At 37.8% G+C, this 121,896-nt stretch overlaps 3 protein-coding genes and 1 long non-coding RNA gene across 9 annotated transcripts in view; 3 read left to right on the top strand and 1 right to left on the bottom strand.

Annotated features, from left to right (window-relative positions):
• The first annotated feature begins 3,256 nt into the window (after positions 1 to 3,256).
• Positions 3,257 to 66,287, top strand: dhrs11a (dehydrogenase/reductase 11a). 4 transcript variants are annotated; one of them, XR_007425111.1, is made up of 8 exons: positions 3,257 to 3,483; positions 52,843 to 53,052; positions 57,374 to 57,468; positions 58,439 to 58,568; positions 59,810 to 59,902; positions 60,582 to 60,647; positions 61,913 to 62,821; positions 63,396 to 66,287. XR_007425111.1 is itself a non-coding variant. In XM_022665732.2 (7 exons), the coding sequence occupies exons 1-7, from the start codon at positions 3,352 to 3,354 to the stop codon at positions 61,952 to 61,954; spliced, it is 768 nt and encodes a 255-aa protein (XP_022521453.1). In that variant the 5' UTR covers positions 3,257 to 3,351; the 3' UTR covers positions 61,955 to 66,287. The 4 variants fall into 4 exon arrangements, 1 of the variants encoding a protein (XP_022521453.1); XR_007425107.1 differs by having other exon boundaries at positions 61,913 to 63,059; positions 63,234 to 66,287; XR_007425106.1 differs by having other exon boundaries at positions 61,913 to 63,116.
• A 2,043-nt stretch (positions 66,288 to 68,330) lies between these two features.
• si:ch211-283g2.1 (sodium- and chloride-dependent GABA transporter ine) lies at positions 68,331 to 97,839 on the bottom strand. Its single transcript, XM_022665831.2, has 13 exons — positions 97,663 to 97,839; positions 93,960 to 94,094; positions 93,441 to 93,645; positions 82,192 to 82,324; positions 80,844 to 80,978; positions 79,987 to 80,090; positions 78,622 to 78,746; positions 77,869 to 77,981; positions 77,313 to 77,453; positions 76,314 to 76,413; positions 74,902 to 75,002; positions 72,296 to 72,463; positions 68,331 to 69,726 (listed from the first exon to the last, which is right to left on the bottom strand). The coding sequence occupies exons 1-13, from the start codon at positions 97,793 to 97,795 to the stop codon at positions 69,565 to 69,567; spliced, it is 1,755 nt and encodes a 584-aa protein (XP_022521552.2). The 5' UTR covers positions 97,796 to 97,839; the 3' UTR covers positions 68,331 to 69,564.
• LOC125782438 (uncharacterized) lies at positions 83,623 to 92,941 on the top strand. The gene is made up of 2 exons (XR_007425118.1): positions 83,623 to 83,805; positions 92,330 to 92,941. It is a non-coding gene; the product is annotated as an uncharacterized LOC125782438 (long non-coding RNA).
• A 4,596-nt stretch (positions 97,840 to 102,435) lies between the features above and the next one.
• Positions 102,436 to 121,896, top strand: part of flot2a (flotillin 2a) — a 46,195-nt gene continuing 26,734 nt past the window's right edge. For all 3 annotated transcript variants that reach the window (XM_049466401.1, XM_007255837.4, XM_007255838.4), the window contains exons 1-2: positions 102,436 to 102,656; positions 116,501 to 116,582. In XM_049466401.1, coding sequence (XP_049322358.1) covers positions 116,544 to 116,582 — 39 coding nt within the window. In that variant the 5' untranslated portion in view covers positions 102,436 to 102,656; positions 116,501 to 116,543. The remainder of the gene's footprint in view (positions 102,657 to 116,500; positions 116,583 to 121,896) is intronic.

Below are 121,896 nucleotides of genomic sequence, written 5' to 3'. Positions count from 1 at the left end.
CCTTTTCTCCTCCTCCTCTTCTGCTCTCTTTTTCATACGTATAGCCAGTTCTTTTTCTCTCTCCTCCTTTTCTTTCCTTTCCTTCTCTCTCTGTTCTTCCTCCTTCCTTTTCTGCTCCTCCAGCCTTTCTTTCCTTATTCTCTGTTCTTCAGCCTCCTTCCTTCTTTTCATTTCCTCTTTCTTTGCTCTTTCCTGTTCCATCCTCACTCTCTCCTCCTCCTCTTCCGCTCTCTTTTTCATTTGGATGGCCAGTTCTTTTTCTCTCTCCTCCTTTTCTTTCCTTTCCTTCTCTCTCTGTTCTTCCTCCTTCCTTTTCTGCTCCTCCAGCCTTTCTTTCCTTGTTCTCCGTTCTTCAGCCTCCTTCCTTCTTTTCTTTTTCTCTTTCTTTGCTCTTTCCTGTTCCATCCTCACTCTCTCCTCCTCCTCCTCCTCTTCTGCTCTCTTTTTCATTCGGATGGCCAGCTCTGTTTCTCTCTCCTCCTTTTCTTTCCTTTCCTTCTCTCTCTGTTCCTTCTTCCTTCTTTTCTGCTCCTCCACCCTTTCTTTCCTTATTCTCCGTTCTTCAGCCTCCTTCCATCTTTTCATTTCCTCTTTCTTTGTTCTTTCCTGGTCCATCCTTACTCCTTCCATCATCCTCTGCCCCTTTACTTTCTCCTCCTTCAAGCGCTCCTCTGCTCTCATCCTTCGCTCTCTCTCTTTTCTGAGAGCATCCTTCAGATGGTCGTTCTCCACCCTCAATCTCTCAAGCTCCTTCAGGATGTCCTCCTCCTCCACCTTCTTTCTCTGCAGCGGATCTTTCAGTCGTTTTCCACTGAAGATCCCTTCACCTGCCATTTGGTCTTCATCTGCAAGCTTCATTTGCTGGAGGATCTTGAGGGTCCTCTGCCTGATCTCAGGCTCCATCATAAGGAGGGTGTAGAGGATCTCCTTCTGGAGGCTCATCTCCTTGCGGAGGGAGGAGGTCTCCTTCTCCAGACTCTTCAGCAGATCAATGCTGTCCTGTCCTGTTTCTGAGCTTCTCAGCTTCCTCAGCTTCTCCTGAACTGTGAAAAAACAGTTTTCCGACTCTTTCATCAGCAGGGAGCTGGAGGTCCGCTTCTGGAGCCCAAACTCCAGGCGAATGGCGGTGACCTCCTCCTTCAGTCGTCTCAGGAACTCCTCCGGCTCCAGGTACCAGACACTCTCTCCGAGGTTTGCCATAGTGCGTATACTCTTCCGTATAGAAGCGATACTCTGAAATGGGTCCTCTACCTTCTGACTCTCGCGCACGAGTAAAGAGCGCGAACAGCGGCGGCCTTTTGTACTCCGCTGGAACGCCTGTGAAGTTACCGCCGTACATGCCATAGGACGTCATCGCGATCGCTCCGCTGTGACGTCATCGCGCGCTCCTTATCAAGCGCTCCTGTACACACCGCGGTTCAGGAACAGAGGTGTACACAATCACAGATAGATAGATAGATAGATAGATAGATAGATAGATAGATAGATAGATAGATAGATAGATAGATAGATAGATAGATAGATAGATAGATAGATAGATAGATAGATAGATAGATAGATAGATAGATAGATAGATAGATAGATAGATAGATAGATAGATAGATAGATAGATAGATAGATAGATAGATAGATTTTATATTATATGTTGTAATATATGTTTATATATATATCTGTATGTATATATGTATGTCTTACACACTGCTTTTGGATATATATATATATATATATATATATATATATATATATATATATATATATATATATATATATATATTATAATTTTAGAATATTATCTTATTAAAAATATCTATCTATGAACATATATATATATTTTTATCATATTTATAGTATTTTAACAGAGAGAGAGAATATCATATAGATAGATATAGATAGATAGATAGATAGATAGATAGATAGATTGATAGATAGATCTTATGTTATATGCTTTAATATATGTTTATATATATCTGTATGTATATATATATACATATTTACAAATATGTAGATTAATCTTTAATATGTACATATATATATATATATATATATATATATATATATATATATATATATATATATATATATATATAAATGTATATAGATTTATAGATATATACACATTTAATAAAATATATATTTTTTATTTAATGTGTTTAGTTTGTTTCGCAATTGTTGATGATATTCTCTCTCTATATATTTATTTTTTTCAATATTCAAAATCAATATTTGGTGCAATAACCCTGTTTTTTAATCACAGTTTTTATCCATCTAGGCGTGTTCTTCTCATCAAGTCTTACACACTGCTTTTGGATATATATATATATATATATATATATATATATATATATATATATATATATATATATATATATATATATATATATATATATATATATATATAAAATAATGTTGGAATATTATATTATTAAAAAGATCTATCTATGAACATATACATATATTTTTTATCATATTTATAGTATTTTAACAGAGAGAGAATATCATCAACAATTGCGAAACAAACTAAACACATTCAATAAAAAAATAAGGTTGTATTTAAAGGCTGTATTTGATATAATGTATTATGCAAAAAATGTGTGTTTTCTGGACTGAGGACAAGATTGTCCTATATTATACATACTTTACTGGTTTAGTAGTGGTAGTTTAGTTTGTAGCTTTTATCATCCTGTAGATGGCGCACTGCGCCACCATAAATACCAAACACCAAAATTCCCTTTAAAATATGAAAACACTGTTATTATTCCTTCATATTGTTATGTATTGGGTAATTGTAGGGGTTGTGTGGTATGTGGATGTTTGAATATATATAGAAAAAATCGTTTTATAACTTTTTACAATTTTATTATTCAAATGCAAATTATTTGTAAAAAAAAAAAAAAAAAAAAAAAGTGCGAGCGGCAACGAGAACCCAAGGCTTGTTTTTTTCTGCCTGCCATCTAATATTTAATCCTGAGCGCAGGGATTGGGCTTCCTTATCACTGCCTTTTCCTGCTGCTCCGCCGCCGACAGGATCAGCGGGGGCAGTGCGGTACAGCTGCCCGCCCTGCGCCGCCTCTCAGCCGGCCACGCTCACTGACAGCGCTCGGTCCTCCGGGACGGAGCTGGGCTTACATAGGGCAGGGTTCTCCAATCAGCGCACCTGGGGGTGTAGGACAGAGACGGGCAGGCTACACACACACACACTTAAACACACTCCTCCTATACACACACACACACACATTTACACACACACACATTTACACACACACTCCTCCTATACACACACACACACACACACACACACACACACTCAGTGAACCGGGATCTGAGAGACCCAGCAGCAGCAGCGGCTCTCCGATGGAGCGGTGGAAGGGCAGAGTGGCGCTGGTGACCGGAGCCTCGGTGGGGATTGGAGCGGCTGTAGCCCGGGCTCTGGTCCAGCAGGGCATGAAGGTGGTGGGCTGCGCCCGGAACGTGGATAAAATAGAGGTAGGTGTGAGATTTCAGACACACAGGCCTGAACTGGCTGGACTAGCTGGAGAACTGGTTTAAACTGGTGATAATAGAGAACTGATCATCTGAAAGATACAGGAGGCAGAAGATTAATGAAGCATCTGCTTTAGAACTGCTTCAGAACTGCCTTGCTAGCAGAGTGTGCTCTTACAGCATCTTATCCCTCCCCTCAGTCTGTGCTGGACTAAGGTAGAGGTGGGCGATATGGCAGAAGTACAGTAAATCACGATACCTAAATATGAGATACATATCTCACGATATTTAGTGTTTTTTTCTCCTAAAGTTAGATAAAAAAGACTATAGAATAAAGGTCTACTTTATTTAGAGATTGAGATTCATTCTGCCTCTTCACATTAGATGACAAATATGTTAGATGTAAAATATGAAATATCAATCTGATTGGTGCTTTTTCTAAGTATTTAAGTCTGTTGTCTCACCCATAAATTGAGATTCTAAATGATTCAACCTCAAAATTTTATAATAAAAAAAGGTTCTGATTGCCCCCATCAAAAATAGAGATTCTGATAGGGTTTACTTAAGTTTGTCACTTTCTTGTCCCAGAAATAGAGACTCTGATTGGCTCTGCCTCTGAATTTGACTCTTTGTTGTCTCTTTTCCACTGGGATAGAGATTCTGATTCTCTTCCTCTGAGTTTGAGACTCTGTGGTACTCAAGATATACTTCATTTTTCACAAGAGGAAATGTTTCTTGGACTTCACATTAGATGGCAAATATATTAGACGTTAGGTGCTTAATCTAAGAGTTTGACTCTGTTGTCTCACCGCAAACTGAAGTAAATATTCTGTTTGCTTCTGCCTTTAAATTTAGCTCCTTGTTATCCCATCAGAAGTAGAGATTTTCATTGGAACTTTCTCTAAGAGTTTGACTCCCAACTGAAGTAGAGATTGTAAAGTTTTTTTTTCTTTTGTTGTTCTGCCCCACACTGAAGATTCTGATTGGTATTGTCTGATATTGCCTCTTTGTTATCCCATGAAAAGAGATTCTTATTTGGTTCAGCTTCTAATTTTTTGACTATGTTGTCCCGCCCCATCAGAAACAGACTTTTGGATTGGTTTCGCCCAAGTTTGTCAACTTTTTTGTCCTAGAATTAGAGGCTCTGATTGGTTATGTTTGTGAATTTGACTCTCCGCTGTCCAATAAAGAGAGGTTTTGATTGGTTCTGCCTCTAAATTTTTTACACTTTGTTGTCTCTCTCCTACTGAAATAGAGATTCTGATTGGTTCTGCCTCTGAGTTTTGACTCTGTTGTACCACAAATAAGATATGATACAGTAAGTTATCTAAAGTCATCAACAATTCTTGTGGATTCACTTTAGATGACAAATATGTTAGACCTTAGGTGCTTTCTCCAAGAGTTTGACTCTCTGTTGTCTCACTCCCAACTAAGGTAGAGATTCTAAATTGTTCAACCTCAAAATTTTATTTTCATTTGTCCTGCCTCCAACTGAAGCTTTTGATTGGTATTGTCTGAGTTTGTCTCTTTGTTATTCCACATTTCTCTGAATTTGACTCTTAGTTGTCTCTCTCCCACTGAAATAGAGATTCTGATTGGTTCTGCCTTTGTCTGACTCTCTGTTGTCCCGCTCCCAACTGATATCGAGATTCTTTTTGATGCTTTCTCTGAGTTTGTCTCTCTTTTGCCCCAAAAGTAAATGTTCTGAATGGTTCTTCCTCTAAATTGTCCCACAGAGGTTCTTGAGAGATTGGGTCACCCTTTGAGCTTTACACACACACATTTCTGGACAAGCTGAAAGATATAGAAACTTCACTGCAAGTGAAAGAGAAAAAGATTTTACAATAATATTAACTTCTGGTTATGCATCATTCATGAGTTATATAGTGCAGTTATCCATATGTAAATGGGCTCCATTCTAATTGGCTGCCCTCGTTGTGCTTTGTTGTAAACACAGTCCAGGGTGAAACCCTTTTGTAAGTAGTATCATAGTATCAGAATGAATGTGTGGAGCTAATATGGTGTAAGCTAAAAAAGGCAGATGTAGGTTGTTTTTTGTCACATCACAACATTATTTGTTATGGGCCCATTGAGAGTCACTTTCGTCATAGGACTTGATGACTAGATGTAACATTAGTTGGTCACCTAATAGTAGCCATAAAGTAATGACTTTATTAGACACACCCACTGTTATTATCTTATCGGATGGGCTGTAGTCTCTTCCTGTGAAATTACGCCTTCAAACTCCTCACGCCTTAAAGGAGGGATTCCCCTGGTTATCAGACTGGAATGTGTTTGGTTCTCTTCTTTAGTTTTTCTTCTTCTGAAGCCTAGAGGCTAACGTAGGCTCTAATAATGGCAGTCTGTCATTCAAGATCCTTTTCAGTGACATAGATTCTTATTATATTAGCCTTATTGCTTCAGTGCCAAAGTAAGTAAGCAGACTTCGGGCACCAAACATGTCTCGGCCAATCAGCTCTGCTTTGGAGAAGGAGAACATTTGTATAAATTTAGTTTTTTTTTTTTTTTCAATAAACTCTTCCTCAAAAGCCCAGCAGGGTCTTGCTGAGTGTAGCCAAAACCCCATAGCGCCATAACAAACCCTCAGTCTGAATGAGTTTGTAGGCTAATCTCACATGGGCTCTCATTATTCTCATTATTCTCTTTTCAAATCCACTTTATGTGGTTATGCAACCCGCATGCTTGTTGCCGTGGTGTGCCTAATCTGACTTTATCAATAGTCAGTGAACTATAAGCACAAAGACTTTACTCATGCCCACCCACCCTATTTCTTAGGCCTGGCTAATCTTAGGCCCTTGTCAATCATTGACTGTGTTGTGCTTGGGCCTCTGTCCTTCACCTCTCACAAGTCTCCGCTAAGCCCTTTGGAAATCGTTTAGACATCTCAGAAAAGAGGGAGCGCTGCTGGGAAGACCACCAAACACTATTCAGCCTGCAGAGAGGGGTGTACAGTCATCCAAATGTGGCGCCAGTGCGTAGTTCTGCCGCTTTCCTGAATGTGGGCCTATTGTTCACCTTAATAGTTGATTAGCCAAGTTAAGTGTGTAGTACTGCACTCTTAAGAATACAAAAAAAAAGAGTTGCTTCAAAGGGTTCAAATTGGTCAGACTGGACATGATCCATAGAGCTGATAATAAATAACTATGTGAAAATAGTCAGAAAACATACTGTTACATAATGGTAGGAATGCACTGATACAAGAGTTCTGCCCCAATGCTGATATCCAAAATTTTTATGTATGTTTTTAGTAATTGGCACTACTTTTATATGGTGGCTGAAAAGTGCAAAACTTAAAAAAAAAAAAATACATGTTAGAAAACTAAATTATAAAAATAAAAACAAATGTACACTTTGGAAAACGCCTGTTAGACATTGCCTGTTTGTCTCTTCCTTCCTACATAACCTGCTGTAGTTTCGCACCATCCCAAACTCCACCAAAGTCTTTATTTGCAACATGTCCTGGCAGTTACATCCCCTTATGCAACCGACCCTCGACCCCCTCTCTGTTGCAATGAAAAGGGGCCAAGATACGCATTCAGCAACAAATTTAACATTACTGATAAAATTGGACAAAAAAAATTGTGAACAGTTTGTATTATCTGGCACAGAAGTGCATGAAAACATTATTTTTTGGCTTGTTCTGGCTGCTGAACCTGCGCAGATCTCCAGCGCTTGTTTTCAGTTTTGTATTTTTATTTTTAAAGAACATTTAAATCTTGAAAGAAATCCAAAGGATACCTTAAAGAAGCCCCTTTATTGGCTCTATAGTGAGAGTTTAGTCGCTCGCACTCTAAAAAATGAAGGTACTAAACTGTCTAATGGACTAGGACAGTGCATTATGGTGAGAAAGTAAAACCTAAATGGAGTAGCCACTCCCATTTCTCTCATTTACTCCAATATTTCTTATCTCGTACAATCCGTCGTGTGAGAAAATGACATTACCACACCTTCCCCGTGTAAAGCTAATCCTGTTGGAGTAAGGCTTTACTGTGTACGCAGTGTGAACGGAGAGGACAATGACAGCATTGTAACTCTACCCAGCTGTAACTGTGTCAGAAGTCTCCACGTGAGCACGTGCACTCTGCAAGTGTGACATTTCAACCTTTCACTGTTCGGTTTCATCAGCTCTTCCCTGGTTTTGGATGCTAAGAATGTAAACACGCTCTTCCACTCCAGCCAGATGGTGTGAGTCCACTGTCCACCGTGACTGAAGCTCAGTGGACTGTGCACTCTGACTTCCGAGTCCCTGGTGATGCAGCCGTGCATGACCGGAGGAATGTAGGGGAATCTGGCAGCAGCTACAGGCTGGTGAGTGTAGAAGCCTGGCAGAAGATAACAGGAGAGAAACAGAAAGAAGTGAATGAATGGATGATTCTCATTCAAAGCAGTATGAGTGGCAAAAGTCATGGGATAGTAGTTTGAGAATTGGTCATTAAATGTTACGACAGTAGACGACTTGGGATCACCCACATCTGTATAAGTTATGAGGTGCTATCTTGTGAGCGATTTGAATTATGGGAGTTGGAGCGAGGCCTGATTTGAGTGGGTGCCAGATTGATGGGACGTTCCATTTAATGTTTTTTGATCCACAGTGTCACATGTGAACTCGGAATATATTAAAGATACAGGACTATTCAGCAACCAAGATTATTCACTTATTAAAGACTAGGAATGTCCTGATAAGATTTTTTTTTGCCCCCAAAACCAAGTGCGAGTCCTTTGATTTTGAGTATCTGCAGATACAGAGTCCCTATCTGAAACTTTGACAATGCAATAAAAGGAATAGAAATTTAAAGTATTTAAATTTATTTAAAAATAATAATTTAAAAAAAATGTATCAAAAATGACAATTTTTAGCGCACAATAAACAAGAAATAAATAGCCATATAAATTATTTCCATTTAAATTTGTGTATTTTTTTTTTTTAATATAAATTTCTATTTTTTTTTTGATGTCCCAACACACCAGGAGGGTGAAGACTAACACATGCCTCCTCTGATACATGTGAATTAAACAACCACTGCCTCTTTTTGAACTAGTATCACAGTGGAAAAGCGCAGTGACTCGGTTCTGATACATCAGCTCACAGACAGAAGTCTTGTGCTGATCGACATCACCCTAGAAGTGATGAGGGGAAAGAGCGCCATCTACCCACCCAGAGAGAGCAAGACCAATTAAACTCCCTTAGGGTTTCGGAAGCCGATGGCAAGCTGCATGAACAGGATTCGTACCGGCCATCACCTGATCATGGTGGCAGCACCTTAGTTTGCTGGACCACACAGAGCCCCCTAAATACGTAGATTCTCTTAATTAAACAAACAAAATATGTCACACAGCAACAATTCTGTGGTAAATTATAAGTAAAACGATGATTCATTTTGTGTAGAGGCTGGTAGTTCTAGTTCTTTTTTGAGAGGGAGTGTGTAATAACAGAATATTTTGTATATTCTAACTTGGAAAGAGTGTGTGAGACAGAATGAGTGTAAAAGAGAGAGAAAGAAAGAGTCTTCAGCACAGTGACAGTGTGTCGAGAATTTGGAGAATGAAGCTTGGAGGAAAGTAGTGGATGGTGCAGTAGGTAGGTTGCTCGACTAGCGTCTATGCTAATCGGACATAAATAAAAGCATTAATTAATCAGACTCACTAATTTCTCAGTGTGCATGTTTGGCAGAGTGTATAGTGAACAGGTGGAGTAACAACATAATGTTACATTTTTGATAAACCAGTAATCCAGATCTTTTACACCCGATTCCGATGCTTTGAAAATTATGTGATTGGCCCCAGTTTCTGATCACATGATCGGATGGGGGACATGCCTATTAAAGACTTTAAAGTTAATACTGAACAATGAAGTTTTTTGACTTAATCAAATCTGAACCAGCATAGAGTGAGGGGCTCTTTAAAAACGCAGAAATGGTGAAAAAATTATTTATTACCACCTACAGTGGACAGAGCAGTGGGAGATAATGATTGTGACTGGCTGTGTCTGGCTAGAATTGTCCATGTAAACAGACAACAAAGACTCTGGAAGAAATCACTACATCCAAATCCAAGGAACATGACAAAAGTCATGGGACACATTACTAGTTACTGTCCCTTTACTTTTAGCATGTATATACTTTTAGTATATAAGAAGTTGCTCAGGTTACAGGGGTACAAAAGGTAAAACTAAGGCTATACTTCATGATGAATGGTTGGCATATTGCCATAGATGTTACGAGGAACCACATCTTTAAACTTTGTATTGCAGTTAAAAGGCAAGATAACACAAAGGCTAATTACCTCTTTGAATAGAAATGCCTCAGACCTTTCAAACGCACACTTCACTTATTGCTGAGCAACCGTCAAAGAAAACGCTTTACCAAACCAAATCCAAACAAGCCAGAAGTAAGCAGCAGGAAGCTGTGCTTGTGTCTGGTTGAGACCGGTAATCTGTGTGTGCATTTGTCCTACAGAGCGAATGACACAACCTAAAATGAATACAAAACAAGACAAAAAGCCCCAAAGGGATGACTTTATTAATAAACATCAACATTAAGTGGAACTGACTCTCTAGATCCTGAGCTTGGCTCCATCAGGGCTCAGGGCTATGAAGAGGTGTTGACATCTGTCTTGCTGTCTGTAACAGAAAGAGTGATGGGAATAGACCACTGTGTGTGTGGTGTAGGGGGGGGGGGGTGATCTGTGGGATTCTTGGCAACCCTGACTAAAACACAAGGCCACAAAATGCTCCTTCTTGAGTTAGGCATTTTGCATGTACTCCACACCTGCAGGTGGCGCTGTGACATTTTACTAAGTGAAACCTGCCATTGTATCAAATTTGTTGTTGGATGAAAACAGTTAGGTCTTCTGCTTGTCTTCTGCTTGTCTGGTAAATTCCTGTGTCCATAGTCGCCTTCTCATTTGTAATTGGTGGATATGTGCGTCCATGTTTTTTGTGAAACTGACCAATCAACACTCAGAAAATCACAAAACAATTTCAAAAGTCTGCATTTAAAGTTATTCCACAGTTATACAATGAAGTCAGTCTTGTTGCTGTTAGTCTGCCTTCTAATAGACTTCACTTCCCAGCATGCACTCACACCGGACTTCCCTAAATAATCACATTACGGTATGGCGTTCCAGCTCCCCAGTTATTAATAGGTTCCACCTGTCCCTTCTAGTATAAATACTCCTCAGTTTTCTCTGTTTTAACCTAGCTATTCTACACTGCATTTACTTTTTGTTTAATGCCGTTTGTTACCAACTTTTTTTTGTTTTTAAACTCTCGATTTTTGCCTTGCCCACTCTATAGTTTTTCCATTGACGATTTTTGTGTTTTTGAGCACTCTTTTTCCTTTGCCCTCTTGTTGCTGGATTTACTGTGCATGGCCCTATTTTTGCCGGACTACGCTCTGATATAATGTTTATATATTTGCTGCTATTTTGTAACTGACCTTGCCTGCCCCTAACTAAACTTGTACGCCTAACCCCTTTGTTAATAAACTATGTGATTTGTATCTGTAATAAAGTAATGAAGAAAGACTGAGAGATGTTCTAAATGTCTGTTGATCAGTTTCACACAAACACAGGCGGATGCATGAATATAGTGGTTGCAAATAAAAGGCAGAGGGTGGATACGAGAGTTCAACTATTTTGACAAAGCAAGAGGAAGTTTCCGAACTGCAATGTTTTCTAGAAACATTAAAAGAAACATCAAATATGACGTGAGGGTGTGCTCGTTGACCCTAAAGTCTTAAGAACATGTTGTGAAGCCAGACAGTCAGGTCTAACCACGAACACACTTATTTGTCGCAGAAATATTTACATTTTTTGCTGCAAAAATTCGACTTTCTACCAATTGTTTTTTTTTATTATTTCCATGAGTGTGTTTGTATTCTCTCAGCAACAAACCAGACAGGTCACAATACCTCAATACCTTTTGTTTACTAACCAATCACAGGCTTTTTCTATCGTAACTTTGCCTTTCCCAAGCTCCTATAGGCACAGAACACTAACCAGATACTCTTTCTAAAGTACATCAGTTTCCCCAGTACAGTTAGTATCAGAACACTAACTGGATAACCCTCTCTAGAGTTATCTAGAGTTGTCTAGAGTCATCAGTTCTTTGGCTCTGTGACTTCATACCTTCAGCTAAGATCAATAGGCGAATGGATGGCTGTTAAGCCACTTTAATCAGATGCTAAAATGCATGTTTCCTGCTCGTGGGCATGGCTGAGTCGTCCTCCTGCTGTGTGTCCAGCATGATAAAGAGGTGAGTGGCTGCAGCTTGGCAGGCAGATGAGGAGTCAGCTGGGCTTGGGTCCAGCTTCACCTGCATGACTCCCGCATTCAAGATGATGGTACACAGCAGGGGTGCTGAATTTAGCCCAAGGGTGCGGTTTCAGCACCTTGGAGAGTGGCCGGCTGTCCTGGAGAATTAAGATCTTGTTGATCTATGTGGAGCAGGATGACTGGCCATCCTGCTGGTGTGGCTCAGAGTTACAGCAGGTCATTTAGTGGCTGCTGGTAGTAGTGATAATGTTCTTACTACAAATAAACCACTACAAAATCCATTTGGCGCCACTTTTCTCTAGAGTCTCGATGTGGTAGTTTTAGTCTGCAATTGAGTGCAATTCACACCAGCCTAAGTGAATAGCACCAAAAGTAAAAACAATCCAGTTTAGTTCAATTTAACTGGACTACAAAGTCTTAAAAGCACACCTCTAAAAAGTGATTTTGTGTTTTAGTCAAGATAACAAATATTATCAAGCTGAGTGAACTTACCGGCCAGTACAGCTCAATAAAATGAGTTCAAAGAACTTGAAAACTCATAAAATGCTTGTTGAGCCAATGAAAATTAATTATTTTAACCAACTTTTAGTACTGTATACTACACGTGTCAATGCATTTTCCACAGTGTTGGTTCAGACAGCTTTCCTATACAGATAACACACTGATGGAAGGTGAGGACACTCACGGCAAATATCAGCAAATATATACCAAGGGCCAGTAGGAAATATGTAGTGTAAGTTTTATAAATCAACATTGATAAGCAAAGAGCCTTGATGCCCGTGTAATAACCTAAAAGTGGGTAAAACCCCTTTTTTATTGTAACTCATTTTATAGATTTTTTCTGGCCAGTAAGCTCACTTCACATGATAATTCTAGTTAATCAGACCAATATACGTCAACCAATTCACTTCTTAGCGTGCATTTGCTTTATTAACATTATTAAATATATTTTACAGCTCTTGAAAAAAAGAGAACACTTAAAAATGATGAGTTTCTTTTGATTTTGTGAAACTGAAAACCTCTGGAATATAATCAAGAGGAAGATGGATGATAACAAGCCATCAAATCAAACTGAACTGCTTGAATTTTTTGCACCAGGAGTAAAGGCATAAAGTTATCCAAAAGCAGTGTGTAAAACTGGTGGAGGACAACATGCCAAGATGCATGAAAACTGTGATTAAAAACCACCAGGGTTATTCCACCAAATATTGATTTCTGAACTATTAAAACTTTGTGAATATGAACTTGTTTTATTTACATTATTTGAGGTCTGAAAGCTCTGCATCTTTTTAATTATTTCAGCCATTTCTTAGTTTCAGCAAATAAATGCTCTAAATGACGATATTTTTATTTGGAATTTGGGAGAAGTGTTGTCTGTAGTTTATAGAATAAAACAACAATGTTCATTTTACTTAAACATAAACATATAAATAGCAAAATCAGAGAAACTGGACTGTATTTTGATATTTTGTTGATTGTAGAAAACCGTAGGAAATAAAATATTATTATTAGATGTAGATTCCTTTTAAAATCCTACTTTTATTCACTGATATCAATGTGCTCTCACTTGTCCTCTCTGACCCTAAGCAGGCCTCTCAGAAAGGCAAACTAGCAATTGCCTTAATGTGATCAGCTTTAATGAAATGAAAGCATAAGCAGATTTGTAGCGTATTGTGCAGCTGATGGATTTGATTGGTAAACCAGTCTGCTCTGAATCCTTATTCAATTCAGATTCTTCTCACATTTCAGCACGAGACAATACAGGCTTCTGGAATCAAATTATGTCGCTGTAGACCCGCGGCCAGGGTTTAATGCTCCAGATCTTTTTTCTGCTTCTCTACTCGCTGAGTTCTAACCTTCACTCTAAAGCAAAGCACAGAGCTGATCCTGGAACAGCTGCAACAGGACATCAGCAGTAATCTGCACTAGGGATGCCATGATGCCAAAAATGAGTTAGTCTGTACCAGTACCAATAAAGTGCTTATCAAATACCAAATTTAACCAAGCTGAGAGATAAAAATGCCTTATCTTCTCTTCAAGTAAAAAAAAAGACTGATATTTGTCTCTTTAGGCCAATTTTGCGCTATTTTGATAGTCCGCAATATCTTTGTTCACCTAAAAATGTACAACAACCTTTAAAAATATTAATAAAATATAGTCCCATCCTAATTGACTTAAATATACCTTAATTTAAGATGTGAGTATTAATAGAAATTAGATTTGCTATAATTTGACCACGTTCTGATTAAAATGTTACTTAATATTAATGCAATTTATTTTAGTTGTTTGCTTTTAAAGACTCTAAAAACTGTGTTTTTTAACTGAAATGTAATTTTATGTAAAGTTATTTATAATAAGATTTCACTGACAGGGATATTTAGAATGCTTGACTGTAGTCCAAATAACCATGAATGCTGTTATTTCTGTATTTGTTAGTATGTATGAGGGGTCTCCAATTAAGTTTGGTCGCAAGCCAGATATTTTCCAAGCTATTACATACCGGGCCACAAAAAAAAAATCTGTTTTGTAAAATTAAGTGTAATTGGATGTAGTGCTACAGACTAGTAGCTCTCCAGCCCAGAGGGTTGTTGAACCCAATTGCAGAACAGTTGATCTGAAAGCAGATAAACTCAAGAAGGAAAAAAATAATAAATAAACACACCGCTTCTCATGCAGGATTGAACTTGTGTCGTCAGGGTCGCGGTCCAATACACTACCGCTGCCCCGGCTAGTGAATTGGGACACGGGCAGGAAAAAACGCACTTAGAAGGAGATAGGGAGCCCAAGATCAGTGAAAAAATGAAAACTAAAGTCATGCCGGGCGTGACAGAGAGACAGGGAAGGGGTGTAAACAAAAGCTGGCCAGAGAAGCATTTTATTGTATTTTTTTTTTTCATTATCGTTCATTATAGTTCATATAGTTCACTATTGCCGACCCCTGGTATATGTAATATCTGGTCTCAGGACTTTTATTCTGAAATTTTATTCTTAAAAGCTTTGTAAGAAGCTTTTAAGAATACATCACTCCTAGGGTGAAGTCCGCAGGACAGGGCGTCTGTGAGCTGATGTACCGGAACCGAGCCGCTGTGCTTTCCTCCAAGCGCGCTGTGATGCTGCTCAGCAATGCTGCATCAGCAGCAGCTCAAACAAAAAAGAAGCGGTGGCTGACTTCACATGTATCGGAGTAAGCATGTGTTAGTCTTCACCCTCCTGGTGTGTTGGGGCATTACTAGTGATAGGGGGAGCCTAATAAGTGGGTTGGGTAATTGGCCATGTAAATTGAGGAGAAAATAGGAAAAATTAGAAATAAAATGATAAAAAAAAAACAACCATAGTTCTTTTGGTGGAAAAGTGCTATCAGACACCCCTCCTCCTCCTCCTCACTTTGTTTGATCCAACATGTTTCAGTAGTCTTTCAGTACCACAGAAAACCAGTACCGTCACATTTTTAGAATATTGTGTTCTTCTCCACATGAAGGATCAAGGCCTTTCTCAGAGTGGAGGGGAACCCTGGAACACCTCTGAGCAGACTTCATCACTCTGATAAGAGTCTGATCTCGCTGTGTCCAGCTGTGGCCCTTGGCTGTGTATTCTTATCCCACTGGTGGAAACTTTGTCCTGGGCTGTTACGAATTTGCTTTAAGCCGACAAGGGTGGCATAGCTCAGGCCCTGATCAAACAAGTGATGAGTGTTGGGGATAGAGAGAGAGATAGAGCGAGAGAGAAGGCTGGAAGAGGGGGGGTTGAGTAGAATGACGATGGAAAGAATGGAAGCGAGAGGGATGGTGACTGTTGCTTAATCTTCAAGTGCTTGTCCTTCAAGCCTAAGCGGTTCCTAGAAATTGTAGTCATGGTTGTTGCTGTAGGCCTTGGGGGTGGGTGCAGTGCTGGACAATGATTTTATATATATACACAGCTCTGGAAAAAAATAAGAGACCACTTAAAAATGATGAGTTTCTTTAATTTTACCAAATTTTAAACCTTCAGAATAAAATCAAGAGGAAGCTGGATGATCGCAAGCCATCAAACCAAGCTGAACTGCTTAATTTTTGCACCAGGAGTGAAATAAAGTTTTCCAAAAGCAGTGTGTAAGACTGGTGGATGAGAACATGCCAAGATGTGAAATCTGTAACAGGAATTATTATTAATCTGAAAACAGGATTATTCCTCCAAATATTGATTTCTGAACTCGTAAAATTTCACTCTTAAAAAATCAGTGTCTCAGAAAATTAGAATATTATATAAGATCAATTACTACTTTTGTCAATGTGGGCAGTGTGCCAAGTCCTGCTGGAAAATGAAATCCGCATCTCCATAAAAGTTGTCAGCAGAGGGAAGCATGAAGTGCTGTAAGATTTTGTGGGAAAACAAAACTGCACTGACTTTAGGCTTGATAATAAAACACAGTGGATCAACACCAGCAGATGACATGTCTCTCCAAACCATCACTGATCATCAGTAAATTTTACATTTCATTTGTAAATCAAGGGAGCAGAGTCTGGAGGAAGAGTGGAGAGACACAGTCTAAGCTTCCTGGAAAATCTTACAGCACTTCATGCTTCCCTCTGCTGACAACTTTTATGGAGATGCTATGGGATTTCATTTTCCAGCAGGACTTGCCACACTGCCCACACTGCAGAAAGTACCAATTGGTCTTATATAATATTATAATATAATATTATAATCATAATCATCATAATCATCAACAATAAAAGAAATAAACACTTAAAATAGATCACTCTGTGTGTAATACAGCTATATAATATATGAGTTTCACATTTTGAGTCACTGAATTACTGAAATAAAGAAACTTTTTAATGCTATTCTAATTTTTTAAGATGCGCTAGTAGGTGGTGGCGTTTATACCGTTCTAATCGATATCAACCGAATTGATTAAATAAATTGTTATATACTCTATATTTTGGTCATTTCCTCTTACTCTAGGTGAAAATATGTATGTGTTTGTGTGTTTGTGTGTTTGTGTAAGTGTTCAGACCCCATGGAACAGGGCATGCAGTCAGCACACGGCTCGCTCAGATCATCTGTACATCCTGCATGCAGTCCTCACGCCGGAACTTTCCGCTGACCTTGGCAACATATAGACCTTAGGGCAGCACTTGCATACAAATACATAGTCACCCATTAGAGCGAGTGTGTGTGTGAGTTTGTGTGAGTGGGTGTGTGAGTGTGTGGCTGCCCTGCGGGACAGGAAATTGCACGTAGGACCTTGGGATCCTGTGTGTTAATTGCCTCCTCATTGCTGGCAGGGTTAAGCACTAACCAGAGCACATCGTAAAGGAGGTTTCCTCTCATAGATTATTCTGCTTGAACAGAAAGCCTCTGAGGCTCGCTTGAGTTAATATGCAGGTGTAAATTGGAGCTTAGGAGGAATATGTGTTAGAACAGGTTAATGTGTGTTCAGATCTGCTGCCTGGCAACAGCTACAAGAAATAGCCTTGTTCGTTTCATTAAGGGAAAGTGAAACTTAATAGTGGGTTATAAAATAGTGGGTTATTAATTAATCAAGAGAAACTTGTCCACATTCACAGTACCAGAAAAACATTATTAGGACTGACCTTCTCATTCAGTGTTTCCTTTTTTCTCTTTTCCTACATTGTGAATGAATACTGAAGTGATTCAGACTATGAAGGAACACATAAGGAATCATGTATCATGTATTCATGCTCGCATCAAATTCAAGGCTCTTACAATCGCCTACAAGGTGATGACAGAACAGCTCCTTACTACCTGCATTCACTTCTGAAGGCTTACGCTACCTCCCGGCCGCTGCGCTCCTCCAATGAACGTCGCCTCGCTTTGCCAAACAAACATTCACACAAAGCAATCCAGACTGTCCTCATACAGAGTTCCCCAATGGTGGAACAAATTACCTTCCACTACCCGATCAGGAGAATCTCTCACTATCTTTAATAAACTCCTGAAGACAGAGCTCTTCAAAGAGCACTTACTCTCCTAACACCTCTAACTAACTACCTTCTACTACCAGATCAGGAGAATCTCTCGCTATCTTTAATAAACTCCTGAAGACAGAACTCTTCAAAGAGCACTTACTCTCCTAACACCTCTAACTAACTACCTTCTACTACCAGATCAGGAGAATCTCTCGCTATCTTTAATAAACTCCTGAAGACTGAGCTCTTCAAAGAGCTCTTACTCTCTTAACACCTCTAACTACTAACCTCATTTCCTTCTTCCCCTCCTTCACTTTTCTCTCCCCTTACTTCCCTTCGACCTCCTTTAAGCCCTATCTAAACAATGTTTTACCTTTAACTTCTATTACTTTTGTACTTGACTATTGTAAGTTGCTAAATGACGATATTTTTATTTGGAATTTGGGAAAAATGGTGTCTGTAGTTTATAGAATAAAACAACAATGTTCATTTTACTTAAACATAAACCTATAAATAGCAAAATCAGAGAAACTGATGATTTTGAAGTGGTCTCTTATTTTTATACAGCTTTAGAAAGCTTTAGCTATCACTATGCCCCACCTTCAGTGACTTTGGCACCCTAGTGCCCTCATGCCCTCCCAGGTGTTTATGGGCAGAGATTTCCCGCTTTTTCTTTTTATAGAATACAAAGCATCCATCAGGGTCTGAGTGGGAACTCTTCAGAATGTTCCTCACCCTTTTCTTAGCTCTTTACAGTGTCATAACAGCTCTGCTCTCTAAAGGCTAATGTGTCACGCTCTCCTTTGAAGTAAGCAGTTGGGTGGCAGGTGTAGCGTTTCATGGCCTTTCACATGGTTCAGTTTTCAGGTGTTTAAAGTTCTCTGTGAGAAGAACAAAACAAGAGTCATGCCCAGAAGAATCAGAACAGCGTCTTTATAGCCAAATGTACACTGTATGGAGAAAAGTATTGGGAGACCGGCTAATATCTTCCAACAGAAGTGTTGCTTTTGTTGGTGGAAGGCTTTCTACTAGATTTTGGAGCATTTCTGTGAGGATTTGATTGTATTCAGCTGCTTTAGGAGATATAAAGGGAGGTAAGGACTTTGGTAACTGAAGTATTGGAGCACCATTGATCACAATCATTCCATAGAACACAGTTCTCTCCACTGCTCTACAGCTTAGTGCTTTGTGGGCTTTACACCTCTGTAGCCCATGCCTAGCATTAGGCATGATACCAGTAGGTCCTTGTTTACCTACTCCAGAGAGTCTTATGTGCCCTCCTCGTATGCAGTGTTTAGTATCTACTGCCTGGTCCACTCTCACAGAAGGTCTACTTTATCACAATCAAAATACTGGTGAACTTAATGGTTTTGTCTTGTGGAGTCCATGCCGTGGCAGATCAGAGCTGTTTTGTTGGCAGAAGGGGAGGGGGATACTTAATATTAAGCAGATTGTGTTAATGTAATGACGAGAACCGAAAACAAGCCTAAAAATGCTAAAATATTAGAGGAAATGCTGCAAAATGACTTTATATATATCAATTATGCCAGGTTCACACTACACAACTTTTTGAGTCGCCAGTCATTGTGCTTATCACACTACACGACTGATTGTGCTGTAATCGTGAGTCCTTAAGTTGTTGAGACTGTCACATTACACGACTGATTGGCAACACATGATTTCTCGTCGTGGGAAATCGGCGACGCACCTTACAGCTCTCCAGAAACACGTTTTGTCACAAGAACACACCTGAACTAAACACATGAGAACTAGCAATGCCATGCCATGAGAATCTCTATAGAGGTGAATACGCACTTGAAGTGAGTCCAAATGAAGTCCATATGAAGCAACTGAGCAAAATCAGAGTTTATAAATGTCTGACCAGTTTTATACTGAAATGTGTACTTGTGTCCTCAACACTAAACTATATCTAATGTTTCAGCACTGAATACATCATTTTTTAGCGTTTTGAACTCCAGTTATAAGCCTTTTTAACAGCCTTTTAGCGATTAGCTCCATTCACCCCATTCATAGAAGACTCACTCACTCGCTGGCTCCCTCTAGAGTTTAACAGTCATGTACTGATATAACAGGGGCACAGACAGTGGTTAGACTCTCCATAAATGAGGAGATGTTTTTTGGACCCGTGGTTCTCTCTTTCTGTTATCCCATTTGCTGTAGGTAGCCGCTGCTCCTGACTCCCAGTCGCAGACTGAGTTAGATATTAAACATGTTGAATATTTGCCGGGTGTCTGCGACTCGTCTGCGATCGGTCGGTGACAGGTCAGCGAACGTCTTTCAGTAGCTCACACTACGTGACTGAGCGAGCACCGAGTGATCCCTGATTTGCCTCCAAGCAGAGTTTTTGTTTTTCGGCGATCATCGAAAAACTGTCTGCGACTGAAAATCTGGCCCAAAATGGTGTAGTGTGAACCAGCATTAGTGATTGTTCAGGATAAATTCTTTGGTCTTTTCACTTGCTGAGCAAAAAACTAAAGTGCTTTTTCAGTTCCTTAATATTCTATAAATATTCTATAAAGAACATCAACATAATGTTCTTGTAAGTCTACATAAAGAACCATTCTACCAGGCAAAGAACCATTTATGCACCCCAATGGATGTCATGATCTTAAATAAAACCGTACCCTCAACTAACGAAGCTTTGTGTAACTGGTTATTTAAGGGTGTGCTGCACTGCAGCACACTGCTGCACTCTTTGAGTCTCTTTGAGTCACCCCTCCATCATTTCTCACTCCATCATCTCCTCAGCAGCTCTTCTGAACCGAGTGGGAAGCTGCTGCAGAAGGGAATTTCCTTTCCATGATGTCATTAGGAGAGACTCCAGGCAACTCCACTGATGCTCAATTTGCAGCCAACTATCTGAGGGCTAGTAAACGGAGCTTAATCATGGCCTGAACTATCCAGTGACACATCACACACACACACACACACACACACACAGGCAGAGCTGTTTCAGGATATGCAGAAATACATACTCTATGTTCTGTATACTCTATGGCCAAACTGTATACAGAATGTATGAATAGAGATCTGGATTTGGATTTGAACTGAGTGTGTGACAACAGTGACAAGTGGCATATATTTTACATTTAATGTGTATGTGTATGTATTTATTGATTTCTGTATTGAAAACCCCAGTCAGAGATCCCATAAGGAGTGGCAGATTTACTAGGAAGTAATGGGGATGTCTTTAAATGAAAATATTAAATCATAATTCTACAGGATAAATGTAAGTAAATGCGTATTTTGATAATGTTCTGTATTCAGCTAAGGTTTGTAGAAATCGGATCAGATTTTGGAGCTGTGTCGATATGGTCCTAAAATAATATCACAATATTTAATGGTAGGTTTTCCATAATGATACTCTTGTCAATATGACAAAATACTGATTAAAAAATAAAATTTCAAATATTCACTACTGCAACAAAATGAAAATTTAATTTAATTACAGCATACAATATGATTTGGCACACCTCTAACTGAGATATTTAAAAAAAATATACAAGTTTCTTTTTTTTTTCTTTTTTTTAATGACCTCCAAATATCTCCATATATCCAGGATTAAAGTAAAATGAATGATACTGGACAGATATAATCTCTAGTCTCTAGTAGAGATATAATGGGAAATGAGAACAGTGTGATTTTTTTTCTTCTAAAAACAGCAAAAAAAAAGTAGTACCCTGATGTGATAATTAGGGGTGGGTGATATAGCACAATATTATAGGGTATAATATCATTCATAACATTAAAAAATGTTGGCGATATTATTGCGTACGATGCGATATAGCACAGCCTAGTCCAAATACTTCATTGAAATCATAATTTCATTCCTTTTTTAAAGATTTTGCCAGATCTAATAGGTACAATGGATCCATAACATGGTCAGGTCTGCAAATATATTTACTGAAGCTGTGCAGGACAAGATCACACCAAATCTAAACTTCCAGTATTTGTTTGTAGCCAGAGTGAAATAAAGTAAAACTAATTAACTGTGAATCATTGTAAGTGTTTGTAAAAATTTAATTAACTTTAAATAATTAGGAGGAAGTTGTGCTCTGAGTCATTGCCCTGCTACATAACCCAACTGTGATTGATTTTTAAATCATGGACTGATGAACAGTCATTTTTCTGAATGCTCGAGGTTCATCAAGGTTGTAAGATGAGACTTTATGTCCCTGTTGGACTGTTGGACTGTATTTTTTCTCAGTCGCTTTTTAAGGGTGGAAACACTGATGTTATCTAATGACCTTATCTGAGGCAACCAGTGTCCTGCTGTTTCTTAGATGTTTGTTTGGCCAATTTTGTGGCTTCTACTTTTGTATCTATGCTCCCGGGGGAATTTGAGTTAATGCTGTTGCAATTTTTTTTCCATGTGGAGATAATGGATCTCACTGTGGTTCAAAGCAGTTTCAGACTAGACTGCTCTTTTGAGCTTTCTCTCATCTCTGACAGAATTTCTTTAGCTCACAGTGTGCTGTGCTGCGCTGCTTATTCATACATTAAGCTGTAATTCTCATTACTGAAAGCTGTATTTAAGGATTTAAATAAGAACTCCGGTGTAAAATGTACTTTTGTTGTAGTAAAACATGATAAAAAAGTTCTTACCTTTGATGAATAGCACCCCTCCGTTCTCCCACAGCGTTCAGAGATCCAGACATTTTAACAGTTTGTCCAAACACCCTTCAGACTGGGCAGAGGTGGAAAGTAACGAATTTCATTTACTCACATTACTGTAATTGAGTAGATTTTATGAGTAATTTGTCATTTTTAAAGTAGTTTTTAAAATAGGTAATTTTACTTTTACTCAAGTACATTTTCACACAAGTAATTTACTTCGCTACATTGAAAAACTCCCCGATACTAAGTAAATAATAAAATGCTGGAAAAACAATTGTCTGAAAAAAAAATGGCTCCGATCAACATTTTTTTGTATAATTTCCTGTTTTTAATGATGATTCCTTTTATTGGGCACATAAAAAAATCTGCTTAAATGTTAAATTTAAAAAAATGTAAATAGCAATTAAAGCTAAGAAAAAGTTAAAAATAATAATGAACTGTAAAACTATAAAAATACAGTTTATAGTCACATATATGACCATATTGTTTTAACCATAAAGAAAAATAAATGGATCATAGAAACCTATACCACTTGTTCTTGAAAATGTTTAATGCGGTGGTCTGAACAAATACTGCCTGAATGGTTCAAATTATTATGTGGAATAATAGTTCATTAAAAAAAAAAAAAAAAATATATATATATATATATATATATATATATATATGATTCGTTTTTACTTTTTTACATCAAATAATTAAAAGTAATGTCAAAGTACATTTCAAATTGAGTACTTATTTACTTTTACTCGAGTAGATTTTTAGATGAGTACTTTCACTTTTACTTAAGTAGAATTTTAGCAAAGTAAAGGTACTTTTACTGAATTAAAATTTTTTTGTACTTTTTCCACCTCTGAGACTGGGTGACACGGGCCATAATTTGCCCTGATAAATAGCTTTTTCTGCATAGCGAAGCAGCCGGCGCCAGGAGGCAGGCTATGCGGAGTCTATGTATATATTTGTCTATGACATTATCAGTACAGTGATGGCGGCGCTCGGAGCTAAAGCTAGCATTATGGGATGTAAACGGAGGTTTTTAATAAGCTTCTTCTGCACTTTTTAAGTTCTTAATGCTTCGTTTTAAATGTCAGGGCTCTCCGGATTCTAGCAAGGAGGTGTGGAGCTACTTTGAGCTGGATAACGGTGGAAAAAGTGATTTATCAGGGCAAATTATGTCCCGTGTCACCCAGTCTGAAGGGTGTTTGGATTAACTGTTCAAATTTCTGGATCTCAGAACGCTGTGGGAGAACGGAGGTGTGCTATTCATCAAAGGTAAGCACTTTTTATGATGTTTTACTACAACAAAAGTACATTTTACACCGGAGTTCTCCTTTAAGGAGTAGTACTCTAAAATAGAAGAAGCGAGAAACCTGCAGTATATAAAGCCAGATTTTTAGCAGCCATACTTTTTTTTTATATATATTTTGTCATGTGCCACTGGACCAAATCAACAATGAAGGATGGATAACTTACTGAGAACACTAAGCCAAATGAACAACATCAATAGCTTGTACTAAAGTTAATAAAATAATAGTTTATTTATTGTTAATAATATAAACTATTTAATTAATCATGTGATACTGATATGAGGTCATACTGTTTCTACCAGGCCTTTTTTTAATGTTATTAAAACATCTGCTTTAAAACCTGACTGTTCACTTGCAGCCTAATCAGTAGATCCCACTTCTTCACAGATACCACTATAGAATAAGATAAATTAACTAAAGATATAATTCAGATTTATAGTTCAATTCACTTTTCAGTGGTACTAATGTTATGGCCGGGTAAACCTGAAAACAGAGATTTTGACCAATGCAGCTAAAAAAAAAAGTAGCGTATGTATTTTGTTAAATGTTATTGATCTTGGTTGCTGAGGTGTTGCTAGGTGGTTGCTAAGGAGTAGCTATGGTATTCAATTCAATTCAATTAAATTCAATTTTATTTATATAGCGCTTTTTACAACAGAGGTTGTCACAAAGCCGCTTTACAGGAAAAACAGGTCCACGCCTCTTATGAGCAGCACCACAGAGATGCCAATTTTATGGTGACACAGTGGCAAGGAAAAACTCCCTTTAAGAGGAAGAAACCTTGGAAGGAACCAAGACTCAGTCCGAGGAACCCATCCTACTCGGGTTGACCCGCTGTGGTATATGGTATAGCTGTTAGCTGTTGTTTGCTCAGGAACTGCAGTGGTATAGATGTGGTGTAGTTTGTTAGCTGTTTTGTTTGTACTTTTTTTGCGATGTAGCTGTGTGGTTGCTAAGGTGTTGCTGTGGCATTAGTCTTGGTTGCTAAGGTGTTACTAGACAGTAACTAAAATAAATGATTTATACAAGGGTTTTGTTAATTGCTCTTCATCTAACAAATGATGTTTTTATATCTCCTTATGCTATAGATAATTTTTCTGTTAAAATTGCAACTTTTTTTTTTTCATCCAGAAAGTAAAAGGCAAACCTGAGGTCTCAGTGCTGTATGAACTGTGCTGTAGCTGTGGGCAGCGTACAGTGTGTGTGTGTGTGTGTGTGTGTGTGTGTGTGTGTGTGTGTGTGTGTGAGCCTGTCAGTCTCCATACACTCCTCTTTTCTTCTTTTTTGTTCATTTCCTTTCTTCTCTGGTTTCTATCCTCTGCTAGACAGACAGCAAGACTCAGTTTCTTTTTTCTTTATGTTTTTTTTTCCCGTTGTTCCGGCTTTGAAGTGGGTCGTACCAAAGGAGCGACACACACACACACACACACACACACACACACACACACACCAAACACTGTACTCTTTTTCTTTGTCTCAATGCATTCTTTCATTCATCACCTCTGTTGAGTCGTTTCTTTGTCTTCTACCATCCATTTTTCTCCCATTGTTCTTTCTTTTGCTTACATAGTGTTAAATTACACGCTAAGCAAAAACAGTTCTACAGACTACTGAAAAAGGATTCTTTTACTCATAACAACAGTGAATATTTTATTTTTAACTATCCTACTGTTCCTTCTAGTTCATACGACTATCCATATTGTTTTCTGACAGTGAAAAAAAAAACACATTTTACCAAGCAAAGATCCAATTAACCAAATTTTATCATCATGGCTCTATAAAGAGCCATTGCTTTTAGTAAAGAAACCCTGTTTAAAAGAGTGTGCTAAGGTTACACTGTATGTCCAAATGTTTGTGGACACTCCTTCTAATGAATTCATTAATCTGCTTTAACCCTTTCAGACCTGATTCATCTCCAGTGATGGAAAAAAAATGTAAGAATGCTGTTTTCTGTCTTTAATGCACAGAAAAGAAGACTCTAAATCCAATTAACTAAAATATTGAATTCCTTATTTTCATTTCCATTGTATTGGAAGCCTGTGTGTAGTATTTTCTATTTCATATTGACATTTTTATTTCAGAATCTATAATCCCATCCCTAAACAGAAGTTGAAACATGATTAAAATGACATGATTTCAAAATTACATTTAATTAGTTAAAATTTGCTGCTACTTTCCTCAATAGCTCTAGTACTACTGTTTTTTCAGTGGTTTTGCAGTGAATGTGACCAAGTTACTGTTTTATTGATTAAGAAACTTGTTTATTGGCTAGTTTATGGTCTATTCTGATGGACAGCAGTCCTCAAAAAACATACATACTGTAAGGTGCACCGGATTATAAGGCGCATTATGCGACACTAGTAAGGAACAGGGGTCACCACTGGGTGGTGGTGTGGGGGGTAAATAAAGTAAAGCTAGGCTAGAGAAACAAAACTTAAAACAAAACAAATTCTTAAAAAAAAGCATTAGCGACTAACCGTTAGGCGCGGTTAGAGCTAGTAAATGCCGCCTGAGAGTGCTACACTGATCACATTAGCTAGCGGTTCGCCACACGTAGCCTGTTTTAAAATGGTAAATGTGCTGTTTGATAATACTCTGCTCCAGCCTTGGTGTTGGAGAAACTTCACTAAAAACTTACCTTTATAACGCTGTATTTCAGCGGAGTGGCTGAAATACACTTTACTTGGATGGTACATTTTATGGCCTTGTTGGTGCTCAACTAACATTCAACTAATACTGAATTGAATGTCCATTAAATTTAACCCTTTGTTGAATGTAAATAACTCAAAATAGAACCTCACCGTACACCTATCCCTAACCTTAACCCTTAATCAACCATAAAATCTAACCCTACACCTAACCCTTACCCTAACCTTAACCTAAGCTTAAAATCTAACCCTAAACCCAATCCTAAAATATTAAGATTAGAGTTTGGGTTAGAGTTGAATGCAGGGTTATATTCAATAGAGAATCATTTACTTTCACCTTTTAGTTCATTTGCATGTAATAGACATGTAGTTAAATGTTAGTTGAATGTCAGTTGAGCATCAAAGAGGCCATCAAATGGACCATCCAAGTAAAGTGTTACCAAATTAAACTATTTTAAGTGTGCCTTATAGTGCGAAAAATACGATACATTGTTTTTTTATTAATTTAATTTAAATGGAATAAAATTAGAGAAAGTCAGTTAAAGTCCTCTTTTAAAACAAAGCCAAAAGAAGGCTATATGTCGAGCTCTAATTGCAAGCGAGCTGTGACAGAGCTTAGGAAAAAAACATGCAAAGTGTTTTGCCTTCATTGATACACTTTTTCTGTCCGCTCTCACTGAAAGTAAATGTGCATTCAATGGCAAAGAAAGCTTGCAAGTGTTCTGAAGTGCTGCCACAATGATTGGGAGATCGCTGGTTCGAATCTCGGTTATGCAGCTTGCCATCGGCTGCTGGAGCCCTGAGAGAGCATAATTGGTCTTGCTCTCTCTGGCTGGGTAGATGGCGCTCTTTCTCCTCATCACTCCAAAGGGTGATGTTGATCAGCACAGGGCGTCTTTGAGCATATGTGTTAGAACTGAGTCGCTGTGCTTTCCTCTGAGTGCTCTGTGATGCTACTCGATAATGCCACATTACCGAGGTGGTGGCTGACTTCACATGTATCGGAGGAGGCATGTGCTAGTCTTTACCCTCCTTGTGATATCCCTCATATACAGTTGAGTAGCAGCTAAAAATGGGAGAAAATGTGGGAAAAATAAAAAGGGAGAAATAAAAAAGAGTGTAGAACCATCAATAAACGGTTTCACTAATTTGAGGGACAAAGAACAATGGCTCCATATAGAACCACTGCCTTTACTAAAGAACCCTTAAAGAAGCTGGAGTGTATCAGGATACACTTCAGTTCATTTCAGCCTCTAAAAACAAGAAAGCCCCTATTTGCTGCTCGTTATGGAGGCTGGTGAACCCACTCGCACTCTGTGACATTTGGCTGACTCAGGGTAAATAAAACTGGCTGTAAGTGACATTACTGTTTCCAGAAGTCACACAAACACAAACACAGGCATAATGCACCTTTACCACAACCCAACCCCTCCAAAACACACACTCTCACACACACACACATGCATCTTAACTCATCAACGCCTGCATGCTTCTGTCAGGGTAATTGGATAGGTGTGAAAGTGCTGAACAGAAGGCTACGTAAGCTTTAACACCAGCAGACCTGTATCACTGCTATCTCTATAGGCTGTCTCTCTCTCTCTCTCTCTCTCTCTCTCTCACACACACACACACACACACACCTAGACACACCTGTTCACACTCAATGCTGCAATCTGTACAAATTTACATCTTAGATATCTCTGGTGTTTAGGCTGATATTAGGTGTTTTAATTGAGTTACAGATAGCAGATCTCTGCAAATGCTTAATGCTAAATAAAATATATAGCCACAAATTGGAGAACATTTTTTCTTTTGAAATCAAGGCAGTGTAAAGTGAATGAAGAAACAGATTATGTCTAGATAATCTGTCAAATCTGACCATAGCAGCCTTACTAAAAGGACAGAGCCAGGAGGTAACATAGACATGAGGCATCTTAAAGTACAGGTTGGAGCTCGAAGTGTTGCTGTGGTAAAAGTTGTTGATAAGATGTTGCTAAAAAAAAAATGGTTGCTAATGGAGATGGGTGATATGGCCCTAAAAAAATAATAACAATATTTAATGGTATTTACATGATAACGAAACTCTCGGTGATATGACAAAACACTGAATTAAAAAAAATATTTCTAGAATACACTACTGCAACAAAATAAAAATTACATTTTATTATTGCGTACGATATGATATGGCACACCCCTAACTGAGATATTAAAAATACAAGAAGTTTTTTTTTAAGATTTAACTTCGCATTTATTTGCAGAAAATGAGAAATGGCTAAAATAACAAAAAAGATGCAGAGCTTTCAGACCTCAAATAATGCAAAGAAAACAAGTTCAGAAATCAATATTTGGTGGTATAATCCTGGTTTTTAATCACAGTTTTCATGCATCTTGGCATCATGTTCTCCTCCACCAGTCTTACACACTGCTTTTGGATAACTTTATGCCTTTACTCCTGGTGCAAAAATTCAAGCAGTTCAGTTTGGTTTGATGGCTTGTAATCATCCATTTTGCTCTTGATTATATTCCAGAGGTTTTTAATTTGGTAAAATCAAAGAAACTCATCATTTTGTTGCCATTACTGAGCATTATTGCACCTTTGAATGAATACCTCCTTCCACACCTACATGCCTCTTCCACCATCCCCCCATCCTCCCTCCTCCCTGTCTATCTGTCTGTCTGTCTCTGTGGAGTGATAGAGCCACGGTGACCTGAGAAAGAACGGAGCGACACAATAGAGAGAGGATGCTCCAGTCAGGATAACGGCATTACATCACGAGCACGGAGACACACACGGCCCAGCAGGTTCACCGAGTTCACTCTGAACCTGAGGGGAGAGGGGCAGTACCACTCCATCCAGCCGGTCTGTGTGAGGGTCCAGACCCTGATACCTCGTTCCTCTGTCTGACCCCAGCAGCGGGGTTCTGTCCTGAGGCGGTCCGTGTTCTGGATCTGGAGGGGAGCAGTAGAGAAGCTGCGTGTATAAAGAGATTATGAGGTATAATCTGTGATAAAGGCTCGGCAGTGCGGTGGAGTGAGGGCTAACCCCCCTGGCCGGGTGCTGTAATGGTATAATCCGGCTGTGTTAAGACGGGATGGGGATGCGCAGCGGGACTCGGCTGTTTGCTCCTTATTATCACAGTTACAGCAGCAGCACTGAGCCAGCTCCCCACACCAGCTCTCTGACTCATTTACACACTCTCTCTATACCTCTATAACTCTCTCTATCTCTCTCTCTCTATCTCTCTCTTTATCTCTCTCTGTGTCTTTATGTACCTTACAGGTTTCTTCCCATCTTTGTGTCTGCCTCTCTCTATCTATCTCTCTCTCTCTCTCTTTCTTTATTATACCTGTTTTTGTACCTCTCTCTTTTTTCCCTCTCTTTAACTGTCCCCTATTTCTCTATCTCTTTCTTTCTCTCACTTTTTCTTTATACATTCACTCTTTCTACCCCCCTTTTTGCTCATGTTTTTGTTATCTGTCTTATATCTCCCATGTATCTTTTTCTTTATCTCTCTATCTCTCTCTTTTTATTTCCATCACTCTTTTTACCCCCTCTTCTTATTTGCACCTCTCTCTGTGTCTTTATGTACCTTACAGGTTTCTTCCCATCTTTGTGTCTGCCTCTCTCTCTATCTCTCTCTCTCTCTCTTTCTTTATTTAATTGTTTTTGTACCTCTCTCTGTACCTCTCTTTATGTCTCTTTCTCTCAATTTTTCCTTAATTTTCCTCTTTTTCTTTCTCTGTCTAATTAGTTATTCATCTTATTTTTCCCTTATTCACTCCTTTACTCATGGTCTCTGTTTTTCCTTTTCTCTTTTTATCTCTTATGATCTGTTTTCCCTCTCTTTTTGCCTTATCTTATTTGTCTTGTTTGCCTTGTATTGTCCTATCCTTCTCTCTCTGACTCTGTCCCCACCACTGTGGTCATTCGTCTTTTTTTTTCTTTGCTCTCTTTGTTTTACTCTCTCTCTCCATCATTCTCTATCTCTCTCTCTCTCTGTTTGTCTCTTTCTCTCTATGTTTCCCTTCTAGCTATCTGCTTCTTTCTCTTTTTGTCTACATTTCTTTCTGCTTTTACCTTTTTTTGTTGTCTCTGACTCCTGATTTCCTTCCATCGCCCCTCTTATTTGTCTTTTGCCTCTTATTGCCATCTTTGTCTACATCTCTTTCTGCTTCTTTCTTTCTTTATGTCTCTTTCTCTCCTAATTTCCTTTATTTGCTCTTTTTATCAAATTTGGTTTCTTCCCCCCCCCTGTTCCCTTCTTTACTTATTGTCTTTTCTCTATATCTCCCTCATTAACTCTTATCCCTTTCTTTTTGCTCTTATTTGTCTTGTTTGCCTTGTTTTGTCTTATCCTTCTCTTTCTGACTCTGTCCCTACCACTGTGGTCATTCGTCTTTTTTTTTCTTTGTTCTCTTTGTTTTACTCTCTCTCTCCATCATTCTCTCTCTCCATCTTTCTCTCTCTCTCTCTCTCTCTCTCTCTCAGTAAGGAGCAGATGTTGCTCTGGAAGCTGAATGTACACCCCGGCCCCCCGCAGCAGTGCAGTGTGTTATAGATAGTACAAGATCACGTTCTTTTGGTCTTCAGCTGGTTATTTTGGAACATATCAAATCCTGCGCCACGGTCCGGCAGCTTCATTAGGAGGATGTCACGAGCTCGGCCTTGTTTGTGGAGGAGAGCAGGCTGGTGTTCAGGGAAATTGCTCTATAACATCTTCTATCACAGACGCAATTAAAGCGAGGAGCTCGGGACAGTGCGGATCCTCGTTACTGGGCTTTGGCTGTGCAGCTCTGGAACTGTCAGAAGAGTCCACATAAAAAATAACCCACTCGCTAATTAGAGGCTGATTTATCTGACCAGGGTTCCTATCAGACTCTGCTAACACCAACCAGAGGCAGAGTAAAGCTGACATGCTGTATTTACCCATTTAATGAAGGTGGAAGACGTTACTGTCCTTCTTCACCAGCTCCAAACAAACCCATTGAACTCCAGCCCAGCAAACAGTTCTAACTGGATGTAGAGCCAAACACTTTCAGTAGCTTTTAGGGTACCACTTTAAAATAAGACTACCTTTATAAAAGGTTTAAAATTGGCTTATAAAGGAGTTTACTAATAGTTCAAACTTAGGTTGCAAATACTTTAAATCCCTCTATTAGGCAGTTAATCATTATATAACAACACATTGATAGAAATGGCAACAGTAAGTTGAAAATGTGCAAAATATTAATTCCACACTCATTTCTACTGTCAAACCTCAGATCTTTCTAGACACTGATCTTTCTTTGTGTTTTCTATCAATCAGCATCAAACATGTCATATTAATTTATGTGTAAGTATGTTTAACTATTAATATAAATGATACGATTACGTTGAATTAAATTACTAAGCAAACAACAGAGCACTGTGGCCTTTTCAATTGATGTGCTGCTCAATGATGTGCTTGTCAATGTTTTTTAAAGCATTTACAACATAATCAATAATAATTAATAATCTGATTTATTAACAATTTATAAACCCTTCATAAGGGTAGTCTTATTTTAAAGTGGTACCAGTTTCAGTTATGCTACATGTATTTCTGTTAGTGCTTTACCCATTTGCACCATTTTGTACACATTTTTACCCTTATTTACCACACTCCTCCTTCTTCTCAGTTTTAATTAGATTTTTTACTGGATTATGCAGCTATATGGATACCGTATCATGTTTCTTCTTCTTCTTTTACATTTTGTTTAAAATGTGGAAATATCAAACCATAAACCCAAGATCATAAATCCAAACAAATCTTTTGCTCACTGTATCGTTATGTGCATTCAATTTGTACCATTTCTTTGGCTACTTAGCAATAAACATGGCACATTTTGTGTACAATGTAGCTAGCAGTTTGTCGACTGTATATTAAAACAAAAAAAGCTGACTTATGACAGTTCTCTTTATATAAATAGAAGTTTTGGCAAATTTTAAAAAAGCTCTCACAAGCCCCTGACAAATCCACTTCAGCTTCAGTTTCATGACTGACGCATTTCTCTGGGTTAGGATCAGATATGAATAAAGCCAAAAAAGTGATTGAGTTGAAGTTGAAGTGTATTTAAAGCTACATACTTAAGTAGAAATACTAAAGTATTAAACATTTTTTGTACTTAAGTATTGCTGAAGTAGTTTATAGTAAAATGTAGTAGTGAAGTACTGAAAGTAGTGTAGTAATTACAATAAGCCATATAAATTAGTGAAGTAAAAATAATACTCCAGAAGATACAGATATAGTATTTTAGTACTTAAGTACAGTAGTGAAGTAAAAATAATACTCCAGAAGATACAGATATAGTATTTTAGTACTTAAGTAAAGTAGTGAAGTAAACTAATACTCCAGTAGATACAGATACAGTATTTTAGTACTTAAGTACAGCAATAAAGTAAAAATAATACTCCAGTAGATACAGATACAGTATTTTAGTACTTAAGTACAGTAGTGAAGTAAAAATAATACTCCAGTAGATACAGTGAAGTATTTTAGTACTTAAGTACAGTAGTGTACTAAAAATAATACTTCAGTAGATACAGACACAGTATTTTAGTACTTAAGTACAGTAGTGAAGTAAAAATAATACTCCAGTAGATACAGATACAGTATTTTAGTACTTAAGTACAGTAGTGAAGTAAAAATAATACTCCAGTAGATACAGATACAGTATTTTAGTACTTAAGTACAGTAGTGAAGTAAAAATAATACTCCAGTAGATACAGATACAGTATTTTAGTACTTAAGTACAGCAATAAAGTAAAAATAATACTCCAGTAGATACAGTGAAGTATTTTAGTACTTAAGTACAATAGTGTACTAAAAATAATACTCCAGTAGATACAGATACAGATAGTGTACTAAAAATAATACTCCAGTAGATACAGATACAGTATTTTATTACTTAAGTACAGTAGTAAAGTAAAAATAATACTCCAGTAGATACAGTGAAGTATTTTAGTACTTAAGTACAGTAGTGTACTAAAAATAATACTCCAGTAGATACAGATACAGATAGTGTACTAAAAATAATACTCCAGTAGATACAGATACAGTATTTTAGTACTTAAGTACAGTAGTGAAGTAAAAATAATACTCCAGTAGATACAGATACAGTATTTTAGTACTTAAGTACAGTAGTGAAGTAAAAATAATACTCCAGTAGATACAGATACAGTCTTTTAGTACTTAAGTACAGTAGTGAAGTACAAAATAATACTCCAGTAGATACAGATACAGTATTTTAGTATTTAAGTACAGTAGTAAAGTAAAAATAATACTCCAGTAGATACAGTGAAGTATTTTAGTACTTAAGTACAGTAGTAAAGTAAAAATAATACTCCAGTAGATACAGATATACTATTTTAGTACTTAAGTACAGTTGCGAAGTATCTGGGTGCTGTTAATTGCAGTTTCCGAGGCTGGTAACTCTGATGAACTTATCCTGTGCAACAGAGGAGACTCCTGGTCTTCCTCACCTGGGGCGGTCCTAATGAGTGCCAGTTTCATCAAAAAGTTTTTGATTGTCTTTGGCAAGTTCTTGAAATTTTCGATCTGACTCATAATCTTAACTCATAATCTGATCTCATAATATGGGTTAGAACATTACTCAAATATTCACTATTCACTGTATACCTGTAGCTCTACATTTACATTTACATTTACATTTATGGTATTTAGCAGACGCCCTTATCCAGAGCGACTTACAACAGTGCTTCAAAGTTACTTAAGATATCCAAAGCTAGTTTGTAGACTAGGATCAAGAGATACATAGAGCTTAATCATGTTAAGAACCCTAGGAACCTTTTTTTTTTTTTTTTAGTTTAGGAACTCTTTGAAAAGATGTGTCTTCAGTCGACGTTTGAAGACCGTGAGTGACTCTGCTGTTCTGACATCCAGTGGAAGTTCATTCCACCACCTTGGTGCAGCACAGAGAAGAGTCTGGATGTCTGTTTTCTGTGTGTTTTGAGTGATGGAGGTTCGAGCCGAGCCGTACTGGAAGCTCTAAGAGCTCTTGGTGCAGATCTGGCTTTGACCATCGCCATCAGGTATGAAGGTGCTGGTCCGTTTTTTGCCTTGTAGGCCAGCGTCAGGGTTTTGAATCGGATGCGGGCGGCAACAGGAAGCCAGTGGAGGGAACGCAGCAAAGGAGTCACATGACTGAACTTTGGAAGATTGAAGACGAGTCGTGCTGCCGCGTTCTGAATTAACTGTAGTGGTTTGGTGGCTCGCAGTGGAAGACCAGCCAGTAGAGAGTTGCAGTAGTCAAGTCTTGAGATGACAAGAGACTGCACAAGCACCTGAGTGGCATCCTGAGACAGAAACGGTCGAATTCTTCGGATATTGTACAGGAGAAATCTGCATGATCTCTACCTCTTCACTACTTTACAACTTTAAAACTGATGCTCTTAAACACTCAATTAAGAGACAAGAAATTCAAGTAATTAACTCTTGACAAGTTCAGCACAGCTGTTAACTGAAAGCCTGAATTCCAGGTTCTGGTTTGTTTAACACTTTTTGTTTACTGAATAATGTTTTTTCTTCGCAGTTTGAAAGAAGTTAGTAATAATCTACAATGCTGAACAATGTAAAATAATGAAACAACACTTAATTTAAAGAGTGTGTCCAATCTTTTGACTGGTACCGTATGTGTGTCTGTGTGTGTGTGTATCTATTTGTGTGTGTTGTGCATCTTAAAGATGAAGTCTTTTAAATGGCTCATTACCCAGTGCAGCTTTACAGCAGGGCGAGGGCAGGAACGATGGGGTGTTTGACTCGTTTTCTAACACGCTGCTGCAGTGCAGGAATCACGCCGAGGCTGAAAATGTGGCTTTTTCATTTCACGCGCTGTTAGTTTTAGCACCCGAAGCTCTTTTCAAACATTTGACAGCGTCCTCTGAGTGTGTTCCCTGTGCCTCTATAGAGACGTCTGGAGAAAGGCTCGCTTTCACGCTGGGCTTTGCCTTTTTCTGTCCGGGTCATTCTGCCCTTTTTTCTCACATCTCAGAGAAAAAGGCTTTAGCTCGGGGGCATTTTGCCTGGACTTTTGTGTGCATTCCTTGGTGGCGGAGTGTGTGTGTGTGTGTGTGTGTGTTGCTTGTGTGGCTGTGTACATTTCTAGGAAACTTTGAGCAGGTACTGCACAGATCACAGTGGTGTGGAGTTGTGGGTTCAATAAGTGAGACTATCCGGTTTGAACCCAGCCAGTGTCATGCATGGGATTGGGTGGTTATTGCATCATTGAGTGCGTAAACAGGACAATATATAGAGCAAAGTGTTCAATTTTTATTAATATACAATATTTATAGCTGAAATTAAAGCAGCATTTTGTGAGAATTGGAATAATTAGTATTTTTGCTCTTGAGCTCCCCCTACACTTTAACTTCACTGCAATAAATACAAATCAGACTTTATGCAGCCCATTATGGACAGCTAGCTAGACACATGCATTTCTGGGCAAGTGGACAAATGCAGAAAGTAGCATCTAAAGTAAAAGAAGTATGTGGACCGATTTGGTAGAGTAATATGACATGATTTTACATTTATTTACAAATTTGTACGACTTGAATATGAAATAGAGTATGAAATAGGGATGCAACTAATGATTCTTTTTAGTAGTCTACGAATCTGACGATTTTTTTTTCGATTAGTTGATAAGTCAACAACTATTTCGGCCATCCCCTCTATAATGGCATTCTTTGAGCATGTCTACTGTTTTATAGTGCTCTTGAGCTCCCCCTACCTTTTGACTCCACTGCAGTAAATACAAGTCACATATTAGACAGCCACTTATGGACAGCTAGCTATACACATGCATTTGTGGAAAAGTGGAGCGCCATTTACGCGCACCAGATTATAAGGCGCATTTTGCAACACTAGTAAGGAACAGTGGTGTCGCCATGTTTTCCTTCTAATTCAGCAGGTCTCAGTAAAGCTGAGTAAAGTAAACAAAATTCTTAAAAAAGTAATTCGAACGAGCACTGGATGTTAATCTACACAGATTTCTCCCCTGAAAACTGTTTAGTTGGAGTTAGTAAAACGCTTCAGTTTATTTACAGTAAGCTTAGATTTACAGATTTCCACTAGGGCTGGGTGCAGCAGCATTAGCATTACCAGCTAACTGCTAGCCATGGTTAGCGCTAGTAAATGCTGCCCGACAGCAGCAACACATTTTTCTAATTGACATTGTTGATTGTATCAACTAATCGTTGCATCCCTTTTATCCAGAATTATGCAATTTTCATAAGTGATCTCCTTCAGCTTCACCAGAGTTACACAGTGCCGTAAAAGCATTCCAGCCTGGAGTGGGAATCACAGAGACACTCTTCTCCCAGTTTCAGTCAGTGGCGCTTCAACATGATTCAAAGTCGATATTTTAAAGGTCACATTGCTACGTACAGTTGCTTTAATTTAAGATGAATGAGTGTAAAATAAATAGTGTGTGTTTGTTTAACTCCTACTTTGGCTTTTATTCTTAAAGAGGTGCTGAAACAGCAAGCCTTTACAACACATATAAAAATACACACACATACACACGTACAGCACAGTCATCACACACTAACTCAGACACTCACAAACCATTTATACACACATTCACACACACACACACACACTGGCTTAAATAGCAACATATCACATGAGGAAGTATTGGCACACCAGGCATACCAGGTCAGAACCACACATTTCATTCTCCCCTCACTACACACGCACTCACACACACACACACACACACACACATCTCTATCTCACACATCATCTTACTCCTACAACAACAGTATAATGTGTCTGCGAGTGCAGCAAATAACGTATAAGTTATATTTGGGTTGTGTTCTCATAAGTGCAATAGTAGTACTACACTACTAGTAAGTGTATCTGCAATGGTTGGAGAGTCTGGGAGGTTAAATCACTGCATAATTTAAATATGCTTAACACCACAGCGCTATGGAGCCAAATAAGGGACAAAAGTGTGTGAAAATGAAAGTTTAAGTATTTAAAAAAAAATTATTATAAAAACTTAAAATCTGCACCTGAAAAATATATGATCTCAAATATCAAAATATACAAGAAAGTGAAAAAAAAAATCAAAATTATATATAAGCTGAAAAAACTTTTGATACATTCATTTTTTTTATATACACAGTATTATATCTGTATATTTTCTAATTATGAGAACATGTGGTCCAATGCAGAAGAAGGGGCAATTGAAGAGCTCTGTTATTATATTTATTCATACCTGTGCATATAGAGGTTGTCGTGTCCTGGTCCTGTCTCTTGTCTGTTCTCATGTCTCTGTGTGTTATCCCCACGTGACCTGTGCTCCTCTGTGTCTCTTGTCAGTAGTTTTCCACCTTGGTGTCTCATTTGAAGCTCCTTCTTCTAGTGTGTTTCCTGTTTGTATAAATAGTTCCCCTGTGCCACCTTGTCTTTGTCGGTCTTTGCACCTTCACCTGTCTCTCTCTCAGCATTTCTTTGTTTCATAGCCTTCGTGTTCCTAGCCTTAGTCCTCTGTTATATATTTATATCTTCTTGTTTATTTCTTGTTTAGTTCTGTCTTGTTTTCTCTAGTTTCAGTTATTAGTTTATTCCCTTGTCTATATTTCCCTGCCCTGTTTAGTTTGTTTATATTATTAGTATCTCTTGTTTGTTTAGGTTTATGTTCTTTTGTTTCACTCGTTGGTTTTTGTTTGTTTGTTTGTTCTTTGTTTACTCGTATTTGTTATTTATTTACTACATTATTATTTACCTGCATTCACGTCCGCCTCCTCATCTTCCTGCCTGGCATTCTTGACAGAGGTGTTGTATTAGTTTCTAAAAGATAAACTAGATTTTAATTTGCTGTCCTTTTTTCTTATTGCAGATTTTATTTATGTGTTCAATAAACTCCTCTTTCCAAACAATCAAGCACCGTGCAAATTAAAATGATACGTTTCTTTTGCTTTTATTGAAATCATGTACAGGAATATAATATCAATTTCATGCTCCAGGCGTCTGTTCTATTGCTCACTTACTGAGGCCATTGGTCAGATTAATATGTTTGTTTTGTTGTATTTTTTTTGCCTGATTTTCTCTGAAGAGGTGCAGCTGTGTTTTGGAGCTGATAGATGTGATGACTGAGTTTATGATGCTGCTGGAAGGAAAATGTTTCCTAGCCTGAGCCAGCTCTGCCCAATCAAAGCCAAATCGGCATATTACTGCCATGTCCAGATTATACGATTAGTCTGGTATTTTCAAACTGATAAAACGCACACATTCATCCACACATATCCAAGCCTCCTGTCTAGCAGTCTGTCAGTCAGCAAATATATGAATAGAGGTGTACTAAAATATCATTAAAAAGTTTATTTACTTAATTTCAGTGATTCAGTTCAAAATGTAAAACTCATATATTTAGGCCTGTCACAATAATTGCAATATCAATTTATCGTACAATAGATGAAATGACCTCAATCAGTCTTATTAATCGTGATATCGTCTACTGTGTTTATTTGTATGTTTGTTCACATATATAACAGTGAACAGTATTTTAGCCAGTCATGCTTCAATAACTGTGACTCCATACACACAGTGTGCACTAAAGTAGGTAAAGACACTAAGGCTGGGTGCAGCAGCATTAGCATTAGCCGCTAACCACAGCGCTAGTTATTATGCCATTCTGAGGTGAGTACAGTGGACTGTAGTCTGCATGTTTGCCACGTTTAAACAAGCTACGTTGGACGAACAGCTAGCTAATATTGCTCTGGGTAACTAGCACACTCTGGCTTTTTTAGTCTAGCGCTATTGAGCGGCTTACGCTAATGCTGCTGCACCCAGCCTTAGTGCTGGAGAAACTTCACTGGAAATTCACCCTTCCCTGATCTAAGCTTACTGTAAAAAAACTGAAGTGCTTTACTCACCTAAATAAACAGGTTTCAAGAGAAAAAATAAGTATATAATTCCCAAACTAATTATAATAAATGATTACTTACATTTTTGATGTCTTTAAAAAGTGTATATTTACTTTTTTATGTTATTCTGTTATCATAATGTCAGTGGCATTTAATAGTTTTAAACTTAGAAAAATATTGTGTATCACAATACTTTCTGGGACAATATATCGTCCCCAAAAAATATTATCGCGACAGGCCTACATATATTATATAGATTTTAAGCTTTTATTATGGGTTACAGCCAATGAGTGCAAAGTCAGTGCACTTTTGTTTTCCCAGAAAATCTTACAGCACTTCATGCTTCCCTCTGTTGACAACTTTCATTTTCCAGCAGGACTTGGTACACTGCCCACACTGTAGCCAAAAAAGTACCAATTGGTCTTATGCACTAGTATAGATGTGTGTGTATTTTGTTGGGTGTATTTTGGTCTGGCTGTATGGAAATATGGTTCCATGTGTTTAAATCTTTAAAAGTCTCATTCCCTCGTTTTTTGTTAATCCATGTGAGCAAGTTTTTATGAAAAAAAGTGCTCCGGTGATCCGGTATAGTGAGACAGACAACAGTTAGAAATGTTCTTAAAAAAATAAATTTTTACACTGCTAAGTGCAGTTTAGCCACTGACCTAGTTTTAGAGTCTCTGTAAAACGCAAAATCCACTGGAGATCCTATTTAAACCTAGTTACTTACACAGAGGTGGGTAGTCCATGTCCAGATAATAAAAATCCACCCTGGGGTTTGGTTGGCTGATTAAAACTGAGAGCATTTTATAGTACTGCTGTATTAGTAAACTATGCAACTGTGAGTACGCAACCCTGTGTGAGGATACTTTCAAAGATTGACTCCTCTTTATTTTTTTACGTTTTTTTTCTTGCCATAATATGGATTATTACTTGATTAATCTTAAACTTTGACCATCTTTATTATATTGTTATATTTATTTCCACTCAGTTTATCTCACTCTGTTTTTGTGTTGCATACACACACACTTTCTATTCTAAACATCCAGCAATTACTGCTTCCTTCTGTAGTATTTATAGTCAACTGTACTGTCCAGAAGACATTTCTGTGTGTGTGTGTATGTGTGTGTGTCTCCCTGTCAGCTCTGTTGAAATGTCCTCCCTCCAGTTCTTCTTCTCCTCCTGTCCTTCATAAATCAGCCTCATATGTGTTTTGACACTCAGGCTGACCCTCAGATGACCTGAGCCTGGGTTTAGTGAAGATGGTTTCAGGAGCTGAAGTGAACAGTTACCGACTCATACACTGATCCTCCGCCTGCGGCGTTTAACCCCTTCAGCTGCACCCTAAACACTGCAGCTTCTACAAACGCAGCTGTACCTTTAGAAGTATCCTAATCCAAACACACGCAAACTCATCTATTTTAAGGTGCCCCCAACTCATGACTCAGCTGAATGCAGAGGTTATATAACCTCAATAGGAAAGGTCACCATACCCAAATACCAGGCATCAACTAGAGGCCTTCTAGCACTGGATGGTGGAACAGTGCAGTGGAACAACACATTTCAAGTTCAATCCAGTACCAGAATTGGTCATCCAACATTAGAACATGATGTCACTGATTGTCTCATGGCTGTATACAGTCAAATCCTTGCAAAAATGTTCCAACTTCCCTGTAAAATCCTTTAATTTTCACAAAAATCCACAGTGTGCCTTATAATCTGGTGCACCTTATGTATGAATTCTACCAGACTCCGCTGAAGTTTCTCAAAGACTAAGGCTGGGTGCAGCAGCATTAGCATTAGCCGCTAACCAGCTAAACAATGCTAGTTCTTTTGCCATTCTGAAGTAAGTATATTGGACTGTAGTCTGCATGTTTGCCGTGTTAAAACAAGCTACGTTGGACGAACAGCTAGCTGATATTGCTAGCTGAACCGCTAGCTGATATTTGTAGACGAACCACTAGCTGAGTTACACGCACACTCTGGCTTTTTCAGTCTAGCGTTATTGAGCGGCTTACGCTAATGCTGCTGCACCCAGCCTTAGTGCTGGAGAAACTTCACTGGAAATTCACCCTTCCCTAATCTAGGCTTACTGTAAAAAAACTGAAGTCCTTTAATCACCCAAATAAACAGGTTTTAGGAGATAAATCTGTGTAGATCATCATCTTTGAAAGAAAATGTTTTTTTTGTTTACTTAGGTGCTTCCCCATTAGAAGGAAAACATGGTGACACCCTTGCTCACTTTGATGTAGGCATCCTTACTTGCATCACTTAATTTGCCTTATGTTTGCAAATAGACCAGAAAGTAGACGTTCATTAATGGTCGCCTTATAATCTGAAAAATATGATAGTCTTTTTAGGAGTAAATGCTTTGAATGTTGTAAATAACATAACACGATCATGCATAACATAGTGACCACATTCTTGTTTTTACACCCGTTAAACATCTTTCAAGCTCCAAAGAGCATATATACAGTAGGTATAGGACTTGTTAAAGGTTCTGACACTTTTATACAAAATGTTATGCAAAAAAGTTAGCGTTAGCTTGTGCTAATTAGCAAAAGAGAAACAAGCTAGTTTATGATTAACTGCAATAGAAGCACAAAACTAATTATTTAAAAGTACTTATATCTATCTCCCTCATCTGCTGACCTGCCATGGACAGCAGGTACAGATCCCTCCCTCAGAAGAAGTCTACTGGCTAATCCTGCTGCTTACAGCAGGTGAGGGGTGGTGCCAAGATGGTTCTATTCAGGATTCCTTATTGTGATGTCACAATAAAGGAGCTATCCAAACAACTTATAGAAGCATTAAATTGCTGTATTTATAGGGGCAGTCGAGACACAAGTTCAGCTTTGTGAATGTGGCCAGTTCTTATAAATGAAAAGTATGAAGTGAAATACTTCGCCTCCCACACTTTTATCTAATCTCTGTGACTAAAGACGTTTGGATGGATTTTACAGAGAGCAGAAATGCTAAGCTAAATGTAGCATCCAGTTCCATCAGGCTGAATCAATGTCTCTTAGCCTAGCTAAATGATTTATTAGACGTTATTCTATAACTGTCACTCAGAATACATAGCACACATACTGGAGCTCACTGATATTTCTGGAGCGACTCCTGGAACAGAGTCGATCAATTAATGAGCCTCATTATCTGCCCCAACCTTTGGACTGAAGCAGCTTGTGTGTGTGTGTGTGCGTGTGTGCGTGTGTGTGTGTGTGCGTGTGTGTTACTGTGTGAGTAGCTGAAATGAGTTTGTGTAGGATTCTAAATTTAGTTATGGCTAACACTGATTTATTACACACTTAATACATGGTTAATAAAATTCAGTGTACTCAGTATGCAGTCAATGTGTCAAAATGTGTGTGTTTGTTTTGCTATCTCTGTGAGGACCCAAAGTCCCCACAATGGCAGGTCCTCATGAACACTTATCCAAGTGAGGACATTTTCATCATACATTTATATGAACAAAGCAAAGCAAAATAATAGGTCCTCAGGTATACAGTAAAACAACTTTTACTTTTACTGTGTGTGTGTGTGTGATGGTGGCACTCCCTCACTCCGTCAGTGTGATATAATTGTTTTACAGTCTTCTTTTCATCTCCTTCTTCTGTAATCTAACAGCTAGGTGTCTTAGACACAAAGGTCGAGGACACACACACCACACACACACACAGTATCACACAAACTTACTTGCTCACATTTCATCACATTAAGGCTTAGTCTTCCAGATTGTGTGCCTGCTGTGTGTATGTGTGTTTCTATTCTGTGGGATTCTGGGAGTCTCTTGTGCTGCTAAATTTCTGATTTTCTGATCAGCTCTCGCTTTTCTTTTGGCTTCTTTTGAAAGATCTCACTTACTCTCTCTCTCTCTCTCTCTGTCTCTCTCTTTCTGTCTTTTCTTTCCTGACTTTCTTTCTCTCTCTCCGTCGCTGTTATGTTAAGGTTTAAAGGCTACATAATGTTATACACTGACATGCCTTTATTATTGGATGTACTGTAAAAGGCCAAAGCCAGTGTACCATGACTTTTGTCACATCCCATGTAAGGATAAAAATGCTGCATTGGTCTGTGGGATATGTGTGTGGGGTCTCCTGCATTGAATGTGGATGTAGTGTCCAAATCAAACCTTAAACTGAGCAACCTGCACAGTTTTCAGCTTCACTTACAAGATAGCACCTCAGAACTTATACAGGTACGGGTGTTCCCAAGCCGTTTCCTGAGGTAACACTTAGGTAACAAAATAAACTAACATACTGCTGTCCCATGACTTTTGGCACACTATTGTACAGTACAATAGACTAAACAACCAATTGGATATGTATTTATTTATACACAGTTAATTACATTTGAATAATATTACCACCAGTCTGCACTTCCAACTGTTTCTGTCTCCTCTAATAATAATCATAGCATCACTCAAAGAATGCTTTTTATAGCACTTTTAATTATTTATTATTTCTCCCTAAATTAGCTAGGACGATTGTTCCATCCATGCCACAACACAAGGAGGATGAAGACTAGCATTGCAGAGTAGCACCGCAATCATAGCGCTCTCGGAGGAAAGTGCAGCGACTCGGTTCTGATACATCAGCTCACAGATGCCTTGTGCTGATCGACATCACCCTTTGGAGTGATGAGGGGAAAGAGCACTATCCACCCACCCAGAGAGAGAGCAAAGCCAATTGTGTTTTTTTTAGGGCTTTGGCAGCTGATGGCAAGCTGCATGACTGGGATTCGAACCAGTGATCTTCCAAACATAGTGGCAGCGCTTTAGACCGCTGGACCAGCACCTTACTGACTTACTTTTTACCATTAGTAACTTTTCTGAGGTAACACTCGCACTCTGTCTGTAAAAGTCTTTAGTACATACATACACACACACACACATACACACACACACACACACACACTGGTCCAGTGATTCAGTGGCATGATGCCTTAGGGAGGAGAGAGAGAGAGAGAGAGAGAGAGACATTCTAAAGAGAAGGAACGTGATCATCAGCTCGTGTTGTGTTAAACTGCTGCCCTCCAGACAAGAGAACCATACACCTAAGTACCTAACTGTGTCTGTGTGTGTGTGTGTGTGTGTGTGTTTAGTAAGTATGCATGCGTGAGGGCGTGGAGGTTGTGCCATTGTGCCCTCTCACACACCCCCAGCAACACTCCAGCCCTGGCTATGTCTGTTCAGCTCTTCCAGTCAGGCCTGTTTAACCACTCTTACCAGCTTCCTTACAGTGTTACTCATAAGGGCACCTCACTCTACACGTCTTCCTGATATTCAGCCATTCAAATTCATTTCTGACAGGAAGCCTCTTTTCTCTTTTCTTTTTTTATAATCACTTTAAAATATATTAAATGCAGAGCTGCTTATACGCACAAAGCGAATTATTTAAAAGTACTTATATCTATCTCCCTCATCTGCTGACCTGCCATGGACAGCAGGTACAGATCCCTCACTCAGAAGAAGTCTACTGGCTAATCCTGCTGTGAACAGCAGACAGAAATGGAGATTCTTCAACTGATCTAGTGGGTGGGGCTCTGGTGGGGCTCGACAGGTGAGGGGTGGTGCCAGGGTGGTTCTATTTGAGATTCCTTATTGTGATGCCACAATAAGGGAGCTATTCAAACAGCTTATGGTATAGGGGCAGTCGAGACCCAAGTGGAAACCACTTTTTCTCCACTCTATTTTGTTCTGATTTTTTTCTTTGCCTCTACAAGTTCAGCTTTATGAATGTGGCCAGTTCTTATAAATGGAGAAACTGCCGAAATAAGAAAAAAGAATAAGGACAGTTAGGACAGTATAGAAAAAGCAGATTTAAAGAAAAAGAAACATTATGAACAGAGCATTAGTAAAAGTACTTAAACTGCTCTATCAAATAAGTGATAAGTGAGTGTAGTCATCTCATTGTTCTCTTTTTTGCTGTTCTAAAAAAATACACACACTACACTCACACATGCTCACACACGCACACACACACACACACACTTGCATGCAAAAATCTGCCCTCTTCTTTTACTCTGGCCTCATCTCCCTCATGTCCCAGCCTGGCCCACATGTCCCGGGGTGCTTGCGACAGCCAATCAGAATCTCTGATGCGTCTCCTCTCCCTTTGGAGAGCCAATCAGCATTAGTGTGCCCAATCCCCTAAACATAGGCCTCCCATTCAGCTCATTCCAACCCCAGCTGACCCAATCTCCTCTCCTCACACTGCCCATCTCTCTTTCTTTATCCCTCTCTCTCACTCTCTCTTCCTCCCTCTCTCTCTTTATCCCTCTCTCTTGCTTTCGCTCTCTCTCTCTCTCTCTCTTTATGCCTCTCTTTATATCTCTATCTCTCTCTTTATCAATTCAATTCAATTCAATTCAATGTAGCTTTATTAGCATGACTGTGAATTACAGTGTTGCCAAAGCCTTATAACAATTAACAACAATGGTATGAACATACATAACAGACATAATAACATTTATAACAGAAAGTAATTATGATTATTATAATAATTATATCATTTATCAATAATTATAATTATATTATAATAATCATTTTCTCTGGGATGGGCTCTCTCTCTCTCTCTCTCTCTCTCTCTCCCTTTCTTTGTTTCTCTTTGATGGAATTTGGATCTGATTAACCCTTTAAATCCCGCCAACACTGATTACTGAATAAGTATCAGAATTAAAGTCTGCAGTTTAACATTTATAATAAGCTGGTATCAGTGGTCATTAATTTAATGTGAATTTAATTTCACTTTGTTTTTTATGTTTTTGATGTTTCTTGATAGAAATTACACACTTGAAAGTGATTACTGGTAGTTATTGACTGTCTAATTAAACATGGAATTAGCTGTGTAATTCACTGTGCAGTCCACAGTAATTGACTGTGTGCTCCAGTGTACACTGATGTGACTAAATTCATGGAACAGTCAAGTGTTACCTTAGGGGACAGCTTGAGAATGCTCATATTTGTATACGTTATGAGGTAGTATCTTTTTTATGAGGTAGTGAGTTGCCTCATGAACATGCTGCATGATGTTCAGCAATTAAAGAGGATGTGTGTGTGTGTGTGTGTGTGTGTGTTGTTCTTCTTGCGGTGTGTGTTGGTATGATTTGAGTGAACAGATGGGCGGTTAGTTTGAGCAACCTGACTGTTAAACTGCAAACGTTTCTGTAGTTTAGCCTGCGTGACACACACACACACACACACGCACACACTCTCTCTCTCTCATTCATAGCATTCTCTCACACACACACATTCTCTCGCACACACACACACACATTGCTGACAGGAAAAAGGCAAAAAAGGGAAAACACTACCTACTGCAGATACAGGGGGTTGGGGAGAGAGGCAGAGCAGAAGAGAGAGAGAGAGAGACTGAGAAAGATAGATGGAGAGGGAGGGAGAGAGAGAGATAGAGATAGAAAAAGGAAAAGACAGACAGGCAGATATATAGGAGGGGAATGGCACACCAGGAGAGAGAAAGACAAGATAGAAGGAGAGAGAGAGGCACAGCAAAAGTGAGAGAGAGAGAGATAGAGAGAGAGAGAAAAGGAGAGCACAACAGGGAAGGAAGAGAGAGAAAGAAAGATGTTCGGAGTGAGAAAGAGGCACAACAAGAGACAAAAAGAGAGAGAGAAAGAGAGATGTTGAGAGAAAGAAAGAGACAGTGAGTGAGAACTAGAGAGAGAGAGAACACACACTATGAGAAAAAACAGTGAAGAAACAGAAAAAAGAGTAAAATAAAAAGGACAGAAAGAGAGAAAGAAAGAAAGAAAGAAAGAAAGAGAAACAAAGGCAGAGAGAGAATAGAGATAGAGGGAGAGAGAGACAGTGAGAGTGGAAGAAATATGGAGAGAGAGAGAGATTGGCACAGCATGAATGTGAAAGAAAAACTAAGGAAAGAAGAATGAGACAGTAAATAGTGAAAAAAGGGGAAGTGATGGTGGAGAAAGAGATGAAGAGACCCTGGGAGAGAGAAAGAGAGAGAGAGAGGGGTCATTCAGCAACATTAGCCCTATAAATGGTCATAGTGTAATGTTATTTACTATAATAAGAGAAACAGAGAGTGAAAGAGAGAGAGAGGGAAAATGAACAAACTACACAGAAAAAGTGACAGACCAAAAGGCCAAAAAGGCCAAAGAGAAACTGAGAGGTAGTTTAGCAACACTATGGGGTAATGATAATTACTAAATTGAGAGAGAGAGATGAATACAGAAACAGAGAGAGAGAGGGATGTAAAACGAGTGAAAGGCTGTTTTTATAGACGAGTCTCTGAAATGGAGCTGGAGTGCTAGCGAGTGTAGGAGAGTGATAACTGAAGGTTATAATTATACTGTCATTGCTTTGGCCGCTTTGTGTGAAGAACAGCCGTTCCAGTGAATCCCGCTGCACTGCGGCCAATCAGAAAAACCCTACAATAACACAAACCACAAAAACAACCTCATTATGCTGCAGGAGTGAGTTTAAAAAGCCCAGCAGCCCCAAAAGTGATTCCTTCTGCCTCTTTATTTAGTATTCTCAGTCAATAATACCATGTATCAGTGCAGTTATCTCACTTGTGGAAATTATACTGTATGAATTAACAAAGCTGAATTTTTATATGTATACAGCTCTGGAAAAAATAAATAAGAGAGCACTTAAAAATGATGAGTTTCTTTGATTTTACCAAATTGAAAAACTCTGGAATATAATCAAGAGGAAGATGGATGATCACAAACCATCAAACCAAACTGAACTGCTTGAATTTTTGCACCAGGAGTAAAGCAGCATAAAGTTACCCAAAAGCAGTGTGTAAGACTGGTGGAGGAGAACATGCCAAGATGCATGAAAACTGTAATTAAAAACCAGGGTTATTCCACCAAATATTGATTTCTGAACTCTTAAACTTTATTTTATTTTATTTTAGAAAAATAATAAGTTATGAGATGTTATCTTATGAACTAGGTTGAAAACTGGCCAGTGTGTTTATTAACACTAAATTGATTTTTTTTATTATTAGTTTAAATGTAAAGATTGGTGTCAGAAGTGGTTAATTTAATGTTGTGCGCCCACTAGAGGGCAGTGCTGTTCAGATCCCACTGTTTTGAATGCATAAAAAACAATTTTATAAATATTTGTTTTTTATAATAATACAGTATATTGCATTTATGTTGTATTTAATCGGAACCCCAGTATCATGTTGCATATTGTATCGCCAGTATGTTCTCGCCAATACACAGCCCTTGTACAGCAACATGTAAGGGTTAAATTGGTGGGCAGATCACTGCCAGAGGAGGTGTTGTGTAATTCTGATGAGAAGGAAGCTTGGAAGCGTGTGTGTGTGTGTGTGTGTGTGTGCACACTTACGGGTGATGTATGTTGACAGAGGAAATGACTCAAGCGAGGCTGGTAGACACTGAAGCGTTTTCCACCAGCAAACACATCAATACACATATTAATCAATGTATTGGAGCAGTATAGCAGAGTGCTTAACTCCTGTATACACACTCTAAAAAACAGAGGTACGATATGAGTACTTTTTTGTACTCGAAGGTACATTCTTTATAATTGTACCCTCAAAGGTACAATATTGTTCTTTACAGGGTCAGATTTGTTCCCTCTGAAGTACAAAGTAATTTCTAACAGCAATAAGTACAAATTTGTACCATTTAACCAGCCAAAAGGTACATTCAGTGTTCTGCATCACTGTACTAATGAACAATATATATTTAAATTGCACATTTTTTATTTGAAAGCCAGACAATTTTGTATCATCAAGTTTTTGAGCCATTTTTAGTTGATGACAATGTTTATAATCTTTATAATCTATACTGGCACAAAAACCATGGGTACAAAAAAGTACTTTCACTGAAAGGTACTTTTTTGAACCTTAATATAAGGTACAGCCCCAGCGACAAGCTTTGTACTCTTTTAAGTACAAATCTGTACTTATATTTCTTAGAGTGCAGTACAGTATGTTACAGTGTGTGATAACGTCTATTGTACACTGTATTAATACTGCATAGGCCTCACTTTCCTCTTTAAACATAGAAAAAAATAAGAGACCATTTAAAAATGATGAGTTTCTTTGATTTTACCAAATGTAAAACCTCTGAAATATAATCAAGAGGAAGATGGATGATCACAAGCTATCAAACCAAACTGAACTGAACTTTTGCACCAGGAGTAAAGGCATAAAGTTCTCCAAAAGCAGTGTGTAAGACTGGTGGAGGAGAACATGCCAAGATACATGAAAACTGTGATTAAAAACCAGGGTTATTCCACCAAATATTGATTTCTGAACTCTTAAAACTTTATGAATATGAACTTGTTTTCTTTGCATTATTTGAGGTCTAAAAGCTCTGCATCTTTTTTGTTATTTCAACCATTTCTCATTTTCTGCCAATTTTCTGACAATATTTTTATTTGGAATTTGGGAGAAATGTTGTCCGTAGTTTATAGAATAAAACAACAATGTTCATTTCACTCAAATATATACCTATAAATAGCAAAATCAGAGAAACCGATTCAAAACTTAGGTGTTCTCTTATTTTTTCCCAGATATATATATCCAAATATATGTCCAAATTATGGACCCCCTTTTTCAAGGAATACGTTTAGCTATAGTACAGTAAACTAAAATTAAAACAGATGTGTTTAAGCACTTCAGCATTGAGACCAGTGCAGTGGAAGAACTGAGTTCTCAGAAATGATGGTTCTCCAACCAATACTTATTAGGGATGAGTTGAGGAATTGGGAGGGTGCTTATTAATGCTTTTGTCGCTGAATGCAATCAAACCCTCACAGAAAGTCTTTCTTGCACAGTATAGACAGTTACTCCAACAAAAGCAGCATAAACTCTCTTTAATTTCGCCTTGATTTCAGAGCAAACAATGAATGAGCCAAAAAAAGGAGCCTGAAGTGAACTCAGTTGAACTGAGAGCGAGAGAGAGAGTGATTAAGCTGGAGAGAGAGAGAGAGAGAGAGTCAGAGAGAAGGGACAAGAGAGAGAGAGAGAGAGAGAGAGAGAGAGAGAGTCAGAGAGAGAGTCAGAGAGAAGGGACAAGAGAGAGAAAGTTAGAGAGAGAGAGAGAGTCAGAGAGAAGGGACAAGAGAGAGAAAGTTAGAGAGAGAGAGAGAGAGAGAGAGAGAGAGAGTCATGCTGAGCCGTTGGCAAGTCTGTCTGTCACCTCACTGTCTGACCTGCACACAGACCCAGACACAAAGTGATACCAGCTGATGCTGTGTGTGTGAGTGTGTGTGTGTGTGTGAGTGTGTGTGTGTGTGTGTGTGTGCGCGTGTGTGTGTGTGCATGTCAGTCCCTCCATCTAGTTCTGCATTTATTATATTTACTTACTATATTTTTAGAACTGAGCACATTTTGTCTTTTTTGCTCTTTGAATGTAACTTGTAACCATTTTTGCCATTTTTTATTATTTAATGTTTTTTTCAATAATGACGTGAACTTTTTTTGGGTACTTGCACACGGGGTGTATATTAGGTCACAGTAATATCGTGGTTTAAAAAAAATCTGTATTGTGATAGTATATATTTTTGTATAATTGTGTGTTTTGCATAATTGTGTTTGTTTGCAGTTTATATTAATGCGCTATATATACAGCACTTCATGATTTTTTTATGTTATAAAAATTCATTTTGTTAAAATATTATTATTATTTTATACCAAATCAGACTTGTTGTAAGTTAAGTGTTTTTTTGAAAAACAAAGACAAAAGATTATTCAATATTCAATTTATGTGAAATAGTAATGATTATAATAATAATAATAATAATAATAATAATAATTTATTATTATTATTATTATTATTATTATTATTATTATTATTATTAATTATCACTATTATCACAATATGGATTTTTTTTTATCATTATTACTGTCACAATATATAAAAATCTGGCTTGTGGTTAATTACTGTTGTTTGGAAAACAAAGACAAAAAATTACACAATAGTCATTTTTTTGAAATAATAATAACATAACAAATAAAAAATACTAAACTGAAGAATATTTAGTGCATGAATATAAACTGCAAATCTACACCGTTATACAAAATACTCTCACCACTATTAACACAATATTGATTTTTTTTTTTTATCACAATATTACTGTGCCACGATTTATTATAATCAGACTTGTGGTAAGTTAATGTTGTTTGAAAAACAAAGACAAAAGGTTAAAAAAAATTTTATTTCTATTAAATAAAATGATATTTTATGGTTTATTTTATTGCATGTGTTTATTGTTGAAATAAATCAAATATTTAAGATTTTTTTATATTCAGTATTTATTGATATCGTCAAGAACGATATCACAAAAGATCCTGAAATTTTTTATTTTAGAGCCTTATTTCTCACCCCTATCTTGCAATTGTTTCCCCTATTTTTTACACTGTAAATCTAATTCATGTCTGGGATCAGCAGCTTAAATGCTAGCAGACAGTGGATGAGAATTGCAGTAAAGGCTGGAGGATCTGACCTCAGATCAGTATAATTACTTTATTTTATCTATCTGTGAGCGTTAAACATTAAAGTGGATGCGGGCGCTGGATAATACAGAGTGAAGTGATAAGATTTGCTCCTACTTTGTTTCAATGGAGTGTTCATCTTATGGTTCTCAGACAAGAGCTGTAGTGAAGTGTGAGGCAGTAAGGCAGATTTTTTTTTATGGTAAAGAGTGACTCACTTCAGTAGCCTTTTCTTTTTAACAATATGCTTGTTACAATATGCTTTCCATTCATAAAATGGGATATTGTATTAGTGGTATCTTTAAGAGAATAAAGGTATTTTTCAGTCCTGCATAGTTTTTAATGGGATATATTAAATACACTTGAGGAATTTCACTGTGTGACGCTTCACAGCAGACACAATGGTAATCAGAGTTTGGCGCAGCTGACGCGCGGGGTCATATAATATAACATTTGAATGGTTTAAGCTTTTTTGCGCTTTTTTGCGCTTTTTTGCACTTTTTTGCGCTTTCTCAAGAGCACTGTCTACTTTAGTGTCTAACCGGCAAGCTCTGCACATACCCAAAAGTGGTCCACTGGTACTGGTCCACTATGGACTTCCTCCCTCTAAAGATGGTCTGCGGACCACTAATCAGTGCTTTCCCATCCCAAGAGTAGTCTATCTCCCATTCTCATTGGTTGAGAATCCCTGATTTAGACCATTCTTATTTATTTTGATTATATGTGTGGGTGGTGTGTAGAGTCTTGAAATCCCTTAACTCAGGAAGAACAAGGTCAGGGGTTGGCAATAGGCGGCCCACAAGCATGAAACATCTGGCCCATGAGGTTGCTTTAACTATAATGAACGATAATGAAAAAAAATTAATTAAATGCTTCTATAGTAAGCTTTTGTTTACATTCCTCCCCATTCTCGTTTTTCCACCCATTGTTGGGCTCCTTATAAGGGTGTTTTTTTTCCTGGCTTTGTCCCAATTCACTAGCCGGGGCAGCGGTAGTGTATTGGGCCGCGACCCTGACAACACAAGCACCCTGTAATGGCTTTGGAAAATAGCTGTCCCACGGCCAAACTTAATTGCCGACCCCTGAACTACAGTAATGTATGACACAATAAAGGGATGGATTGATTTTGGCTTGACTTAAATACATCTGTCTTTCTGTCTCTCTCTCTCTCTCTCTCTCTCTCTCTCTCTCTCTCTGCAGAAGCTAGCAGCAGAGTGTCAGAGTGCGGGGTACACCGGTATCCTGATCCCATATAAGTGTGATCTGTCCAACGAGGAGGAGATCCTCTCCATGTTCTCCGCCATCAAGACCCTTTACCAGGGGGTCGACGTCTGCATCAACAATGCCGGCCTGTCTCATAACGAGCCGCTGCTCAGCGGCCGCACTGACGGCTGGAGGAACATGATCGACGTGAGTCATCTGCGTGAAACTATATCATATATTATACATAATAAATGCTCATCAATGTGCTTTTGCTCACATTCGTGCAAAGTCACATTTATTTATTATTTGTAAATGTATTTAAAAATCAGGGTTTTTGGTAGGTCCCGGAACTTTTTTCCTATTACCTGATTATAACCATCGTGCTTCTAATCCACACAAAAAAATATTTTATTCATATATTTCATGTTTTAAAAGTATGTTTTAGCATGCTCAGTGCACTTACACATTCTCACCACAAATGTACGGACTGTTACATTAATTATTGCACTTTGCAACTATTGTTGACAGTGCCCTCAACAAGTATTAGTGTTAAGAATGAGATCAATGGGCTGTTAAGGGCTTTATTGAATATTATTTGTTTTTTTTTGTTGTTTTTTTAATTTAAATGTATTCCCATTTTCTCCCAATTTAATTAAGCCAATTGTTCCACCAATTCAGCCACTAGTCTCAAGTGGTACCACAACACCAGGAGGGTAAAGTCAGACTCCGCCTCTTTTTGAAGTAGCATCACAGCACACTCGGAGGAAAGTGCAGCGACTCGGTTCTGACACATCAGCTCACAGACGCCTCGTGCTGATCCACATCACCCTAGGAGTGATGTGGGGAAAGAGCGCCATCTACTCACCCAGAGAGAGCAAGGCTAATTGTGCTCTCTCAGGGCTCTGGCAGTTGATGGCAAGCTACATTAACAGGATTCGAACCAGTGATCTCTTGATCTTAGTGGCAGTGCTTTAGACCACTGAACCACTCAGAGCTCCATTATTTGGTCTTTTATGTGATCCTGTAAACGATTCAAAATCATTACATTTGTGAAGACAGGCTATTTAAAGTATTTAACATTTGCTTTTTTCCCACAATATGTCCACATGTTTGTGAAAACACCCCTCCTAAATGCAGTCAGCTACTTTAAGTTGCACCTGTTGCTGACACAGATGTGCCTTAACAAGTATTGCCAATAGAATAGGACTCTCTGTAGGAGTTAAGCATTAATCTATTGTTATCATTCCTAATAATGAAGCCCCCAGAATTGAGCAGTGGTGCAGTTTTAGAACTGTGTTCTCTGGAATGATGGAGCTCCATCTTCACTACCAATAAGTGCATGGTGTAGTGTGTATCATATATCACATATGATACAGTAATAGAACTCCCTCTGTAATGGAGTGGCCGACTGTATATAGAGTGTATACGTTCACAATCAATATGGTCAGATAGAGAACCCAGCATTACTCTCATCACCGATGACTCCTACTTCCCCTCAGCTATAGATCTCTTTCACTGCTGAAGTTAATGGAGTGTGATTAATGGGGTGTGTTGCTACAGGCATGCTAACAGTCTTTTTATCACCTGTGTGCTGTGCTATATGTGGTCGTTCCGGTGGCTTGGCGGCAGCAGAGTGTGAATTGAGTAGCTGCTGTTGTTATATACACTGTTTCTACACCCAAAATCCATTTTTTCCATCTCTATTGATCATACAGTAAAAAGACACGTTGTAGTTCTATTATAATTACAGACTGTAGTCCTGTGTCTGTTTCTCTGTATACTTTAATATTATCCTTATATCATCCTGCTTTTTAGTGCTCAGAACCACACAGAAGTGATGTGTTTGTGTTATGTGCTGTGCAGCAGTGCTGCTGGTGGTTTTAAGCACTGTGTTCTTCACTCACCGTTCTCCACTCTATTGCACACTCCTACCTATAGTAACTGCTGTTTAAGATGCTGTTTAAGAACTCCAGCAGCACTGCTGTATCTGATCTACTTACTGTATCATTAGCTCAACACACACTAACACCTCATACACCATCAGCATGCTAATCAGTGTTAATTACTGCAGTGCTGAGAATAATAATGACCCACCACCCGAATAATAATAATAATAATAATAATAATAATAATAATAATAAAAAGAAGAAGAAGAAGAATAGCTGATCTGTGGTGGTTTTCTCTCCTGTGGGTGTCACGTCTTGGCCCTGTCTCATGTCTCTGTGTGTCTTCCCCACGTGACCTGTGCTCCCCTGTGTCTCCCGTCTCAGTACTTTTCCACCACTTGTCTCATTTGTAGCTCCGCCCCTTCCCCAGGTGTTTCCAATTATAGTGTGTTTCCTGTTTCTTTAAATAGCCCTCCTCTGCCACTTTGTCTCGGTCGGTCTTTGCACTAACCCCTGTTGTTTTGTCTCTCCATGTTTCTCCGTGTCTGATAGCCCTAGTCATTGCTCCGTGTTTACCTCTGTTTATCTCTTGTGTATATTTCTAGCTTTCTGTTTATTTCCATTGTTTTCTCCCTTGCCCTGCTTAGTTTAGTTCTCCTTGTCTAGTTTAGCTTCTTGTTTATTTCCTTGTGTATATATCCCTGCCCAGTTTTGTTTTGTATTTATTCAGTCTCTTGTTTGCTTCTTTGTTTATTTACTCACGGTTTGTTTGTTAGTTATTATTTATCGAGTTTAGTTCCTTGTTATTATTCCCTGTTTGTTTATTATTGTTATCTCTAGTTTTTTTATGTTCTCTAGTCTCCCTCGTTTATTTTGGTTTATTATCTTTGTTACGTGTTTACTTGTTTCTTTGTCTATCTTTGTTATTTATTTAATAAATTATTTATTTATTTCGCCCTTACCTGCACTTGCGTTCGTCTCCTCGTCTCCCTGCCTGGGTCTTCCTGACAGTGGGGTTCTGAGCATTAAAGAACTGAGTGAAAGGAGAATAATAATAAAGTATACAGGGACACAGATACAGAACTACAGTCTGTAACTACAGTATAGAACTACATAGTGCTCCTATATGATTGGTGGTGCTGCTTAAATGGACAAAGATTATTCTGCTATAGGTGACTGTAGTTTTTCTAATGTCTAATGTCTTCTATAGGCAAATACGTTCCTGTAACAGGAAGTTCAAAGGCTAACCATGACCGTTACCTCAGTGACCAAACAGGACTAGTTTTGCACTTTCAGTTATAAGGCGAAACATTTAAACACACTGTACAAAGTCAGAACTGGTTTCTTAGCCTTGCTAATGTTGGAAACCCCTGTTTTTCTGTAGTTCTGCCCTGGAAATGTACATAAACACACACACACACACACACACACCAGCACACACTCTCTTTAAGGATTCAAGGATTCAAGGAGATTTTATTGTCATTCGCATCTTATGTGGTACATGAGGTGGAACGAAATTGTGATCTCACGATCCAGTTTACACCCAAGAGCTGTTATTAATAGATATATAGATAAAAGTACAATAAAGGAATACAATAAAAATAGAATATACAAAATAGTTAAAGATAAATACCCCAAAATGAAATAAATAGAAAGAGTAGACAGGTTGCAGCAACAAGTCCAGAGTGCAAATGTGCTATAGCAGCATGAAATGAATTAGAGCAGTAGAAAATAAAGTGTCTCAGTGCGGGTAAAGTGACCGTGTTTGTACAGTAATTGTCCTTGTGTGTCAGTGCAGTGTGTTGTTAAGTGGAGTTTAAGAGTCTTACAGCTTCCGGAATGAAGCTGTTTCTCAGTCTGGTTGTTTTGCACTTGATGCTCCGCAGCCTCCGTCCTGAGGGAAGCGGGACAAAAAGTGCGTGTGCTGGGTGGGTGGGATCCTTCCTGATGCAGGTGGCCCTCTTCCTGCATCTGGAGGTGTAGATGTCCATGGTGCTGGGGAAGCTGACTCCAACAATCCTCTGTGCAGCCTTCACCACCCTCTGCAGAGCTTTCCTGTCTGCAGCAGAGCAGCTTCCATGCTGCTCTGCTTGCCATGGCAACAAATGCACATGCATGGGGAATGTTTAGCATCTGGGCTGGAGAAGTCCTGAATGGTGATCAGAGCAGGGTTGTGTGAATCAGTGTTGAGGTAAAGACTAACATTCACACAATAAAGAGGAAATGCTGAGGCCTCCAGGCTCGTATGTGAGAGTGATAAAATGTCAGGCTCTTACTTAAAACCTTAGAGAATCTTTAATTCAGTCTTAGAACCTATTTACACTAAACACTAAATCTTATATCTGGCTAATGTCCAAATAGCAATTACCTTATTTCTCAAGAGAATTAGTATACGTTAGTACATCTAGTACATGTTTTGTGCATTTCCAGCTGAACAAGGTGTACTTTTCCTGTCGTTACGATAGCAAAGACACACTGACGTGTGATGATTTACATGTGAGTCGCATTTCTCTGTTAAAAATGAAAATCTGCGATAATAGGTGTGCTTGATCACCGGTTTATATATTGCATTTTGGGTCCTGACACAGTATTTATTAATCAATGTGTTGTGAAATTCTTCTTGTATTCTCACAACTTCTTAGGTGAACGTGCTTGCTTTGGCAATCTGCACGCGTGAGTCCTACCAGTCCATGAAGGAGAGAAACGTGGACGACGGACACATTATCAACATCAACAGGTCACTGTCTGCTTCTCCAGCATGGTGGAATTGTATTTCTTGCTTTTATGATACAGTTACAGGTGTAACTCCTGCTTAAAATCCTCCTCTAAAAAGCTTCCAACAGAGGATGCACCACAGTATCCTACCCTTGAAGACTTTTAGGGATTTTACAGTGACATCACTGTGGACACGCCCACAGAACACACAAGCATACCTTATTTAATGAATGAATGTTTTATTTACTAATATACTGTATATTTTTTATTGTGTATAAAATAGCACAACTTTATAAAAAAACTGGATGCAAGTGCAAGTTGGTTTCATTAGTAGCCATACTGAAATCAAACAAAAAAACAAACAAAAAAAAAAACACAATGACTATGAAACAAACAATAAAGACTGTAAATCAAACAACAAATACTAACATAAACAGAAACAAAACAAACAAACAAACAAATGAAATTAATAAATAACAAATAACAAACAAGAACAAACAAAGCACAACTGTGGGTCAAAAGTCACAACAGAGAACAAAGAAAAAAAGGAACACCTGGGGAAGAAAACAAGGGGGCGGGGTTACAAATCAAATAAGACACAGGTGGGAACACTTATGACAAGGAGGGGCTTGGGTGGAAATCAAAGAGGAATAAAACAGAGCCATGTGCTAAAGAGCACACGATGAGGAAAACAACCAAGAGCACAAGACAGGAACAGAAAGGACCAAGAATTAAGAAACCCGACAAACATGGGCTAAGGTGTTAACATTTTTTAATTTATTAAATTATGCCTAAATATATTTCCTGCTGCTGCTATTTAAAAAACCCTACCACTGTAACACTGTAATCTGACTTCAAATAATAAGAAATCAATTATCTCTATTCATAAGTGCTTTTTTGCCCTTTTTCGGCTTAATTTTAGTTGCCAAGTATTTGTTGTATTGCTTCTTTAGACCACATCACTGAGGTAATTGTAGTGTGTTTGTGTGCAGTATGGCAGGGCACAAGGTGATGGCGAACGCGGACGAGCACTTCTACGGCGCCACCAAATACGCTGTGACGGCCCTCACCGAGGGGCTCCGACAGGAACTGCGGGAGGCTAAAACACACATCCGCGCCACGGTGAGATAAACACACACACACAGATAAACAGCTACACAGATTCAGAGACTGACATAGAGATAACACTCACACACACACACACACACATCTTTTCCGAATACTCTGTCACAGCACTTTAATAATCGTAAACCACAGTTTTTAACACTTTTAAAACTGCAAAACACCTCAGACACTTGCTGAAGTGCTTTCTCACGCAGTTAGCAAAGACAAAACGTCTGCTAGTGCAGATTTCAGCTGCCAAACCTACTTTTACTCACACTTACAATGCCAGGAAGCAAAGAAGCAAGTCTGTTTGATATAAATTAATTTAAGGTATTATATACAATTATGGCCTCAATATATATCAGTGGCATGCAATGTAGTCTTAAATAAGCAATAAAAACATCTATCTATCTATCTATCTATCTGTCTGTCTGTCTGTCTGTCTGTCTTGCTTTACCTCAGTTTCTATCTGTCTGTCTGTATGTCTGTCTCGCTTTACATCAGTCTCTGTCTGTCTGTCTGTCTGTCTCGCTTTACCTCAGTATCTATCTATCTATTTATCTATCTATCTATCTATCTATCTGTCTGTCTGTCTGTCTGTCTGTCTGTCTGTCTGTCTGTCTGTCTTGCTTTACCTCAGTTTCTATCTGTCTGTCTGTCTGTCTGTCTCGCTTTACCTCAGTATCTATCTATCTATCTATCTATCTATCTATCTATCTATCTATCTATCTATCTATCTATCTATCTGTCTGTCTGTCTGTCTGTCTGTCTGTCTGTCTGTCTGTGTCTCTCTGTCTGTCTATCTATCCATTTGTCTGTTTGTGTCTCTCTATCTGTCTGTCTGTCTTGCTTTACCTCAGTCTTTATCTGTCTGTCTGTCTCACTTTACATCAGTCTCTATCTATCTGTCTGTCTGGCTTTACCTCAGTATCTATCTATCTATCTATCTATCTATCTATCTATCTATCTATCTATCTATCTGTCTGTCTGTCTGTCTGTCTGTCTGTCTGTCTGTCTGTCTGTCTGTCTGTCTTTCTCGCTTTATCTTAGTCTCTATCTGTCTATCTGTCTATCTGTCTATCTATCTGTCTATCTGTCTGTCTGTCTGTATCTAACTAAAGCAAACCAGATGCACCAGAGAAATGCCTCGGCAACTCAGCTACATTAAAAAAATGTTTTTTAATTCTTTAGGATTGAAGTAGCTGTCATGCTTATGCTAACTGTGAATGTTAATGCTAATGTTTTGTTTCTCTCTTTAGTGTATATCTCCAGGCATAGTGGAAACCGAGTTCGCCTTTAGGCACCATAATAGTGATCCAGAGAAAGCTGCAGCTGTGTATGAAAGTATAAAGGTGAGCTGTGGAAGTTTTAAGCATTGATGGTTTTATACACAGTAATAAAAGTTAAGTCAAAAGTTTGAACACACCTCTTCTCATACAGTGTGTTTTATTTCTTTTTATGACTTTTTATTGAAAACTATATTAAAGCTATACAGAAACACATGCAGAATTATTCTGTAAACAAGAAGTGTTAAACAAACCAGAATATGTTTTATATTTTAATTCTTCTAAGTATCTCATTTATCTTTGAGGACAGATCTGCACACTCTTGGTATTTTAATCTCAGTTTCTTCATGAGGGAGAGTCACCTGGAATAGTTTTCTCAGCATCTTGAAGGAAGGAGTTCCTGGAGGTGCTGAACAATAGTTGCTGCTTTTTCTTCACACTGTGAAGCTCCAGCTCATCCCAAATCACCTTAAATCACCATCTCAGTTCATCAGGTTTAGATCAGGGGATTGTGTGGGATTGACAAACACTTTATTTAATATTATAAATAAATAATATATTCAATTACTATGTAATTTCATATGTGTCTCTTAATTGTTTTCATGTCTATAATGTAAATCTACAAGGTAGAAAATAAATTAAAGAAAGAAATAAAGAAAAGCATTCACTGAGAAGGTGTGCAAACATTTAATTGGTATATTCTAAAAGCCTGCATTTTTTATTTGTGCTGTTTTCTTCTATGCAGTGTTTGAAAGCTGAAGATATAGCCAGTGCAGTCAGATATGTTCTCAGCGCTCCTCCACATGTTCAGGTGAGTCACAGAGGAAAATCTACATCTGTCATTAGACTGAATTGTGAAACTGTTTGTTCTGCACTTGTAGCCTGTTTTCATTTTGTTATTGTTATTGCAAATCAAATCACCAAATTAGATTTCCAACTGCAGAGACAAATATAATCAAAACCTTACACACCCCATTACCCACCTCTCTCTCTCTCTCTATATCTCTCTCTCCAGCATAATATAAAATCTCTGTAGTGTTCTGAGATCTGCTTGCTTGAATGAGTGCTTTTTGTCATGACTCAGTAATAAAATGGTGGTAATACAGACCATTTATTGTATTTAAAACCTCAGGAATATAATCAAGAGGAAGATAGATGATCACAAGCCATCAAAGCAAACTGAACTGCTTGAATTTTTGCACCAGGAGTAAAGGCATAAAGTTATCCAAAAGCAGTGTGTAAGACTGGTGGAGGACAACATGCATAGATGCATGAAACTGTGATTAAAAACCAGGGTTATTCAACCAAATACTGATTTCTGTACTCTTAATGAAGATGAACTTGTTTGAAAAGCTTTACATCTTTTTTTGTTGTTTCAGACATTTCCCATTTTCTGCAAATAAATGCTCTAAATGACAATATTTTTATTTGAAATTTGGAAAAAAAATGTTGTCTGTAGTTTATAGAATAAAACAACAATGTTCATTTTACTCAAACATAAACCTATAAATAGCAAGATCAGAGAAACTGATTCAGAAACTGAAGTGGTCTCTTATTTTTTCCAGAGCTGTATATTCAAAAATGTTAATTAAATATACTATTTGGCCAAATGTTTTGGACACCCCTTCTAATAAATGTTTGTTTTATATACTTTATTTTGCACATATTGCTGACACACATGTGCAAATGCACATATGCTGACTCTGTGGAGCAGATAAATATAAACACACTATCTCGCTGACTTTACTGTCCCTGAATGCAATTAAATTCTCCAGAATTTAGTAGAAAGGCTTCCCTTGACAGTAGAGACAGTTTCTCCAACAAAATCAATCATCAATTCTTTTTAATGCCCTTTATTTTGAAGAAACAGTGAATGAAAAATGTGTCCCAATACTTTTTCCCCATGTATTGTACATCGTTAAATATTGCTTTTATTTTTTTAAACATGATTCCAGTGTCAATAGTGTGTTTAATCGATCATCAGATTCATTTACTGTAATGTTAGGAATGTGAAGTTATGGAATATTTGATTGTCTATGTTTTCATGTGTTTTCTCTGATCCGTGTTCATCCTCAGATCGGAGATGTGCAGCTGCGGCCGGTGGAACAGGTGTCTTAGCAACAGTGATGATGGGCAGAGCGACGTGTCAGAGGAGAGGACAGAGCCAGCAGCAGCAGCAGCAGCAGCCGTGGCTCTCTGGCAACACCTGCTGGACTAAACATGTACAACACCTAGTTTTAAAACAAACAGTGGATTTTTGAAGGGAATTTGGGTTTGCTTTGTGGAAAACCAGGGTGGAGGAAACAGTAACAGATCACAAAATCCGATGCCGAGCGAGAGTGGTCCGTTTTCTTCCTCCTACATAAAGGAGAGAGAGAGATAGAAGATTGGTTCTGTTCCAATTTACAGATACACTGCTGCCTCAATGTGAACAGAATTCTTTTAGTACGGGGAGTTGTTGTTTTTAACTGGAAACGGAACGGGGGCTAACCAGATCGCGTACGATGATCAGACAGAACCCGTACCGACCACCTTTACAGGAACAAAATGCCGTCAGTTGCACATATGAGTTTCTTTATTTGTTCTTAGGTCATATAACATATCTGTTTTTTAAGAAGTGAAGGACAGGAAAACACCCAATCACGTAACAGTAACAATTATAATTAATTATATATACAGATAACACTTACTGACACAATTATAGCGAATTATACAAGACCCCATTCACACCTCATCACTTCTTGCATCTTGAGTATCAGAATTATATTAGGATAAGGCAAACATAAAATAAACTTAAAAATACAAGTGTAAACACATCCAAAACACACTTAAACAGAGCTGACTACTAAAGAAAAAATGACTTCAGTAGGTAGTCTGAGACATGCTTTAAACAGATACAAATCCAATCACTCAAACAATAAACTTCAGGAGGTGGTCTGAGCCACATTTAAAACAGATACAAATAGGGTGACTCATGTTCAGAAGGTGGTCTGAGATACACTTAAAATGCATACACATCCGATCACTCACACGACTTCAGAAGATGGTCTGAGACACATTTAAAACTGAGGCAAATCTGATTATTGAATCAATTGTAGGGGGATGATCTGAGATGCATTTAAAACAGATACAAATCCAATCAGTCAAACAAAAAACTTCAGGAGGTGGTCTCAGACATGCTTTAAACAGATACAAATCCCATCACGCAAACAAACTGCTTCAGGTGGTGGTCTAAGACACATTTAAAACAGATACAAATAGGATCACTCATGTTCAGAAGGTGGTCTAAGATACACTTAAAATGCATACACATCCGATCACTCACACAACTTCAGAAGATGGTCTGAGACGCATTTAAAACAGAAACAAATCCCATCACTCAATCAAACTGCTTCAGGAGGTGGTCTGAGACACGCTTTAAACAGTTACAAGTCCAATCGCTCAAAAAAAACTTCAGGAGGTGGTCTGAGACACAATCAAAAATAGATACAAATCCCATTACTCAAACAAAGCGCTTTAGGAGGTGGTCTGAGCCACATTTAAAACAGATACAAATAAGGTGGTTTGAGATACACTTAAAATGCATACACATCCGATCACTCACACAAGTTCAAAAGATGGTCTGAGACGCATTTAAAACAAATGCAAAATTCTGATTTCTGAAACTATTGTAGAAGATCATCTGAGATACATTTAAAACAGATACAAATCTGATCATTTAGACTACTTTAGAAGGTGGTCTGAGACGCATTCAAAACAAATGCAAAACTCTGATTTCTGATACTATTGTAGAAGATCATCTGAGATGCATTTAAAATGGATACAAATCTGATCAATCAATCAAACCACTTCAGAAGTGGTCTGAGACACATTTAAAACAGATACAAATCCGATCTCTCAAACCACTTCAGAACGTGATCTAAGACACATTTAAAACAGACACGAATCCGATCACTCAAACACCTTTAGAAGGTGATCTGAGGCGCATTTGAAAACAAATACTCAGATTTTTTAAATAATTGTATTAGATGATCTGAGATGCATTTAAAACAGATACAACTTCAGAAGTTGGTCTCAGACCGACTAGCGATTATAAACCAATCTTTTGTTTTCAGGATAAAACCCAAATACTAGTTCTCTTTGAAGTGACCAGGTGTAAATGGGGTCTAAATGTCTCATAAAGGCTTTTAACACATCTCTAAAGTTTTAAATCAGTTTTATGTAAGTTTTATGTACAGTATGCTGGGGTTTAGGGGTTTCACACCATTATTCGGATATAAGACTGAATTCATATGACTGAATCAAATTCCAATATGGCTGCACAGCAAATATATAGTACAGTTTATCACAACTTTTGTGACTCATTAAATCAGTTGTACACACAGTACTGTCCAATGTCTATCTGTGGACATACTTCATTGTGTTTGAATGTGATAATTACTGTATTGTGCATTGTTATCCCTATTGGTATGCCTAACAATGCTAACTAACACTGACAATCGGGAACATTAGGAGTGGGACATATTTGTTACCATGTTTTTATTTTTATTGTTACCATATTTTCATATGAGGCGCACCAGCTTATAATGCGAACTATCAATAAACGTCTATTTTCTGGTCTATTTTCAAACATAAGGCACACCAGATTATAAGGACACTAGTACTACATTATGTGACACTAGTAAGGAACAAGGGTGTTGCCATGTTGCTGTTCTAATTTAGCAGCTCTTGCCGCTGGGGGGTGGAAGTGGTGGGGTAACTAAAGCAAAGCTAAGCTAAGCTATGTAAACAAAACTGTAATTAAAAAAAAAAAACATTTTCTTTCAAAGTCAAATGAGAGCTGGATGTTAATCTACACACATTTCTCTCCTGAAAACTGTTTATTTTCGTGAGTAAAGCACTTCTGTTTATTTACAGTAAGCTTAGATTTCCAGATTTCCTCTAAGGCTGGCTGCAGCAGCATTAGCATTAGCGGCTAACCATTAGTGCTAATCAATTCCTCATGATAGCACTACGCTATGGAACCCTAAGTGTTCCGATAAGCCTGGGCGATATCAGCTAGCGGTTTGTCCCATGTAGCTTGTTTCAACATGATAAACGGGCAGGCTACTGTCTGATATACTCGCCTCTGAACAGCAAAGGAGCTAGCGCTTACCGCGGTTAGTGGCTAATGCTAATGCTGCTCCAGCAGTGCTAGCCGGGGTTAGCAGCAGGCTACAGTCCGATATACTTACCTTTGGATGGCGAAAGAGCTAGCGCTTAGCGCGGTTAGTGAGTAATGCTAATACTGCTGGAGAATTGAACTGAAACTCCTGTAAAAAAAAGGACCTGACTGTTAAAATTCATACATAAGTGGCACTGACAAGTTTTGGGAAAATTTAAGGATTTTAAGTGAGTTTTATAGTGTGATAAATACGGAAGAATTGCCATAAAACACTGGAAAAATATAGAAAAACAAGTGGTACATACTGTCTGGACAAGAGCGTCAGCTTAACACTATAAATGCAAATATAATATTTTGGCAAAGTCTTTAGCAAACTGTTGTTTGGAAATGTTTTAAAAGAATGTCCCATTTTTCAAATGATTAATTAGCTTCAATGCTGTTAACTTGAGCGCCACCTCAATCCCAGCTTCAGCATGCAACTTCTAAGGAAGGCTACATAAGCCTTCATTAAACCAATATAACTACATATCGAACAAACTCCATATCAAAGACTTGGTTAATTTTTTTAGCATTTGGCTGCTGCTTTTCCACACTAATAGCATGTTGTGGAGTTTGCCCTCAGACCAAAATCTGCTTTAAAAAAACACCTGTCAGTGTAAGAAAAAAATTACAGATGTGTTATAAGACTTTGTAAGGCACCTCGTAATGCATTATAATTGCGTTATGTTAAGTGTTCTACTGTTCAATGATGATTATTGTGTTTTTTTAAGTGTTCTAACCTTTGATTGTAGCTAAGAGTTTCTCATAACTTTCTCATAACCAGAAATGGATCCACCTGTAATTCGATTTCCATATTTTAAACTTTTCAATCCAGTTTGCCGAGTCTAAAGTACCGTAAGCATTAGGCATTAAGCTCAATGCCTGTTGCTTCAAGAGCTTTAAGAGCTTCCTCAACTGCACACCAGCGAAGAGTTAAAGAGTTAAAGAGCTCACGCTCGTTCATTTTCTTTAAAAACCTGCATCATAACGTGCATGATGTCAAACAGGAGAATGAAGTGCGAGTGAAGTACCTCAGTATCATGAAATCACATTATAAATGTAGTAAAATTGGTTTTCACTTCTTGGACTCTCGCTGAAGGATATAGTAAAACACTGACACCATTTCCTAGGATCATGTGACTAACTTTCATGTGTGCACATTTTAAAGGAGTCCTTCTTTTGCCGAGGTGTGTATGAACATGGCTGAAGTTCTCATGAATTAAACTTTAAAAGATCATTAGAACTGAACTGCTTGCGATTTCTTCATTCTGTCTCCCGTGTGCTTCTTTTGTCTGATGGTTATTAAGAGTAAAAAACTTGGAAAAGCAGCTGATGACAAGCTGCATGACCAGGATTCGAACCAGCAATCTCCCGATCATAGTGGCAGCACCTTTAGGATATAACGTTTCTATATAAATCCATCTTATATACTTATAAGAACCCCCATCCTGGCACAATCGACTATATTAGTCATCAAGTAAATTGCACATTTTGTTTTAACATTCAATAGAATAGATTAAAAAAGATTATTAATTAAATACAATTATTTACATTTACATGTATCATATTAATATTATTTACATGTATCATATTAATACATATTAATGCATATTTTATGTTTAGCACAAAAACATCATTTGAAAATGATTACAGATGATTCTTCCAATTAATCAACCAATTAATCACACAAATCATCATATTGCTAATTAATCTACAGATTCTTTTTTAAAAGTAAATTCACACATATATATTGATCAATGGATTAATGTAGTTGATTCATTACATTTTTATCATGCTTTTGTCACAATCCTATTGGTAATTTAGTAATCTGATGATATTTTTTTATTAAATTAAATAATGACTTTCTTAATATATATTTTTATTACATATGTTTATTTTTCATGTATTTTAAGTAGTGAGATGACAGCTGGTCAGTAGTAAGTATACTGTATGTGATGTAACGTAAACTGAATAATTTTAAATATGTATTATTAACATGTATTATTTAACATCATCACCTGTGGGACTCTCCTAATTGCGTAAAGGGCTGCAGTATGCACTGTGATTGGTAGATATCTCATAAGCTCGGATCAATTCTGACCTCTGCAACCCATCTTTAAAACAAGGGATTCTGGGAAATGATCGACTGTGTTACAATCTAAGGGAAATCCATTTCTATTTTCTGACATCCTGCTCACCCTCTGGAGATTAGAGAGATTAGAACTCTAGTCTAAAGGAGGCTGACATACAGGCATTAATCAGTGGGGTGTACATTCTTTAAAATTACATTATTGTTGAGGCTAGATCAACAAAAGTTAACTTTGATTTTGTTCAGAGTTAATATACAACAGAAATCTCAGTTCTGCAGTGTTTTTAACAACCACACAGAGGCGCCAAATACCCTGCTGTTCAAAAATGTTGGAATCATTATTCAAGTGTTGGGAACCAACGTTTAATACACCAATACACCAACAGACCACCTAAAAGTGATGAGTTTCTTTAAATTTTACCAAATTGAAAACCTGGATATAATCAAGAGGAAAATGGATGATCACAAGCCATCAAACCAAACTGCTTGAATTTTTGCACCAGAGGGGCATAAAGTTATCCAAAAGCAGTGTGTAAGACTGGTGGAGGAGAACATGCCAAGATGCTTGAAAACTGTGATTAAAAACCAGGGCTATTCCACCAAATACTGATTTCTGAACTCTTAGAACTTTATGAATATGAACTTGTTTTCTTTGCATTATTTGAGAGTCTGAAAGCTAATTTTTGTTATTTCAGCCATTTCTCATTTTCTGCAAAGAAATGCTCTAAATGACAATATTTTCATTTGGAATTTGGGAGGAGGTCCGTAGTTTATAGAATAAAACAACAATGTTAATTTTATTCAAACATAAACCTATAAATAGCAAACGCAGAGAAACGGATTCAGAAACTGAAGTGGCCTCTTATGTTTTTCCAGAGCTGTATCAGACAACGATAACCTGAATAATATATAAAAAGCACTTTTTAAATTATAATTTTATTTATTAAAGTAAAAAAATGCAATCGAGCGTTTGTGATTACTGGTAGTGTGGTAGTGAGTGTTTCACATCTCTGTGGAATAATTTTGTTTCATTCCTCTTTACAGAATTGTTTTAATTTAGCCACATTGGAGGATTTTCCAGCATAAATGTCCTGTTTAAGATCATCCACAGCATCTCAATCAGACTTTGACTAGGTCACTCCAAAAACTTAATTTAGTTTTTTTTAAGTCATTCAGAGGTGGACTTTGTGTGCTTTGTGTGGGTTTGTGTGCTTCAAATCATTGTCCTGCTTTTTAAAGAAACAATAAATGAGCAGTGTCCCACTACTGTTCTATTATGTACTTTTGTAAATTACTATTGTATTATAAACCTACATTGTATAACATTCTACTGCAAATTAAAAGGAAAGACAATGTTAATAGGAAACACGACTCCAGATCATGTTCTTGCTGTACACTAAAGAACACAAACAACATACAGTCATTTTTAAAGAAAAAGTTGCAAAAAAAAAGACCTAGAAGGAAGTGTTGGATTGTAATGCTTTTCGGATGGAAAGTAAAGGTAATCAGGAACAATAAATGTTTAAAACTATAGACTGATATGGGTAATAATCTTTGATTATACTGTATTTATTGAGCTTCACATACAGAAGTATTGTGTAACTCTGCAACATGCCAGACGTCATTGTGTTGGTAGCGAATTTAGTAGCATCTCAAACATTTTCCATCAGAGATAAGTCTAACGATGCGTCTGGACAAGTAGCATCACAGCGCACTCGGAGGAAAGCGCAGCGACTCGGTTCCGATACATCAGCTCACAGATGCCATGTGCTGATTGACATTTGCCTAAGAGTTATTAGGGGAAGGAGCTCCATCTACCCACCCAGAGAGAGCAAGGCGAATTGTGCTCTCTCAGGGCTCCGGCAGCTGATGGCAAGCTGCATGAACCGGATTCAAACCGGTGATCTCCTAATCATAGCGGCAGCGCTTAGCAGCATCTGTGTCTTAAGGCGACAGCTGTATGTGGACGAGCATTGTTCTGTTGGAATAGCGCACCAGATTGATCACAGTCTGGCATAACTTCCCACCAATTTTCAATTCTTTTGGTTAATTCCTTTCTTCTGGATGCAACAAGTGTTTCATTTTTTAAAAACTGATCAAGATTTACAAAAATCCTAGGCAATTCTCCACTGGTAGAAAGAGTGAAATGAACTCCTCAGCAAAAACATGCTTTCAGTGAAGCTTGAGAATGCCAGCGGTTCCTCCTTGTGGACAATGGGTCAGCCAAGGTCTTCTCAATGTTCTCAAGCCTTTTTTGTACCATGGCAACAGTCAGTGCTTGATCTGAGCAGGATTCAGACAGATGCCACCCCCTCTGGTCAGTCAAGAGAAACTTAAGAAGCAATCCTTTTAAAAATATATACCTCTTTTCTTTCAATTTCCATCTTCTTTGGATTAATGTCTGTATAAATAAGTCTGAGGTTAAAAGTGGAAAGGTCATAAATTGGTCTGAACTGGAGGTTTCTCAGGCAGGGGGATGATGGAGCTGATTACAGCCACGTTAGGTATCACCTCCCCCAGTCCGTCTCTCTTCTGGAGGTAGTACGGGCTCAGAGCAGCTTCGTCCAGAGCGAAGGGTCTGATGGACTTCCGTAGTTTCTGAAAGAAGATTAAAAACAATTTATACATTTTGGTTGAACATCACAGTACATTGTAACAGTAGTTAAAGACAGCCCTGCTGAAAAAACTGCATGGCTAGGTCAAGCTGGTTAACCATTTTAGCCACTGACCAGAATATGCTGTTTTTGTTAGAGTTTGTTGGTTTAGTTGGTCTACAAGCGTCATTAACCAAGCTAGACAATCAGTGTGATCATGCTTGATCTGGACTACTGTGGTCAACCAGCATGACCCTCATGACCAAGCTTGTTGACTAATATCTCCAACTGGTACCACTTTAAAATAAGACTACCTTTATAAAGGGTTTATAAATGGTTTACAATTAGTTTATTAATGGTTACTAATTAGGTTGTAAATGCCTTAAAAATCATTAATAATCAGTTATAACACATACGTAGAAAGGGCAACAATGACCTGTTGTTTGCCAAATTGTGAACCCACAGCCATCTATACTGTTAAACTTCATCTTGTCAGATACTCAACTTACTTTGTCTTCTCCATCTAACTCAACTTGCTTCTCCATCTCCATATTCTCCATCAGTCAACATCAGTTTAACCATTTAACTCCCAAGTTTAATCATTCCACCACTAACTCTTTTAGTCATTTATGAACAACAGGTCATTGTTGCCCTTTCTACATATGTGTTATAACTGATTATTAATGATTTTTTAAGGCATTTACAACCTAAATAGTAACCATTAATAAGCTAATTATAAACCATTTATAAACCCTTTATAAAGGTAGTCTTATTTTAAAGTGGTACCCTACAAGTTGGATTGGCCACCTTCACAGCTAACACTTTTTGGTTAGTAGAACACTTCCTGTCTGTTACAATTAACATTCTTAAAAAAGTTTTTTTGGATGTTCTTAGATTGTTTAAATTTTGTTTTCAAGCATTCTGGTAACATTGATTCAACGTCACTTTTTTAGTAATGTTATTTTAATAGTTTCACAATGTTATGTCAGAAATGTTCCAATAACTTTGTGATGTAAACCATTATTGCCAAACCATCATTTCAGATAATAATGTTTCCTGGAGCATTATTTCTGGAACATTACAGGCTAACCTTCCTGGAACATTTGGAAAATGTTGTTAAACAATTTTATAATGGTCTTGCTGGTCAAGCTGATGGAGAACATTAGTCATGATTGTCAAGATGGTTGAACAGATTGGTTGTGATGTATGTGTTAGTCCACCATCATGGTCATGATGTTCATATTTGTCCACTAGTTGGTGAAGGTGCTCATGTTGGTTAAACAATTTGGTCATGATGGTCTTGATGGTCAATCAGCTTGTAATGATGGTCATGCTGGTCATTTTGGTCAACCAGGTTGGTCATTGTGGACATGTTAGGCCACCAGTATTATCATTAATACCAAACTGGTGGACCAACATACCCATCAATACCAAACTGGCAAACCAACATGACCATCAGGGGCAATCTGGTCAATCAGCTTGACATGACCATCACGGTTTTGCTGGTGGACAAGCATTATCAGCAAGACCATGTTTCTTCCCCAGTATGTTCATGATGCTCATGTTGGTTCAACAGTTTGTTCATGATGGCCATGATGGTTTACCAGTTTGGTCATGATGGTCATGCATTGGACTAGAGTTACCAGCAAGGCCATGTTGGTTGAGCAGCTGGTCGTGATGCTTATGTTGGTCCACCAGTTTGATCATGGTGCTCATTTTGGTTCACCAGTTTGGTCATGATGCTCGTGCTGATGGTTTACCAGTTTGTTCATAATGGTCATGCATTGGACCAGCATTACCAGCAAGGCCATGTTGGTTGACCAGCTGGTCGTGATGCTTATGTTGGTCCACCAGTTTGATCATGATGCTCATTTTGGTTCACCAGTTTGGTCATGATGCTCATGTTGGTTCATCAGTTTGGTCATGATGCTCGTGCTGATGGTTTACCAGTTTGTTCAGAATGGTCATGCATTGGACCAGCATTACCAGCAAGGCCATGTTGGTTGACCAGCTGGTCGTGATGCTTATGTTGGTCCACCAGTTTGATCATGATGCTCATTTTGGTTCACCAGTTTGGTCATGATGCTCATGTTGGTTCATCAGTTTGGTCATGATGCTTGTGCTGTTGGTTGACCAGTTTGTTCATAATGATCATGCATTGCACCAGCATTAACAGCAAGGCCATGTTGGTTGACCAGCGTGATGAACATGACCAGAAGTAAAAATGATATGCACAGGGTATGTTTTTTTGGATATTCAGCTTTTCAACTGCCCTGAGCATCAGTGACCAGTTAGACCATCCAAAACCTGCTATCAGCAGAATCTGGTCATGCTCTGCATTTCTCAGCAGGGAGCTACAGTCAGTATCTATATGACTGGTCTGAGAGCTGAATGATGGATCAGACAGTAGAGAAATTAGATGAGAGAACAGTCATATGGTTGGATGGATGGATCAGAGGATGATTGGATGGATAGTTTGGTGTCTGGGGGATGCAGAAGATGACTAAGAGTAAGAAAGAAGGAAATATGAATGGACTGATAGATGGAGGTAGAGAGAGTAGGTGATTTATTACCTCTGTGAAGGAGCCGGGCAGAACCCACAGTGTGTGCAGCGCTGCCAACGGAATCCAGATAATGGAGGCCATGGCGATGATCCAGCCAATCCCCTGAGCCCAGTCCGGGTACACGTAACTCTCATAGCGTGCTGGTCTGAACTGAATCACTGAGAACACTAGAATTATCTGAGAGAGATACATGATATGAATTATTATCATGTTAATGACCAAAGACATGTTTTTTATTACAGCATTGCATGATTGTGTTCTACATTGCCAGGTTATGAAATCAATTTGTTCTGTGATTTAGTGAATATTAATTTATATTAAAAATGTGCTGCTTAAAACAACAATCAGGCACAAACATTTAATTCACATATTGCTAAAAATCTATTGTCAAAAACTAGACAAAATATATGTAAATTGAGACACGCAAGCTTATATTAGGCAAAAAAAAATCTGCCAATGGGGTTTTCACACCTGGCGCAAAAGGCACTCCCATCTCTTTCATCTCCAGCCTCCAGACTACGATACCCAGAATGCACCACACACTGACAATACTTCCATTTATGATGACATGACACTGCACACTGCACTACCAGGAAGTCCATCACCTGAATATTTATTTCACCTGTTACTGCACTATATATCCCCCCTCACTTTACTTACTCCTCACTAAGTATTGACGGATTTTCCTCGTACAAAGCATTTTTCTTTTGCCATTTTCAACAGGACTTGGCATACTGCCCAATTGGTCGTATATAATTTTCAAATTTTCTAAGATACTGATTTTTGGGTTTTCAATGGCTGTAAGCCATAATCATCAACAATAAAAGAAATAACCCCCTAAAATAGATCACTATGTGTGTAATACATCTACAGTTGTGGTCAAAAGTTTACATACACTTGTAAAAAAACATAATGTTATGGCTGTCTTGAGTTTTCAATAAGTTCTACAACTCTTATTTTTCTGTGATAGAGTGATCGGAACACATACATGTTTGTCACAAAAAACAGTCATAAAATTTGGTTCTTTCATAAATTTATTATGGGTCTGCTGAAAATGTCACCAAATCTGCTGGGTCAAAAATATACATACAGCAACAAAATTTGTCAATTTTGGTGATGTAGCGAGTTGTGTCAATCAAATTAGCTTCATGTCATGGCCTCTTCACTTCTTGTAAGTGATTCTGATTGACTACAGCTGTTGACTTCTCATGAGTCCATTTAAATAGGGCTCATTTGACCCAGTGATTAGACTCAGCTACAAAAGCTACAATGGGAAAGTCAAAGGAACTCAGTGTGGATCTGAAAAAGCGAATTATTGACTTGAACAAGTCAGGGAAGTCACTTGGAGCCATTTCAAAGCAGCTACAGGTCCCAAGAGCAACTGTGCAGACAATTATACGCAAGTATAAAGTGCATGGAACAGTTGTGTCACTGCCACGATCAGGAAGAAAACGCAAGCTATCACATGCTGCCGAGAGGAGATTGGTCAGGATGGTCAAGAGTCAACCAAGAATCACCAAGAAGCAGGTCTGCAAGGATTTGGAAGCTGATGGAACACAGGTGTCAGTCTCCACAGTCAAGCGTGTTTTACATCGCCATGGACTGAGAGGCTGCCGTGCAAGAAAGAAGCCCTTGCTCCAGAAAAGGCACCTTAAGACTCGGCTGAAGTTTGCTGCTGATCACATGGACAAAGATAAAACCTTCTGGAGGAAAGTTCTCTGGTCAGACGAAACAAAAATTGAGCTGTTTGGCCACAACACCCAGCAATATGTTTGGAGGAGAAAAGGTGAGGCCTTTAATCCCAGGAACACCATGCCTACTGTCAAGCATGGTGGTGGTAGTATTATGCTCTGGGGATGTTTTGCTGCCAGTGGAACTGGTTCTTTGCAGAAAGTAAATGGGATAATGAAGAAGGAGGATTACCTCCAAATTCTGCAGGAAAACTTAAAACCATCAGCCCGAAGGTTGGGTCTTGGGCGCAGTTGGGTGTTCCAACAAGACAATGACCCAAAACACACATCAAAAGTGGTAAAGGAATGGCTAAACCAGGCTAGAATTAAGGTTTTAGAATGGCCTTCCCAAAGTCCTGACTTAAACCCCATTGAGAACATGTGGACAGTGCTAAAGAAACAGGTTCATGCAAGAAAACCATCACATTTAGCTGAACTGCACCAATTCTGTCAAGAAGAGTGGTCAAACATTCGACCTGAAGCTTGCCAGGAGCTTGTGGATGGCTACCAAAAGTGCCTAGTTGCCGTGAAAATGGCCAAGGGACATGTAACCAAATACTAATGTTGCTGTATGTATATTTTTGACCCAGCAGATTTGGTGACATTTTCAGCAGACCCATAATAAATTTATGAAAGAACCAAATTTTATGACTGTTTTTTGTGACAAACATGTATGTGTTCCGATCACTCTATCACAGAAAAATAAGAGTTGTAGAACTTATTGAAAACTCAAGACAGCCATAACATTATGTTTTTTTACAAGTGTATGTAAACTTTTGACCACAACTGTATATAATATATGAGTTTCACATTTTGAACTGAATTACTGAAATAAAGTAGCTTTTCAATGACATCGTAATTAACCCATTAACCCATGCTACTCACTGTGATCAGTACAGGGCAGATAACCATCCAGCAGACTCTAAAGAAGATGTTGGGCTTTTTTCCAGTCATCTCCTCTAAATTACTGGACAGACGTTTAACTCCTGAGAACAGAAACACAGAAAAGAGACAGAAAAGCAGGTGAAATACAGACCAAGCACCGGTTTGGTCATGTGGCATCAATATGACCACACAATTTGAATGTGAGAGATCATTTGACTATATTCAAAGAGCTGAGTGTGATTTTTTTTTTGTGAGTTATTGGATTTATCACCCTACAAATACCTTGGACTTGTAGGGTGTGTGTCAGATCTTTGCAACCCTCCACTGCCCCATCTCCTCCTTTTAACTCCTCCTCTTATATCTGTTATTCTTCTTACTTTACTTATAGAAGAGTCGAGAGCGGCTTTTTATGATAAGCAAAAGCTTCCCGAACTCCAGCCCAGAGTTTTCTCCCCCCTGATAATTTTCTTACCTAAACTAACAAATAGCTGATTATCTTTGCCTTTGGGCAGTATGGTGGCTTAATTGTTAGCACGTTTGCCTCCCAGCACTGGAGTCTTGGGTTCAAGTCCCTATCTGGGTGGAGTTTCCATGTTCTTCCTGTATCTGCGTTGGTTTACTCCCATAGCCCAAAAACATCGAGTTCAGATTAAATTGGATTCTCTAAAATTACCTAGAAAAAATGAATACTCTAAATTGATCTGGTGTTAATGTTTGTGGTGTTTATGTAAGTTTTTGCGTGTGTAAAGATATGGATTGGCACTCTGTCCTGGCTAATAGCTGTAGTGCCTGATGCAGTCCTTTAGGTGGACGGTCATTTCCGGTTGAGAGTATGCTGTGCTCTATTGGCTGTCGCATCTCACCAGTGTGTGGATGAGTGCTGAGTATAAATGGTTGTGTGTAAAAAAACTTCATTGTAAAGCATCCTAGGGTTTCTAGAAAGGTGCTATATAAGTGTAACTTTATTTATTTACACACTTTAAGCTGTAAAATGCAGCTCAATAACAGCATTTGTTGGCATAGCTGTTTTTTTTTTTGGATGGCCTAAGATGGAATTTGATGGTCAAGGTGGCTGAAAAGCTGGTCTTACTGCTTAGTTTGATCATGCTGATGGAACAGCTTGTTATTCTGGGTCAGCTTGATCGTTCTTTTAGATCAGCTAAACCATCAAACTCAAAATAGCATATACTATCAACCACCTTGATAAGCTTGAGCTGGTTAGGTTGTGTTTAGAGCTAAAGGGACAGCTAAATGAAAGTGGAAATGCCTGTGATTTCTCCCTTTTTTCAGTTTAGCCTTCAGAAAATTTCAAATATGTATTATATGAAATCAAATGACGCTATCTAAATGTTACCATGAACTAAGATGGTTGCAAACATGTTTTAGAAAATAAGTGTTTTTTGTTCTCATACCATATAACCAGCAAATGGCCACCACCTCAAAAAAGGCCAGGAACATGATGGACACTATGGCAGTGTAGTGGTCCATCAGCTGGAACACATAAATACCAACCTGAGGAGAATCAATAGAGAAGGTTAAACACTGCTCAGTTTCTGATTCAGGGCTTTTTTACAGCTGCACTTTTAAATCGGATTCTATTCAAATTGTTTCTGATTTATTTCTGTATATTTATGTGCTTTTAGTAATTCTTAATAGTTCTTAAAAGTGGACCAAGAACCCATTTGGGTGACATTTTTTTACTTTAACTCCACTACATTTCAAACTCAAATATATCTTTTCACTGCACATTATGCAAAATGAAATGATAACAGAACATAAAAAACATGACAAGTAAAACATGGTATTTTAACTTTCGATCATTGTAATTGGTCATCAGGAAAAAAACTGAAATGGTGTCACGCTTCACAGTTTTTTCAGAGACTCTTCCACTCACAAGATCTTGTGAGATGTTTTAATCATCATCCACCACAGGGACATCGGGTGGGCAATCGGGCACTTTAAATGTTTGTCTTTAAGTTCAAAATGATCGCAAACAGCAGGCCCTGGTCTTTTTTTGAGATCCTTCCATTTCACAAATTATGAGCAACACTTGTAACACTTGTAAACCAATGTAGATTCAAACTGTCTTGACGTAAAGGAACCTGTTTTGGGACAGTGACGTGTCTTTTATAGTTTTGATACAGACTTTGAAGCAATGTATCAAAAAAATGAATTGATTCAATTTGGTTTTCTTCGTTTTTTACCCATTTTTCCTTTTTGCACTGATGACTTTTGTCTTTGCTCTGATGGTTTGGTTTGTTCTAGTTTTGAACCTTGCTTGCACTTTGACCACCATTTTTGGTTAAGCCCTACAAATAAATCAAATCCTATATTTATGGCACGTTAGTACTCTCACAGATTGAATGGAAATGAACAATAGAAAAACCCTCATCATTTTTAGTTCATTTTACCTGCATGACATGCGGGATGCCCAGGAGAAAAGCACCACTGCATACAACCAAAACCAGCAGCTCCTTCTGTCTGAGGAACCTCAGCAAGGGCTTACTGTAGCTGTCCATCAAACTGGTCACCATCACTTCAACCATCGCAAACTACAGCACACACACACACACACACACACATGCACAAATATACAACAGTGTTAGTGAAAATAAATAAAAGATGTGGACACAAAAGTCTTGGAACATCTTCTCATTTACTGGTTCTTCCAAAATCAAGAGTTCATCTGCTCCAGAGAGTCCTATTCCATAGAACAATGTTTTGTGGACCCCCTTTCTAGTGAATGCATTATTGAACAACTCTAAGTTGTACGCATTGACAAAGACGTGCAAATGCACACAAAATAAACTGCTGGTTTTGTTTAGTCCCTTTTTAGAAGTAGTGCCAATAGAATGGGACTCTCTAGAGCAGATAAAACATCTGGTAGAAAACTTTATTTCTGGGACAGTAGAGACAGTTACTCCAATGAAAATGCAGGCGTCCCAACACTTTTGGCCATATTCGTACCTGACTGTCCAGGCCAAGGCAGAGGAGCATGAAGAAGAAGAACACCGCCCACATTGGAGCGACTGGCATCGTCACAAAGGCCTGTGGGTAAACAACGAACACAAGACCAGGACCTGCAGGACATGAATGAGATTAATTGTATTATATTGGTGTTAACTGCTTATTATAAAAATATGTACAGTTACAGCTACAACTCTGAAAAAAATGAAGAGATCACTTCAGTTTCTGAATCAGTTTCTCTGATTTTGCTATTTATAGGTTTATGTTTAAGTAAAATTAACATTGTTGTTTTTTATTCTATAAACTACAGACAACATTTCTCCCCAATTCCAAATTAAAATATTGTCATTTAGAGCATTTATTTGCAAAAAATGAGAAATGGTTGAAATAACAAAAAAGATGCAGAGCTTTCAGACCTCAAATAATGCTCAGATAAAGTTCAGAAATCAATATTTGGTGGAATAACCCTGGTTTTTAATCACAGTTTTCATGCATCTTGGCATCATGTTCTCCTCCACCAGTCTTACACACTGCTTTTGGATAACTTCATGCTTTTACTCCTGGTGCAAAAATCAAGCAGTTCAGCTTGGTTTGATGGTTTGTGATCATCCATCTTCCTCTTGATTAAATTCCAGAGGTTTTCAATTTGGTAAAATCAAAGAAACTCATAATTTTTAAGTGGTCTCTTATTTATTTATTTATTTTTTAAGTAGTAATGCATGTCTAGATATGCCCCAAAAACCTGCAACTTACCATCAACTGCGATGTCACTGACTGGGATATTCTGAAGGTAAGACATGTATCCAAATGCAGAGAAAATCACAAATCCAGCCAGAATGCTGGTCAGTGAGTTGGTGATGGCTATAGCCAGGGTGTCCCTTTAATAAACACAGAAAAGTTTGTCAATAAAGGATTTTAACAAAATTAATCTGAACAAATTAAAGCAAAACACTGTAGAAGCATTAGGTCAGCAGCCAAACCAAATATACACCAATGATCCAAAACATTATAACCACCTGCCTGTTATGCTGTTGCTCTTCTATGTGCCACATTAAAAGCTCAAACCAACCAAGGTATGGTGCCCTATTTTAGTGATCTTTAGTGCACCGGTCAATTGTGCATCATGCAGCTGGATTTAGGGTGTGCCAGTGTCCTTGGTATTGTGAGGGTAAAAAAGCTTTAATGAGTACTTATCTTTTAATTAATAATGGGTGTTTTTTGGACGTAACATCACTTGGCATTATCTTTAAGAACCAGGTGCACTCTGACTTTGGCTTGTTGATATCTTAAATGCACTGCACTTTAGGGAAACAACAATGTTATTTTATTTTTTATTCTGTTAGGAATAGGACTGGGTGGCTGACTGTTGACTGTTGTCAGGGTTTAAAACGGTCAGTGGCACACCTCTACTTCCCACCACCAAGATAGAAACATGCCAGATATAGATATATTTATATATTCAGGTGTAGATATATTCATAAACTCTGATGCTTTTTTAATGGAGCGGACATAAGGCGTGAAAAAATAGACTGATGGGGTGTAAGATACCAATGAGCATGGTGACGCGCTTTATACAGGGTGTATGATAGGGCCCGTAGACCCTAAAGGAGCTCTAAATGTGTCCTGTGTCTTGTAAGTCCAGTAATTTGTGAGGTGGTATTTTTGTGACTGTATGACAACTTTACTCATTTATTTTATTAGCACAAATTGATAATTTTATTTTTTTAAGTTGCCAACTTTTTCCCACAATTCATTTCTTTTACGGAGCCTGGTAATGTTAGTTTTATTTCACAATATAAACAAATTACAAAGGTAGATTTTGTTTTATTTATGATGAAATATAGATTCAATTTCATAACTAACTCTCACTCTCTTGCCCCTCTCCCCCCCCTCTCTCTCTCTTTCCCTCTCTCACTCTTTTTTCTCTCTTACTCAAACACACACAGTTGCAACTCCTGTGATTTTTAATCCATCCTTTTATATGTCAGAAGTTGTGTTTACCAGTAAAAAGTTTACCAGTGTGAGATGCACTGTGGTTTATTTCATTAATTCCCATTTAACCTTCAAAAAAGAGTTTTTACTGCATATTTTAAGCTTAAAAATAAATTGCAGTCTTACTTCAAGACGTTGTTGTTGAAGGAGTTGTAGCTGGCCATAGCCATGAGTGAACCAAAGCCAATCCCGATGGAGTTAAAGATCTGAGCAGCTGCATTTACCCACACCTAAACACAACAAGATAGTACAGTATCTGAAATCAAAATACCGGAGCTACATTATCCCTGGACCTACAGTGGTTGGACAATGAAACTAAAACACCTGTAATTTCAGTGTGGGAGGTTTTATGGCTATATTGGAGCAGCCTGGTGGCCAATCAGTAAGAGCAGAGTGTGAAGGTTCAATTAGCAGAGTAAGTGCACAGTTTTGCTCAAAATATTGCAATGCACACAAAATTATGGGTGACATACCAGAGTTTAAAAGAGGACAAATTGTTGGTGAACGTCTTGCTGGCGCATCTGTGACCAAGACAGCAAGTTTTTGTGATATATCAAGAGCCACGGTATCCAAGGTAATGTCAGCATACCACCAAGAAGGACCAACCACATCCAACAGGATTAACTGTGGACGCTGTAAGAGGAAGCTGTCTGAAATGGATGTTCGGGTGCTAACCCGGATTGTATCTAAAAAACATAAAACCACGGCTGATCAAATCACGGCAGAATTCAATGTGCACCTCAACTCTCCTGTTTCCACCAGAACTGTCCGTCAGAACAGTAAAATATTGTGGTCTAAAACCAGGTGTTTCAGTTTAATTGTCCAACCCCTGTATTTCTTCATATGTCCTGCCACTTCTACAATTAATTTCCTAAAGTATCCGACAAATCTTCTACTGTCCAACCTCAATCAATCAATAGTGTTTTTAGCTTTTAGATCTACAGTAGCTTCTCTGTCTCTTCTACTATTCTCTATTCTCCTACCTCCACAGACAGCAGCTTCTCCCACTCAGGCACGATGAAGAACTCGATACCTTTGATGGCTCCAGGAAGCTGGACATTGTTGATGAGCAGGGCCACCAAGATCACATAGGGGAACAAAGCAGTGAAATACACCACCTAAAAACAAACAGCAACACAAATACGCAATGTTCTTTAAAAAATGTACATGCGTTTCAATTACACAGGCTCTAGGCAAGATCATTCTTTGCAGATTACCTTTGCAACAGGTCCAAGAGTATGGTCAGGAGAGTCAAGGCCAGGTTTAAAAGGTCCAAGAGACCTTTCCAAATTGTTTGGTAGAGTCTACAGCCTTACAGATTAATTTTAACACATTCCTTTCTGCATTTCTGAGTATTGACTAATAAAGAATATAAAAATGTTGATTTAAAATTTCTTCCCAGAAATTGGTTCCAACTGTCTGTATGGTTCTGCTGCAGCTTCGATATTCATTATTAAAAGTGTCAATCCTGATGCTGTCAGTCTGACTTTTGCCCATGGACTTTTTTACCCAGCATCCACCCACACCAGAACTATCTCACACCACCGATCACATGACACTACTGCGTTCCTGCTCACCCTGCTACTGATTGCTCACACCTGTTTTCCTGTGTATTCATATCCCTCACTTCTCTCTCACCCCTGCCGAGTATTGTACCTAGTTCTCTAGCCAAAGGGTAGGAGTGGGTAGGAAGGGGACACATTTGCTAAAATGAATCAAAGCCCGCCCTATAGTGACTTAGAACAACATTTGCAGATCTACAGTTAATCATAAAAAAACAAAAAAAAACTTTATAAAAAAAACCTTTCATCCCTGACCTCCCATGTATAGCCGGTGCAAAATGCAGCACCCCTTGCAGGAAAAGCACCCCCTCTCGGGAGCATGCATGCTTCTTCTTGGCTTTAACTTTACTTAGAAAATGGAAATTCCCAAGATACTAGAGGAGGTTCTTTTCCATTTTGTTTATCAGCTTTACTTTTTGCCTAACCTCAGATATTTAATTTATTGTGTATGACCATGGACTTGCCTGTCCCTCACTACCCCTTTATTATTAGTCCTTTAATATTTTAATATTCAAGTTATTGGCATCTGCAAGTGTCTGTCTTGTGTTTAATCAATGTAACATTAGGAGCTGTAAAGAATAGGCACTGGATTGAGTAACAACTCAAAATATACTGAATCCCCCCAAAAAAGCATTAATCTCCATGTATTAAATAAGTCTTGTTGTCACACTACTACACATTAATGTGTCTTTCCTATTTTAAGTTACAATCTAGTTCAATTTTGATTACGGTATTCTTATTTCTCTGCTTGTCTCATTTTTCATTTTACCTTTCCAGTAGACTTGACCCCTTTAAAGATACACAAGTAGACAAGGATCCACGCCAGCAGCAAGAGGAGAAAGAGTTCCCATCTCAGAGTACCAGTCTCCTCCACGCCAGTAGTTCTCTCCAACACCCTATAACTGAGGTTGAAAAAAACAGGATGGCCAACATGAAAATTAAACAATGGTACATTTCTAGGATTAGGCAAGACAAAACATTATGAGAGAGGCAAGAAAAGAGATGCTGACAGGATGAGGCAAAAGAAGAACAAAAGGAGAGCAAACGAAGATCACAGAAGTGCTTGAAAGATTTTAGGACAAGATACAAAATAGTTCAAGACAAGAGATAATAGAGAATAGAGAGATGACCAGACAAGTCAAGACAAGACAAGATGTGATGTGGATGGTAGAGTGGGTGGAAGCCAGTGGTTTTGGATACCTTCTGGCTCTTTCCTTTCAGTTGCGCTGTTATACTCAGTCATTAGCCACACTTTAATAATGTTTTATATTTTCTGTTCTCCATAAATCCAATCAAAACTACTGAGGAAAGTCAAGAAAAGACAATAAGACAATAGAGGTGCAGACAAGACAACAGTTTTAGGACAAGATTTGAGATGACAGGACAAATCAACAGATTTTAGGAGAAGGCAAGAGATGACAGGACACGACAAGAGTTTTAAGACAAGAGAAGACTAGACAAGACCAGTGATGATAGGACAAGGTAAGCTAATGTAACCCCCATTTCATGAGAGCTACAGACTGCATAGTTTAGAGTCTTTGGGAGTTAAAGGGTTAAGTTAACTGAGTCTGGTGTAATAAACTGCAGCCAATCATATTAGGAAGCTTGGCTTGTCCCGCCTTAGTTGCTTCTGATTGGACAGAACTACTGCAGCTAGAAGTGCGGTTCCCCTCAATCAGTCTCTCTCTCTCTGCGTGCTCTGGAGGAAGAAGCTGTGCCCCAAAGTCAGCTAGAAAGCTGTGTCTCACAGTTAGCTTAGGAAAGTGACCAAAATAAGCCTCTTTTGATAAAAGAGTGAACTATTTAAAGCTAGAAGCATCACCTGTCCATCTAATGGGCTGGAAATTCGTGAATTGTGCAAAAACCTGACCTATGAACACCGACTATCTGGTGAGTTAGACTATGTTTGCTTTAGCTAGCTGCTAACTTTGCTAACAGACCGCATGGTCTGCTGCTGTAGTCTGCTGAGCTCAGAAATGCTGAATTCTCACTCAAATGTCTAGATTATATTACTAAAAACAGATAAAGGAGTAAATAAAGAAAATAGCTGTTGAGTATTGCTTTTAATGAAGATTAATATTTTGAGAATTTAATTATTACACATTAAATAAAACATTTCTTTTACTCATAGCTGAAGCTGGTTCTAGAGCTATTGAGGGTAAAGGACCAAAAAGGATACCCGTTCATCCAAGAGGTATATTTCCAATAAGTTGTGTGTAATGTGTGTAAAGAAAAGAACTGCCCTTGTTGATTTTTTTTGAAAGGTTTATTGAAGTTTATATGTACATTGTAATATGTTGTGTAGCATTAGAACCTGTGAAAAGAGAAAAAAAGTTGTGTAAATACTGTTTAAACATATGCTAGAATACAAGAAAAAAAAAAAGTAAAATACTTACCTGTTACGTTCCTGTAAAATCTGTAAAGGGAAATGTTAATACTGTTAATAAGAGGTTTTATTTTATATTAAGGAAATTATTTGGGGTTATATGTTGAACTGAATGTGACTACAGAGTAATGGTCAGTGATATTTAGAAGTAATAGTTTCTGTACCTGCTTGCTTAAGCAGGTCAGGTTTTTTTTGAGGGCGCTGGAAACCTGGGAGAGAAGATTCCCTCAGCATGACTTCGGACCCTCTTCTGTGAAAGCGATGGCGAGCCACCCAAAGGAGAACTGAGCTAAAAGACTACTCTTGAGTCCATTTCAAATTACCTGGTCACGTGGTAGGACAAAGAAAAGTGATTGAGAGACTGAGCTTATTTTATTTTTATTTTATTTTATTTTATTTATTGTTTCAACACATTTGTATTTATTTATTGTGGGTTTACTGATTTACTGAAGTTGTTGGGTTATTGAAAAAAGTAGAACTAAAGGTGTATATTCTGAACTAAATTTTATTAGTGGATCTAAATAAACAAATTAACTAAACTAGCAACTAATAGTAAATTAAATAATATTGAACTCTGTCAGTGTAAAAGTTTAAAGTATAAATAGCTAAACTACCATTAACTACTCAACTTAAAAGATAAATAGTACATCCTAAAAGTAATAATACAGAAATAAAATCCAAATAAGCTTATATATTCCTAGTTTCCCTATTAATATTCTATTCCTAAACTAAAAAGTGCAAAGTAATAACAGATTTATTTTATAACGGCTAATAATAATAATAATAATATATATATATAAAATTGAACATTTATTGTTTTTGACATTGATTCAATGTACACCTAAAGCTTGTTTTGTTTGTTTTATTTTGTCTTCTAAGTAAAGTAAATCCCTTTACTTTAACACTGTTCTCTGTCTCGTTAATGCTGACACACACCCCCACCTCCTTTACGAACCTAGACATACTGGTCTTGAGTGGCAAATTCCTTTGTTACCTGTATTTACCCAGCTTCAGTGTTGCTGGATAGTAGTCAGTCATCAGCTAGCTGTTAGGAGTGCTACATAAATTGGCGAGCCAGCCAGGAGGTGGCGCTGTTGTCAGCTTAACAGACAATCTTGCACATTTTGAACTTAGAAAAACAAATTAATGACAAAACAAATTCCACAATGGAGATAATACAAAAAGAGAATGTAAATGTTCCAAACTCTCTCATTGTTAGTGGGTTAACTCACACTAAAATAGATGAGGAACTTTTTGACTATCTAAAAGGACATGGTTCAATTGCTAGGCTAATTCACATTGGAAAAACAGAGTCTGAGTACTACCAACAAGTAATTGTAGAGTACAACTTCGATACTGCCATTAAGTCGATAGAGCCTTTACTGCCCCTTGACTATGCAAGTACCTCTGATCCTGAGGTAAATTATCTGGTCAAAGCCCTTTCCAGTGTATATGCAGGCAAAGCAGGGGGCGAAGCAACCAGGTCATATCTTGAGGAACTCCAGAGTGTTGCCACATTAAGTGGCAGGAGTCTTACTGCAGTGCTGAAGGATGAATTAGCAAAAGTCAATGAGTCCATCGTACAAGCAGCTCAGAGCGAAACCATAGAAGGAGTATGGGGCACTAGTAAAGATGAACCCGCCAGTAATGTTGACAGCACTCACCAGTTTACTCCCATCATGTCCCCTCAACCCACTTCATCTGTTAAAAAGAGTCCAGTTACAGCCACATTCACTTCCTTCCCACTGAACAACGCAAGTGAAACTAGTTCAGATCCTACTAATGTGTGCCCACCAGAAGTTCAAAGGGTTATAGTAGAGCACATAGTAAAGACTGGAGAAGTTGCATCACAGTCACATGCTCATAGCAGACTTAAGACATTTTCTGGAAGATTTCCTTGTCCTTCAAACGAAGTTGACTATGACACTTGGAGAACAAACGTTGAATTGTTACTGCAAGATCCCTCCATTTCTGACTTGGACCGCTCCAGGAGGATTATTGACAGCCTTTCTCCACCAGCTGCATCCATGATCAAACCCTTAGGTTCTGCTGATTTACCCAACACTTACCTGGAATTGCTTGATTCAGCATTTGGAACAGTTGAAGATGGTGACGAGCTCTTTGCCAAGTTCTTGAACACATTGCAGAATGCTGGTGAGAAACCTTCATCATATCTTCACAGATTACAAGTTGCATTAATGAAAGCTATGAAAAGAGGAGGAATTACAACCAGTAAGCCTGAAGGTCAGCTCTTAAAGCAATTTTGTCGTGGATGTTGGGATCAGTCGATTCTTACTGAGCTCCAATTAGAGTCGAGACGGGAAGACCCCCCATCTTTTCCCAAGTTACTCCTTATGTTGCGAACCGAGGAAGATAGACAAGCTGCAAAAAACAGACGTATGAAGCAACACCTTGGCATACCCCGACAGAAGGTCGTTACCCATGCACAAGTAACATGCGTCAGCCCACCTGGTGACAGGCAGCTACCCAACCATTCTGAACTTTCAGCAGAGACTCAACAGCTTAAAGCACAAGTTGCCCAGCTACAAGCCCAATTAGCCAAGTTACTTCCAGCCAAGCCCAGCAAAGCTAAAAAAGCACCTAAGCCTAGTGAGTCATCCGGGCCCAATACAAGCCACACCAAAGTGACCTCATCAGCTGTAAATAGTACCAACCTTGCATCCAAGCCAAAGCCATGGTACTGTTTCTCATGTGGAGAAGATGGGCACATTGCTAGGTCCTGTGTGAATGAGCCTAATCCATCCTTGGTCTACACAAAGAGAAAAGAACTTCATGAAAAGCAACAGCAGTGGGAGGAACAGAACAAGCTTCCGTTAAACTTAAGACAGTCCTTGTCGCGGGACTGACAGGGACTAAGAACAACAAATGTCCCACTCGGAAAGAGAAAAATCAACATGCAATCATTCCTGAAAGACTTGTAGGGACCAAGTGTACAGCCAAAGTCACCATAGCTGGCAGAAGTTGTAATTGTCTTTTAGACACAGGCTCACAAGTCACCACGATACCACGGTCCTTTTATGAATCGTATTTATCCGAACAGCCCATTCAACCACTGACTAACTTGCTCGAAGTTGAAGGAGCCAATGGACAGCCCGTCCCATATGAGGGTTTTGTTGAAGTCAGTGTCACATTCCCTAGAGAGCTTTCTGGAGGAGAAATCGAAGTTCCAACCTTAGCACTTGTAGTTCCCGATTTCCGCTTTAATGAGCATTCTCAGGTGCTCATAGGGACAAACACGCTTGATGTTTGGTACAGTCAGTACAATCATCTAAAGCACCCTCAACATTGTCCAAGCCCTTATGGATATAAGGCAGTGTTAAAGGCACTTTCCCTTCGAGAGAAACACGCTGCAAGTGGTCGAATTGGGGTAGTTCTATGGAAGAGCAAAACACCAGAAGTCATACCTGCTGGACAAGTTGTCTGCCTCAAGGGAGTTGTTCGCAGCAGAGTCACTACTGAACCATGGGCATTAGTTGAACCACCATCTACTTCTTCTCTTCCTGGAGGCATCCTTGTGTCCAGCTGCATGTTAAAAAACCCTTTATGTGCTCCACATAAGTTGCCAGTAATGCTGAAAAATGAAACCAGTCATGACATCAAAATTCCAACCAACAGCATAATAGCTGAGCTACACTCCATCACAAGTGTCCTTTCTGAACCTGCATCTTCAAAGGGGTTTCCTGCTAGTGAGATGGAAGGGCAAAGAAGTGAACTCTCTTTTAGTTTTGGCGAGGCCTTACCTGAAGAATGGCGAGAAAGAATCTCCAAGAAATTAGGCAGTATGCCTGAAGTATTTTCATTGCATGACTTGGACTTTGGTCATACACAAGCTGTAAAACACTACATTAAACTCCATGATGAGCGTCCCTTTAAACATCGTGCCAGACCCATCCATCCGCGAGATCTTGAAGCGGTTCGTAAGCATCTTAAAGAGTTATCAGACGCTGGAATCATCCGAGAATCAGAGTCTCCATTCTCATCACCAATTGTAGTCGTACGCAAGAAGAACGGAGACGTAAGATTGTGTGTTGATTACAGAAAACTCAATCTCCAGACCATCAAAGATGCGTATGCACTCCCTAATTTGGAGGAAACTTTTGCTACCCTCACAGGATCAAAATGGTTTTCTGTACTTGACTTAAAGTCAGGCTACTACCAAGTGGAGATGGAAGAAGATGATAAACCCAAGACAGCGTTTGTCTGCCCCCTAGGGTTCTGGGAATGGAATCGCCTGCCACAAGGGATCACGAACGCTCCCAGTACGTTTCAGCGTCTCATGGAGCGATGTGTGGGGGAGATGAACTTGAAGGAAGTACTGGTATTTTTAGATGATCTCATAATCTTTTCCAAATCTCTAGAGGAGCATGAGGAAAGATTACTTAAAGTCTTGAATTGTCTCAAGGAGTATGGGCTAAAGCTATCGCCTGAAAAATGCAAGTTCTTTCAAACTTCCGTGCGTTACCTTGGTCATATAGTTTCTGAAAATGGTGTCAAGACAGATCCTGATAAGATAGCTGCTCTGAAAAATTGGCCAAGCCCTAAAAATCTCAAGGAACTCCGATCATTTCTGGGATTTTCAGGATACTACAGGAGATTTGTTAAAGATTACTCCAAGATTGCAAAGCCTCTAAATGCTCTGACATCTGGGTACCCTCCACAACGAAAAGGAGCCAAGAAGCCAGAGACCAATAAGAACTATCTAAACCCCAAAGAGCCTTTTCAAGGTCGCTGGACAGCAAGTTGTCAACAAGCTTTTGAAACTATTATCGAGAAACTCACCACAGCACCGGTACTTGGCTTTGCAAATCCTAAGCTGCCTTACATCCTCCACACAGATGCAAGTACAACCGGACTAGGTGCAGCCTTGTATCAAGACCAAGGTGGAGAGAAGAGAGTTATTGCTTTTGCGAGCAGAGGTCTCACCTGCAGCGAAGCCAGATATCCTGCACACAAGTTGGAATTTCTTGCATTGAAATGGGCAGTGGTTGATAAGTTCAGTGATTACCTCTATGGGAACACCTTCACAGTCGTGACTGACAGTAATCCACTTACTTACATTCTGACTTCAGCTAAGTTAGATGCCACTAGCTACAGATGGCTTTCAGCACTCTCAACCTTCTCATTTGACCTGCAATACCGAAGAGGCAAGCAAAACCTTGATGCAGATGGCTTGTCGAGAAGACCTCATGGAGAACTGATTAATGATTCCATTTCTCAGAAAGAACACGAGCGTATTAGACAATTCATGCAGTACCATCAAGAAGAGCTTGTCGATCAGAAGTCTGATCATGAGGTAGTGAAAGCTATTTGTGAAAGACATCTGGCCACCCAACAGTCTAGCATTGCTCTAGTGGAGTCGCTTGCTTTACATGCACGTGCCATTCCTGAGGAATTGATGGAGGAACCATTTCATCTTGGACATGGTGTCCCTTTCAAGTTTTCCAATGCTGAGATAGCTGAAAAACAAAGAGCTGATCAAACCCTGGCACCAGTAATAAACCAGTTAGAGACAGGAGAGAAACCACCCCCAACATTACGTCAAGAACTGCCAGATATCTTCCTGCTTTTCCGGGAGTGGAATAAGTTGGAGATGATAGATGGTGTCCTGTATAGGCGTAGACAAGAGGAGAACCGAAACCTCTATCAATTGGTGCTACCTGTGGAGTTAAGGCCCATAGTTCTGCAGAGCTTACATGACGAAATGGGACACATGGGTGTTGAACGGACTTTAGATCTTGTTAGATCCAGGTTCTATTGGCCCAAAATGGCCATTGATGTTGAAAAGAAGATCCACACCTGCGGCAGATGTGTCCGCAGAAAGGCTCTTCCTGATAAGGCCGCTCCTCTTGTCAATATCCTGACTACCAGACCACTTGAACTGGTCTGTATCGACTTTCTCTCTATTGAGCCTGACAGTAAGAACACCAAAGATGTCCTGGTCATCACAGACCACTTCACAAAGTATGCCATAGCGGTGCCAACACCCAATCAGAAGGCCCGCACAGTAGCGAAATGCCTGTGGGATACCTTTGTAGTCCATTATGGCCTACCCGAACGCCTGCATAGTGATCAAGGCCCTGATTTTGAGTCAACTCTCATAAAAGAGCTTTGTGCCTTAGTAGGAGTTCGGAAGTGCAGGACTAGTCCATACCACCCGAGAGGCAACCCTGTCGAGCGATTTAATCGTACTCTACTAAACATGCTTGGTACATTGAAAGACAAAGAAAAGTCTCACTGGAGTGACTTTGTGAAATCTTTGGTCCATGCCTACAACTGTACCAAGAATGAAGTCACAGGGTTCACTCCCTACGAGCTGATGTTTGGTAGACGTCCTCGACTACCTGTCGACATTGCCTTTGGACTACCTTTGGAGAAAAATCAAAACCAATCTCATTCCCAGTACATGACTGTTCTAAAAGCACATCTTGAGGAAAGCTATAGACTAGCCACTCAAGCTGCTGCAAAGATTGCTCACAAAAACAAAGTGAAGTTTGACAAACGGGTCACAGAGTCTACACTCAATGTAGGTGATAGAGTCCTGGTGAGGAACGTTCGGATCAGAGGAAAGCACAAACTCTCTGACAAGTGGGAGCCTATGGTGTATATTGTTGTCAAATGTGCCGGTGAACTCCCAGTTTACACCGTGAAACCTGAGAATGACGAAGGTCCTCTTCGAACTCTTCACAGAGATTTGCTGCTTCCATGTGGATTCCTTACAGCAGAATCTGCCAGAGATGCCGAATCTGCTACTGCCTCAGAGAAACTTAGGAGACCCAGAACAAGACAAACCCCATGTGACAAGATACATGATGACACAAGTGATCTGGGTGATGAAGAAGATGACCAGATACCAGTTTTTTACCCTCATCATCTTGAACCCTCAGAGCCGATAAGGTTTACAGTTGAGTACAATGCTAACAGCAAAGGGGACACGCAGAAGAAAAGTAGCTCACCGAAGTTGCAGAGTGACCTAGAGTCGCAATACTTACCTGTAGAGATCCCTGTCAAAGCTGTAGAGTCATACTTACCTTTAAAAGATCCTGTGGAAAGAAGAGCTAAATACTTACCTGAAAGTGTACCTGAAAAGAATTCTGCAAAAGAAAGAGTTGTATACCCACCTGGAAACTTACCTGAGCTGAAAGACGCTGAGCACTCACCTGTTCCTGAAGGTCCAACAAAAAGTTCAGATCCCAGAGAAGAAGAAATGTCAGTAATCCCTGAAACAGTAGAGTCTGATTGTGAAACTGCAGAAGTGCGAGAAAATTCACTTTTCTCTGCAAAAGACAGATGCTCACCTGTCATGCTGAAGAACTCAGACCAGGGTAGACCTGATATGACTGAGCCCCAAGCTGGAACTGAAACTCATGTTAGGAGGTCAAGTAGGGATAGAGTACCTGCTAGAAGGTTTCATTACCCAGAATTAGGGAACCCCCTAGTTACAGTGGTAACCTCTTTATTTCAAGGGTTAAATTCTGCAATTGCAAATTCTTTGAATGGCCTTGCAGGCGATGACATTGACTCAGATACAGTGATGCAGTTAGCAATGCCTGTCACAGCACAGCCCACGAGATATGCAACGGGACGTGCATATATTTAGGAGGGGAGAATGTAACCCCCATTTCATGAGAGCTACAGACTGCATAGTTTAGAGTCTTTGGGAGTTAAAGGGTTAAGTTAACTGAGTCTGGTGTAATAAACTGCAGCCAATCATATTAGGAAGCTTGGCTTGTCCCGCCTTAGTTGCTTCTGATTGGACAGAACTACTGCAGCTAGAAGTGCGGTTCCCCTCAATCAGTCTCTCTCTCTCTGCGTGCTCTGGAGGAAGAAGCTGTGCCCCAAAGTCAGCTAGAAAGCTGTGTCTCACAGTTAGCTTAGGAAAGTGACCAAAATAAGCCTCTTTTGATAAAAGAGTGAACTATTTAAAGCTAGAAGCATCACCTGTCCATCTAATGGGCTGGAAATTCGTGAATTGTGCAAAAACCTGACCTATGAACACCGACTATCTGGTGAGTTAGACTATGTTTGCTTTAGCTAGCTGCTAACTTTGCTAACAGACCGCATGGTCTGCTGCTGTAGTCTGCTGAGCTCAGAAATGCTGAATTCTCACTCAAATGTCTAGATTATATTACTAAAAACAGATAAAGGAGTAAATAAAGAAAATAGCTGTTGAGTATTGCTTTTAATGAAGATTAATATTTTGAGAATTTAATTATTACACATTAAATAAAACATTTCTTTTACTCATAGCTGAAGCTGGTTCTAGAGCTATTGAGGGTAAAGGACCAAAAAGGATACCCGTTCATCCAAGAGGTATATTTCCAATAAGTTGTGTGTAATGTGTGTAAAGAAAAGAACTGCCCTTGTTGATTTTTTTTGAAAGGTTTATTGAAGTTTATATGTACATTGTAATATGTTGTGTAGCATTAGAACCTGTGAAAAGAGAAAAAAAGTTGTGTAAATACTGTTTAAACATATGCTAGAATACAAGAAAAAAAAAAAGTAAAATACTTACCTGTTACGTTCCTGTAAAATCTGTAAAGGGAAATGTTAATACTGTTAATAAGAGGTTTTATTTTATATTAAGGAAATTATTTGGGGTTATATGTTGAACTGAATGTGACTACAGAGTAATGGTCAGTGATATTTAGAAGTAATAGTTTCTGTACCTGCTTGCTTAAGCAGGTCAGGTTTTTTTTGAGGGCGCTGGAAACCTGGGAGAGAAGATTCCCTCAGCATGACTTCGGACCCTCTTCTGTGAAAGCGATGGCGAGCCACCCAAAGGAGAACTGAGCTAAAAGACTACTCTTGAGTCCATTTCAAATTACCTGGTCACGTGGTAGGACAAAGAAAAGTGATTGAGAGACTGAGCTTATTTTATTTTTATTTTATTTTATTTTATTTATTGTTTCAACACATTTGTATTTATTTATTGTGGGTTTACTGATTTACTGAAGTTGTTGGGTTATTGAAAAAAGTAGAACTAAAGGTGTATATTCTGAACTAAATTTTATTAGTGGATCTAAATAAACAAATTAACTAAACTAGCAACTAATAGTAAATTAAATAATATTGAACTCTGTCAGTGTAAAAGTTTAAAGTATAAATAGCTAAACTACCATTAACTACTCAACTTAAAAGATAAATAGTACATCCTAAAAGTAATAATACAGAAATAAAATCCAAATAAGCTTATATATTCCTAGTTTCCCTATTAATATTCTATTCCTAAACTAAAAAGTGCAAAGTAATAACAGATTTATTTTATAACGGCTAATAATAATAATAATAATATATATATATAAAATTGAACATTTATTGTTTTTGACATTGATTCAATGTACACCTAAAGCTTGTTTTGTTTGTTTTATTTTGTCTTCTAAGTAAAGTAAATCCCTTTACTTTAACACTGTTCTCTGTCTCGTTAATGCTGACACACACCCCCACCTCCTTTACGAACCTAGACATACTGGTCTTGAGTGGCAAATTCCTTTGTTACCTGTATTTACCCAGCTTCAGTGTTGCTGGATAGTAGTCAGTCATCAGCTAGCTGTTAGGAGTGCTACACTAAGACAAACAAGGGAAAGTTAATTAAATCAAGCTATGAAACCCACTTGAAGAACTGCTGGCTGGCAGTGGAGGTGGAGGAGCTGTTGGTGGCGTAGTCGGTGCAGTTGGGTCTGTTCCAGGTGTTGTTACAGCTCTGCCAGGGCAGCTGGCTTTGGAAGGAGCTGAATAGGTAGTACAGTGCCCAGGTGATGATCACGTTGTAATATGTGCTCATGATGAATGAGATGGCCACTGTAGCCATGCCCACGCCTGAGAGGAAATAGCAGGGAGAGAGAGTTTACTGATGGAACTGAAACTGAGGTAACAACATGTGGGTTAAAACAAATGACAAAAGTGTATAATTTGGCCCTTATTTAAATTTGAGTCCATTGTGGCTAAAATGAGATCCAAAAACTAGGCATATGCTCATGCAAAGTTTATTTAGCATCAGTTTCTAACAATACACCTACTGTATCGATTGAAATTTCAGGGACTAGTTTATAAAGTAACCAGCGTGGAAGTACAAGGTACAATGGTGAGTACAGAATTAGGTAGAGCAGGTGTGGTAGTGCAGATGGCAGTACCTTTCAGCAGAGGGCAAAGCTTGGCCATGGCGAGGACGGGCCCCTTCCTTAAGTACTGACCCACAGTCAGCTCCATGTACAGTAGAGGAATGCCCAGCAAGACAAGCATCAGTAGATAAGGGACCAGGAATGCACCTGTGGATGACACATATATGCTGACCATCAAAGATTTGAAGTCAATTACTGTTTTAAAATGTCTTTCTTTCAAGTGAAAAAAATGTTTTGCAATGATTTGATATATGTACAGTATGTCAAACAGTTTCAAATAAGTGATTTGTGTATTGATTGCTGCATGGATTGTAAACATCCATGCAACAGTGCAGGCTAGAAAAAGTAAGTGAACCATTGTCTGTAATAATGCATATATATCCCCCAGAATCTCAATAAGGTTCAAATCAGGACTTTGGGTCATTGTCGTGTTGCATCACCCAACATCTCTTCAGATTGAGGGTTAGGAACTACTGCCAGTACATTTTGATAGGGCTTTGAATTCACTGTTCCCTCAATTATAGCAAGGTTTCCGGGCCAAGGTTTCCTAATGCTCCCTCCACCATGCTTTAAAGTGATGAGATTTTTTCTGTGCAGAGTTTATTTTCCTTCTTAAGTTTCCTCTTTAAGTTATTTTAACTTAAGAAACATCCAGGTGGCCTTAGGCAACTCGAGATGGCGGAGATTGTTTTTTCGAACAGCAGTGGCTGATATCCTTCGGTAAACACCATACTATTTTTTGTGTTTTTTTTTATAGTAGACACTCAAACTAAAGGTTATTGCACTTTGCTGTCTGTAGTTATTTGGCTTGTTGTGCTCTTGATTAGGGCTGCAACTAATGATTATTTTGGTAGTCGAATAATCTGATGATTATTTTTTCGATTAGTTAGCGATTATTTCTGCCATGTCCTCCATCTGTAAAAAAAAAAGATAGAAACAGCTAAAAAAAATTGAACAGCCATTAAAATGTCTAGATGTTGCTTAAATGTGGAACATTTTGATTATTAGTGATGAAATATGTAATCTGCTCAGTTTGGGAACTTTGGAGACAAACTAAGTTGAGTATCAATTATATTTACTAATTGGGCAGCCCTACTCTTGAAGTAAACTTAACAACTAGGCTAAGAATTACGCAAAACCCCTCTTCATTACAATGAAGACAATTCGATGATCACAGGAACACAGCAAAAAATACAGTAGTACACACTAGGCACTAATATTGTGTCTCATGACTTTTGATGATCGTTACTTTCCATTTCGCTACTGTCCACTGTGAGGAGTAATGCACACAGTGTTAAACCTCACTCAGAAGATAAATGTACTGTATGTACTGCTATCCCATGACTTTTGGCATGCCAGTGTATGCCTAAATAAATAACCGTGCTGCCTGACAGCAGTAAAACTGCTGAAAAAGTAAAACTATCCGAAACAGAAAACCCCTCCCAGCTTAAGATCTGTGCCCAAAAATTCCCTGAAACACTTCTTGACGAGATTATCCTTTAATCATTGATGAGGAACGTGATATTGTAAGACACCTCTGTAAAAATATACAGAGAAGCCTGATACTGTTTACCTAAACGCGCACTTCACTGCACTTCATCCAGTAAACTATTTTACACTCCACCTCCTATTTTCTGCCTTCTACTCTTCACACAGCACTTTGTTTGCACAGTGTCAGATAGAGAATGCTGTTTAATATTGTTTGAACAGTGTATTATGGTGAGCTGAAGCTAATGTTTAATTATCTTATCTCACTTTACATGATGATTTATTGGATTATATTGATATATTACATTTTTATGAAGGGCTATTAGTTTATTTTGATTAGGTTTGCAGAATGAACCATTGAGATGCACTACTGAGATCAAATACTCTTGGAAATTGACTTAGATGATCAATTGCCATGTTATGGTTATAGCGTATATTAAATAGTGCAACTACCGTCTTCTTCTCCTTCCTCAGTCTTTCTGCTTTCTTATAAAGGAAGGATTGCTTTATTTGCTTTAGTTTGGCAAAATATATATATCTTATGTAGTTGCTGTGTATGTTTAATTATATTCAGTATGTATGCATATTATACCTACTACATATATTAACATGATATCATAAATTAACATGGTTTGTTAGTTTGACAAGAAAAAGCAATTAGCTGTATTTATGTAGGGATTACTAATAAAATGTGGGCTGATCATTGTTAGTCGAAAAGTATGAACTAAACTAATAAACTCAAACAGTAAATCTCAGTATGAAAAATCCACATTGCAGGATTAAGTAAGTACTGTAAGTGAATCCTTTAAAATTACATGGATTCTGCATTGATTACTAATAAAATGGGGTCTGATCATTATATACGTCACAATTTTAGACAAAAACAAAAACAGTCTAAATAAATTACAGTAAAAAAAAAAAAATATATATATATATATATATATATATATATATATATATATATATCACAGTTCATGGGCCTTATCTTAAACCCTGTGCAGGGCGCATCACGATGTTCTTTGTTTTCTTACACCCTATCAACAGTCTATTTTTACATCTTGTGTCCGCACAGCTAAAATAGCATCAGAATGCTCAAAAGCACTGCGCTGTTAAGATATTAACTCGCCAAAGTCAAGTGACACACTGATTGGTTTATTTAAAGTTACGCCCAAAACACACCCATTAATAAATTGGCAGACCGTATTATTTTGTTTCTATTTTGGAGAAGGGATAAAATATAATGTTTTATGGTACCAGTGTGCTGAAAACCTTCTCTGCTAAGCCTAATACATTCGCGAGAGTTCTTCTTCTGGCCACGTCACCCATCTTTATGTACTTACGTCACAGGTACAGCCTCTAAAAGAGGATCTGGCTCAGTTTTGCTGAACGTGAGCAGCTGGTGGAGCAATGGAGACTTCAGAAGGGGAAACTTCACTCATAGTAAAACCAAAGAAACGAAGGAGTGAAGTTTCTGACTGAGTGCTCTCTCTCTTTCTCTCTCTCTCTGACTGAACATAACCTGGAATCGTATTCATCTGCACTGAAAGGAGACCGCATCACACCTGCCCAGTTTAAAAGGATTCTTCCACATCCTCGGTGCAATTACCCATTCTCACCAGAGAGGGCCCTCAAAACTTACGGACATCAGCTTACTGCACCCTAAATCCATCTGAACAATACACAATTGACCGGTATGCTTAACTGTAGATTGCTAAAATAGGACCACATTTCTCTGTTTGAGAGCACTGAGTAAATATACAAAATGCAGGCTAGAAAAAGTAAGTGAACCCTTTGCTTTAATAACCTATAGATCTCGATTTAGTAGCATTTTTTGTTAAGAATTTTGGAATGCTTGCATGCACATCCCTTTTACAGTATTTTAACAAAAAAATATATGTGTTGTGTGTTATTTTCAGGTTATCGTGTGGTTGTGTGTTAATATCTACAGTTTTCTACTTCCTCGCTCTGTCTCTGTCTCTCTTATATTATCTTTGCTTTATTGTTGGCCAGAGATAAGACAGTATGCCTCATGCATGTTTTAGTGACCTTGTCCAATGAATGCTATAATTCTATGTAATTATGTAAGTATACAGTATATACAAAATACATGCATAATTTACAGAACTTATTATATTATGTATATGTATGAAATTATGCTGTATTCCTCCCCAATGTTGTAAAATTACAACTTTTACAGTGAAAAAATTATCTTTCTTTTTTTTCTTACCTCCGCCACTCCTGTAGCAAAGATAAGGGAACCTCCATACGTTCCCCAGGCCCACGGCACAGCCAATCCCAGCCAGAGTGAACTCTATCTGCCTGCTCCATGTGGGTCTCCCTGCTTCAGACTGCATAGTCATGGCTCCTCACTGCACTGTACTGCTGCTGCTTCTGTCACTGAGGCGTCAGGGTTCAGCACATGTAATGAGCCTGGCTTGGCCTTGCTGAGACTATAAAAGAAAGCTCTTTATGGGCATTAATGATTAGCTGGAAAGCATAGCAGAGGTGACAGACCAGCACTGTAGTCATATATAATCAGATATGAGGCTGAACACTGGCCTTCATGCTCATGACAAGCTGAAGTGAATTATGGGAGTTGGAGTTGGAGGCCTGATAGTGTCCTGTGAACCGGTGTTGTGCCGAATTCAGCACCCCTGTCAGGAAAAGCACCCTCTCTCGGGAGTTTTCTTGGCTTAAAATTTTTTTAGAAAATAAAAATACTTCAAGATGCTGTTCTAAGCTACTCTGACTCCTAAGAAATGGTGAAAAATAGTCATATCACCTGTAGACTCTCCCGAGATAGGGGTTGCTTTTCCTGGCGGGGGTGCTGAATTCACCCTGCCATGAAAAGCACCCCCTCTCGGCAGTGTGTATGCACCATCTTCTTGATAAAAGTACTTTAACTTTACTTAGAAATACGCACCGAGGGGGGGTGCTTTTTCTGGCAGGGGTGCTGAATTCAGTACAACACCAAAAATACATCACAGAAGGCATTACCAACCACCGTGGACAGAGCAGTTTCACAGAGTTATCCACCAGGTCTGTGCAGCATTTGTTAACTACCAAAAATGGCAAAAGTCATGATAGTTTACACTAGTTCCTATCCCATGAATTTTGGCACACCCTATATAGCACTCCTTTATTGAAAGTGTTCTAAATCTTCCATTGCAATCAAACCCTCAGCCTTCATTCTACCGATTTCAGTATGTTTACCAAATCAGCTGCTGTATTGTAAAATATTAACCTCAGTTTAAACTGTAAGAGTGTTTATCAGCTTTTGTTAGATAATCATGACATTCGGGACCTTTCCCAGACTCAGGTGAAGAATAATCACTTTTCCGTGATTGAAATGTGTTCTACAAAAGAGAATTCCAGAATAGCCAAAGGTTAACTCTGTCTTACACAAATAGGGTGAATTAAGAGTGATTGGGAAAGTTCTTAAGCTTTCTCGCCATTAGTTGAAAAAAATGGCCAACCAAAAAATCTATTTCTGTAATACTGGAAATTGAAAATCACCTTGTATACCATATAGAGCTCTTTAAAAAAAGAGACCACTTAAAAATGATGATTTTCTTTTAGTTTACCGAATTGAAAACCTCTGGAATATAATAAAGAGGAAGATGGATGAACATAAGCCATCAAACTAAGCTAAACAGCTTGGATTTTTGCACAAAGTTATCCAAAAGCAGTGTGTAAGATTGGTGGAGGAAAACGTGCCAAGATGCATGAAAACTGTGATTAAAAACCAGGGTTATTCCACCAAATATTGACTTCTAAACTCTTAAAACTTTAATGAATATGAACTTGTTTTCTTTGTTTTATTTAAGGTCTGAAATCTCTGCATCCTTTTGTTATTTCAGCCATTTCTAATTTTCTGTAAATAAATGCTCTAAATGACAATATTTTTATTTGGAATTTGGGAGAAATGTTGTCTGTAGTAGAATAAAACAACAATGTTTATTTTACTCAAACATAAACCTATAAATAGCAAAATCAGAGAAACTGATTCAGAAACGGAAGTAGTTTTTAAATGTTTTGCAGAGCTGTAGCTAAACTATTCAAATCTTAACCTCAGACTTTAATTCAACCCACCTTGCCAAATTTCCTATTAAACAGTTCAGATTTTGATTAAAATCACTTAAATGATTGTCTGCTTTTATGCCTTAAACATGTAAAAAAATATATTTTTAATCAGGCTTTTAACTAAAATACTGTTGACATCCATTTAATCTGCTTTTCATCTTCTTTTTTGCTTTTAAGTGCTTTTTGTTATATTATTTTGTTCTATTTCTTATTGCAAGATTAGCCCATATTTTAAGTAATCACTTGAAAACTTTTAAACATAGTTATTCATTTAAAAAGTGTTATAATTAATATTATTTCACATTATAGACGTTTGGAAGAGCATGGAACTCAAGCAGTTTCTAATCTTCATGTTTTTGCATCAATAGTGGCTTATCAGTTACTTAATCCCAATAAATACTGTATTCCCTGATAGAGGTGACCTCACGGCTAAAACTATGTAGTCATCTTTCATCAACACTATCAGCTACCTAATGATCTCGGGTTAATCAGCAACAGAAACAACACTAAGAAGCCAATAATGAAGACACAGTCACTCATAGACACTTCAGATACCTCAGGTCAGCAGGTACAGTGGAAATCATTTTTCTCTATATATACACAGTATGTATACCATATATTTATACCCTAGCAAAAGACATTATTATTCATTAGCCCCATTTTTTAACTGTCTTAAATCTCTCAGTTCATTAAGATTTACAGCATTCTTAGGCATTAATAATTAGTTAAGACCTAGATTAGTTGACCACTTAACAATGGTTATTACTATGGTAAGTAATGTTATAAGTTTTACCAATTATTTCCAACAGTTCTGTATAATTCAGTGGCTGAGATGTAAATAAACAGAAAGATTTGGGAATGCTCACACCTGTATAAGTTGACTTATATTAGTTGAAGTGAGGTCTGATAGTGGGTAGCAGGTGTATGGGATATTCCATTTCCAGAATTGTGGCAGTGTTACATGTGTACCAGGAAAATGTCCTAGAAGGCATTACCGCCCACAGTGAACAGCACATCACAGTGGGTGATAATAGTTGTGAGCTTTTAAGGGACATGGCATAAGTCATGGGATACAATACTAATAAATGTATGTGTGTTTATACAGGGGTTGGACAATGAAACTGAAACACCTGGTTTTAGACCACAATAATTTATTGTCCCGACGGACAGTTCTGGTGGAAACAGGAGAGTTATGGTGCACATTGAATTCTGCCGTGATTTGATCAGCCGTGGTTTTATGTTTTTTTGGATACAATCCAGGTTAGCACCCGAACATCCCTTTCAGACAGCTTCCTCTTACAGCGTCCACAGTTAATCCTGTTTGGTGTGGTTTGTCCTTCTTGGTCGTATGCTGACATTACCTCCCACACGAAAATCTCCCACACTAAAATGATAGGTGTTTCAGTTTTATTGCCTAACCCCTGTAGCAGCTTGGTTTTAGAGTTATTCACCCACCATTCACCCTCACACTAACACATCACCACTTTACCACAATCAAGGGCTAATTAAAGTCCCCCAGCCACAGCATGCTCACCACTGTGGATACCCATTGACCTTGTGCCCTCTTTTTTAAAAACCTAAATATAGTGACAGTGATTACCACAACTGTACAGAGTGGTTGTATGAGTTGTCATAATCGTTCTGCCTCAACATTTACAGTAGAAAGATTTATCAGATCAGGCTATGTATTTCCAGACACTAACATTAAGGATACATTGCCTTAATGTTAAATAATAAGCAGTATATTCATATCAAAGTAATCAAATGAAACAATGTTTTGGTAAATGCAATTATCATTTATTAAAATGCTTTACAGGGTTACATTGTTGTATCTAATGGTTGCCTAAATGTTTGCACTGTTTAACTATTTTGCAGACTGGGCATTCTGGGAAATGAAGTGCTGTCTGATTTTTTTTTTTACAATTTTAATTTGTGGTCATACAATACAAAATCTGTAAGTAAATCAAATGTAGTATATGCTGTAAAGCTTCATTTTAAATTACACATCCTCCACTTCTTAATTGCAATCTCAATTCAAATTCAAATTAAATATTTTAACTGGCATTTTCAATTCAATTCAGTGTAAAAATCCTAAAATATAACTTCACCCGAGAAACTTCATTCTAATCAGTCATGAACAGTTGAATAATACAACATAAAATTGTGGGTAGACTCTATTTACATACAGTCCATATTCAGGATGTCCTTTAAAACTCCCCTAAAGAAAGTCATTTTTTTTAATTCACTTTTTGCGTTGCTTTTTGCTTTTGTCTGTAGTAGCTCCACAAATATGTAGGACGAAAATAAATTAATAAATAAGTAAATTTGGAAATAAACGTTGGAAAAAATACATGTAGAAATACATATATGAATCAATAAATATATACAGAAATAAATTCAAGATTCAAGATTGTTATTGTCACGTTACAGAGTACAGGTGTACATGTGAGTAAAAACTGCAGAGAACAGTATTTACGACGAGTAGAATAATGAAATAAAATAGAATATACAGATACCTCTATAATATACACAATATACACAATACACTCAATATTAATACACACATAACCTACACTATAGACATATGGTATTGCACGTAAGTACATTAAATATAATTGCAGATATCTAGAGTGTGTGTGGAAGTGAGGAAATAGTCCAGTAGGTGACAATAATTATGAGTAAAGTGCAGGTACATAATACGTTGTATGGAAAGTACAGTGTGTAGAACATTGCTAATCTATTTATTTATCTATACAATTATGTATGTGTGTTTATATATTTATTTATTAATTGATTAATTTATATTTTCATTTATGTATTTATACTTATGGACTTTTCTAAAGGGATCACGTCGCCACCTCGTGGACAGCACGCGGACAGGCGCCTCTGTGCACCGTGCGATCACGTGATCAGATGGGCGGGGACGCGTGAAGCGTGCGGTAGCTGTGGGAGAAGAGCTGGTCGATTGTAGGGGTCTGTTTATCTCGCCATTTTCCATGTTTTAACCCGTTTTTAAGGCGATTTTCGAAGCAGGGCAGCTTGAGCGGAGCTTTGGATTTATTCTTGAAGGTGCTGGGAGGAAAATAACCATGGGAAACTGCCACACGGTTGGACCAAACGAAGCCCTGGTCGTCTCAGGTATCAGTATAGCTTTTACCTAGTAGTAGTAGTAGTAGTATGGTAACGTTAGCCCCGTTTCAACGGTCGATGTCGAGTATGCGAGGAATTTACTCAAAAACAGGAGCTCTTAAATTACTACAAACAAAGCTATTTACGATTAATTTGTTTTACTGTTTAGTGAGAATTCTGAAAATGTGTTTTTAAGCTGCTGTTTTCGCCTATCCGCTCTCCTAACGCTTCATATTCGAATTATCCGTTCCACCTTAAAAACTACTGCAGTTAGACTCCCTCTGCTCTACAAGCGGTGGTACCTAGCTACTGTAGAATTTAAGGTGGACTGAAGAATTCAAATAAGAGGCCAATTTCAACCTCCCCGTGAATACAGAGCAATAATAAGAAGCCCTTCAGCTCAAAAGCTGAAGCCTATAAGAGTTTTTCATTATTTCAACATTTATTTTTAAATTATTTTAGACAGCTATGCAGTGGGTTGTAGTATTTGTGTTGAAATACTGGGAATAACATATTTTGCAATCGGGTCATGGCATGATTACACATAGTCATCCATGGATGATGTAGAGTTGGGTAATGGAGTAGGTAACGTTAACGTTACTCCAAAATACCAGAATATATATATATATATATATATATATATATATATATATATATATATAGCTCTGAAAAAATGAGACCACCTAAAACTAAAGATTTTCTTTGATTTCACCAAAGTGAAAACCCCTGGATTATAATAAAGAGGGAAAAGGATGATTACAAGCCATCAAACTAGTGCTGTGCGATACGATAAATATCGTTGCCTTCTATCGTCCCTATCGTTTCTAAAGTAATTTCATCAATTATTCATGCAAATATATTTTTTGGCGTGGTGGTCACTTTCCATAAACTCGGTTTATATAAGTGATAATAAAGTCATCTTCGCAAAAAAAGCTTCATAATGTGGTTTTGCGACATGACGCTTTATTTTGATAACTCAATTTAAATACCTGTATAATTTTGAAAAAAAAAAAAAATAGCTACTGCATCTACCTCATCTGTTTTCAGTTAATACATATATATTGCTGCAATAACGGTAGTAATTCTCATTTGTGAAAGTTTGGTTTAATGTCAAAAAATTAAGCAATGATATTATTTTGTCATATTTTTCGAAGAATATCTGAAAACATACTTAAGTGTGGTATATCATGATATATATCGTTATCGTGATATATCGTGATATTTGATTTTTCCCATATCCCAGCACTACATCAAACCAATAAAGTTATCCAAAAGCAGTGTGTAAGACTGATGAAGGAGAACATGCCAAGATGCATAAAAACTGTAATTTAAAAGAGTTATTTCACCAAATATTGATTTCTGAACTCTTAAAACTTTATGAATATGAACCTGTTTTCTTTGCATTGTTTGAGGTTCAAATTTTTGGTTCACAAATGTGATGTATAGACCAGGTTTAAAAGAAATAAAAATGAAAAATATTTCCCAGTTTTCTATTTTTAGAAAATTGTCTGCCATTGCATGCTATATGCCCTTTAATATAGTAGTGTAAATATTCTAGGTAATTTTATGCATGAATATTTGCTTTCATTACTTTCAGTTAAAATTATTTGGAATAAAATCTTTCATACCTAAATTACCTTGAATAAAGGTTGCCAATTTTGTATGATAGTCGTTTAGTATTGTTATGTACTTTTCTGAGCCTGTTTTGGATATCGTAAGTGCTTAAAGAACACTGACCAAGTTCATGTTTCATGAGCAAAATTCTCTGTATAGTGTAGGGTAGTATGTATTTGAATAGCTTTTTTTTTGCTGCTAAGTTTGTTTGTGTCCAAATTTTATCATGAATCATGAAAAGGGCTGTGTAGTGGCAAAAACCTGGAAATAGAGGGATTAAAATTCAATATATTGTGATGTATTGAAATTCTGTAAGCAAGGTGATATAATACTATGAAAATTCTCGCAGTATAAAATATACACTTTCAAATTTAAAAAATCTGAGGTAAACTTTTTATTCAATCAGAACAATACAATATTTTTACAATATCTCTCACCCCCGACATTTATTTGTATATAGTTAAAAACAAATCCTATATGCGATTCATTCTGTATGTGTAAATCTTATATATGTAACTTATTAGAGCATTACTAACTCAGCTCTTTCTGAAAGAGAGGTACACGCTTGCGGTGAGTAAACTCTGCATGATGGATTAGGCTACTGATTTACTGGACACTGCCCATTTGTGGGAAATGATTATAGTTATCTCTTGGTTCAGTATCGATTTACTGCCCATTCATCCGTGTGTCCTGATTTAAAATAAACTACTCACTCCACTATCTCAGTGTTGAGTTTCAGAAGAAATTACAGTGGACATGATGTGGGTCAGGACTGATTTAGCGTAAAAGTGTTTTATAAGAATGTGAACCAATATGGTGGCAGGTAAATTATTTGAAAAGTTTCTAGTTCTGTGCAGCTGCAAACATAATCTGTAAATACAAATTAAGGTAATAGGAACTAAATTGAACTTAAATTTAATGAAATGATGCATGTGTCCAGAAGGGTGAACAGATCAATAACAAACTTGATAGTGCATAATTGCGTAGGGTTTCTGTAATGTGTAGCATTGTCTCTCAACATGAAATGTACTTTCCTTTTTAAAATGAATCACTTTTAATACATTGATGTAGTCTGACCATCTGTGAGAGTTTGTGGGTAATGGTGTTTGTCGGTTCTGTGCTGGTGGATGATGAGAGGGGCACTCTTAAGAGGGATATCTTGTTAATAGTTAGTCTAGAGCCCTGAGTTTTGAGAATATTTAAAGGTCTGTATTCAAGTAAGTGTCTTATCTATGCAGCGTTAGAATTTTAGTGTGCGACTGTATCATAGTCACGTTTGTAGCAGCAGGTCATTGTTTAAAATATGATCAGCATTGGACAAATCCTTAAAAAGTAATAATCCACAACCACAAGTAATAATACATTGCTCTCCAGCCCAGTCTTCCACCAGCTTGCTTTGTTTTTTCATCTTAGCTGTAGATTACTGGTGTCCCATTCTGACTGTACACTAACCATATGGAATGGGCCACTCCCTCTGTCTGAGTGATCACATGGTTTAATTGAGCTCTTTAGTGCTGCAGAGCTATTGTGTGTGTGTGTGTGTGTGTGTGTGTGTGTGTGTATGTCTATATGGTCACCAGGCGTCTTGGGACAGCCGAGCACTCACGTGTCAAGGCCAGCTATGCAGGACTGATTTTACTAAAAGCATTACCATTTGCCGTCCCAGTTATTTTTAATCACTTCATAGACATTATGACTTTGGGAAATCTAGTCTAACTGGGATTAATATAAAATAAATCAATATCTGCAGTTAGGGCTGAACGATTAATTGCATTTGCGATAATCTCGCGATATTTTAAAACGCGATTCTCTAACCGCACTGGCTGCGATTTGACTGGTCACGTGACTTGGGAGCGAGCCAAGCCGAGGACGAGTGGAGCATACCCGAGCAGAAGGCAGGGAGGTGGAGAAGTGAAGTCAACACAGCGCACTATAGGGCGTTTTCACACCAGCATACCTGTCAAGTTTTGGACTTAAAAATAAGGGATTTTTTCCGCCGCCCCAACAGCCCAACCGAGGGCTAAAAATTAATATGTATGTATATATATATATATATATATATATATATATATATATATATTTTTTTTTTTTTTTTTTTTTAATAGATTTAAAATTGAAATTGAAGGGTGCACAAATTTACAAAAAGGACATGGATCAGATATATTCCATAAGTAAATAATAGTCCTAAGGGGCCTACACAATTAATAATCTTTCATTAATACTTCTTTCTATCGTTCAGTCCACTCCTGATCAGTTCAGTTAAATTCAGCCCTCTCCACATTTTCTCTCTCTCTCCAGCTAAGCCATCTCTTCTACCCCTTCTAAATAATACATTACACCACAATACTTGAGATTTAAACAAATTCTAACAAACCCTAAAACTAGCCCTGAACTAATAGAGTTTGGAAATTATAGGTTTTGGCTGATCAGGCACATCAGGGCAGGGCATTATATGTATGTAGATTTTTCTCAAATCCTGAATATCTATCTAGCTAATTCTAAAGTTAAGCTAACTGAGTCACAAGCTGGATTTTATTAAACACACAGTGGGTTTAATTTATGTTTTGATTCAGAGAAGAGTCTTTTTAACCAGCTATCAGAAACAATCTCATCACAGTTTACATGGTTAGTTACCTTTCTTTTAGAAAAATCTCCGTATATCCAGATTATTTTTAACGACAGCTGCTCCGACTAGCTGCCTGAACTCACAGCGAGGGGAGGGGCGGGGCTTCCCCCACACTAAACTGCGCTCCGCAAAACCAGCAAGCTGATTGGCTGTTTCTCCTGAAAGGCGGGACTTTCTCCTTGAACCGGCAACACGATTGATTAAGAGACACACAGTGCATTGTCGCCTGTGGCCTATATTTTTTTTTATTTAGTATAATACGGGAAATTTACGGGAAAATACTAATACGGGGGGACGGCGGGAAAGAGGAGTAAAATACGGTAGTTTCCCGGCCAAAACGGGTCCAGCTATTAAATATAAGCCATTTATTTGAGCTAAACTGCTAAAAAAGCAAGCATAGTTTAAACTAATATATTAGCTAGATAACGCTAATTACCACAGCTGTGAACAAACACTGTGTCCATGCACGCGCTGCATTCACTGCTCTGTTTATTATGTATAAATCTGCGCTGCGCGCAGAAACAGTGTTTGAAAGTGCAGCATTTCAGCGTTCAGTGTTAAAGCACAGATATTTGCGCTGGAACACAAAATCTTCTCGCTGTAAATATTCGTATATTTATATTTAATGTACTCTCGTGTCAGACAGCTCTGACCATTCAGAGGACACAGGCTGGTTTATTGATGCGCATTTTGGTGCGTTTACATTTATGCCTGTGGGAAACCAGACCGAACAGAGCGAGAAAACGCTCCAAGTAAACGAACTCATTAGAAACGAACTACAGGTGTGAACACGCCCTTGTTGCACAATGGCTTCAGGCTCGAAGGAACACGTCAGTTGTGTAGAATTACTTTGGCTTTAAAAAAGAAGATGCTGCTCAACCTCAGGTACTGTGCTAAACGTGCCTTGCTACTGTTGCTACGACGCGAGGTAACACTACAAACCTTTTTCAGCATTTAAAAAAACACCACAAAGCCTTGTGTGGTATTTGCAAGGCTAAAATGCCAACGACCAGTGCTGCATCTTCAAATACAGAAAATAACGAGTTGGTTAAAGCAGATTCTCTTTATGTTTTTTGCACTTTAATTTTTCATGATGTTACTAGCTGGAGAGCAGTAAGTTAAATTTTGTATATCTATTGTTTTTCCTAATTAAAAAAAATGGTGAAAAGGAAAAGCTGTTTATCTATTTATTTTTCTATAAAAAAAAACAAATTATGAAAAGGAAAAGCATAGTTTTTTTTTGCTTTATTGTTATCTGTGCTTTAAATAAATCTGACATTGTTTATTATTAAACAGATTGATTTATTGCTTCTGTTGTTGAAAAATACTTGAGAAGACAAAAAAAAATCGCATTTTAAATCGCAATCGCAATTTATAGATAAAAAATTGCAATTAGATTATTTTCCAAAATCGTTCAGCCCTATCTGCAGTACTGAGTTCTGTTATCAGTGATTATTGTGTTGTCCCTCATTATCATTAAAAAAATACATCCAAAGTGGTTGCATTAGACGGGGTGGTATGTTGAAGACTGCTGCTCCTGCTCCTCCACTGATGGGCAAAAGCCGCTAGCTGCATTCTGGTGTTCTGAGGTCAGTAACTAAGGACTCGAGTGAACTATAGCCCTAATCCACATATCATATCAAACCACAGAACCTACTTATGTAACCAGCACAGTGCTATTTAGCTGATATCAAACATTAGTGATTAATTCAGCTTGAAATACTGTTAGCATCCAGAAGCTGTTTTGGGCTTCATAATAAAAGCCCCAGGGCAGAAAATGTACTAATAGAAAATGTGTATTCTAAAATCAATGACTGACTATTTAGGTTTATTTGGAATTTACTAAGTAAACCTTTGATCAAAATATGTTCAAATATTTAAATTCTGTTATTATTTGCATCTCGTTTTTAAGCACGTTAAGCAGAGCTGGTATAATTTGTTATAACAGAGCAACATATTTCAGCTATTAAAATAAAATGTTTGAGTTTAGTTATACTTTAAAACATATTTAAGTAATCTAGAATCTCCTAAAAAAAATTCTGGCGTGTTTGAGTGTCTTCTATAAGAGTTTTGTATGTTCTCTAATAGTTTTTTTAATTTATAGGTGAATGAAGGTGCAGCTATAATAAATGATCTAATAGATCTGGAGATATACAATATTTACAGCATCCGTTACCGAATAATATTTTTACAGGGAGCTTATATATTCATAATAGTTATTCTTTTATTTATTTGCTCCTCAGCTAAAAGTTGAATTGTACAATTTAAAATATTTTAAAGATTAATGTGATTAGAAATTATGTAATTAATTGGACACATTTATAATTTGCCTTTAAACCACTATTAAAAGCATTAAGATCCTAAAGGAGACAGAAAAAAACAATAAAAAACGAAAAATAAAACGGAATTCGTAGGGCCCTACATATTTAACTGAAATATAAGAAGGTTATTTTTGCGTCTTGTTCAATATAAAAGCTGTGTGTAAAGTTAAAGTAAGCTTTGTGCTATTCTTTAAAACAAAAACAAAAAAACCTACATAAAACCTTTGTTTTATTTTTTACGTTTTATTTATTTTTATTTTATTATTATTTTTTGTTTTACAATATTGCCTAGCTCTTATAATACAGCAAAATAATAAATTGGTTTAAAACGTTTTGTTATAAATGACAAATACCTTATAAATTAATGTTCATTTCCTGTAAACCAGTTTTAGAGATCATGATCTTGTATCCTACATTATCCTGCATGGAGTTGCAGAGCAGGTTTCTACAAGCATGGAAGTTGAAGGTCAGATGACATATTTCTCTTTTGTAGATCGCTGTTTCTTTCGCTGAGAGGAAATGAGGTGGAAATCCAAATTCTATAGGAGGCTCTGCCTGCATACCATACCACAATTACCACGCCCCCTCCCCCACTGGAGTGGTTTACTGTGTTTACTTTGAACCTTCTGGTTTGAATGTACCAGCGTGGGCTGTTACGTGATGCTATGTAGGGTATAGGACACATTTCTGGTTATACATGAGTAGCACGCGCAGAAGGAATACTCCTACACTTTTTCCCAAAACCTTTAATGTGAAATTTGCACAAAGACCACTTGTTTATTAAGTTGCAGTGAAATACAAGTTAAAAGTTTAATAAAGTCATTCAATCTGTTCACTTTTTTAAGCCCAAATCTGCCAATACAGGTATGACTGCATTTTTATTGGTGAATCACTAATCTGAAAAACATGTGTTTTAAGGACTGATATGACTGATTTTGTAAATAAGAAATTAAATTAAATAATAGAAATACATTTTTAAACGGTCCGAGTTCAAACCTCTAAAACTGTTTACACCAGCCCACAGTTACCAACAATTTGTTCACAAAAGTTAAATCAAAGAATTGTATTCTAAATTACAGTAACCTGTATTTTAATGATTGAATAAAGTCACAGAATTTTTGCAAGAACTATAAATATAGTGTTATGTTAATTTAATATGGGAGATGGACCGATCAGCCTTTGCTAGGCTAAATTAGCTGTTACTGATTGAGGCCCTGGCTTAATTTTATTTTCAGCGGCAGGACTTCTGAAATGTGATGTGGATTGTCACTTAAGAGTAAATGTACTTTACTTTTTGGAGTCAACCTCATTAACAACACTGGAGCTCCAGGCACCAGCTGAAAGAGTCTGTGAATTCCCGTAGTCCAGCTCCACTGTTTAGCTTAGTGTCATTTAGGGTGTTTGCTAGCTCTTTAAGGACTGAATGATGTACTCTTGGGAGAGGTATCCGGTTAGTGATGTTAAAAGTCCATATTTATTACTTATTTAGTAACTTTATACTTGTACTAATTACATAGCTATGTAAATTCTGAACTTCTACAGTACTCTTGAAAAAGTTGTGTTTTTAGGGCATTTGTTTTGACCTCAAGCTAAAATTTATTACACCACTTCCTGTTGGAAAAGAAAATGTAGTTTACTTAATGGACCATAAAAATTGATGCGAACGGCTTCTGTCATAAGGTACAATACAGGTATTGGTGTGACAAATCACTGATTATAAAAATACACAAACAGAATATGTCAAAATAAAAGTCAGTAATGCAAATTAACAAACATATTATGCCAAAAAGTCACTAATTTAACTAAAACTGTAACACAGAATACCTTCAAACTTGTTTGAAAAGCCAGAATTACTGTCTCACATCTTTTATCCCTTCTTTTTTTTTGAGCTTAAAAAACAGGCTCTGTGATGAAAAACTGATGCGATATTTATGCCCAGACTGTGATCAGTTAATTCACATGTAGATTTACTGTCAGGGAAAGAGAGCAGTACTCATTAGTCTTACTTGCCCCCAAGATTTAGAGCATCGCATAGATGCATTTCTACAGTTATAAAAGCTAATTTTGTTAGATAAAAACAATAGTTTGACATCAAATGTATTTACATAAAAAATGATTTGTAATTATATTAAAAGATGTTAAACAAAAAACAAACCAACATAAAAAAACTAAAAGAACATTAAAGGCCTAACAAAAAAAAAGAATTTCATAGGGCCCTACGAGTGTATTCTTATTTGGAATATGTTTGGTTTGCAAGGACAGTGGAATCATTCATTATAGAAGCATAGCTGTGAACAGTTAAACCAGTTAAAATCAACATTGTGGATCTGCTGTTTATTTTTGGTTTAGACATTTTTTAAAGAACAAATTTAATGACATTTTTTAAAGCATATTGGTGAAGGAGGCCTATTGCTCTAGTGAAAATTTTTGGAATACCTTGGAATGCAAAGTGTGTCTTATCAGTCAGCACCTCCTCCTACACTGCTGCACACACTACTGTAGTGAATCAGATACCCGCCCCACCGCTGCACTGACTTGCTGGCTGGGAGTCAAAAAAAAGGAAAGGGTTTTAATTGGCAGACCAGCTGAAGTTACACCACCCACCCACTGATGTGTACAGTGCCGGCCTTTTACTGCCTCGTGTCCGTGAGTGCTGCTGCTCGCCTGACAGCTGAGAATGTGCCAGTGGAAACTCTGCGATAACTTCACTCTGTTTATGTGTGTGTGGGAGGGGGGTGTGAACCAGAAATGAACTGTGACTGTGGCAGGAATGTTTGTACACTAAAAAGAGATTTCTGAGTAGCCTTGGTGTCTCCACTGGCTTGGGTTTTTACATTTTTAAAATCAGGCCCCTTTAAAAGTCCTCGCTGAATAACAGAAAGATGTTCATGCCTCCTCAGATCATCACTGACCCACTAAAAGGGTCATGATGGATGATGTTGCAGGCAAAGGTGTAAAAAGTATCTATATTCATTACTCTGTAGGTAGAAGTATAGATACTAGGGTTTAAAATACTTGTGTAGAAGTTGAAGTATGAACTCTTATCTTTTTACTCTTTAAATAAAAGTAAAAATAAACCAGTACTTTAAATAAAAAGTACTGGTTTTAAATCTGCTTAAAGTATAAAAGTAATAGTAAAGTAAGGAGGAAACACAGGACAAAAGGACAAAAGCTTAGACTGCGCAACAGAGACTTTTCTAAAAAGCCGTAAAAACTTTAATATTAAAATGTTAATGTTGATAATATAATTTGGGATGCACTCGGCTAATCTCTGTTTCAGCTGCATATATGCTGATTGTAAATGAATGTATTTTAGTAGAATGTAAATATATTAAAGAAGCTTAATTGGACTGTAGTTTGTCTGGAGTTCTCTTGAGTCTCTGCACGGATCATCTTCATACTAGGCTACATACGTCTGCTATGTTCTTGCTGGGTGTGTGACGTGACGTGTGAAGGTGGGATTGATTGCATATGAACCAATAGGGAGTCAGAATGGTATACGTTTATACTTCTCTACATCCAATCACATTCAGATTCACTGGATGGAGAGATTTATCTGGATAGGGGTTTTATTAAACAATGAGAAGATGGAATGAAAAAGAGCTGAAATGAAATAGGAGAAACAAGGCTGTTTTTAAAATGTAAGGAGTAGAAAGTTCAGATAATTGTGTGAAAATGTAAGGAGTTGAAGTGAAAAGTTAAAAAAAAAAATTACTACAGTAAAGTAAAGATAATAAAAAATTCTACTTAAGTAACAATACAAAGTGTTTTTCACCACGGCATGTCCAGACCCTTTCACATCTCAGTGTGAACCTGTGCCAGTGGTGGACCAAGCAATGCTTTTGTTTTTTGGCAGTTGCCACCAATGGCCGAATAGAGGACACCAGGGTCTCATCCCAACCAGACTTAGTCTGTTTCTAACAGTTTGTTGAGAAACATGCACACCTGTAGTCCACTGAAGGTCATTCTGTAGGGCTCTGGGAGTGCTCCTCCTCCTAATATAAAGGCCTGTGTTCTGGTATCTCCTCCATGCCGAAAGGGCTGGAGGTACTGCCACAGTGCTACCAGTAGTGACAAGGACACAAACAAAACTTAAATCTAGAGAAGAATCGGTCAGGAAGGTTAAGCGTTTTTCTTTTTGGGGATTGTCTTGCTGTTTTTTTCTCCAGTGCACCTGTTTTCACTTTCATTTGAACGTACACAAGCTAGTGAACTTGATTCACAATCACTTTTGCTTCCTCACTAAACAAGATTTATTATCCCAGAAGTTTAACTGACTTTCTCTTATGCTGTGACAATTATTCCATTCACTTCCGTTCTTCTAGACCACAGGGGAGGAACAAAACAATTGGCTTTGCTTTGCAGACAGGCAGGCAGGTTTCCAGCAAACAAACCAGGATGTGGTTTGCATTGAGGTTTTTCAGTTTTATTTCAGCCATGAGCTTAAACACAGAAAAAATAAATAACATAACATTACATTGTGTGCATATGGAGTGATCGGAGGGTCCACAGACATGACCTGATCTTAGGCATTTACTAAGGATTACTCTGCATTCTGGATTAAAAATACACACAGATCATTGAACCAAAATGAAAAATTAAAAAGTATCATGCTTTTGTATCAGTTTACTCAGTTTACTACCTTTTTAACAAACCGTCTGTATTTCAGCTGGAAGATACGAGCTGTACAGGACTAGTATAGTAATGATAGAGTAGCTAACTTAGTTTTAGTATTTGTTTGTTTAACAAAAGACGGGATTTCTTTCTCTGTGAAAATTCCATTACATGGGATCTACTGTGGCTTTTTTTGGTGTTTATATGGCTTTAATTTAATGCAGTATTGTCAAAATGCTGGGTTGCATGTTGTGGTGTTCAGAATCATGAAGCTCCTGTGTCTCTATTATAAACAGTGGTTTTGAATGAAAGCTAGTATAATTTACCTTTCTCTCTTCTCTCCTCATTCTATCTTTCTTTTTACTTTCCCTCTTGCTTAAAGATAAGTCCTAGATTTGGGTTCAACATATTTTTTAATTAAAAGCCATTTGCAGAGTTGACTAATTGCAATTTAATGACATTTCAGAAAATACTGATGCATCAGCAGTCATTTTTGTCAGCGGCGTGCCTCCACTGCAAAATATAGGCAATGTAACGAACATACTGCTAGGTTGGTGATAAACCAGGACATGTTACTGTGTGAAATTCTTTTTTTTTTTTTTTTTTTTTACACCCGCCATACACAATCACAGCCTACCACAGCCTGACGGTAGCGAATACACTTGTGTTTGTTGCAAGAACACACATTTCTTCACTAGCGCTAACCATTTGAAGCATCAAACATTGATTTTGATTTGCACGTCTTTCTGTTTGTGGTTCTGCAGACATTGTGGTTCTGCACTGGTGAGACATACTCATAGGAGACCTACTTTCACAAGCCTGTGTGGTACAGAAATCACAAATGCAAGCGTGGATTGGGGGGAGGGGGGATTTTCAGGAGGTGCTGATGTGCCCAGTGAAAGTGTTTCAGTTGAATAGATGTATGAGCGTAGGATAAAAAAAAAATACACAAATGATTGTTAAACCTTCAGATGTTGGGAGATAAAAAGCGAATGTACATTAAAAAAAGAAATGGGCCAAAACACTAGACAAAAAGTAATACGTCAAAAGTTGCATAGTTTTTGGGGCATCATCCAGTGTTGTATTTTGCAGTGGCACAGTTATTGTTATTGCGGCTTTAGAATTGTAATAGTTGTCATGAGTTTAAAGAGGTAAATTGAACTAGCTAACATTAAGATGTTTTACAGATGAAAACAACATTTGCAATGTATTGTATAGTAGGGTGTGTTATTTAAGCATTGTCATTGCGATGTGCACATGCGCAGTAGTCACATTGCAGGGCATGCAATTTTACTTAAGACCATTAAATCAAACATGTCATGCTGCAATGTTTTGATTCTTGACTCAAGGTGTAGATACACAGCGTTGTCTCTGTGTTGTTAGAAATTCGGCCTTCAGGAACCAGGTGTCCGATTCAGGAGTCAGGAGACGGCTTCAGAGTTGACTTGAGTTTATTCACGTGCAGACAGAAAATCTACACGGGCACAGCTCAGTCAGTCGATCAGAAGCAATCTAACTAGGGATATTTTGAGGGGGCATTATATACATTGGAATCCTGCTTTGAACACTGCAGGGTGGTTACTTTAATGGGGGGTATGAGGGTCCATGCAGAGACAAATGGTCAGATAAATTAGCATATAGACGATGAGGGTCCCTACAGAGACAAATGGTCAGATAACAATCTGGGTCCCTGCAGAGATGAATGGTCAAGTTTTGTAGCAGACATGATGGAGCCACAATTGGGGGAATAGGAGAGGGTGAAAGAGTTAAAATATAATAGGAGAGGGTGAAAGAGTTAAAGTATAATTTGTTATGGGCAGAATTCTATCAGTGTCTATGTGAGTGACAGGCTGCTGCTGCCTGAGAAGCATGAGAGAGAGGGGGAGCGCAAGGGGGAGGAGCAGCCCCTCAGTCCATTACAATTTTGCGTATATATTTACAGTTACAGCTGAATTCACGCTTTAAATTGCAGAAAAAAACGCTTATTTACCTTTTAAAAAGCCATTTAAATGCTTAATTAAAGGGCTGATTACTGTTGTTTTGAATGCTTGACGCTGACTCTGTATCAGTCCGGACGCAAGACAACGCGCAGGTGTATCGTCGAGAAAAAAAAAAAAAAGAACATTTGCAATGTAAATTTTTTCCAATATCGAGCAGCTTTACTGTATAGCTCACCACAAACTGTAATTTTAAATTAAAGCCATATAGACACCACAAAAAGCCACAATAGATCACAAATGCCATGGTTAATTCAGCTCAGCTAGCATTACTATCCTAGCCCTGTACAGCTCATATCTTTAAGTTGGAAAACCTGCTGTATGTAATGCATGATAAGTGATGCTAAACACTTTCTTTTAATTAAAATTCTTTACATTTATGGGAGTTGAGTTTAAAAATGAAATTGATCTTGACATTTAGCAGCTCTCCCTGACTAAAGGGAGTCGTGTAAAAGGTTGGGGAGGGGTGTGAAATATGGGTCTGCCACCACTACTGAGAAACTATCCTTTGGAAAATGCTGTGCTGCTCTTTTAAAATTGAGTTAAAGAACAGAGAAAGTCAAAGAAATAAAGCCAAGAAGACTAGAATAATTTTGCAGTTGTTGTCATGAGCATCTTAGTTCTTAGGGAAATTTCCACCACTGTAGGTTCATGGAATTTTTCATTGGTTTGTTTTCATAGGTGGGTGCTGTGGATCCGACCAGAAGACCTACACAGTAGGAGGATGGGCCTGGGCATGGTGTCTCCTCACCGACATACAGAAGTAAGGACATTTTGTTAATTCTGCTGTTTCTCACTATTCTTCTGTTTCTCACTATTATTATTACCCTATAAACCACAATGGAATTAGCAGCTATTGGCTCCTCTAAGCAGGTGCCTAGCACTAGAATTAATTCATTTCCATAAAGCAGATTAAGACAGCAATGTGATTTTAGGTCAAGGAAAGGCAAATATAATGTTCATGGACCTTAGAAGACCTCACCACAACATCTAGAATCAACTGTTTTTAAAGATTACTTTTTTTAATCAAGTCCTGTTCACCTATGATAAAAAAAATATATATGTCAAATACTTTTAGATGTAGATAGTCATTATATCAAAGCACATATGTATTTTTACAACATTTTAGCAGCTATTAAATAGTAGCCACTAGTTGATGAAAGTATGAGAGCTGGAGCCTGTTCAGCCCTCCACAGACTGTGTTTACACACACTTCATCAGCTCACTGATCTTCCCACACACACACATACACACACACACACAGTAGTGCTTGGAAAAACAAACACTATTAATATTACTGCAAGGTCTAATAGTGTTCAGCCTTGCTCTAAAAGCTCAGGTATATTAGCTTTTTGTCAGCAATTTTTTGCAGGTGAACTTCAATGAACTTGGACACGCATTATTATTACTACAACACTTATAGTTGACGAATAGCATAATAGCACTGGCTACTTTTGTAACAGTGATCAAAAACACTGATTAGTCAATGTCTAGGTATGAAGTAATACATGAAGATCAATACCATGGAATGTCAATTAGGAGGCTAAAAAGACCACATAACTGTCCTCTGCTTATGTATTTATTTATTTATTTATTTATTTATTAATTTAGCTTGATTTTACAGAACTGAAAGAATATCAATACTTCTTTTAATAGTTCAATCTTTTTAATATTGTTTTTCCTTATTTAAATAGCATTAGAATATATTTTTGATGATACACGCTCTTAAAAAGTTCTTAAATGGTCTGTATGTATATTTCACTGTATTTTGCATATCACAAATGTAACATGTTGCTGTAATATTACTGAAACATTCTTCTACACCATTGCTCTTTGGTTTCCAGTTTCTCTAAATCTCAATCTCTCTAAATGCCTGCTCTGCGTGTGCGCTGCTAACCCGCCTTGCTCTCTGTTCGACTCACCCTTGTCTCTCTCTTGAACGCGTTTGCTGGGATCCTAAGCTTTACTGCTCGGTGAAAGAGGTCTTTGTGGATCACTGTGTTGAAAATTACAGGCTGGAATGTGTTGAAAGTTAGTTGTAGTGGATGGAGAGATGAGGAGGATGGAATGTGTCCTTGGAATTACATAATGTAGGCTACTTGGTGGTAATGATCATGACTGGCAGTGTCTGGCTAGAATTGTCCGTTTAGGAGTTTAGTCTATTCAGGAGACTTTGCATACAACCTACAGACCAGTGCACCATTCTTTAGCTTCCAAAGGCCATTGAAAACTCATGTGATGTGTAACTTGTCATATATCCCCTGACAGTTGGCATGTCCGTGTTTTTAGCACATATTTAGAAAAAAGAACTGAAGAAAATATAGGGTCTCTGAAAACAATACACACTAAACACTGATTTTAGACATGAAACTATGTGCAAATTGGAGCCGTATGATTTTCCAATTGTCAGTAGAGAAATTTATTTGGCATGTGCATTTTTGGGCTTATTGACCAAGTGCAAATCAACACTAAATGACTTTAGATTTTCAAAAGTCAAAGTCAAAGTTCATTTTATATTTAGGCTGAAACCTGATTATAGATGGACTCCTACAGACCCAAAGGTTTCGTGTTACTAAATTGCTGAAGGGCTTGTAAGTGGGTTAAATGGATTATAGCCTAAATCTGATTTTCCACTGTTATTATTGGAATGTAAATGCACTCTGTGTGTTTAATCTCTGATTTAAATCTAAAGTTCTGTGTCCAGTTTCCGCCGGTGTGATTTTAAAAAGAAAAGGAAAAAGAGCAAAACAGTCCAATCATATCAAGTTATTAGGAGTGTAAAGTGGTGTTTTAGAAAGGATGTGACACTGCCACTAAGAAATGTTGCAGACGGCAGGAGTTTCTCGTTCAGATCAGCTGAGAGGAGGAGCAAGTGGTTAGTTTTGAGCGTTTGACGTATCGTGAGGTTCCTCATTGGACTGAATGGAGAGTGTTGGAGAGCTGAGCTTGTTCCTGGTTATGGAGGAGGGAGGCTGTTGAGGCCTGTGTTTAGGGTGTGGCTGAGAGGCCCTTCCTTCCTCCATCTTACTGCCTCAGAAAGCAATCTGCTTAGTGGCTGCTGTTAGTGTCACATTGATCTGATTAGCCGAGATGGAGTGGGGAGGGGGAGCCTTGCTTGGTAGCAGATGTGAAAAGACCAGAGTCTACAGCAGTGGTCTGCAGTGTGTTTCTACCACGGATACAGCTTTGTCTAGTTGAGTTAAGGAGTTTGTCGTTGATCTTTGATAAGAAAAGGTTTAATGTAGGGTTTAATTGTTTAAAATCCACTTGTGCATGTAGTGAATATCCTCAAGATAAATAAAATAAATAAAAGATTTTCTCAGCACTTTCCCAATATTTCAGCATAAGGCTAGAGATATGCTTTCTCTTTACTCAGTTCAATTCAATTCAATTTTATTTATATAGCGCTTTTTACAACAAAGGTTGTCACAAAGCCGCTTTACAGGAAAAACAGGTCCACGCCTCTTATGAGCAGCACCACAGAGATGCCAATTTTATGGTGACACAGTGGCAAGGAAAAACTCCCTTTAAGAGGAAGAAACCTTGGAAGGAACCAAGACTCAGTCCGAGGAACCCATCCTACTCGGGTTGACCCGTTTACTGAGCGTTCATATATGCATAACGGCTGCGTTGTGTATCCTGTGTCTGGTTGGTTTGTTGGTTGTGCGTGTCCTTAGAAATGAACATGATGCGTACACAAGGTGCACTTTAATTTAAGAAATACCAAATTATAAAATCATTTGTTGATATTTGTATAAAATCAATGTGGATAACCATTGACTATGGGAACTACTGCAGTGTTGTACATTTAATTTATTTTTTATACAGAAATTCTGGAAAAAAAACTGTGCTTCCAAAGTTATATAAAATATAATTTGGTATTGTTCTAAATAATGTATGATCATTTGTTGATTTTATAAAAATGTGAATAACCATTGACTATGGGAACTACTGGAGTGTAGTACATTCAAATAATTTTTATTAAACAAAACAAAAACGATAGGGGCAGTGCAGCCACTTAGCGTCAGTAGATGTGTCTAAGCAGCCAAATTTTACATAAGTACAATTCTTCATAAATGCCTGCTGAAAAGAGCGGGTCACACAAAGCATTGCTCTTTTGCGCATGTCAGTTAATGGATAAGGAAATGTTTAGACGAACGTCAGGTGTATAGACCACATTAAAAAGAAGTGTTAACAGCCATTAAAACATTATGATTAGGTGAGAACTGCTGTGTGAACTGTGCCAAACATTTTTGCATTATTGTAAAGAATTTCCTTTATTTTAAGAATAAAGCATGTTTGTTAGTGACATTAAATTATGTTTATTAACAAATAAATTATACAGAAATTCTGAAAAAAATTAACTGTGCTTCTAAAGTTATATAAAATATATATATATATTTTTTAAAAATATATAATCATTTGTTGATTTTATAAAAATGTGAATAACCATTGACTATGGGAACTACTGGACTGGAGTACATTTAAAATGTTATTTATATTTGTTTAAAGTGTTTAAAGATAATTATAAAAGAAAACATGCCATTTATTTAATTAGATATGTCTAAATACACTTAAAAGCTTTCTTTCATAAAAAACAAAAAAAACAAAATGTAGTCCTCTTGTTCTTGACTGAATAACGTCTGCCACAAACATTTTTACATCATGATTGGCTTTTAAAAGCTGGTTTTAATATCTGTTTTAGTCATTTAGTGCCATGGTGGCAGTGCTGACCACAAAAAGCCAGTGATAAGGACCCCAAGGGGGTGATTCCACCAGTGATGGGAGCTGGAAATGTGAAGCAGTTTCAGTGACCTTGATAATGATAAACCACTTTTTACACTCAAATCTCACTCGGATCATTATCTAACAGTAATTTAGGCAGTATTGTTTGCATTTTTCATCATAATTGCCTTACAAGTCTAGGTCAATAGGACATGACCACCTTAGCATGAATTACCAATAGTTCATCATTTCATTTCTGGCGTGTATAAAATACATGACGGACAATGTAATATCATTTTCCTTGTTGTGTTGACAGTATACTTCTTTAAGCACATCAAGGACATCAGTGCTTTAAGAACAATGACCTAGCAGTTTTATTTAAATACAGAAAGTGTAAACTTTTTAAACAGTTTAATTGGATGATGTACAGCCAAAACTGTATAACATTTACAAAACAGCATTTAAATAGCAGTCTTTTCCACTGATGCATGTTGATGCATGTTTTCTGTTACAATACATGGCAATAAAATGTCTTAAAAGTATCATAAAATAAAAAGTATCATAAAATACCATGTTGCCCAGCTGTACCTGTGGCATATTTGTCATTTAAATAACAATAGTGTAGTAGAAATGATCCTCTTTTCTGAGTGTAATTTAGATATCCCTCTGTTCCTCTGTAACATATCAGCTTTTCTTCAATCCAGAGCCCATCTGTTTCATTTCCTCTGCTGGATCACATGCAGGTCAAATGCCACATCAGCTCTAGCCAGAGGCCTGTAGTTGTAATAATACTCTAGGCTGTAGATAAACAAGGCTGCACTGCCCCTGTTAATGATAAAGCTGAGAACAATTTGGTTACACTACCGTTTATGGTCTTAAGAGAGGTTTTTGAGACCACACAGATTGCAGAGCTGCTCATATGTCATAGCAGTAATGCTAGCATCTTTACTGACTAAAGCCTGTTTGCTGTAGAAAAAATTAGGTTTACAGGCACGCTTTCTTAAAGGAAAATTGTATTACATTACATTACATTACATTACATTTTGTCCAAAGCGACTTACAATAGTCAAGTACAAAAATAATAGAAGTTAAAGGTAAAACATTTTTAGATAGGGCTTAAAGGAGGTCGAAGGGAAATAAGGGATAGAGAAGTGAAGGAGGGTGAAGTAGTTAGTGTGTTAGAGGTCTTAAGAGAGTAAGTGCTCTTTGAAGAGCTCTGTCTTCAGGAGTTTCTTAAAGATAGCGAGAGATTTCAGAAATATTTAGGTAAGTTAGTCACTATTTTTTAATTAGGATTTTTAGCTTTTAGCTTTGTTCACCCCATTTAAAGAGGTGTTTAACAGTAATTTACT

Source organism: Astyanax mexicanus, chromosome 1 (assembly GCF_023375975.1).
Source record: "Astyanax mexicanus isolate ESR-SI-001 chromosome 1, AstMex3_surface, whole genome shotgun sequence".
Classification (NCBI taxonomy): Eukaryota; Metazoa; Chordata; class Actinopteri; order Characiformes; family Acestrorhamphidae; genus Astyanax; species Astyanax mexicanus.
The sequence above is the reverse complement of the archived record's forward strand: the minus strand, read 5'-3'. Positions and strand labels throughout refer to the sequence as shown.

What these genes read in the sequence shown, in the direction of transcription:
- si:ch211-283g2.1 (XM_022665831.2), bottom strand. Translation starts at nt 97,795, where the DNA reads ATGACTATGCAGTCTGAAGCAGGGAGACCCACATGGAGCAGGCAGATA. An exon ending in GGGTCAAGTCTACTGGAAAG is followed by an intron (nt 80,979 to 82,191) that starts GTAAAATGAAAA and finishes GTTTGTTTTTAG; the next exon opens with GTGGTGTATTTCACTGCTTT. An exon ending in TCTGCCCTGTACTGATCACA is followed by an intron (nt 72,464 to 74,901) that starts GTGAGTAGCATG and finishes TATCTCTCTCAG; the next exon opens with ATAATTCTAGTGTTCTCAGT.
- dhrs11a (XM_022665732.2), top strand. Translation starts at nt 3,352, where the DNA reads ATGGAGCGGTGGAAGGGCAGAGTGGCGCTGGTGACCGGAGCCTCGGTG. An exon ending in CACATTATCAACATCAACAG is followed by an intron (nt 57,469 to 58,438) that starts GTCACTGTCTGC and finishes GTTTGTGTGCAG; the next exon opens with TATGGCAGGGCACAAGGTGA. An exon ending in AAACACACATCCGCGCCACG is followed by an intron (nt 58,569 to 59,809) that starts GTGAGATAAACA and finishes TTCTCTCTTTAG; the next exon opens with TGTATATCTCCAGGCATAGT.